This window comes from Idiotropiscis lumnitzeri, chromosome 2, assembly GCF_059441095.1.
Source record: "Idiotropiscis lumnitzeri isolate Australia: NSW breed Sydney's pygmy pipehorse chromosome 2, RoL_Ilum_1.0, whole genome shotgun sequence".
NCBI lineage: Eukaryota > Metazoa > Chordata > Actinopteri > Syngnathiformes > Syngnathidae > Idiotropiscis > Idiotropiscis lumnitzeri.
In genome coordinates this window covers 21,953,293-22,097,471 of record NC_142392.1, presented here as the reverse complement: position 1 = coordinate 22,097,471, position 144,179 = coordinate 21,953,293, and the positions used below count along the sequence as shown (strand labels likewise).

General features: G+C 42.8%; 6 protein-coding genes, 5 long non-coding RNA genes and 1 pseudogene across 18 annotated transcripts; 8 read left to right on the top strand and 4 right to left on the bottom strand.

The window, feature by feature from the left end:
- Positions 1 to 10,905: 10,905 nt before the first annotated feature.
- Positions 10,906 to 13,971, bottom strand: LOC148341982 (uncharacterized). The gene is made up of 2 exons (XR_015842191.1): positions 13,592 to 13,971; positions 10,906 to 12,398 (listed from the first exon to the last, which is right to left on the bottom strand). It is a non-coding gene; the product is annotated as an uncharacterized LOC148341982 (long non-coding RNA).
- Positions 13,972 to 16,788: 2,817 nt separating this feature from the next.
- Positions 16,789 to 21,844, top strand: LOC148341981 (uncharacterized). Of its 4 annotated transcripts, XR_015842168.1 has the most exons (3): positions 16,789 to 21,523; positions 21,615 to 21,682; positions 21,803 to 21,844. XR_015842168.1 is itself a non-coding variant. In XM_088288720.1 (2 exons), exons 1-2 carry the CDS (start codon positions 17,471 to 17,473, stop codon positions 20,981 to 20,983), a joined length of 2,856 nt encoding a protein of 951 aa, XP_088144846.1. In that variant the 5' UTR covers positions 16,789 to 17,470; the 3' UTR covers positions 20,984 to 21,844. The 4 variants fall into 4 exon arrangements, 2 of the variants coding, with proteins under 2 accessions (XP_088144846.1, XP_088144844.1); XR_015842167.1 differs by having other exon boundaries at positions 21,615 to 21,844; XM_088288720.1 differs by having other exon boundaries at positions 16,789 to 18,191; positions 18,849 to 21,844.
- Positions 21,845 to 23,741: 1,897 nt separating this feature from the next.
- Positions 23,742 to 30,545, top strand: LOC148341979 (uncharacterized). Of its 2 annotated transcripts, none has more exons than XM_088288743.1 (3): positions 23,742 to 24,602; positions 24,921 to 25,077; positions 25,624 to 25,796. In XM_088288743.1, the coding sequence occupies exons 1-3, from the start codon at positions 23,766 to 23,768 to the stop codon at positions 25,794 to 25,796; spliced, it is 1,167 nt and encodes a 388-aa protein (XP_088144869.1). In that variant the 5' UTR covers positions 23,742 to 23,765. The 2 variants fall into 2 exon arrangements, with proteins under 2 accessions (XP_088144869.1, XP_088144868.1); XM_088288742.1 differs by lacking the exon at positions 25,624 to 25,796 and adding an exon at positions 30,069 to 30,545 and having other exon boundaries at positions 23,750 to 24,602; positions 24,921 to 25,012.
- Positions 26,189 to 28,972, bottom strand: LOC148341980 (uncharacterized; annotated as a pseudogene). Its single transcript, XR_015840028.1, has 2 exons — positions 28,856 to 28,972; positions 26,189 to 28,046 (listed from the first exon to the last, which is right to left on the bottom strand). The product of XR_015840028.1 is annotated as an uncharacterized LOC148341980 (transcript).
- On the top strand, positions 30,405 to 31,724 carry LOC148341978 (uncharacterized; the record flags this gene model as incomplete). Its single annotated transcript, XM_088288009.1, has 1 exon — positions 30,405 to 31,724. A coding segment is annotated over one exon (1,047 nt), but the record flags the coding sequence as incomplete, so codon positions are not given.
- Positions 31,725 to 49,699: 17,975 nt separating this feature from the next.
- On the top strand, positions 49,700 to 54,221 carry LOC148341977 (uncharacterized). The gene is made up of 2 exons (XM_088288733.1): positions 49,700 to 49,932; positions 52,711 to 54,221. The coding sequence occupies exons 1-2, from the start codon at positions 49,806 to 49,808 to the stop codon at positions 53,934 to 53,936; spliced, it is 1,353 nt and encodes a 450-aa protein (XP_088144859.1). The 5' UTR covers positions 49,700 to 49,805; the 3' UTR covers positions 53,937 to 54,221.
- A 10,763-nt stretch (positions 54,222 to 64,984) lies between these two features.
- LOC148341971 (uncharacterized) lies at positions 64,985 to 133,923 on the bottom strand. Its single transcript, XM_088288008.1, has 4 exons — positions 133,920 to 133,923; positions 133,018 to 133,857; positions 81,961 to 82,619; positions 64,985 to 66,223 (listed from the first exon to the last, which is right to left on the bottom strand). The coding sequence occupies exons 1-4, from the start codon at positions 133,921 to 133,923 to the stop codon at positions 65,333 to 65,335; spliced, it is 2,394 nt and encodes a 797-aa protein (XP_088144134.1). The 3' UTR covers positions 64,985 to 65,332.
- Positions 68,013 to 70,323, top strand: LOC148341976 (uncharacterized). Of its 2 annotated transcripts, none has more exons than XR_015842174.1 (4): positions 68,013 to 69,309; positions 69,613 to 69,675; positions 69,787 to 69,901; positions 70,083 to 70,323. It is a non-coding gene; the product is annotated as an uncharacterized LOC148341976 (long non-coding RNA). The 2 variants fall into 2 exon arrangements; XR_015842175.1 differs by having other exon boundaries at positions 69,751 to 69,901.
- LOC148341975 (uncharacterized) lies at positions 71,174 to 73,010 on the bottom strand. Of its 2 annotated transcripts, none has more exons than XR_015842176.1 (3): positions 71,939 to 73,010; positions 71,573 to 71,635; positions 71,174 to 71,497 (listed from the first exon to the last, which is right to left on the bottom strand). It is a non-coding gene; the product is annotated as an uncharacterized LOC148341975 (long non-coding RNA). The 2 variants fall into 2 exon arrangements; XR_015842177.1 differs by having other exon boundaries at positions 71,174 to 71,461.
- On the top strand, positions 88,291 to 93,194 carry LOC148341974 (uncharacterized). The gene is made up of 2 exons (XR_015842190.1): positions 88,291 to 88,352; positions 88,525 to 93,194. It is a non-coding gene; the product is annotated as an uncharacterized LOC148341974 (long non-coding RNA).
- On the top strand, positions 97,439 to 98,745 carry LOC148341973 (uncharacterized). The gene has a single exon (XM_088288741.1). It carries the CDS (start codon positions 97,462 to 97,464, stop codon positions 98,410 to 98,412), a length of 951 nt encoding a protein of 316 aa, XP_088144867.1. The 5' UTR covers positions 97,439 to 97,461; the 3' UTR covers positions 98,413 to 98,745.
- On the top strand, positions 99,816 to 101,742 carry LOC148341972 (uncharacterized). Its single transcript, XR_015842186.1, has 2 exons — positions 99,816 to 100,847; positions 101,381 to 101,742. It is a non-coding gene; the product is annotated as an uncharacterized LOC148341972 (long non-coding RNA).
- Positions 133,924 to 144,179: the final 10,256 nt, after the last annotated feature.

Genomic DNA, 144,179 nt, shown 5'->3' with positions numbered 1-144,179 from the left:
GATAAAGGAGACCAATAGCTGCATCACTCTCAGCGTTTTGGTTTTCTGCAGCAGCTTCGAGCACCTTTGCAGTCGCCAGTGCATCTTCAGCTTCGCCTTCTTCTTTAAGAGCGTTCAGTGTTGCATCAATTTGCGTGCGTTGAACCATCATGTCATTTTGGAGTTTTGCATATTCAGCTTTTTTTCCGTCCAGCTTCCACCTTTGCTCGTGCTTCTGCTGCGATCTGGCTTGAATTTGATTTGGCAGAGCGATGCGAGGATGCTGCTCTTTTTGCATTTGACTTGGAATAACGTGAAGATGACCCATTTGAAGCTCCACATTCTGACCTATTTTCCAAGTTAGATATTTCATGTCGGTCGGACATACTGCTGGAGTAGTGTGTAGGACATCCACACTTGCGCTCTTGATATGGAAACCTTTTCAATCTTCTGCCCTGACCATGTGTAGAACTGAAAATATGGTGTAGACAGTGTCGAGTGACGCGCGTTGTCAGGCAAAGTGATAGAACATATAGGAGGTAATATAGTATTAATTGGGCTAAGACCGAGTAGAAAGGTCACTAAATTTAGCCTTAACAAACAATTCTCTAGAATAGACACGAGATGGCGACAGTGCCGACGGCACGCCAGCTCAGATGGGGGTCTTATTGTTAATAAAAAATAGTTAAAACATACACATATCAAAGTCAATGCCTCAAAATGCTCTTGCTATGTTCAACACATGACTTACGATGAATCACATAACACGAATGGATTGGGGGAAAACCCCTAGTTAACTTAGACAGCCAGTCAGAGTGACTCACAGGGGAAAACCCTAGTTGGGCCGGATGACTCGCTGCAGAGTTAGACAGTTAGTCAGGATGACTAGTTGTTCTAATGTTGGAATGATTATTGCTTTTACCATGTATTGTATAAGAAACATGCAACTTTTGAAAGAATGATCAAGTTACATATTTAGCCATAATGTATAAAATGGTTTTGCTTTGAAACTGCTTTGTGTATGAACATTACTTGTTGTCAGGTTCGCCAATTTGACATATAGGGTTCGTAGCTAAAAGAAGAGAGGCATTCAGCTCAAGTGGAAACAGAGAGGTTAACAAAGTTTATTTGGCAACTTCATCTTCCTTCTGTTCCCTGATGCTTTTCACACATTCCCATTTATAACATCGGGGAATCAGATTACACTTCAAGAAATCAGATTACACTCGAGGGTGGTACAGTTCGTCTACTAAAAACTGGTTTAGTCCGGTTTATCGTTGGCGTGCCGCTGTGAGTCGCAGCTGACTTTGACGTCAACTTCCTCTATCAGGACCCAGCACGATGTTGATTACTTCAGACTTTGATGCCAACTTCTTCTATCAGGCCTCATCACAATGTTGTTTACTTCATCCTCACTTCTGAAGAAGTGCCGCCACCCTGCCAATTGCAGACACCTCCCTGCAGTAGAGGTGTCCTCCTGTACCTCCACTCTGACTGTAAACACTCAGCATAGTTCACTCTATTAAACTGCAACATGTTCTATGCACTACATATTAAAATAAGCTGCATCACGGCAAATGTATAATAACCTCTTCATATTATTCTAACACTTGTGTACATTATTACTTTCCGATGATGACACATGATGAAGAAGAAATGGAAAAGTGTATAACCTGTTGATTACAAAGAGAGAATGTAACAACATGTGTATTATGTATCCAATGTATTGAGCTGCATTGTATTACATTGGTTGGGTTTAACTAGTGAGCTGAGAGGATCAGAGAAAAACAAGTCAACGCCCTGGTTAGTGGTAAGGGAATGGAAAAAAACTAGCTGTGAGTCAGTGGGACTATCCACTCGTGACTATGAATCATGGAAACTTTGAGGCAAAGCAGGACTATGTAAGCCTCGCCCGAGAGGCACTAAGGGCTCTCTTTTCGCATTTCATGGGGACACTTTGACGGAGGATTCTATTTTTGTGCATTTTTCCCCTTTTTCGGGACTTAGGCTTTTTTCCACCTTCTCTCGCCCCGGCCGGACTCTGGTCCCTCGGCGGGATGGGTTTTACCTTTCCTCTATCGATTGGACACCACTAAAAAGGCTTAACCCCGATAAGGTAACGAAACCGAAGAAATAACTTTGTCCAAAGTTATTTCTGTTTTTTCCCCTCTTATTTCGCCTTATCGCTAGAATTCGAACCCTGGGGCTCTTCGGGAACTGATCACTCTCAGGAGGCTCACTATTTAAATTCAGACTTGACATATGATGATTTAAAAATCTTTTAACCCCTCTTTTCTATCTGTTCCTCGTCTTCGATGGAATCTTTCTTATTTCTCGCACCGATTGTGACTGCGGGGACTCTGTGATGCCGTCGGGTTTGTCCTTTCTGTATCCCGCAACTGGCGGGTTCGGATGTTAAAACACTTCCTGGATGTATGTCACACGATCCCTTGTGTTCCTAAATAAATCTTGTAAGATTTTCGATTCTAAAAAACTATCTCTGTCATTCTTATGATTTGATTCATTCTCACCACTCGACCCTTTACATACGTGAGCGAACGGCTAAGTACCGACAACCTAAAAATAAAAATAAAGTAATAAAGTTTACTCCGGCTTTGAGAAACAAATCCGTGCGGTCCTCACAAGGGCAACGAAAATCCACTCGGTCAATAACAAATGCAAACAGATTCACTGAGGCGAAGCTGCCGTAAAAACGGAGTGGTCGGATCGCGGAGCTCCCGATTCGGTGGCCCCGCGAGCGACGGAAGACCGGATTGGCTCCGTAAAAGATTATAAATCTACGCGCGTAGATGTAAAAAGAACAATAATAATTACAGGGCAGTTAGCGAACCTAGGCGAGTTCGCCTCGACACCGGCTTAAAAAGTAAATAGTGGGGCTTGAGGCGGAGGAAGGGTGCGCGGCGGCGAAGGGACTCGTTCTTTTCCTCTTCCCCGCCGCCCTTCACCTGCTTCCACCCCCACCCCTCTCGGACCCGTTGGACGGAGAGCCGGCACTTGGGAACCAACGATCCCGATGTGGTCCCCGACCCCGGGTAAGCGGAATCTGACAACAACGAGCTCAACAATTTTCCAATAAAAACACAAAGAGGAGTGAGTGTCTTACGTCACGTTTTTATGGAAGTCCTTTTTGTGGAACTGCAAACAAATACAGAGAATGACAAGGAAAATATGTGGATAAGGAAACAGATCTAAATATATATATATATATATATATATATATATATATATATATATACATATATGCAAACACACAAAACATGTGCTAACCTTGACTGTTATTGGATGAAATAATATTTAAAGATACATTCAACCACAACAAAAGGAAACACAAAATACTGGCAGCTTAAAGGTAGCAAAAAAGCTTGTAAAATAAGAATGTCCGCTGAACTAATAATCATACTGCATAAAAATGTGCTTAATTATATATGTACTCACAGATTGTGCCAAAAATGTGCTCAATCAAGGAGGATGCAGTATGAAAGAAAATAAAGCCGCCTTCATTGACGTGTGTCTGTTCAAAATGGCGCCCGTGTTAAAAATAAATGCTTCGACAACCTTCACCACTAAATGTCACTGACGTCACATCTCTTCTAATTTCTGGCTCCAGAATAGATGCGAATAAGGGATTTCTTCCAGTAGCGGCTCGACAAACCAATGAGAGATGTCATGGCAACATAGCTAATCGACGACGTGAGGGGAGGGATTTCACTGGTCACCACACCTTTGAGTCACGGTTTCAAATCAAAACCAAAAATATCTCTGAACAGCTTACAAGCAAACAATGAAACAAAGAAATAAAATTTACACAAAACATGTATCTCTCATGCCATTCATATCCCCAAAAGAAATAAAAACAACACAAAAACAATACTGAGGCATTCTGGGAGCATCTGCCAATCAGATGGCTGGTTGTGAGTGGTGTGCTTTGGGCAGTGTGTTTTTATTTTTGTCTGTTGTCTAAACCCGTGATGTTTCTTGCTTGCAATAACATGAATGATAAGACAGACTACAACATCGGGGACAGCTGCCCTTTTGTCCAGCTTTCTCCTGCACCATCACCCAACGAACGTATTCACATAATGTATATGTCAAAGTCAAATCGAAGCACAGATGTCTCAGATTTTGGCCAGCAGGGTGTGCTACCATGCACTCTGAAATACCTCAAGGGGAACATGCCCGATGGTCGAGCGAGTTGCTCAGTCTATATGATAGGCATGTCACATTACAAGGCGCCTCATTTGTTTTGGGGAAAATTTAGGACTTTAAAGTGCGCCTTATGGTCGCGAAAATACGTTACCCATGATGAAAGTATCTCTAAATGCAAAATGAAATACAGTGAAACCCCGCTACTTCGCGGTTCACCTTTCGCGGGTTCAGTGCTTCGCGGGTCTAAAAAATATTCGGGGGCATTGTAGTTTCGCCGAGCGGCACAAGGGGGCGCTGAAGCGGTTAGACGGCCGGCGTGCGCCGAAGAGGAGAGTGGACGAAGAAGAGAGTAGACGAAGAAGAGCAGGTTCCCCCGGACACGATTTGTGGCGACGTTTCGCGCGGTTCGGACCGTATCAGAGCTCCGGCCGGCGTGCGTGGCAGTTAAGCCGTAGATGAGCATCTTCCCCGGGCACGGGCGGTGCCAAGCGGGCCCTAAGTTTAACCGAATGGAAGTTCCCGAGGAGGAGGGCATGCTCGCGTCACAGTAAGCCGAAGAGGAGCACCTTCCCCGGGCACCGGCGGAGCGCGAGGCTGTCAGTTATGAATGAATAAATAAATAAATGAAGAATGCCACCTTTCATTTCACAGTCATGATCCGTGCCTGTCATGATCCGTGCCTGTCATGCCGCGTGTGTTTTTGTTTTTTCAGCTGTGTGGGCGTTCCTACAGCGATCGTCTCGTCAGCTGCTGCGAGACGCGCTGATTACACTGACTATATTGTGATTATAATAAATATCTTTGTCTCACCACCTTTTTTCCCCGTGTCTGCGTTTGGAGAGTCCTGTTCAATCCTCCAGCTCTGCTGGAGGATCATAACATTCACAGGGCACACCGGACGGCGTACCAGCAGGTAAAAGTCGAAGTAATTAAATAAATACAAAAAGAAGTAATTGAATAAATACAAAAATAATGGCTGGGGAATAAAAAAATAAGTTTTAATAATAATTTTTTTTTGTTATAACATGAATTTCACTCTCTCTCTCTCTACCAGTATATATATATATATATATATATTTTATTATTTTTTTTTAAGCATTTTTGAAGGTGTGCCGCTACTTCGCACCTATATATATTTATATATATATATATATATATATATATATATATATATATATATATATATATAGGTGCGAAGTATATATGTACACGGTGTTTTCTTTTGTCTTTTTTTTTTTTTTTTTTTGAAGGTGCGACGCTACTTCGCGGATTTTCAGTTTTCGCGGGTGGTCTCGGTCCCCATTAACCGCGATAACCGGGGGTTCACTGTACTTGTAAACATATTTCACTTGAACGATTCCTATTCTATCAATGACATTATGTTGCGATGGCCCCCAGTGGTCTGTATCAATATGTTAGGGTCCCACAACAGGTGTTCCATCAGACGCACACAATAGCCTGTGTGTGCTAACTTCAGCTATGTCCGGAATGAAATCGGGCATCTCCCGCAACGTGGTTCCTTATTAATTGCTTGTTTATCACAGCTGTGCTGCTAAAGGGAGGTTTACATCGTAGGACGTAATTTTGTGAAATGACCCCATGGTCCGGTCCAAGTCGGGGCCGCACGCATTGCTCCGTGTGCGGCAGGCACAAGTCAAGGTAGCACGGTAGGAACAATATAAGAGAAAGTCGCCGCATGAGGTTTGACTTGATTGAATCAAATGTGTGTTTGTCTTTTTGTGACCGACAGACGTCAGTGAAAACGATCTCCGTTCTTTGAAAGAGGAGCCAGACTTGACTCACTTCAAAAAGGAGGGGGAGGAGATCAACAAGTCACCACTGAACTTTGTCCCTATAAAGACTAAAGATGAAAACAAGGATGAGAGTGAGGACAACAGAGGGGCGGAGCCTACAAGCAACAGTTCAACTCATCACATGACAACAGAAGGTGATGCGAACCACTGGGGGCCATCACAAGCACATAATGAGGTCACATTATCAGACGCTCATGACGACGATGATGAGGATGATGATGATGATGATGATGATGAGCAAGCTAAAGGTGAAAGGGCATGTCATACTGACTTTTGGGTATGTTCTCACAGTGGGAAATCATTAACTTCAAAGTTCTCTTTAAAACGGCACACAAGAACCCATGGTAAAGAAAAACCTCTTTCCTGCTCAGTTTGTGGCAAGAGTTTCTCTTTTAAGTCAGCTTTAAAATGGCACACAAGAACACACAGTGGAGAAAAACCCTTTTCTTGCTCAGTTTTTGGCAAAAGTTTATCTCAAAAGTCAAGTTTAAAACGGCACACAGGAACACACAGTGAAGAAAAACTTTTTTCTGCACAGTTTGTGGAAAATGCTTCTCTCAAAAGGCACATTGAACAGAACACAAAGTGGTGAAAAACCTTTTGCTTGCTCAATTTGTGGCAAAAGCTTCTCTGATAAGTCTACTTTAACAAAACAAAGAAGAACACATAGTGGAGAAAAAACATTTTCCTGCTCAGTTTGCGGAAAATGCTTCTCTGTAATGTCTCATTTAGTAAGGCACACAAGAACACACAGTGGTAAAAAAACCCTTTTTGGTGGAAAATGCTTTTCTCAAAAGGCAAATTTAACAAAACATACAAGAACACACAGTGGAGAAAACCCTTTTTCCTGCTCAGTTTGTTGCAAAAGTTTCTCTCAAAAGTCTAATTTACGAAGACACGCAAGAACACAGAGTGGAGAAAAACCCTTTTCCTGCTCAGTTTGTGGCAAAAGCTTCTCTGGAAAGTCTAATTTACGAATCCACACAAGAACGCACAGTAGAGAAAACCCTTTTTCCTGCTCAATTTGTGGCAAGAGTTTCTCTCGAAAGTCGCATTTACGGATCCACACAAGAACACACAGTGGAGAAAAAACATTTTCCTGCTCAGTTTGTGGCAAAGGCTTCTCTGGAAAGTCAAATTTACGAATCCACTCAAGAACACACAGTGGAGACAAGCCATTTAGTTGCAGCGTTTGTGCTAAAACATTCTCCACTCAACAGCATGCGGAGTCACAATTGTGCTGGTGAGAATAGCAGCGATCCTTGAAGCTTAAAAAAAAGAAAACAAAAAACTGAAGGAACTGACACTTTGTGGTAAGATGTAAATGTGATTTTGAATAAAATGTGATCAATTTAATTTTGCAAAGCTTTTTTATTGATATTAAGCCAATGTGATCATTGCCAGAATAACCAATGTGTCTAAGTGATGATGATTTTTTTGTGTTTACATCAAACATGTAAATGAAATCAATTGCCTTTGCCTGGAACAACATTTGTTAACGTTATGCTTTTCAGTTGTCTTTTTAATCGCACCTAATGGAAAATGTGTGAGAAGAAATGGTGCTGATGAAATCGGTACCTTCCACAGTCATCAATAAAATCACTTGCTCAACTGGCCTTTTTTCTGAGCCTTTGTGTTCGTGGAGTCAATTCAAAGTCTAATATCGAAAACAGTGTCAGTGTGAAAATGTTGGTTTTTGATTGCAAAACTTACATTCATGAATAAAAACCTAGCCCTATGTATTAAGATAAGATAAGATAAGATATCCTTTATTAGTCCCACAATGGGGAAATTTGAGGTGTTACAGCAGCAAGGATATAGATCACACAGAGTCGGCGGCGTAATGTAGCCGTTAATGTATAACATTAGCAGCAGACATTCATAAAAAGCATGCAAATATACACAGTATAAACGTATCTAGTGTAAGGAAACACTCCTAATGCCTGTCTATTATACAGAGGGGGAAACGCTGTAATGATAAAAAATACTGAATGATTGAAAATACTGCAATCATAAAAATACTGCAATGATAAAAGTACTGTGATGGTAAAAAGTACTGCAACGATTGAAAAATACTGCAATGATAAAAGTACTGCAATGATAAAAGTACTGTAATAGTGAACGTCCTGCAATGGTAGAAATGCTGCAGTGATAGAAGTACTGTAATAAGAATACTGTAATGGTAAACAAAATACATCATTGGTCAATATTTAAGTACACCATTGGCTGAAAGTACAGTATTAGTATTAGCAAATAAATTATGAAAAAAAAAAATCTTCAGCACCACTTTTCTAAAAGAAACAGAAAACAACATTTTCCCACTTTAAAGAAAAGTCTTTATAAAGAAATAAACTGACAAATTTATTGAAGTACTTCCAAAATGTCCTTGAGTATGAGCCGATCCAAAACGGGTGTTGAACTGTCTCTGCGTGGGTTCCACAAAAAGAGCAACTCTTCCGGCGTCTCTCTCCTCTTGGGTACGAAACACAGTTTTACGCTTAGGATGCAAACTGTGCCACAATTATTTACCAATCAGGAGTCGGACACTCGGGCTAATTCTGATTGGCTGTTTACTGTCCAATCGCATTTTACAACAGTACGACATCCGGGAAGACTCAAACACAGTCGATAGAAGGGTCTTCTGCATTCTAACATGCTGCTCTTATTGTTTTTGTAAAAATTCAAATGTTTTTTTTTTGTTTTCAAATATCTTTATTTGGTTCAATAAGATTGTCCCTTGAGATCTATATGCTTCTATAAACGTTTTTGTTTGTATTATCTATTCATTTATCTTTAATAAGCAAACGTCACCACTCGGAGTTGTACATTTGCGTCTTCGTTGGTAGATGGCGCCATGGTACTTTTTTTTATCGATACGCAAACAACTTTGGAACATATTGAATACAAAAACTGTATTGTTGAACAACAAAAATAAGGAAAGGAAGAAAAAAGAAAAAACAATGTGAGGATGTCGTCCATTAAAGTTGAAGTATAGTTAGTGTAGAGAAGGACATGGACTTTTTGGTTACAATTTAATTTCACTTGCAAAACATTTCATCCGGGCGGCACGGTGGCCCGACTGGTTAGCACGATGGCCTCACAGTGAGAGACATCATCGGGCGTGGGTTCAATCCCGGCTCCGGCCAGCCTGTCTGGAGTTTGCATGTTCTCCCCGTGCTTGCGTGGATTTCCTCCTGGTACTCCGGTTTCCTTCCACATTCCAAAAACACACTCTAAATTGCCCCTAGGTATGAGTGTGAGCGCAGATGGATGTTCGTCTCTGTGTGCCCTGCAATTGGCTGGCAACCAGTTCAGGGTGTCCCCCGCCGACTGCCCAAAGATAGCTGGGAAAGGCTCCAGCACCCCCCGCGACCCTAGTGAGGAGAAGCGGTACAGAAGATGGATGGATGGATGGAATATTTCATCCATTGATGTAAATACCTCAAGGCGAAGCCCCAAATCAACAGTTGGATGAATGACCTCAAGTTATTAAAAAAAATCATTGCATGTCATGACGAACAAAAATGCCCAGACACTATTTTTAACGGAACGTTTTGCTCTTCTTGATATAGATCCTTTAGATTGAGTTTACAACAATATTTATTCAATTATTTTAACATGTAAAAAATATACAATATTTTTAAATACTTTTTATCTCAATCTTGAGTATTTGTCAAAATATTTGCTCATTTAAATATGTGCCCAAATATTTATTGAATTAATTTATTACTTAAAATTTGATATGAGAATTTTTTTTATCTTTCAAAATTAGGATTCCTAAATTTGTTCAATATTGAATAAATGTTTCTATATGATTATGAATTTAATTTACTCTGTATGTGGTTGAGAATTTCAAATTGAAATGTTTCACTATTTTGTCATTTAAATATTAATTATTAAAAAACTATCTTGGCGTTTATTTAAGTACTTAAATATTTCATTATTTATTTCATTTCAGTATTGAGACGCGCAGCAACAGCGGCAGCAACGAACTGCGTGATGCGGATCATCTCCTTCGTGGTGACAAATAAACGCTGACTCCAGTCGCCATCAAGTTACCAACTCCTGATGTAGCGTCCAACTTAAATGACGCCACGGCAGGCTAAGACAAGGGGGTGGAAACATTGATGCGCATCCCAACTGGCATGACTGTCTTTAGAGGCGCATCCATAGCGGAAGCAAATGACAGGCACTTACTTGTCATTCATTGTCGCTCTCTTTGGGTGATCATATCTCTCTCTCTTTTTTTCCGCAACAAGAGTTGGCCGACGTTCGACGGTTGTTTTACTCTCAAATCCAGTACACGTTGCGCTCACAGTTGATGATTTTTATGCTGAATTGTACGGTCAGCAAAAGGTTTCTTCCCCATGCTCACCCCACCACACGATCCAAACCAAACAACCACTACCCACAGGTGAGTGCACCTACTAATAAGAAAAGACGCCCCCCCCGTGACACCACCAATCACAGCGAAAGTGGAGTGTGCGCACGGTTGGTGCGTGCACAACACACGAGGCTTCTAGCATTCGTATCTGTGGCTGGTTGTGTGGTCATAATGTACGTGTGGTCTGAGACTGTGACTGGTGTACAAATAGTGGAGGCGTTTCTAGGAAGTCTGGTGTATACTCTTAATCCGCATCGCCACCAGATCTCATCTAAAGTTTTTGCATCGTCTGAAGCTGGGATGTCTATAGTTTCATTACAATGTGTAGGGTCGACTGACATGTAAAAATTAATACCTGCAAGGTTTACACATACAAACTGATTACATAAGGTTACTTGAGGTTAATATGGTCTTCAGCTTATTTTACAGCTCCTACACCTGACATTCCAAAACCTTTGAGAGAAACTGAGACGATTTGCCTTTCTCTGTCTGGTTCTTTTTATAGTTCAACTTCGAGTTCTGTTTTTCACCTTTTCACACAGCTAAATGAAGGCCAGTGGAGCAAGTGGAACAAGTGATTTTATTGATGATTGTGGAAAGCACCGATTTCATAAGCACCGTTTCTTCTCACACCTTTTCCATTAAAGTACGATTAAAAAGACAACTGAAAAGCATAATGTTAAAAAATGTTGTTCCAAGCAAAGGCAATTATTTTCATTTACATGTTTGATGTAAACGCCAAAACAAATCATCATCACTCAGACACGTTGCTTCTTCTGGCACGGATCAGATTGGCTTAGTGTCAATAAAAGAGCTTTGCAAAGTTAAATTGATCATATTTCATTCAAAATCACATTTACATCTTACCACAAAGAGTCAGTTCCTTCAGTTTTTTGTTGTCTTTTTTTAAGCTTCAAGGATCGCTGCTTTTCTCACCAGCACAATCGTGTCTCGCAGCACTACGTTTAGCGGAGAATTTTTTAGCACAAACGCTGCAACTGAATGGCTTGTCTCCACTGTGTGTTCTTGTGTGGCTTGTTAACGTTGACTTTACAGAGAAGCATTTTCCACAGACTGAGCAGGAAAAAGGTTTTTCTCCACTGTGTGTTCTTCCATGTTTTGTTAAAGTTGATTTCAGAAAGAATCCTTTGCCACAAACTGAGCAGGCGAAGGTTTTTTCTCCATGTGCGTTCTTGTGTGGCTTGTTAAATGCGAATTTTGGATGAAGCTTTTACCACAAACTGAGCAAGAAAAAGGTTTTTCTGCAGTGTGTGTTCTTGTATGTTCTTTTAATCGTGACTTTAGAGAAAAGCTTTTCCCACAAACTGAGCAAGAAAAAGGTTTTTCTCCACTATGTGTTGTTGTGTGTTTTCTTAAATTAGACTTTCCAGAGAAGCTTTTCCCACAAACTGAGCAGGAAAAGGGTTTTTCTCCAGTGTGTGTTCTTGTGTGTTCTGTTAAATTTCCCTTTTGAGAGAAGCATTTTCCACAAACTGAGCAGGAAAAGGGTTTTTCTCCAGTGTGTGTTCTTGTGTGTTCTGTTAAATTTCCCTTTTGAGAGAAGCATTTTCCACAAACTGAGCATGAAAAGGGTTTATCGCCACTGTGTGTTCTTGTGTGGATTGTTAACATTGACTTATGCAGGAAGCTTTTGCCACAAACTGAGCAAGAAAACTGTTTTTCTCCACTGTGTGTTCTTGTGTGCGGTTTTAAAGACAGCTTTGAAGTTAATGAGTCAGTGTGACATGCCCTTTCACCTTTGGCTTGCCCACTGTCAACGTCATCATCATCATCGTCATGAGCGTCTGATAATGTGCCCTCATTATGTGCTGGCCCCCAGTGGTCTTCATCACCTTCTGTTGTCACGTGATGACTTGAACTGCTGCTTGTAGGCTCCGCCCCTCTGTTGTCCTCACTCTCATCCTTGTTTGCATCTTCACTCTTTATAGGGACAACGTTCAGTGGTGACTTGTTGATCTCCTCCTCCTCCTCCTTTTTGATGTGAGTCAAGTCTGGCTCCTCTTTCACAGAACGGAGATCGTTTTCACTGACGTCTGTAGGACACAAAAAGACAAACACATTTGGTTTGGTCAAGTCAAACCTCATGTGGTGACTTTGTCTTATATTGTTTCTACATGACTTGTGCCTGCCGCACACGGAGCAATGCGTGCGACCCGGTGTTAAAGAAATTACATGTCATGTTTCAAAACTATGCTTACGGGTTAATAGAAGGTCACAAAAACATGGACCTCTTAAACAGGAAAACGTTAGTTCAGTGGGAACAGAGTTGTGTCTATGCTGGCAGTTTAGCAGGAAGCCACAAAAACAGATGCGCGTCTTGAACCGTGTTCGACAGGAAACCGTTTAGCTCGCATTTAACAGAAGTGTGACCCAAACATGTCTTGCAAGCTGAAACCGTTAGAACAAAAGGAAGCGTGTGGACGGGTGTGATAAAGTCAAAGTGTGTCCATTCTGTATGAGTTTGCATTTTCAAATCTGCTTCAATAAAAATCCACATGGGTTAAGAAATCTTTGGCTTTCACTCTGGGAACTAAATGCTCCTGTGCTTGTTGGTAGAAAAGGGGGTTGTGACGTTCTCCATTTTTAAGCCCATAGTAAGCTAAAGATGCAGATGCATTCCTTGCAGCATGCGCTTGTTCACCGATGAGATCCGTGCACCCTTGGATGGATGCATTAAATGTATTTTAAATGTTTGGATGGGGTGAAACTACGCACATGTGTACAAAACAGTGCAGGGCCACCCGAGGTTCATTGACTCTCACCCGACCAAGACAGTACAAAGTTCATCAATAAATAAGACCAATATGTACTTGATTTTTAAAAAAATAATATTTTGTGTTTTATCCACTAAAATTGATCAACCGCCATTGATGTTTTCGCCGCAGTGTGCACATTTTTTAGAGTCAGGCAGAATTCCTTCCGGAAGGAATTGCTTGAAAAAGATATAAAAACCAGTAAAATGTTAAATAATCAGTTCAAATTTTATACTGGAAAAAACATGGAGTTGACCCCCCACTACTGGTTATTCTTTGGCATTTATTTTATGCACTGATTTCATTTGGCATAAACAAATGTTCAGCAAACCGGCAAGTCAAAAGCAAAAATTAAAAATAAAACGGCAATAACCTTGAACGCATTTCCCCAAACAACTTAAGGTTGCGATGCATATTTGTAACGATAGAAAGTCGTTCTATACAAAGCAAATGAGAGTAAGACGTCTACAAACCTGCTTTGTGTGGCACAACACGAAGCTGCTTGCAACCTTCGCCCAGCAGTTGAAGATGTTGCTCGTTCTCTTCTTTTATTCCACAAAGTTCCTCTTTGTACTTGGGTGTCGTTATTTCACACATTTTCAAATGATGATCCCAAAAAATTCGCACTTGATCTCTGCTTGGCGATGAGTCATGTGCCTCTTTTCGTTAGCGGCTAGCTAGCTAACAAGCTAAGCTAACTACGCCGAAAAGCATCAACGCGCGAAGATGAGGTTATCGGGACACGAAGACTTAATGAATTATGTCGTAGTCCTTTAGAGTAGCACTGGACATTCTGTGAGAAAATTACAGTCAGTTCCACACTAAATCAGAAGAATTTAGCGGTGGGTGTTTTTGTTCCGGTGTGGACAGGTCGGTGGATGTGGTCGAGGTCCTTCGGAAGCTGCGCGCTTGCTAATGACGTCATGCTTTGAGCACGTATTTTTCAAATATATTTCTTTGCCTCTGTGTTTATTTTTACCCCAGGCTCTTCTATTTTAATATATATTTTATATAATATTATAATTCGGTTGTGAATTTCTTTTAACAAAATAACTAAATTAACGGTGTCACTGATGGTGTAGTGGTACACTCGCTCGAGTTGTGTGCGGGCAGCGTGGGTTCAGTTCCCACTCAGTGATGGTGTCTATGTCTGCTCTGTGATTGGCTGGCGACCAGTTCAGGGTGTAGTGCGCCGTTCGCCCGAAGTCAGCTGGGATAGGCTCCAGCACCCTCCCGTGACCCGGATAAGCGGTGTGGATAATGACATGACATGACTAAATTAACGCCACATTGGCGAGTCAGCTCTGACGTCACTTCCTCCTATGCCCCGAGAAATCACTGCTGCAACAGCAGTGGGACGTTTGCGTTTCTCCGACCGCACTTGCAACAATGCTGTGGTTCACTCGGGCTGCAAGATTGTATGAATATAATGTCTGCATATACTAGCAGTGGCTCTCAATTATTTCACACCCACCACTACCAAGAAGAAAAAGATTCGCGCCTCCCCACCACCATTTTTTTTCTGTCTTTGTAGATTGATATTAGATTGTCAATAAAATATCCCTTAACTAAGCTAAATTGATAAGAAATATAATTTTGAGAAATATAGTGAGGATCTCGAAACTCAGTACTCTGTTGTGCGAATATTGATAAAATGATAAATATTACAAATACGTTTTTTGTATAAAAAGCTTTATTAACATTAACAAACCAAACACAGACATTAATACGAACATAATATAGAAAAGACAAAAAGAAGAGCCTGGGGGATTTAAAACAAATATTCAATTTCAATAACAAAGCAACAGCTTGAGTATGTTTACGACTCTTTTTTTTTTTTGAAAAAATGGTTACTATACTTTTTATTTTTATTTATTCATTTATTTTTATTTTTTTTAAATGGTGACGATACGGGCGGTACGGTGACCGACTGGTTAGCACGATGGCCTCAGAGTGAGAAACAGCATCGGGCGTGGGTTCAATCCCCGGCTCCGGCCATCCTGTGTGGAGTTTGCATGTTCTCCCCCAAAAACATGCATGGCAGGCCACTCTAAATTGCCCCTAGGTATGAGTGTGAGCGCGGATGGTTGTTCGCCTCTGTGTGCCCTGCAATTGGCTGGCAACCAGTTCAGGGTGTCCCCCGCCTACTGCCCAAAGATAGCTGGGATAGGCTCCAGCACCCCCCGCGACCCTAGTGAGGAGCAGCGGTACAGCAGATGGATGGATGGATGGATGGGTTACGATACAGTGTACGATTTCGGTGTTCCTTTTATTTTATGTTTAGATACTTAATGGTTGCAATACAACATTTCTGTTCATTGCTGCTGGCTCTCCACCCAAACCCAGTTTAAGTCAGACTTATGTTAAAAGTTGAGCGCACATCAAAGCAATTAATTTTAGCAATGAGCACGCTTAGCACCTCCTTGCTCGCCTCCTCGTTTAGCACGCTACTTGTTAGTGGAGTCGTTTATTTGCCATCACGTAGCTTGTTGCTGCTGCGGTGCATGGACCTAGATATAGTTCAAATAAAGTCTGTTCTGTTGCGGCGCAAGATAGCTTGGCGCAGGGCATTTAAGTAGCGGCGGAAGAAACAGGGCAGGGCAACGCTTTTTTTTTTTTTTTTTTTAAATCAGTACTGCGTGAACGAGGGGCACAAACAGCTTTGCCGAGCTCAAACTCGCGTTGTCTGAGATCGCCTTTTTTGCATCGTTCAGCTGGACTACGGCGGAAAAAAGCATGTTCCCCAGTTTAACTGCCAACATATTATTTGTCATTTAATTTATTATAATTTTATTATTCATCGAACAATTTGCAAGTTGACCTTATTGATAACTTGTGCATAGTTGTCATGCAAGTTTTCTTTTCCTATTTGTGAATCGTTTGTACATGGAACAATAGGAAAGTAATTATATTGTTTGTTGATCCGGGGATGTGTTTGAGAGTTGCACTGTTCATACTCATGCGCTCTCTACGTGGCAAGGCAAGTGCCGTCGGACATTATTGACAAGCTGAGTCTGTTGTCGGCTCAATAGGAAGTTTCTGAAGTAACTTTTCTGCCAACATTTGAAGCTCATTCCCCTCAGGATTATTGTGCAGTCATCGAGGTATGTTTTGCTGTTAGCAAATATGTTTGCACTTGATGGTGTTGCTGTGCTTTTCTTTTCATTATCTTTGTAAATATTGTATATTGCAGTTGTATATTTATATTTTTGTATGTTTTATAGTTTGACGGTGACAAATTAATAAATGTCAGCTGTGTAAGAAGATTCGAGACTGTTATGATTTTCTGACGGGAGTGAAAGTCAAACTCGTCTGCGTTGGATGGAAAAGTCAAACTCGTCTGCGTTGGATGGAAAAGTCAAACTCGTCTGCGTTGGATGGAGAAGTCAACTCGTCTGCGTTGGATGAAGAAGTGAAACTCGTCTGCGTTGGATGAAGAAGCGATCGTCTGCGCATTCTGCTCGCACGTGCTCAACGAAGGAGGACGGCGACAGAGCAAAGCTTGGAACTCAGATAAGCCTGGACACATCAGTTCACCTGTTGCTCGCTCAATTTGAGTCCATAAGACAAAGCACTTTAGTTTGTGCTCTGAAAGGTGACACAAACGAGCAGATAACAATAAGGGACTGTGTGTAGCGTGCATTATTGTTTTCCATAAGAAATAAGAATACGCGTGGATAAAGTTTATGTAATTTGTGTGTTAAACAATAAGCACCAATCAAGTGTAAAAATGTCACAAGTAGAACAGACAGAACAGCCTTTAGATATAGAAGGGTCTAAGCAGCCACTTGACTCAAAAGAAGAATCTGAGCTTGATGATTTAGAAGAGGTAAAGCAGCCTAAGAATGTTATTGAGCACGTTTGCAGATCTACCACGTAGAAGTGAAAGAGAGCGTACTCTTACAGAGAAGGGTAAAGAACTTTACCGTGTAAAAACGGAAGAGATACTACGTCGCTTTGATAGAAGTTATGAGTACTGGAAGGCCTTAATTAAGGTAGCAAAAAAATCTGTGATTCATCAGGATTCTAGTGATGTGCTTCAGAAGCATATCAGCAATATTCAAACAGAACTCTCTGAATTGAATCAAGTGTATGATGAATACCGAAAGCTAGACAGCCCCCCACATGAAGTGTGTGTCCATCTCCAATCAAGTAGTAGGAAATGCACAATCTCAAATTGCAGGAAATAAGGAAGAACTAATGTGGCCTGATGCACCCTCTGTTTTGCAACCACAGTCTGCAATACTATAAAGTCATTCACAAAGGGCGATAGTGTTCACTCAACTCAGTCTGAAGCCAAAAGAAAGGAAGCTGCTTCTGAGTATGCAGCAACTAAAGCTGTGTTACAAATAATGTCTGAGCAAGAACAACATCGAGAGAGATTGCTAGCACTTGAAGCTGAAAATAAGTCGATAGTTGCAGCACAAGAAGCAGACGCACTATCCCGCCGGCTCGAAGCTGAGAAGGAAGACGCAGAACGTAAAATAGAGGAACAGAACCATGAAGCTGTTCTCCTAAAGAAACAGCAAGAAGAAAATGCATCAAGGCAGAAGTCGGTTGATGACTTAAAAAGACAACTAGAGCGTTTAGAAGAGCTAAAACGACTAAATGCTGCTAAAGCAAAGCTTCAAGTCTACGATGAAACTGAGTCAATTACAGACCAAGGATTCAAACCTAAGCACTCTGAATCGCCCAACGTGGAGCAAGAAGTCAAGCACGCAAACCCCGTGCATTATTATACCCAACATCCATATATAACTTCAGCGATATCTCAAAGTAACTCTCCACAAGGTGACACAAAGGACCTTGTGAAGGTTTTGGCTGAGGCCATATCAGCTAACCGGCTTCCAATCCCAGAGCCCACTGTCTTCACTGGGGACCCACTCAAGTTTAGACACTGGAAGTCATCCTTTCAGACACTCATTGAGAGGAAGAATATCCCAAATACTGAGAAACTCTTTTTCCTTGAAAAATATGTTGGAGGCGGAGCTAAAGAAGGCATAGAAGGCTACTTCATGAGTGACTCTGATGATGCATATCAAGCAGCATGGGATTTGCTCCATGAACGATATGGTAAACCTTTTGTACTTGCCAAAGCGTTCCGAGACAAATTACATTCCTGGCCTAGGATTGCTTCAAAGGAGACTGGGGAGTTGAGGAAATTTGGAGACTTTTTGCGTAGTTGCGACTCTGCTATGACGAGAAATGACAGTCTAAGTATACTGAACGATGGGATAGAAAATCAGAAGCTCAGCGCTAAGCTACCGGACTGGTTATGCACCAGGTGGAATCGTAAAGCTACTCAATATCAACTTGAGCATGACAAGTTCCCTAACTTCAACTACTTTGTTACATTTCTGACAATGGAAGCAAGCATTGCATGTAATCCAATTACATCATACCAAGCTATACATCAAGGCGGACATGAAAAGGGAAAGGTCAAGAGTCAGACTGAAGAAGGATACAAGAAGTGTTCCGCAGGTGCTAATGCGCTCAGAACAAACGCTAGTGAAAAGATCATATTAACATGCATGTTTTGTAAGAAAGCAGGACATTGTATATTCAAGTGTCGCAAATTCATAAAGGAACCGGTTGAAAACAGAGTAAAATATGTCAAGAGTGAAAAACTATGTTTTGGCTGCTTGAAACCTGGCCATTTATCTAAGAACTGTAAAAAACGAATGGTTTGCGAAACCTGTTCTAAGCGACACCCTACATGCTTACACGCAGATCGCTCAAAGAAAGACCAAGACCCTCAAGAAGACCAAGAATCAACGCAAGAGCACAAGGAAGCAAGCGAAGAAACAAAATCACAATTAACACAGAAAACTGATGACGTTGCTGAAGCGACAGCGCACAGCCACAGAGTTGTTCAAGATGGCAATAACACCCAGACATCAGCAATAATACCAGTCTATGTGTCAACGCCTACTGACTCCAGTAATGAAGTGCTTGTTTATGCTCTTTTAGATTCACAAAGTGACTCTTCTTTCATTTTAGAAGACATATCAGATAATCTAGATGTCAACAAACAACAAGTAAAGCTTAAATTATCAACAATGTCATCGAAAAGGAAGATTGTGCACTGTAAAAGAATCAGAGACCTGCAAGTCAGAGGGATATTCTCCATGGACAGAATAACAGTTCCCACCACATACACGCGTGAGTTCATCCCTGCAAATAAGAAACACATTCCTACACCTGAGACTGCGAAGGCATGGTCTCATTTGGAGCATCTTACAGAGAGTATCGCTCCACCAATGGATTGTGAGATTGGTCTACTGATCGGCTACAACTGCCCACAAGCACTCATGCCCAGAGAGGTTGTGTGTGGAGAAAAGAACCAGCCATTCGCACAGAAGACTGACTTAGGCTGGAGCATAGTGAGCTATGGTGAGCTTGGCGAGTATGAAGATGATGCTATAGGATTGAGTCACCGCATCATTGTACGACAAGTGACACCCAAGCCCAAACCAGCAGTTAAGCTCAAAAGTGAAGTGCACTTTGTCTGCAATACTCGGATCAAGGAAGTTTTCACTCCAGTAGATTTCCTAAGAGTACTGGAGTCCGACTTTAGTGAAAGAGTAGAAGAAGAGACACTTGTCTCTCAAGAGGATCTCAATTTTCTTACCCAGCTAAAGGAAGGCATCAAACATAAGCAGGATGGTCATTATGAGATGCCCCTCCCGTTCAAACAAGAAAGACCAAATCTTCCTAATAACAAGTCATATGCTGCGCAGCGTTTAAAGAGTCTAGAGAAGAGGCTTAAGAGAGATCAGAAGTACTGCTCAGACTATGTGAATTTCATGCAAGACATTATCACTCGTGGTGATGCAGAGAAGATTCCAGTAGAAGCACTGGAAAACCGGCCAGCGTGGTATATTCCCCACCATGGAGTCTATCACCGACAAAAACCTGGCAAAATACGTGTGGTCTTCGATTGCTCAGCGAGGTTCCAGAACACAGCGTTGAATGACCACCTTCTCACCGGGCCAGAACTCACAAACACTTTGGTGGGAGTACTTTGTAGATTTCGCAAAGGTCCAGTCGCTATCATGTGCGACGTGGAACGAATGTTTCATCAGTTCCATGTAAGACTTGAAGACCAAGATTATCTGAGATTCTTTTGGTGGGAGAATGGGGATCTAGAGTCACCACCATCAGTCTTTCGTATGCGAGTGCATCTGTTCGGTGCAGCTTCTTCCCCTGGTTGCGCCAATTTTGGTCTTAAACATCTAGCCACTGAAGGGCAGGGGGAATTTAGCCATGAGACAGTGAAATTCATCCAGCGAAATTTTTATGTGGATGATGGATTGGTAAGTGTCACATCCGACACTGAGGCAGTTCAGCTCATCAAGGAGGCTCGACAGCTTTGTAGCTCAGGCAAGCTCAAACTGCACAAGTTTGTCTGTAATAGCAGGAAGGTGATGGATACAATACCAGTTGAAGAGCGTTCAGAAAGTGTCAAAGAACAGGACATGACTTTAGGAGAACCGCTTATGGAAAGAGCGCTCGGAGTTCAATGGTGTGTTTTTTCTGATGATTTCCAGTTCAGAGTTACAGTCAAGGAACACCCACTGACTAGAAGAGGAGTTTTATCCACAGTGGCATCCATCTATGACCCCTTAGGGTTCGTTGCCCCTTTCATTCTGTTAGGGAAACAGATCTTACAACAAATGTGCCGAGAGAACATCAGTTGGGACGAGCCACTCACAGAAGGCCTCAGAACACAATGGGAAGCGTGGCTACAAGATCTACAAAACCTGTCCCAAGTAAAGATCAGAAGGTGCTTCGTTCCATTGCATTTCTCAGAAGGATCCAAGTACGAGCTTCACCACTTCTCAGATGCTAGCATCATAGGATAAGGGGAAGATTGCCAGAGTAGCAGATATTTATCCAAGTTCAGATGGAAGAGTCAGATAGGTAAAACTTCAGCTCAGTGACTCTTCATTAGACAGCCAAGGCAAACGCATTAAGAAGCCAATCTATCTAGATAGGCCTGTACAGAAGACAGTACTTTTGCTTGAGGCAGAGGAGTAATTAGTTGTTTCATAAAACACTCTGTTAAGTGTTGAAAGAAAAGTAAATCACATAGCTGTTGTGATTTGGTGGGAGTTTAACTGCCAAAATATTATTTGTCATTTAATTTATTATAATTTATTATTCATCAAACAATTGGCAAGTTGACTTTATTGATAATTTGTGTATAGTTGTCATGCAAGTTTTCTTTTCCTATTTGTGAATCGTTTGTACATGGAACAATAGGAAAGTAATTATATTGTTTGTTGCTCCGGGGACGTGTTTGAGAGTTGCACTGTTCATACTCATGCGCTCTTTACGTGGCAAGGCAAGTGCCGTCGGACATGATTGACAAGCTGAGTCTGTTTGGTCGGCTGAATAAGAAGGTAAACTTTCCCCTGTAAGATTACAGGTTAATATCCTGCTGGTTTTGTGTCTATAGTGGCAATGGTTAATATTTTCCGTTCTAATTGTCAGTTTCTGAAGTGACTTTTCTGCCAGCATTTGAAGCTCATTCCCCTCAGAATTATTGTGCAGTCATCGAGGTATGTTTTGCTGCTAACAACTATGTTTACACTTGATGGTGTTGCTGTGCTTTCTTTTCATTATCTTTGTAAATATTGTATATTGCAGTTGTATATTTATATTTTTTGTATGTTTTATAGTTTGACGGTGACAAATTAATAAATGTCAGCTGTGTAAGAAGATTCGAGACTTGTGATGATTATCTGACGGGAGTGAAAATATCTTTGCTGCTGTAACACCTCAAATTTCCCCATTGTGGGACTAATAAAGGACATCTTATCTTATCTTATCTTATTTTGTGGCAAGAGTTTCTCTCAAAAGTCAAGTTTAACAAGACACACAAGAACACACAGTGGTGAAAAACTTTTTTCCTGCTCAGTTTGTGGCAAAAGCTTTTCTGTAAAGTCAAGTTTAACAAGGCACACAAGAACACACACTGGAGAAAACCCTTTTTCTTGCTCAGTTTGTGGCATGAAATTCGTTAAAAAGTCAAATTTAAAAAGGCACACAAGAACACACACTGGAGAAAACCCTTTTTCCTGCTCAGTTTGTGGCATGGAATTCGTTAAAAAGTCACATTTAAAAAGGCACACAAGAACACACACTGGAGAAAACCCTTTTTCCTGCTCAGTTTGTGGCATGAGTCTCTCTCATAAGGCGCGTTTAACAGAACACACAAGAACACACACTGGAGAAAAACCCTTTTCCTGCTCAGTTTGCGGAAAAAGTTTCTCTCGAAAGTCTACTTTAGTAAGGCACTCCAGAACACACAGTGGTGAAAAACCTTTTGCTTGCTCGGTTTGTGGCAAAAGCTTCTTTTTTAAGTCAAATTTAACAAGTCACGCAAGAACACACAGTGGTGAAAAACCTTTTTCCTGCTCAGTTTGTGGCAGAAGCTTCTTTGAAAAGTCAACTTTAACAAAACATAGAAGAACACACATTGGTGAAAAACCTTTTTCCTGCTCAGTTTGTGGCAAAAGCTTCTTTTTTAAGTCAAATTTAACAAGTCACGCAAGAACACACACTGGAGAAAATCCTTTTTCCTGCTCAGTCTGTGGCAAGAGTTTCTCTCTAAAGGCAAATTTAACAAGCCACACAATAACACACAGTGGTGAAAAACCTTTTTCCTGCTCAATTTGCGGAAAAAGTTTCTCTCGAAAGTCACAATTAACAGCGCACTCAAGAGCACACACTGGTGAAAAACCTTTTTCCTGCTCAGTTTGTGCCAAGAGTTTCTCTCAAAAGTCGCATTTACGAAGCCACACAAGAACACACAGTGGAGACAAGCCATTCAGTTGCAGCATTTGTGCTAAAAAATTCTCCACTAAACATAGTGCTGAGAGACACAATTGTGCTGGTGAGAATAGCAGCGATCCTTGAAGCTTAAAAAAAATAAAACAAAAAACTGAAGGAACTGACTCTTTGTGGTAAGATGTAAATGTGATTTTGAATATAATGTAAATTTAATTTTGCAAAGCTCTTTTATTGACACTAAGCCAATGTGATCAGTGCCAGAAGAACCATTGTGTCTGAGTGATGATGAGTTTTTTTGTGTTTACATCAAACATTATAAATAAAATTGCCTTTGCCTGGAACAACATTTGTGAACATTATGCTTTTCAGTTGTCGTTTTGTCAGGTTTAAATGCTCTGACGCCTTTTGGGAGAGCTTACTGAAATAACTTACTAAAGGTAACAGCCGAAATAAAAAGATGGCTGAGAGGCCAGGAGGAACCAGACATGGCGTTCGTTTTCACCAGCCGGCGGGGGAAAGAGTGGGACAAAGCGGAAGCGAGCAGGCAGCTCCGCGTGACTCCTTCCTCTCTCTTCCTCCCTGATCTGCTCTGCTTTTATTAGCTTGACTCAAGAATCACCAGGAGACAAGAAATTAAAATACAATGAAAGTCTGTTTAGTCTAAACTAATCACTAGAATACGGAGCCCCTTAGGGGACACGGAAGAGAAAAAAAAAAACTTTGCGTTCCCTCGCAAAATATTTGCGTTCCCTCGCATTGTTTAGTTTTTTCTTCGAGTGAATGTTTTTTTTTTTTAATGCGCGTTTATGTACTTCCGGGTCATCTTCCGTGTAAACAAACGCAGCAAAGATGGCGTGTGTTCACCCGTGGGCGAGTTTAATTGAATTTCACTTTGAAATTGGCTTGAAATACAAAGAAATAAAATCAGTTCTGGATATTAAGCACGGTTTTCAAATAAGTGAAAGACATCTGAAGCGAGTGCTAAACAAAAAAGGATTATTTCGTCGTAAAACGTTCACTGACTTGGCAGTCCTGGTTGACTTTATTAGAGGTCAATTGCAGCACTCCGGACAGTTACACGGGTACCGATGGATGTACAGTAAATGCAGAGAACATGGACTTCGAGTCAGGAAAGAGGATGTTCGTCTGGTGCTAAAAGAGTTGGACCCGAGTGGAGTGTCCTTAAGGCAGGCAAGACGTCTGAGACGACGAAGCTACTTCTCTAAAGGGCCGAACTTTATTTGGCACCTGGATTCCTATGATAAAGTGAAGCCATTTGGAATTTGCATCAATGGGGCTATTGATGGCTTTTCAAGGAAAATAATGTGGCTCAATGCCTACACAACAAGCAGTGACCCGAAGTTGATTGGAGGTTACTACATGGGAGTTGTGCAGCGTTTAGGGGGTTGTCCTCGAATCGTTAGAGGTGATCTTGGAACTGAAAATGGCCATGTCAAAGGCTTCCAGCGTTTCCTTGTCCCCATACCACCAGGAAGCACCCTTGACAGCTACTTGGATGGAGCCAGTACCGCCAATCAAAGAATTGAATATTGGTGGGGGTTTCTTCGCAGCCAGTGTATGGAGTTCTGGTTATCACTCTTCACAGACCTTAGAGACAATGGCTTCTTTGATGCTGGATTTCTGGACAAAAGCCTCCTGCAATTTTGTTGCATGGGACTTATTCAGGTGAGTTACTACATTCCAATATAGTAATTTATTAAACGTGTATTTGTGCATATGAGAGTGTGTTAATGGAAATAACAAGGATAGGAAATAAAAAAGGATGGATAGGGGAAAGAAGATGGTGGTACGTGTGTGTGGTGGGTTTCACACAGTGAATATGAAATGACCAAGGTAAACAGAGATGGAGGAAAGGTGGGATGAAGGTGCGAGTGAGTGGCAAATAAGGAGAGAAAAGGGGCTTTATGCTGTAATTTCTTGCTCTTTAAAATTGATTTGACTGTGTAGCTTTTCCTACATCTATCTGCATATTATTTTCAACAGGATGAATTGGATGAGACTGCCCAAGTTTGGAACTCCCATCTCATTCGGGACTCAAAGAACATAAATGTCCCCAGTGGTCGGCCCAACGTGATGTATGCTTTACCTGAACTTTATGGGACAAGGGACTTCCTTTCCCCTGTTGACAATGAACAAGTTTGTTATGACCCGTGTCGGGCATGTCTGTGTTTTTTGTTATTGTTTTCGTCACCTCCCTGCCATGTGCACGTTGTTTATGTTTGTCAGCTGAGAAGGGGCGTTACCCCTCAGCACTCCGTCTCCACCAGCCACGCACCTGTTCCCTGTCAACCATCACGCACCTGATTCCCATCTGCTCCCCCTAATTATTTATCCACCCCTGGCCGACAGCTCTGCGTCGGAACATTTCTCCTGCTACGCCATTTTATGGACTTCACGACCACCCTCCTTCTCGCTCATGCCCTCGTTCATGCCCCCGCTCCTGCTCCATGCTCTTGCCCCATGCTCTTGCCCCATGCTCATGCCCACGGTCCCTTGTGTTTTGTCACGATCCTCGTCACTTGTCTTCTTTCGTTCTATTTAGTCACGTTTAGTTTGTCCACGCCACGTTGTTTGTCCTCGTTGTTTGATTCAGTTCATAAATTCCCTTTAAGTTACCCTTTCCCCTGCTTCCTCGCTTTCTGGGTCCACCTCCTCCTCGCCGACCGGCGAGCGATACCTGACAAAGTTCAACTGTGCAAAAACCAGTGTGTTTTTCGTAAGACCATGCCTTGTGATCCGGATGCATTTGTATTGTGTGCTGTGTTAATGGCCCAGTCTGATATGACTCTACCAAGAGATCCATATCAGGCTGTGAACATGTATTTGTACCTCAAAGAGGCCATCACCGCAATTCTGTAATTCCCAAGCATTACGTTTTCATTGGCCATAAAGATTCATTGTTGGTGAAACTATTTTTCCTTCCTATCACCAATCATGCGAGTATGGTATCCATATTTTCTTTTACATTCAAATTAAAATATGACATACACTTTCTGTCTTGGTCACTGACTTCAGCCACAATTTCTGAACCTAACTGCATGTTAAATAATATTTCTGCAGACAGCTGTTGTGGAATGCGCTATTTAAATAAAGTAGTATTGTATTATCCTAATTGAGATTTTAGAAACTTGCCTGTTAAAGATGATGACATAATTGTCACTCCTTGCTTTGGACAGCAGGTGGTGTCATGTGTTTAAAAAATGCAATATGTTACACTGAAATAGAACAAATTTTATTAGCAATCACAAATTCTTACAAACATCAATTTACCTGACAGAAAGGCAACGTTAGGATATCTGTTCACGAACAGCCTTTGGATGCAAATGGAATGGCAACTGGAAAAACTCTCGTAACAGAGCAAATATTTTTTTAACAATTTAGAATGTATGAACACTACATATCAACAGCAATTAACCATTCGACCCTTGATGGGCAACTCTGGGTCTTAAAAAAAGTGTTGTGAGTCTTGGGACATCTTTTTTCCCCCAATTATTATTTTTAATTATTATTTAGAAACTTCAACGGACCTTAATTAGGGAACTTTTGGGAATTTGGAGGGAAGCCGGAGTACCTGTAGAACAGCCATGCAATCATCGGAAGAACAAGCCAACTTCACACACAAAAGGACCTCAAAATTGTGGAACGTGATGATCACTCGTACAACATGCCTTTTTCAAAGCTAAATTAATCAAATCAAATGTATATAACTGCAGCACAGGATGAGAAGTTATCACATCCACCTAAAAAGTTGCATGCTCAAATCCAGTCTTCAGCCTTCTGCGTGGCATTTGGCATGTTCTCTTGACCATGTGGGTTTTCTCCATGTGCTCCAACTTTCTCCCACATTCCTGGTCCTGGTCTGGTGAACAATCCACGATGAACCCCGCTTCTCACACAAAAATAAGATGGTGCTCCATCTAACATGGAACCAATCATAAAAATAAGTGGAGCAGAAAATGTGGAAACTATGGCAGTGTATTAATGTACAAACAGAAAAGCCTACTCTCTGCATGGTGTCAGATTTAAAGAATGTCCATTTCTAAGTAGTTACTGGACAGAATGTTGTCAAACTCTGTGCGGAATTCAGGGTAAGAGCTGTATGTGCATGGTACTTCAAGTGTGGCTCCACAGGTATGGACAACAGGCCTTCTGTTCAGTCCACTTTCACTATTGAAGCATACCAGAATGTTGTCAACACAGATGACAGAGGAACCAGTCCAGAAACGCAGGATTTTTTTCAGCTTTGGTTTGATCAGCATTTTTTACATAACGTTGGAGATAGTTAAAGGTTGCTTGCTCTCCTTGAGACATCACCATCTTTGTTGTTTTAAGCAGTTGCAACACTTTTTTGCCTGTGGCCTTCTTGGAGTCATACAGGGACAACACACTTCGCTTATCTGGTAATTTGTGATGCACAAGTATCATTATTGTGGCGAAACAATCAAGTATAAACTTGGGCTCTTGTAGAAGGGCTTTATGAGCCATTGTTTGAATGGCAGGCTGTAAGCTAGTCTTTGGTGGGAGGAAATGGGAACCCATTCTTGTAAATACATCAAGCAAGTCCTCTTCATCACTTTCCTCTATTGTGCCCTGGAGGCCCTTCTCAACTGCTGATCTCTCAATGGGAGGAAGGTAGTTAAGGAATGATGATGTAAGGATGTCTACATCAACTGAGTCAATGCCATGGATGCAGGCTAACATGAAAGCTTTTGATAGCCTCACTGGCATGACACCATGGTCTAATAACCCTTTCACCCAGATCCGGCCAACCGCTTGCCATTCAGCCTCACAAAAATCTGGCCTCAGCCTTGGAACCCGCTCTATTTCCCCCTCACACTGTTCAAGAAATTTTTCCCAGAATGCAGTGTAACCTTCCCTTGACACGCCAGCATCATCAATAGCTTTTTCATTTACAAACTTAATCTTTAAATTGAATTCCATTATACTACTGTCCATAAACACTGACAAAAGATCATCAACAATCTTTATCCTACAAATCGATGCATGCCATGTAGTCCTTGGATCGCTATGGTTGTCAGGTGAGGTTGTCGGGGACAGGAGACTGCTTGAAATTGAGAGCACGTCTTGCGTTTGATTTGGTCCACTGTCCTGAAAGAATAAACATTCAAACAACAAAAATACTGTTTAGTCAACAAAGCAAAGGTGAAATGTGAAATGAACTTTGACGATAATTGTGTGAGTATCAAAATAATGCCTGATCCTATGTGTCCTATAATGCAAGTAAAAACCTAACAATAATAATAATGCATCATATTTATATAGCGCTTTTCTGGACAATTACCAGACACTCAAAGTGCTCACCATGAATACATTATTCATGCACTCATGCATTCACACGATGGTGGTGTTAAACTACGTATTTGCCACAACTGCCCTGGGCAGGTTGACAGAAGCGTAGCTGCGAGTGTGCGCCTACGACCCCTCCCGACCACCACCAAACATTCACACCAAGCCATACATTAATGTGAGTGGCTGTGGAGGACACATGATTGGATGGAGTGGGAATCGAATGGTTGTACCTCTGACCTGGCCCCTACCTCCCAAAAACCAACAGAACTACTATAAATAGTCAACTTAAAATTTATGTTAAGGATTCAAATTAAAGTGTTGCTTCAGATTATTTAACAACAAACATTTCCGAAATTATATTTTTGTTTTCAAGAAATTCACACCTTAAGCATTCTTGCAATTCTCTGGAAGTATGTTTTATATATGTGACGTCGCACAAAAACTGAATGCTGCTTCTCCATGATAATGTTCCCCTCAATCCCTGAAACTGTAAATGTAAACTGTAGGACCATTAAATGACAAAATACGATATTATATTACTTAACAGTTGTGTAAAATAAGTCAGTAGTTTAGAGAGTGTGTTTGGGGTAACTTGCAATGGAGCCTACCTGTGCAGTCACCTCTTGTTGAGTGGACTGTCCAACTTGCAAAGGCAGGTCATTAGCAGCAGGAGGGAGAGGAGGTTGTGAAGCCTGTTCGGTCCCACCTACATCCCAGAACTCTGAAGAATTAATTGAACACAATGTATTAAATGACAAACGTATTATTCGTTAAACCTCAAGTTAATGGCCTTGTCAAACAATTTATTACGCTGTTATTTAAAAGGCAAAGGTGCAAATATGTTGACATTAAGAAACACTTTATCACGTCAGCTCCGGCACCCTCCCGCGACCCAGTACAGGATAAGCGGTGTGGATAATGACATGGCATGACATTTGGAATACTGTCCAACCGACAACATGGTGGCAGATGTTTCAACAAAACCAGCAACAAAAGTTAAGTTTAATTCATCTGTCAAGTTTATGTTTGGGAACTAAAATGTTTGTTCATTTGCATACGGTTTAAATCTTAAGTTTTTCCGATGTTTAGAAGAATATGACAATGATTTGCATCGCAAATGGTGACATCTGTCGGTGAGTTGATGACAGTGCCCCACACGGCCAGCAGCCAATCATATCACAGCGGGGTGTGTCCTGTTCTTCCGCTTTCGTGCCGAACAGACTGCCATTTTCAAGCAGGGGATCCATAGTCCATATAATAGGCGAGTCGCATTACAAGGCGCATCATTTGTTTTGGGGAAGATTTAAGACTTTAAAGTGCGCCTGATGGTCGCGAAAATACGATAACCACGATGAAACTATCTCTAAATGCAAAAAGAAATACTTGTAAACATATTTCGCTTGAAGGATTCCTATTTTATCAATGACATTATGTTGCGATGGCCCCCAGTGGCCCCCATCAATATGTTCGGGTCCCACAACAGGTGTTCCATCAGACGCACACAATAGCTTGTGTGTGCTAACTTCGCTTAGCTTCCAGAAACGTCTGTGACTATGTCAGGAATGAAATCGGGCATCAGCCGCAACGTGCTTCCTTTTTAATTGCTCGTTTATCACTGTTGTTGTGCTGCTAAAGGGAGGTTTACATGGTTGGACGTAATTTTGTGAAATGCCCCCATGGTCCGGTCCAAGTTGGGGTTGCACACATTGCTCCGTATGCGGCAGGCACAAGTCAAGGTAGCACGGTAGAAACAATATAAGACAAAGTCGCCGCATGAGCTTTGACTTGACCAAACCAAATTTGTCTTTTTGTGTCCTGCAGACGTCTGTGAAAACGATCTCTGTTCTGTGAAAGAGGAGCCAGACTTGACTCACATCAAAAAGGAGGAGGAGGAGATTAACAAGTCACCAGTGAAACTTGTCCCTATAAAGACTGAAGATGCAAACAAGGATGAGAGTGAGAACAACAGAGGGGCGGAGCCTCCAAGCAGCAGCTCAAGTCATCACGTGACAACAGAAGTTGATGAAGACCACTGGGGGCCATCACAAGTACATAATGAGGACACATTATCAGACGCTCATGACGATGATGATGATGGGCAAGCCAAAGGTGAAAGGGCATGTCACACTGACTCATTAACTTCAAAGTTGTCTTTAAAACCGCACACAAAAACACAGTGGAGAAAAAAAATTTTCTTGCTCGGTTTGTGGCAAAAGCTTCCTGCATAAGTCAACGTTCACAATTCACACAAGAACACACAGTGGAGAGGAGCCTTTTTCATGCTCAGTTTGTGGCAAGCGTTTCTCTCAAAAGTCGCATTTAACCAACCACACAAGAACACACAGTGGAGAAAAACCATTTTCCTGCTCAATTTGTGGAAAATGCTTCTCTCAAAAGTCACATTTAACAGAACACACAAGAACACACAGTGGAGAAAAACCTTTTTCCTGCTCAATTTGTGGAAAATGCTTCTCTCATAAGAAGAGTTTAACAGAACACACAAGAACACACAGTGGAGAAAAACCTTTTTCCTGCTCAGTTTGTGGCAAGAGTTTCTTTCATAAGGCAAGTTTCACAAAACACACAACTGCACACAGTGGTGAAAAACCTTTTTCCTGCTCAGTTTGTGGCGAGAGTTTCTCTCAAAAGTCAAATTTAACAATCCACACAAGAACACACAGTGGAGAAAAACCTTTTTCCTGCTCAGTTTGTGGAAAGAGTTTCTATCATAACTCGCAATTACGACGCCACACAAGAACACACACTGGAGAAAAACCTTTTTCCTGCTCAGTTTGTGGAAGATACTTCTCAACAAAGTCAAATTTACAAATCCACACAAGAACACACAGTGGTGAAAAACCTTTTTCCTGCTCAGTTTATGGCAAGAGTTTCTTTCATAAGGCAAGTTTCACAAAACACACAACAGCACACAGTGGTGAAAAACCTTTTTCCTGCTCAGTTTGTGGCAAGCGTTTCTCTCAAAAGTCGCATTTGACAATCCACACAAGAACACACAGTGGAGAAAAACCTTTTTCCTGCTCAGTTTGTGGAAAGAGTTTCTATCATAACTCGCAATTACGACGCCACACAAGAACACACAATGGAGAAAAGCCATTCAGTTGCAGCGTTTGTGCTAAAAAATTCTCCACTAAACAGAATGCAGAGAGTCACAATTGTGCTGGTGAGAAAAGCAGCGATCCTTGAAGCTTAAAAAAAGAAAACAAAAAACTGAAGGAACTGACTCTTTGTGGTAAGATGTAAATTTTGATTTTGAATAAAATATGGTATATTGAATTTTACAAAGCTTTTTTATTGACATTAAGCCAATGTGATCCGTGCCAGAAGAAGCAATGTGTCTGAGTGATGATGATTTGTTTTGTTTCATGTAAAGAAAATAAATTGCCTTTGCCTGGAATAACATTTTTTAACATTATGCTTTTCAGTTGTCTTTTTAATCGTATTTAATGGAAAAGGTGTGAAAAGAAACAGTGCTTATGAAATCGTTGCCTTCCACAATCATCAATAAAATCACTTGTTCCACTTGCTCAACTGGCCTTCATTACGGCGTGAAAAGGTGAAAAACAGATCTAGAAGTTGAACGATAAAAAGAACCAGACCGAGAAACGCAAATCGTCTCAGTTTCTCTCAAAGGTTTTGGTATGTCAGGAGTTGGCAACTTGATGGCGACTGGAGTCAGCGCTGGTTTTCTCGCTGTGTTTGGCTGGCTCGTATATGAATGGTCCATTGAACAAAACTCAAACTCTTCAAATATCCCCTCACATACATTTAATATTACGCTTTCTGAATAAATTTCTGACTTGCTAAATACACTTTCTAGGTTGAGCTCTCTCAAGGGTTTGGCGTTTGTTGCTAAGCAAAATCTCACTTTGGAAAAACTATAATTTTGTCAAATATACCAAATATTTTTTTTCATGCTGTATTATATTTTTTATACATTGCATTATTTATATATTGAAATAGGAAAATATTAAAATTTAAAATTGGAAACCACATACAGACTTAATTCAATTAATAATAAATATAGAAACATTTTATAAATATTGAACTCATTTAGAAGAGTCCTGATCTTGAAATAAATATTGAATGATTGTCAGGTTCGCCAATTTGACATATAGTGTTCGTGAGCTAAAAGGAGAGACAAACAGCTCTTGTGGAGACAGAAAGGTTAAACAAAGTTTATTTGACAACTTTATCTCCCCTCCCGTTCCTCGATGCTTTTCACACATTCCCTTTTATAACATCGGGGAATCAGATTACACTCAAGGGTGGTACAGTTCGTCTTCTCAAAAGCTGGTTCAGTCCGGTTTATCATTGGGGTGTCGCCATGGATCGCAGCTGACTTTGACGTCAACATCCTTTATCAGGACCCAGTTGCTTGCTTCAGACTTCGATGCCAACTTATCAGGGCTCTTCTGGATGTTGTTTACTTCAACCTCACTTCTGAAGAAGTGCCACCGCCCCGCCAATTGCAGACACCTCCCTGCAGTAGAAGTGTCTCCCTGTATCACCCCGTCACACTGCAAACACTCAGCATAGTTCACTATATTAAACTGCAACATGTTATATGCACTACATATTAAAATAAGCTGCATCACGGCAAATGTATAATAACCTCTTAATATTATTCTAACAATGATAAAAAATACTTAAAAAATTAATTCAATAACCCGACCCCGGATTAGCGGCAGAAAATGGCTGGATGGATGTAATAATTTAAATTGCATCCAAATTCAAAAGAACAAATATGTTAAGAAATATTCAAGTGTGAAATAAAAAGGTTTAAATTGTTGAGAATTTTACATACTAAAATAATTGAATAAATATTGTATTATTACATAAGCAAGCTTAAATATAAATTGAAATATCCTCCTGACGACCAGTAGTTCAAATTTGTCCTCTGTAGAGGACATTTTTAAACCTAAATATCTCCCACCCAGTGCATCCAATTGCATTAACTCTTTTTGTGCTCTATAGAGGACATTCAGAGCTTTCCAATGATACCAAATTTGTAGGGGTGGGTGGTTTGTTACCTTGACATCACCGTAGATGAAAATGGCTTCCCTCAGTGCAAGCACTTTTTATGGAAAGGGGAAAAGTAAGTGTTTAATACTTTTTATCAAAGACATTTTGCCTTGAAATGCTGTTGGCATTTTATTTATAAGACTCTTATGAACATGTTAAAGTGTTGTTTGAGTTATTTTAAGTCTATTTGAGCCTAGTATTCAAGTGTTTAAAACATGTCCTTTGTAGTGGACGTTTGAAGTTATTTCATCCATTTTGCTCTTTTTTTCCAAATGACAAGAAAGGGTCATTCCCAGAAGCAGAGGAAATTTTACTGCAGATTTTTGGGAAATTCTATTGACATGGGCAGTCTAGGATAGCCAAACATTCAAATGTATTGCGCTTCAAGTACGAGAGTGAAAATTGTGGCGGAAACCATGACCAGAAATCGGTTTTACAAATCGAGAAACTCCATCAAGCTCGTCAACGACTTTGATGTTTTAGATGAAGAAAAAACAAGTGATCTCTTGTGGAGAATCAGGTCCCTCTTGAGCAAAGTAAGGCAAGGATGTCTGAGTCTGCCAAGAACAGGAAAATTGCGCATTGACGAGCAAATAGTTCCTTTGACTGGTCGATAACCAGTGCACCAGTATGTACCGGGCAAACCAAACCCAACTGGACCGAAGGCATTTGTCTTGGCGGCTGCACCAACTGGTCTAGTTTTGGATTTTGTGGTCTACCAAGGCAAGACAACTTTCACAGCTACAGGAGGGTCGGGCTTCAGGGAACAAACTGTTCTTCAATTGACAGAGTCTGATCCCCAAGGTACACACCTGTTCTTTGACTGGTACTTTCCGACAATCAGCCTCCTTGACACCCTGATGACAAAAGGACTGACAGCAACTGGAACCCTCATGAATAACAGGGTTCCAAACAACTGCAAGATCATAGGTGATAAGCTCTTCAAATGGAAAGAAAGAGGGTCATCAGAGATGGTGGTGAGACGACGCACACCTGAACTTGCTGTCATAAAATGGTTGGAAAACTAGACAAGTGACAGTGCATGCAGTTTTCCACTTTTTTGACCTGGCAATCACCAACTCATGGCTTCAGTATAAGCGTGACTGCCAGTGTCTGGGGAAGAAACCCCAGAAGATCCTTGATGATCCTCAATTTGCTCCTTGGTGCAGAGTTGATTGCTCGAGCCCAAGTAGGACGTGCAGGACGTGCAGCAAGTGATAGCGAAGATGACTTCACTTCCCCACGTCAAAAATGGAAACCACAGTCAAATGCAGCTCTGAGACACTATGATGAAGTCACTGATGGTGTAGTGGTACACTCGCCCGAGTTGTGTGCGGGCAGCGTGGGTTTAGTTCCCACTCAGTGAGGGTGTCCATGTCTGCCCTGTGACTGGCTGGCGACCAGTTCAGGGTGTAGTGCGCCTTTCGCCCGTTGGTCAGCTGGGATAGGCTCCAGCACCCTCCCGCGACCCTGTACAGGATAAGTGGTGTGGATCATGACATGACATGATGAGACTATGATGCTGTGCATCTTCCAGAAATGGTGGATGAAACACATGCATCAGGGTGTCGCCAATCTGGCTGCAACAGTGAAACATTTATGTGCTCCAAGTGCAAAATTTTCCTTTGTATTTCCAAGAAAGGGAATTGCTATTTGAAGTATCATATCAAATAAGCATAATAGAAGCAAAAGTGAAATAAAAGAAAAGAGATGATGGACTGTAATATTTATGTTGAACACTTTGTCAAATAGACTTTTTGATGTTTTTGTTGGACTAACTGTTTCACAATGAAGTTCCGTTTTCCCCTGTATTGAGTTCCGATGTGCATTGTAGAAGACACATCATAGCTTCAAAACAAAAATAAAAATTTCAAAAATTTCTTTTGCAATATTCTAATTACTTCACGTAGATTGGGGAATTTCAAAATAAATGTGATTGGAGAACATTTTTTTCCCTGGTAGTCAGGAGGATAAATGAAAAAAAAAGTTGTGTATTTTTAAATGGCCTAATATATGTTGGGGTCGCTGTCCGGCCGAGGCCGGAAGCGAAGAGTGAACTCCACAAACGCTGACAACAAGAGGAGTTTCAGACCAGATGTTTATTGGGGCCGACAGAGAACAATCAATCCATACTTTCACTAGGGCATGGACTAGGGAACAATATAGATTTAGATATATATTTATAATTACAAACGCCGCGAGCGACGAGAACAGAAAACGCTGGCGGACCGAGTCGCGCCAGGAAATCAAAACGAGGTTAAACTTAAAGCGCTTGCCAAGCAAGGATAAACTACAAAACGAGAATGGTCTTAACACAGAAGGGAAGGAAGAGTCCAAATAACGAAACCGAGAACCAAGGGCGAGCCGAAAAGTAGCTGAACAGAAAAGTACTATGAGCGAGCAAAACAAGACACGGAACAACATGGAGCAAACGTGAGCAGTAACTCTGATCATGAGCATTGCAGGAAAATTATCCGACGCCGAGCGATCCTCGGCTACGGCTTAAGTAGTCCCATTAATCAGCAGGGGATGAGCATCAGCTGCGTGGCTGGGCGCGTCTGCCCGGTGACGCGCGGCGGGGAGCACGCGGAGGGTACGCCCTCTGCTGGACAAAGAACAGACGGATCATGACAATATAGATATGGGAAGTAATTTTCTTTATGAAACTATGAAGGGACTGGAGCTCACAGAAGTGACCAGTCTTGGTTCTGAAGTTCCGATGTAACCAGATACTGCCCTGAGAGAAAATAGGCCTGAGCATTGTTTATGGTGGGGGCAATTCTCTCGCCAGGTCAGTGACCTTCCAGGGTATGAGAGTAATTTAAGGTGCCTTCAGTGAAGTCCTACTCTGTCCTACTTGAATGAATCCACATCAAAATACCATCATTTCTGACACCACGGCTGGACAAATAATATCCAGAAACACACTTACGCACCACTGAGTGAGTGTTGGACGATATAGCTTCTCTTGAAAGGTCCGACTTGAAAATGTCCTTGCAAGTGGATCTAACATTAAATCCATGCTTTTCCCTCCTTCGACCATTGTGGTTTAAAAAAAAGCAAGAATATATTTTAGATTTTCGAACGGTCGCCAGTTACGACTTTTTGGTGTGTTGATTCGGCATCGCGCCGCCCCCTCACAAGTGAGTATCCAATCACAAAACGCGTTCATCACTCTCAGCGTAAGGCCAGCGAAAAGGCTCACTGTAACCAACTCGTGATCTGATTGGCTTTCGCAACTGTCGAACAAATATGAAAGCTCATTGACTTTGACAGAAGAGATGCTCGCACAATTGCATCTTAAGGCCTCGGAATGAATAATGCGCGCTCCCCGTATTGTGAAACCTGCCTGGCAACACGAGCGAGCGGAATTCCGATTGGATTCAAAACCCTCACCTAAAAATACAACGCTCAGCTATAATATGACATCAATGCGACGATTATGATTTTTTTTTTTTATTGATTATGTTTGGCCAGCAGAGAAGGCATTGAAGGCCCAACACTGAGTTACTTAATAGCCTAAATTAAACTTTACTTTCATCAATAGAGTTAAAGTTATGCTTTATTGTAGGTGTTATGTAATTAATAGTGAAGGATTGTATTACGATTGCTGGCATTATTTTAAACACTTACGGGACAAAAGGTCAGGTTCATATTTACTGAATATGTTCAACATTGATTGAACAAAAAGCATTTATCAAATGAAAGTAGAAGTGCAGTGCATCGATAAGATTGACTGGGATTGTAGTCATGGTGTTTACTGATGCATTCGTATGCTAAATTGATATGACTTAGTTTAAATGTAAGACCTCAAACTTGCACACATAGAATTTTATGACCCACACTCTCATTCAGAACAAACAAATTCAGTCTGCTCAGCTCAAACTGATGACAAACCAGATAGCACTTCATGGAAAATACGACGAAACACATTCTCCACATAGGCCATCGAAGATTCAAACATATCAAATTGGGCCGGGGAGGACGTCACCGGGACGCGATCAAGAACACCCAAAAACATAACAATTTGATCTGGGAAAACATACACCACACAATCTGTACACTGACGAGATTACAGGGGAATGTGAACAGGAGAGACCGAGAGACTGCCGCCTGCCTGAGAAGGTGAGCCTTGGACGTGGACCGGGGGAAGGAGCAAGGACGACCGATTCAACCTACATGACCCTTGACAAAGAAAACCTCCTATAAAATGTGAGGCTGGGCTGAGATCAGCGCGACATTTTTCGATTGTGCTCGTCCGAGTACAGTTTCTCGTTAGATTAAGAAAAAGCCGCCCAGATATCTGTATTTGTACTATTTCCTGAACTCAAGAAATCGAAGAAACTAAAATATCGCAACCCTAATCAGCTGTTGTTGAGTCTTTATTTGACCCTTTTCTTCTTGAGTACAAAAAACGAACACGCATTGGAGTAAGTTTGGCTTTTCAGGTTCATTTACGAAATATTTCTCGTTTTCTCGGTGGCTCAACGCCAACATTTTTGGTGACCCCAACGTGATTTTCTCAAAAAGGGAGTCCTTGCGGCTTGTACTTCACACTCTACAATATTCCAGGCCTGGACAATCAGAACAAAGGTAGGGGAGAGCCTGTTTATTCAAAGTCTCCTGATTTGTTATATTGTAGAGTGGAAAGACGTGGCCGATTATTAGACCGTTAAATTTTGTCAGTGGTTCTGGATATATTGTTTCTGGACTTCAGGAATGCTTTGTATAGAATGTAGATTGCGCATGGATTACTAGTAATATTGGAAGCGTACGCAGGTGAAATAAGTAGGGGGCTCCTGTTGTCGGCCGGCAACAGAAATTAGCACCCGTAGTCAAAAAGGGGGACTCCTGCTCTGGCAGTCGAAGAAGGGGATGCACAGCTGACTAGCAGAACGTGTGCACGGCGATCCCAATAAAGTGACGCTCAGTATAGTTAGTATAGTATAGTATATAAGTGGCCTGAGGCTGGGAAAGATTGGATCTTTCGGACCGCCATTATTTATCGCTGCAGAGGCATACACGGTGGAGGGAAGTGCACAGCTGACGAGCTGATGGTCGCACTGCAACCTCAAAAAAGAGTGCGCAGTCACGGTAAAAGAGCGGGCAGTCACGGTATACGTGGTTGACCGAGGTGCGGAGCGTTCCGGTTGCTGGAATATAGAATAGATTTTAAGGTGTTTCGATATTGTTGACAGTTTCTTGATTTCAGGGTGTTCCAATGTGGTTCACTTGCTCTGTTGTGTGTTTGTGCTGTTGTCTGAATGTTAATTGTGACATGTATTTGTTGTGCAATTGTCTATACGTTGTGTGTGTCCCGTGGCAATTTGTGGCCCTTGCTGTGCTGCGTTCTACTGGGTTGTTGTGTCCCATGTTTATAATTCCCGGGTCTATGTCTTATGATGCTCAATTGGTTTAATGTTAGGGTGTGTAGGAGAAAGTAGAGTGTTAATGTCTGGTGAGTGATGATAAAAAGGAGAGAGTGGGGTTTGCGTCCCACACTCACAACAAAACATGCTTAAAGTAACGTGTGGTGCATACAATATATCGTGTGAAAGTTCAAGCGATCGTGTGAGTGAATGCAACCCTGAAGCAGAACAGAACACTTTGTAGACCGGGGCGGGACGCCGACGGCGGTCAGCGATCCGCCGATTGCGCTCGGCGGTGCAGGACAGGGCCGCCCTGGCCTCCCTCCAGACGCAATGCGCCCGCTTAAGATGGAACTGGATGGACGGAACCTCTACCACCCCCTCCTGGGATGGAAACAGCGGAGGCTGGTAGCCATAGGCGGTCATGAAGGGGGAGCGCTCCGTGGCAGACGAGACCAGCGTGTTGTGCGCATACTCCACCCATGGCAGATGGTCGGCCCACAAGGATGGCCGATCGAGACACATCCACCGCAGAGCAGCTTCCAGGTCCTGATTTGTCCTTTCAGAATGTCCATTGGACTAAGGGTGGTACCCGGATGACAGGCTTGACGTAGCCCCCAGGGACCGGCAGAATCGCTTCCACACCCGGGACACGAATTGTGGGCCTCGGTCGGACACCAAATCCGTCGGGATTCCGTGAAGCCTAAAAACATGAAGCTCTAGCAGGTTGGCCGTCTCTAGGGCAGATGGAAGCTTAGGCAAGGCGACGAAGTGAGCAGACTTGGAGAAGCGATCCACAATGGTGAGTATGACGGAGTTGCCCCGAGAGGCAGGCAGACTCATGACAAAGTCCAGGGCTATGTGTGACCAAGGTCGTGGAGGTATTGGCAAGGGGTGCAGAAGCCCCGCTGGAGGCTGATGCGATGCTTTACTCGATGCACAGATGAGCCCGAGGGTACGACGAACCCCGGGATGGCATGCCACCTTGGAGGATTGGCCCCACTTTAGTACTTCTGTGCGAAGTTGGGCCGGCACAAATAACCGGCCCACTGGGCACCCGGACGGGTTGTTGGCATCGTCCTGTGCCCCTTGGATTTGTTGCTCCATCTCCCACTGCAAGGATCCCACCAAGCAATGGTCTGGCACCACGCTGTCAGGTCCCGGCCTTTCCTCCACTGGATCATGGATGCGTGACAGGGCGTCCGGCTTGGTGTTTTTGGACCCAGGGAGATATGTTAAGGTGTAATTGTATCGGCTGAGGAGCAAGGACCAACGTGCTCGGCGAGGATTAAGTCTTTTTACAGTCCGGATGTATGAGAGATTCTTATTGTCAGTGTACATGGTGAACGGTTCTATGGAGCCTTCTAGCCAGTGTCTCCATTCTTGAAGCGCGAGGACCACCGCCAACAGTTCCCGATTCTCCACATCGTAGTGGCCTCACTGAGCCGGCGGGATAAGAAGGCGCAGGGATGGAGTCTCTGGTCGACTGGAGAACGCTGAGATAGCACCGCCCCCACTCCTGAATCAGAAGCGTCCACCTCTACAACAAAAGGAAACTCAGGGTTAGGGTGACGCAATATAGGCGGGTTGGTGAAGGCTCGTTTGAGGCCACGGAACGCGGTTTCAGCCCTTTGATCCCAGATAAAGATTGTCTTGACGGATGTGAGACGAGTGAGGGGTAATGCTTGGTGACTGTAATTCTAAATAAAGCGGCGGTAAAAATTCGCGAAACCCAGGAAACGCTGCAGCTGTTTAGGGTTAGTGGGTGTCGGCCAATCTACCACAGCGCGGGTCTTGGCCGGATCGGCCTAATTCTTGTGTAACTCACACTTCTCCACCTTGACGTACAACTTGTTTTCAAATAAACGTTGCAAGATGGCCCAGACGTGTCGTTGGTGTTCTCCACGGAATTCAAGAAGATTAAAATGTCATCAAGAGAAACAAAACAAAAGACGTTCAACATATCTCTTAAGACGTCATTGATTAGGCTCTGAAAAACTGCGGGGGCATTGGTCAATCCGAAAAGCATTACCAAATATTCAAAATGCCTAAAGGACGTCTTGAAGGCTGTCTTCCATTTATCCCCCTCGCGTATTCTCACCAAATGGTAAGCACTTTGTAAATCTAATTTGGAAAACACTGTTGCTGATTGCAACGGAGCAAAAGCAGAGTCCAGCACCGCAAGTGGATAGCGATTTTTAACCGCGATGTGATATCGTTCAGACTCTTGTAGTCCACACAAGGGCGTAATGTCTTATCCTTCTTTTCTACAAAGAAAAATCCATATCCCACCGGGGATTTTGAAGGCTGAATCAATCCCACCGCAAGGGAGTTGGTGATATATTCTTTCATTGCTGTTTGCTCGGGCTGGGATACTTATACAGGCGAGCAGAAGGAAGGGTCGAGTTCGGAAGGAGCTCGACGGCGCAATCATATGGAAGGTGCGGGGGTTAGGATTGAGCCCTATCTTTGCTGAAAACGGAGTGGAGGTCATGATAAACTTCAGGAACATTATCTAAGCAAATAATTTCAAGTGGCGTGGCACGGGTACTTAGTCCTTCTTCCACTGAGCGTAAACAATGGGCATAACAATAAGGGCTCCAATTTTCAAAAGACAGCCTACCCCAATCGATTACCGGTTTGTGAGACCTCAACCAGGGTAACCCAAGAACAATCGGGGCTGCTCTGGAGGGCATGACAAAAAAAGGACCATTTCTCTACGTGGTTACTTGATAATTTTAAGGTTAACGGTTGCGTTACCAGTTTAATATCCGGCAGGAGTCGCCCGTCGAGATCGCAAACTCTCTCGGGTTTTCCTAATTCTCTGACCGAGCAACCTAATTTAGCGACCAACCCGGGGTCAATGAAACAATCATCCGCTCCCGAATCAACGAGGGCACGAATGTGGATACTAGTACTTAGTCCAATAATTTCCCCGTCCATCTCAAGTCTTTTAGTGTCCCCAGGTCGTATGTCCATTTGTCCTCTGACCTCGAGGCTTGAGTTCTCTTCCCCGGAGTCGGGGTGCTCGAGGTGGCGGATAGCCGACTTACAGAATTATCCTTGCTTCTGTGGTGGTGCCCGGCGTGAGGGTCGTGTCGGACATGAAGACACCCGGTGGCCCAGTAAGCCGCAGTAGAAGCAAGACCCCGACCTGAACCATCGCTGTCGTTCCACCACATCCAGCCGACCTCCTCCCAGCTGCATAGGTTCATCAGAAGGAGGAGGCACTAGGACCCGGGGGTGCGCTGGCTCAGTGTGAAGCTGCTCTGCTCCTCTCTCTCGGATTCTCTCTCTCAGGCGTTTGTCCAGACGGATCGCCAGGCTGATGAGCTCCTCCAGTGATGCCGTAACCTCGCGGACGGCGAGCTCATCCTTTAAAGCCGAGTTTATTCCTCGGCGGAACACGGTTCGTAAGGCACAGTCATCAAAACCACTTTCCGCCGTGCAAATGCGTAAAGAAATGGAATAGTCGGCCATCGATCGGCTGCCCTGAGTGCAATCTAACAGTTCACCTCCAGCCTCCTTTCCCTCAACTGTGTGATGGAATGCCCGCTGAAACTCAGCCAGGAAAGCAGGGAAAGAAGACCGGAGGTCTGGTCGGGCATTGCTCACAGCCATGGCCCAAGCACTAGCTTGGCCAGTCAATAGACTCATCATAAATGCTACCTTGGTGCTGTCATGAACATACGTGAGGGGCTCTTGATCGAAATTTAACCTACATTAATGAATAAACTCCCCACAAAGGCCAGGTTCCCCCACATAATGGGAGGGGTGAGGTAAGTTTGGCTCGCGACTGTGGTAGCCGGGCGGGAGAGCTCCGGTCGCAAAGGCAATCGGGTCGGAACCCGAGACAGTGCGTGACAGCAGGCTACCTATGCGGGCATCGAAATTCTCAAAACGGTGGGCCAGCTGGCCAACTGCGTTGCGGGGGTCCGCAAGCTCAGTCTCCTGCTGTCCCACCAATCGTCCTTGGCTGGCCAGAGCCTTGTAAATCTTCTCTGTGTCCGCAGAGTCCATGGTCGGAATATTTTGTTATGGTATTTTCCATCACAGCTGGAAAATAGGATCAGGACTCTTCAAGCGCAGACACAGAGAGATGAATTTTAACAAAGATATTTATTTTTACAAAAACAGGAACACTATATATATATATAAAATCATACGCAATACCGACAAAGTGCAACTAAAGACACGAGTGGAAAAACTGACACCAGGGGAATAACGACGGGAACGAAAAAGGCTTGCAAAAGGCAAGGAACAAAATGAACAAAAATCGCTTACCACAGAAGGGCAAGGAAAACCAATTGATGAGCGAGCTCAACCGAGAAAATCAATAAAAGAAAACGGAAACACTAACAATGAACGGGAACAAGTTACACGTAATGCAATAACAAGGTCTCTAGAATTCACAACTTGGGACATGAGCAAGATGACTATTCCGACACTGAGTAGTCAGCGTGGAATGTTTAAATAGTGCAGTAATCAATGACTTGACGAGTGACAGGTGCGTGGCTGGTGGGCGCATCTCTCCAGCCATGACGACATGAACAGGAACAAGTGCTGAAAGGAAACACCCCCACTCCAGCTGGGCAAACACAAAACAAAAACATGACAGGATAAGACGGACCATGATACAAAAGGATTAGGTTTTTGGGATAGGTTTGAATTGAAACATTTTATGATCATGTTCAAAGAAAATCTTTAGAACAGGAGATGTCTAGCAATTGATGAGAGGTTTGCCAAGTATAAAGTTGGATTAAATAGTTCGGCAGCTGATTTATTAACTGATGTGTATCAAATGTAACAAAGGTGGACGACAGATGTTTTATGACTATGCGACACCAGCCCTGACATGACAACTTTTAAGGGACAAGACAGCATTCCATAAATACCAGACTAACATCCGCATCTATGAGCTGTTTGACGTCACAGGTGCAGGATCGTCAGCTACGTCCAGGAGGAACAGGAGAAACGATTTCACGGGGACTGAATGGGAAAATCCACAAACGCACAGTGGTAAACTTTGGCATACTCTGGCTAAATTGAGGCAAAATTAAGGTTCTGCCAGCACAAATCTCAGTGTAATCAAGGCGGACGCGCCGAGGGAAGGGTTTCTGTGTGGAATTGGAAAGTATCTTTTTGGTGAATGAAAGTGTGACAGAAAAAGTGTTTGTCTGTATATGTGGTATGAGTGAATGTTTAAGGGACGGGCCTCAGGAAAGAAACCTGATTGAGGGCACCGGTAAGCCCAAACAGCACGTAGGATGCAATGGACGGACAGACCTGATCAACCTGAATCCCTATTGCACTCCCAAGTACTGATTTTCAAATTGCTATTGGAGGCAGATTGGACTAATTAAATTCATGCATCAAGTGAATGATTGATTGACGTTAATACACAAAATTTATGCAAAACTGAAAGTGTCAGAATGGAGGTAATTTACCCCTTCTCGCTTGCAAGTGCCACTCCTCCAGTTCTCTCCACAGGTTTGAGGTGACATGTGACCTGTGTGACCAGAAGGCCAGAGAACGCTTCAAAAAGCGCCGCATCACGCCCATCCCGGAGGTTCTCCTCAACAAGGAAGGAGATATAAGATATTGTAATTTAGGGTCCACAAAAACAGATTAAGATATAGTTGTCGCTTTAGCCTGCTCATGTGCCTCGCAGGTTTTATGATTCACATTTGGTGCGCGACTAGATAACACATACCCAGTCCAGGATAGGGCAAAATTTTGGTGTATTGTTTAGACTTTTCCATAATATACGGCACCACAGCGGTGATACTTGAAGTTAATTTCAGTTAAGGGGGCGGTGGCGCTGTTTTTATGAAAAAAAATACTCATTTAACGCAGGCACGAGCATTAGGGATGCCGCGGTCCACCGTCCACTACATCATCCACCGGGTCACTGGGGAAGTGGTGGCTCTTCGCCACAGAGTCATCCACTTCCCCAACACTGCAGGAGACCTTCAGGCAGTGACCCAGGCATTTGCAGGGCTGGCGAGGCACCATGCATTTGCAAAAGTTGCTGGAGCAATAGATGGTTGTCATGTCCGAATCAAGCCTCCAAGTGACCTTGATGGTCACGACTTATAAGAACCGCAAGCTTTTCTGGACATCTACATGGGCTGGCCTGGATCAGTCCACGACTCCAGGGTCCTCCGCCACAGCCCCCTTTACCAAAGAGGGTTGTATCCTCCTCCAGGGCACTTCATCTTGGCAGATGGAGGGTATCCGTGCCTCCAGCGACCACTCCCCCTCATCACTCCTTACAAGCGGCCGGTGCAGGGCGTGGGGGCCCGGCGCTTCAACGTTCATCATTCCAAGGCACGCTCAATTATTGAGCGTGCCTTGGAATGATGAAGGTGAGATTCCGGGCCATCTTTTTCCACGCCCTGGAGGTGCACCACACCTTTGGCACAAAATAATCTTTAACTGAATCATCAAAGAGCACAGACACACAAACATGGCAAAATATGAGAAGATGGAAAAATAGATTCATATACAATGTAATGAATGGTTAATAAATCTTTCCCATCTTTTGGAGTGACATGGCAGCCATCTATTGCCCCAACCATCCCTGCAAACCCCCACGTAATGGATGATGTAGTGGACACTGCAACCGGTATGATGCCCCACTTCAAGTCACGAGAGGAAGATCGGGACTCTTGCTCGTGCCCCATCCATGTCATGGGTCCTGGAAGAAAGGTTCCATCCATGCTCCAAATGAGTCCCTGCTCAGGCGAGAATTGGCAAAACAGCACTGACACACTCAGGTTTATCCTGCAACAGTTATGAACTGGGGAATGCTTTTTATTTACTGTGAATAGTTACTGTGAGTTATGATGTACTTAATGTATGCCTTGTTTGTCCACCAGTTTTTCAATGAATTAATAGTTTGTAAGCAAAACAGACATGGTGGAGTCTTCATATTATTGTAAAGGTTTTGGTCTTTCACAAACCTGGGCTTTTTCACTTTTGTCTGAAGAAGCTGATCTCAAGGTGTGACTGGGATACAAACTAGTTCATCTGTTTTGAAAGTACCCCGGTTTTTGTTTAATTTTAAATGAATGTGATCTAAATTTTAGTCTTGAACACCAAGCATTGATTTTTATTTTGATCAATAATTTTTTTCATTAAACTGAAAAACCTTCGTCTCCCTCCTCTGCCAACCTCTGTCTCTCCAATTCCTGTCTCCGCATTGCTAAATCGAATCTGTAAAGTCTGATAATTTCATCCTCTGTCCTTCGCTTTCTCCCTCTCTGTCGTTGCTCCGGCTGTTGGCCTCGCTCTTCTTCTTCTTCTACTTCTTCTTCTTCTTCCTCCTCCTCCTCCTCTTGCATCACCCTGGCCCGACTTGGCCCTGGTCTTTCCTCAGGGATGGAGGCAATTAGGACAGGGGGGGTGATGGACGGTCTCTGTCCGAGCACTCCATCCATAAGTTCGAACCAGGGCCAAGTATCGGCAGTAGCCCTCCCTGCCACCCTTCGCCAGTCCCTGGGTTTTTGCAATCCTTTATATGAAAAAAGATAAAACAATCATATCTTCATTTTCACACACAAGAAAAAAAAATGTGGACTTCCATACTTTATACTTCATTTAAAAAAACATTTTTTTTTGCCTGCAGGGGCGTCACTTTGCCCTGCAGCTCAAGTTTTTTCACGATGGTCCTGTATTAAATAAATAAAAATGCATGCAAAAATAAAGGATGAAAAAAAGGGTAAAAAAAGATGCAAACATTAGTCAGAAATCCTGGTGTTATGGGTAACATGCAGATTTATGTACTTCAGTACATTAGTTCATGACCGTTTCAGTGCGTTTTATCATGTTAATGTGGAGGGTGATTCGTATATTATTCATTAATATCAGTAATTGGGGAGCACATTGCAGGAGGTACATTGAATTTTGAGTTTAAATGGATGGAAATAAATAAGACAACCCGTCAAATATTTTTCCCGATAGAAATTGTATTTTTGCCTCCATGCTGTGGCTGCGGAGAACTTGGCCCCCGTAAAGAGGCCGTCGTACTCCCCGCGCAGCTTGATCAGCGCGGTCATCTCCTTGCTCCCTAAAACATAAGGGAAAGATTAAATAAAATAATGCTAACATGCAGAAATAAGACAATTCAAATGTTTCAGCCGTACCTCCTATGCAATAGTTCTTAGAGCTACCTTAGTTATATTTGGCCGATATCGCAACTAATAAAATTATCTTAATCTGGAGCTAAATATCCAAACATTGCTGCCCAATATTTCTCATGAGTGCTGTCTTAATATTACATATAAATAACTTGTACTTACATCTGAAAGTGCACTCGGATGAGGCGGAACACGTGGCTTTGGTAGTTTGCATCTTGCGAGTGTAGAACGGCGTAGAGGAAGAGCGAGGATTTTATTGGGGCAATTTAGAGTGTTCAATCGGCCTGCCATGCATGTTTTTGGAATGTGGGAGAAAACCGGAGTACCCGGAGGAAACCCACGCAGGCACGGGGGGACATGCAAACTCCACACAGGATGGCCGGAGCCGGGATTGAACCCACGCCCGATGATGTCTCTCACTGTGAGGCCATCGCGCTAACCAGTCGGCCACCGTGCCGCACTGTAGAAACAATATAAGACAAAGTCGCTGCATGAGCTTTGACTTGATCAAACCAAATGTGTGTTTGTCTTTTTGTGTCCTGCAGACGTCAGTGAAAAATATCTCCGTTCTGTGAAAGAGGTGCCAGACCTGACTCGCATCAAAAAGGAGGAGGAGGAGGAGGAGATCAACAAGTCACCAGTGAACGTTGTCCGTATAGAGACTGACGATGAAAACAAGGATGAGAGTGAGGACAAGAGAGGGGCGGAGCCTCCAAGCAACCGTTCAAGTCATCACGTGACAACAGAAGGTGATGAAGACCACTGGGGGCCATCACAAGCACATAATAAGGACACATTATCAGATGCTCATGACGATGATGATAATGAGCAAACTAAAGGTGAAAGGGCATGTCACACTGACTCATTCACTTCAAAGCTGTCTTTAAAAGGGCACAGAAAAACACACAGTGGTGAAAAACCTTTTTCTTGTTCAGTTTGTGGAAAATGCTTCTCTCAAAAGGGAAATTTAACAGAACACACAAGAACACACAGTGGAGAAAAACCTTTTTCCTGCTCAGTTTGTGGCAAGAGTTTCTCTCAAAAGACAAATTTAACAACCCACACAAAAACACACAGTGGAGAAAAACCTTTTTCCTGCTCAGTTTGTGGCAAGAGTTTCTCTCAAAAGACAAATTTAACAATCCACACAAGAGCGCACAGTGGAGAAAAACCTTTTTCCTGCTCAGTTTGTGCCAAGAGGTTCTCTCAAAAGTCGCATTTACGAAGCTACACAAGAACACACAGTGGAGAAAAGCCATTCAGTTGCAGCGTTTGTGCTAAAAAATTCTTTTCTAAAAAGGGTGCTGCGAGACACAATTGTGCTGGTGAGAATAGCAGCGATCCTTGAAGCTTAAAAAAAATAAAACAAAAAACTGAAGGAACTGACTCTTTGTGGTAAGATGTAAATGTGATTTTGAATAAAATATGATGAAATTGAATTTTGCAAAGCTTTTTTATTGACACAAAGCCAATGTGATCAGTGCCAGAAGAACCATTGTGTCTGAGTGATGTTTTTTTTTTGTTTTCATATCAAACATGTAAATGAAATTAATTGCCTTTGCCTGGAACAACATTTGTTAACATTATTCTTTTCAGTTGTGTTTTTGATTGTACCTAATGGAAAAGGTGTGAGAAGAAACGGCGCTTATGAAATTGCTGCCTTCCACAATCATCAATAAAATGACTTGTTCCACTTGCTCAACTGGCCTTCATTACGCTGTGTGAAAAGGTGAAAAACTGAACTAGAAGTTGAACTTTAAATAGAACAAGAAAGAGAAACGCAAATTGTCTCAGTTTCTCGCAAAGGTTTTGGAATGTCAAGAGTTTGCAATCTAATGGCGACTGGAGTCAGCGATTATTTGTCATCACAGACCCTGTAGGCCACCCGCCAGCGTCCCTGAATTTCACCGGCGGATCTTCAGCTATCCCACGTCTGACCCCAGATTGTTGTGGAATTTTCAGCAGTAAGGGAAGATCAATGAGATAGTCTGGAAAATAAATTGTCTTTTGGGTCAGTCTGCAGAGTGATCTCAGTGGGAGAAGTGCGTGGGAAGATACTGACGCACACAGGAAGATGAAGATTTATTTGACAGGAACTGTGTAATCTTAAAACAAAAAGATACTTTTTCTGCATTGAGCCTACTTATCAGTCAAGGTCGTGTTGTTTTGGCTTCACAAAGGATCCTCTTGTACAAGATGCGAAAGGCACATTCTTCAAAAGCAGGTGGCCACAATAAATAACAAAAACCTGACTTTCTAAATAATTTTCCATCACATAAGAATTGAACAAAATAGTGACACAAATATTTAAAAAGTAACTACAGTAACGATTAAACATTGAATACTAAATTATTACTAAAACAGTTCAATGAATCTTGAAATAAAAAATCACCGTAGTTTAATGAATAATGAAATATTTAAGTTAGTTAAGTTATAAACACTGAAATCATTTTTTAAGACTCTAACCTTTAGAGAATAAAACAGTGACGTATTTTAATTTAAAATTCGCAACCACGTCGCTGGCGAAAAACCCTGTAAAAAGGCAAATATGTTGACATAAAGTTTCACTTTATCATGTCAACTGTTAATAATAGAGAAATACATTTGGAATACTGTCCAACCAACAACATGGTGTCAGATGTGAAAACAAAACCAGCAACAAAAATAAAATTCAATACATCTCTCAAGTTCATATTTGGGAACTAAAATGTTTGGTCATGTGCATCTTAGGTTTTTCTCTATGTTTAAAAGAAGATAAGGATGATTTGCATCGCAAATGGCGACATCTGTCGGTGAGTTGGTGACAGTGCTCCACACAGCCAGCAGCCAATCATATCACAGCGTGGTGTGTCCTGTTCTTCCGCTTTCGTGACGAACAGGAAATGCTTTCAGTGCGACTTTGAAAAACGATGCCATCTTTCTTTCATCTGGTCGAACAAAGAGAAGCACACGAGTTATCGCCAAGCAAAGACCAAGTGCGGATTTGTTGAGATTGGCGTTTGAAAATGTGTGCTAGAATGACACCCAGGTACAAAGAGGAACTTTGTGGAATAAAAGAAGAGAACGAGCAACATCTTCAACTGCTGGACGAAGTTTGCAACCAGCCTCGTGTTGTGCTACTACACAAAGCAGGTTTGTACACGTCTTACCCTCATTTGCTTTGTAAAGAACGACTTTCTATCGTTAAAAATATGCATCACAACATTAAGTTGTTTGGGGAAATCGTTCAAGGTTATTGCCGTTTTATTTTTAAATATTGCCGTTTACTTGCAGGTCTGCTGAACATTTGTTTATGCCAAATGAAATCAGTGCAGAAAATAAATGCCAAAGAAAAAACAATAGTGGGGGTAAACTCCGTGTTTTTTCCCTAGTATAAAATTTGAACTGATTATTTAACATTTTACATATTCCGGTTTTTAAATGGTGTGAAAGAAATTAAGTTTGTCATGTCATCATGTTTCAAAACTATGCTGACAGATGTAGTGTATTTTTATATCCACTGTTGGAGTTGAGCCACCGAGAAAATGAGAAACATATAGTAAATGAATCTTCAAAGCCAAACTTACTCCAATGCGTGTTCGTTTTTTGTACTCAAGAAGAATAGGGTCAAATAAAGACTCAACAACAACTGATTAGGGTTGCGATATTTTAGTTTCTTCGATTTCTGGAGTTCAGGAAATAGTACAAATACGGATATCTGGGCGGCTTTTTCTTAATCTGACGAGAAACTGTACTCTGACGAGCACAATCGAAAAATGGCGCGCTGATCTCAGCCCAGCCTCACATTTTATAGGAGGTTTTTTATGTCAAGGGTCATGTAGGTTGAATCGGTCGTCCTTGCTCCTTCCCCCGGCCCGTCCACGTTCCAGGTCCAAGGCTGACCTTCTCAGGCAGTCTCTCCGTCTCTCCTGCTCACATTCCCCTGTAATCTCGTCAGTGTACAGATTGTGTGGTGTAAATTTTCACAGATCAAATTATGTATTTTTGGTGTTCCTGATCGCGTCCCTGTGTCGTCCTCCCCGGCCCAACTTGATATGTTTGAATCTTCGATGGCCTATGTGCAAAATGTGTTTAGTCGTATTTGTCCATGAAGTGCGATCTGGTTTGTCATCAGTTTGACCTGAGCCGACTGAATCTGTTTCTTCTGAATGAGAGTGTGGGTCATGAAAATACGATGTGTGCAATTTTGAGGTCTTACATTTAAACTAAATCATATAAATTTAGCATACGAATGCATCAGTAAACACCATGACTACAATCCCAGTCAATCTTATCGATGCACTGCACTTCTACATTCATTTGAGAAATGCTTTTTGTTTAATCAATGTTGAAAGTATTCAGTAAATATGAACCTGCTAAATTAAATAATTGACCTTCTGTCCCGTAAGTGTTTAAAATAATGCCAGCAATCGTAATACAAACCTTCAATATTCATGTCCGGTGTGGCCATTCCCGATAAGAAGGGAAGGCCGGAGAGAGGGGACACCTTTCCCTTTTTTCTTTTTGGGGAGACTTCTTTTGACATCAGCATGTGACGAGAATAAAATCTCTTTCTAACCAAAATGACTGTGTCAGAGAATCTTTTTCCATCACCAATTCTGCCATGCTCGGCGACCTGTCCGGAGGGAAGCTGAGCCAGACCCACACATCAACCACACAGGTTAATAGAAGGTCACAAAAACATGGACCTCTTAAACAGGAAAACGTGAGTTCAGTGGTAACAGAGTTGTGTCTATGCTGGCAGTTTAGCAGGAAGCCACAAAAACAGATGCACGTCTTGAACCGTATTTGACAGGAAACCGTTTAGCTCGCATTGAACAGAAGTGTGACCCAAACATGTCTTGTAAGCTGAAACCGTTCGAACAACAGGAAGAGTGTGGACGGGTGTGATGAAGTCAAAGTGTTCATGTTTTTCCATTCTTTATGGTTTGGCATATTCAAATTGCTTTGCTGTGCTTCAATAAAACGCCGCAAAGGAGCGGGAAAGCTTTTCTCTTTGGCGGACTGCTCCTCGCAAGTGACAAAGACAATCTTGGCTGGGTGATTTATTTGTGCAGGCGTGTCTCGTTTTTGACAAAAACTTCTTTGACAAATCTTGTTCAAGCAATTCCTTCTGGAATGATTCAACCTGACTCTAAAACCGCACTGCGGCAAAAACATCAATGGCGGTTGATCAATTTTAGTGGATAAAACACAAAGGATTATCAAGTACGTATTGGTCTTATTTATGAACTTTGTACTGGCTTGGTCGGGTGTAAGTGAAGTTTTGTGCACATGTGCATAGTTTCACCTCATCCAAACATTTAAAATACATTGGATGCATCCATCCAGGGTTGCACGGATCTCATCGGTGAACAAGCGCATGCTGCAAGGAATGCATCTGCATCTCTGGCCTACTATGGGCTTAAAAAGGGAGAACGTCACAACCCCCTTCTTTACCAACAAGCCCAGGAACATTAGTTCTATCTCTAAATACAAAAAAAAAATACTTGTAAACATATTTCACTTGAAGGATTCCTATTCTATCAATGACATTATGTTGCGATGGCCCCCAGTGGCCCCCATTAATATGTGAGGGTCCCACAACAAGTGTTCCATCAGACGCACACAATAGCCTGTGTGTGCTAACTTCAGCTCGCTTCCAGAAACGTCTGTGACTAATTCAGGAATGAAATCGGGCATCAGCCGCAATGTGCTTCCTTTTTAAATGCTCGTTTATCACAGCTGTGCTGCTAGAAAATGGAGGTTAACATCGTAGGACGTAATTTTGTGAAATGCCCCCATGGTCCGGTCCAAATCGGGGTCGCACGCATTCCTCCGTGTGCGGCAGGCACAAGTCAAGGTAGCACTGAAAGTCGCCGCCTGAGGTTTGACTTGACCAAACCAAATTTGTCTTTTTGTGTCATGCAGACGTCAGTGAATACTATCTCCGTTCTGTGAAAGAGGAGCCAGACTTGACTCACATCAAAAAGGAGGAGGAGGAGATCAACAAGTCACCACTGAACGTTGTCCCTATAAAGACTGAAGATGAAAACAAGGATGAGAGTGAGGACAACAGAGGGGCGGAGCCTCCAAGCAGCAGTTCAAGTCATCACGTGACAACAGAAGGTGATGAAGACCACCGGGGGCCATCGGAAGCACATAATGAGGACACATTATCACGCTCTCTTGATGATGATTATGATGACAATGATGGGCAAGCCAAAGAGGAAAGGGCATGTCACACTGACTCATTAACTTCACAGTTGTCTTTAAAACCGCACACAAGAACACACAGTGGAGAAAAAACATTTTCTTGCTCGGTTTGTGGCAAGCGTTTTTCTCGAAAATCACATTTAACAAGTCATGCAAGAACACACAGTGGAGAAAAGCCTTTTTCCTGCTCAATTTGTGGAAAATGCTTCTCTCAAAAGGCAGGTTTAACATATCACACAATAATACACAGTGGAGAAAAACCTTTTTCCTGCTCAATTTGTGGAAAATGCTTCTCTCAAAAGAAGAGTTTAACAGAACACACAAGAACACACAGTGGAGAAAAACCTTTTTCCTGCTCAGTTTGTGGCAAGAGTTTCTCTCAAAAGGCAGGTTTAACAGAACACACAAGAACACACAGTGGTGAAAAAACATTTTCTTGCTCGGTTTGTGGCAAGCGTTTTTCTCGAAAATCACATTTAACAAGTCATGCAAGAACACACAGTGGAGAAAAACCTTTTTCCTGCTCAGTTTGTGGCAAGAGTTTCTCTCAAAAGTCAAATTTAACAAAACACAGAAGAACACACGCTGGAGAAAAACCCTTTTCCTGCTCAGTTTGTGGAAGATACTTCTCAACAAAGTCAAATTTACAAATCCACACAAGAACACACAGTGGTGAAAAATATTTTTCCTGCTCAGTTTGTGGCAAGAGTTTCTCTCAAAGGTCTCATTTAATAATTCACACAAGAACACACAGTGGTGAAAAACCTTTTTCCTGCTTAGTTTGTGGAAAGAGTTTCTATCATAACTCCCAATTACAACACCACACAAGAACACACAGTGGAGAAAAGCCATTCAGTTGCAGCGTTTGCGCTAAAAAATTCTTCACTAAACGTAGTGCTGCGAGACACAATTGTGCTGGTGAGAAAAGCAGCGATCCTTGAAGCGTAAAAAAAAGAAAACAAAAAACTGAAGGAACTGACTCTTTGTGGTAAGATGTAAATGTGATTTTGAATAAAATATGATATATTGAATTTTGCAAAGCTTTTTTATTGACATTTAGCCAATGTGTTCCGTGCCAGAAGAAGCAATGTGTCTGAGTGATGATGATATTTTTTGTGTGTTTACATCAAACATGTAAATAAAAATAATTGCCTTTGCCAGGAATAACATTTGTTAATATTATGCTTTTCAGTTGTCTTTTTAATCGTACTTAATGGAAAAGGTGTCAGAAGAAACGGTGCTGATGATATCGCTGCCTTCCACAATCATAAATAAAATCACTTGTTCCACTTGCTCAACTGGCCTTCATTACACCGTGAAAAGGTGAAAAACTGAACTAGAAGTTGAACTCTAAAAAGAAGAGGAAAGAGAAACGCAAATCGTCTCAGTTTCTCTCAAAGGTTTTGGTATGTCAGGAGTTGGCAACTTGATGGCGACTGGAGTCAGCGTTTATTTGTCACCACGGAGGAGATGATCTGCATCACGCAGTTTGTTGCTGCTGCTGTCTGAATTGGAAAAGTGAATTACCATAGTTTCATGAATACTGAAATGAATAATGAAATATTTAAGTAATTAAATAAACACTGAGATAAATAACACTCTAACATTTAAATAATAAAATAGTGAAAAATTTCAATTTAAAATCCACAACCATTCACAGAGTTAATTAAATTAAAAATAAATATAGAATTATTAACTAAAAATTGGACAGATTAAAGGCTCCAAATTTTGAAAGATAAAAAAATAATCAAATTTTAATTATTAATTAAAAAAATAAATAAAATAATTCCACACATATTTAAATGAACAAATATGAAGACAAATATTCAAGATTGAAATCAAAAGTATTTAAAAATATTAAATATATCATTGCAATATTGTTATCATTGCAGTATTTTCAATCATTCAGTAGTTTTTATCATTACAATGTTTCCCCCTCTGTATAATGGACAGGCATTAGGAGTGTTTCCTTACACTTAGATACGTTTATACTGTGTATATTTGCATGCGTTTTATGAATGTCTGCTGCTAATGTAATACATTAATGGCTACATTACACCGCCGACTCTGTGTGATCTATATCTTTGCTGCTGTAACACCTCAAATTTCCCCATTGTGCGACTAATAAAGGACATCTTTATCTTTAAATATATAAATATATAAAAACATTTGGATACATATTGTAGTAATACATAAGCAAGCTTAAATAATTACATGAAAATCGAATTAAATACTGAAAGAGGTAAAATAAACTGTGAAAGAAAAAATACTTTAATATTGAAGTGAGTATACAATTAAATGAATAAACAACAAACAAAAACCTCATCGAAAATATAATTTATCAACATTTGTCAAACCACAACGTGAAATTTTGATCTGAAAGATTTCTTTCTTGCATATTCTCAAAGAATCTTCATAATTTTTTTTCTTTTACTTTTTTAGTTACTTAACAGCTCAATCCATGTGAAATGTCCCCTTGGGAGAAAGAAAACATCACATGCAAAAAATAAAGAGCAACCTATTGTTTTTTCGGACAATCAAGGCACCATAGCACTGTCGAAAAAGCCTGTAAAAAGGCATAGGTGCAAACTTGACAAAGTATCACTTTATCACGTCAGCTGTTAATAATGGGAAAATAGATTTGGGATTGTCACTGATGGTGTAGTGGTACATTCGCCTGATTTGTGTGCGGGTATCGTGGGTTCGGTTCTCACTCAGTGACAGTGTCTATGTCTCCCTTGTTCCTGGCTGGCGACCAGTTCAGGGAGTTGTGCGCCCTTCGCCCATAGACAGCTGGGATAGGCTCCTGTGATCCTTTACAGCAGGGATGGGAAAACATTTTGATTGGCGGGCCACAATGGGTTCTAAAAATTTGACAGACGGGCCGGACCAGGAGCAGATGGATAAAGTGTTTTGGTACCCTCACCTCATCTGAGAAAAAAAAATACATTTAATTTTAAATGAAAGTGAAAAAAAGCATTACAACAATATATATGTCTTTGAAAAAACACAGTATTTTGAAAATAAAACATGAACAAGGTTTATTCATTTAATTTTTTTTCAAGTTCAGCGAGCCTGATCAAAACGCCGCATGTGGCCCCCGGGCCGTAGTTTGCCCACGCCTGCGGTACAGGATAATCTGTGTGAAATACTGTCCAACCGACAACATGGTGGCAGATGTTTTAACAAAATCGGCAATAAAAGTTAAGTTGAAGACGTTTGTCAAGTTCATATTTCGGAACTGTCAGAGAAGCTTCTAAACAGGACCCTTCGGACTTTCCCGAACACGAAACCCTGGATGTCCAGCCAGGTTCGATCACTCCTCACGGCCCGTGACACTGCCTTCAGGTCAGGTGACAGAGACATGTACAGTGTGGCCTGTGCTGACCTGAAAAAAGGCATTAAGCGAGCCAAAACAGACTACAAGGGAGGCTGGAGTCCCACCTTGCCAGCAACAGACCACAGGAGGTGTGGCAGGGTCTACGGAGCATCACCAACTGCCGAGCCAGTAGCATAACGTCTGTAGACCTGAGTACGTTGCTGGCGGAGGAGCTATACCCCTTCTTTGCTCGCTTTGACTCACTCCAACCGTCACACTCCCGCACTCCATGCCTCAACTCCCCCTCACTCACCATAGAGGAACACGATGTGAGGCGTGCGCTCCTGGCTATTAACCCCAGGAAAGCTACTGGACCCGACGGAATACCAGGCAAATTCCTCAGAGCATGTGCCCGCCAACTATCACATGTTTTTTGCAGGATCTTCAACAACCGCTCCCTGGCTCATGCAGTCATCCCCTCCTGCTTGAAAACTTCCACCATTATTCCTGGCCCCAAAAAGTCACCCACAATCCACCAGAATGACGACCGCCCTGTTGCTCTCACGCCAGTCGTCATGAAGTGCTTCGAGAGGCTGGTTCTCCAGCACATCAGGGACTGCCTTCCTCCCACTCTGGACCCCTACCAGTTTGCATACCGGGCTAACAGATCCACTGAGGACGCCATCGACACTGCTCTGCATGTGTGCTGGGCCACCTGGAACAACAGCAGAGCTATGCCAGGATGCTCTTTGTGGACTACAGCTCGGCATTCATCAGGATCATACCAGACATCCTCGTCGCCAAACTGGACACTCTCGGCCTCCCTGCCCTCACACGCATCTGGATTAAGGACTTTCTGACCAATAGACCCCAGACTGTGTTGCTCGGCCCCTACATGGCCTCCACCCGAACGCTGAGCACCGGTTCCCCTCAAGGATGCGTGCTGAGTCCTCTCCAATACGCCCTCTACACCTATGAATGCAGCCCGGCCCACGGTAATAATACCATCGTCAAATTTGCCGACGACATGACAGTGGTCGGTCTGATCTCGAAAGGTGACGAGGCAGCCTACGGGGAGGAGGTCCAGAGACTAACGGCTTGGTGTGAGGACAACAGACTGCAACTTAACATTTCAAAAACAAAGGAGATTGTCTTCGACTTTAGGAGGAATTAGACTGTGCCACACGTCCTCTACATCAGAGGCGAATGTGTGGAGAGGGTCCACATGTTCAAGTTCCTGGGAGTACAGAGCTCCGATGACCTCTCCTGGACACACAACACCACAGCAGTGGTAAAGAAGGTCCACCAGCGTCTGCACTTCCTGAGGGTCCTCAGGAAATTCAACCTGGACAAGAAGCTGTTGCTGACCTTCGACCACTTGTCCATCGAAAGACTGCTGACCTACTGTGTCTCCACCTGGTACAGCGGCTGCACTGAGGCGGACAGAGTGAGGCTCCAGAGGACAGTCAAAACAGCGCAAAGGATTATTGGCTGCCTTCTCCCCTCACTGTCGGACATCTACACCGCCCGGTGCCTCAGAAGGGCTCTCAACATCGTCAAAGACAATACCCACCCAAACTCACACCTGTTCGACCTGATGCTGTCAGGTTCGCCGGTCGGCGAGGAGGGGGGTGGACCCAAAATGCGAGGAAGCAGGGATAAGGGTAACTTAAAGGGAATTTATTTACAAAACAAAACCGAAAGGCAAACAAGGTACTAGGACAAACAAACGTGGCAGGGTGCAAAATAACAAAGTCGAACTAAACGTGACTAAACAGAACAAAAACCGAGGAACGAAGACAGTGACAAAAACTAGGGACAAGAGCGGGAGCGAAGCGAGAACATGAGCGTGAACGAGATCAGGGAGCGGTCGTGACAGTCCAAATGAAGCAGCAGGAGTACGGATGGGCATCACGTGTGTGAGCTGACGAGGAACAGGTGCGTGGCTGGTGAGGGTGAGGTGCTGAGGGGAAACGCCCCTACTCAGCAGATCAAAACAATAACAAGTGCACATGGCCGGGAGGTGAAGAAAACAATAACAAAACCGCATGAACATGAAAACAATAACAAAACCCCGGTCATGTCCGACGCGGATCATGACAGTACCCCCCCCCTCAAGGGACGGATTCCAGACGTCCCAAAAAAAACAAACACGGAGAAAAAAAAAAACACAAAAAAGGAACCCCAAAATTGTCCAAGAACGAGGGTGGGCGGAAGAGGTCGGAAGGCGGGACCAAGGTCCGCGAACGAGACTGGTCTGGCGGATGTCCAGGGGGCCAGACCAGCGAGTCCCGACGGGGCCATTCGGGCGGACGTCCGGGAGGCCCGATCAATAAGTCCACCCGTGGCCATTCAGGTGGACGTCCGGGCGCACCCGAGACAGGAACGTGGAGCGGCGGCTGGTCGTCGAGCCCCGCCGAGACAGGAACGTGGCGCGGCGGCGGGTCGTCGACCCCCGCCGAGGCAGGAACGTGGAGCGGCGCCTGGTCGTCGACCCCCGCCGAGGCAGGAAGGTGGAGCGGCGGCTGGTCCTCGAGCCCCGCCGAGACAGAAACGTGGAGCGGCGGTGGACCGTCGGACGCCGCCGAGGCCGTGACGAGAAGCGGCGGCGCATCGTCGAAGGCCGCCGAGGCAGAGTCGAGAGGCGGCGGCGTGTCGTCGTCCACCACCGAGGCCGGAGCCAGGAGCGACCGTGGGTCGTCGAGTGTTGCCGGGGCAGGCCCTTGCGACGGGCGCAGGACAGGCGCCGTCGGATCCTTGACCGGAAGCGGACGCGGGACAGGCTCCGCCGGAACGTGAGCTTGGGGCGGACGCACAATGTGCTCCGCCTGAACGCGAGCTTGGGGCGGACGCACAACGTGCTCCGCCTGAACGCGAACCGGGGGCGGACGCACAACGTGCTCCGCCTGAACGCGAACCGGGGGCGGACGCACAACGTGCTCCGCCTGAACGCGAAGCGGGGGCGGACGCACAACGTGCTCCGCCTGAACGCGAACCGGGGACGGACGCACAACGTGCTCCGCCTGAACGCGAACCGGGGACGGACGCACAACGTGCTCCGCCTGAACGCGAAGCGGGGACGGACGCACAACGTGCTCCGCCTGAACGCGAACCGGGGACGGACGCACAACGTGCTCCGCCTGAACGCGAACCTGGGACGGACGCACAACGTGCTCCGCCTGAACGCGAACCTGGGACGGACGCACAACGTGCTCCGCCTGAACGCGAACCTGGGACGGACGCACAACGTGCTCCGCCTGAACGCGAACCTGGGACGGACGCACAACGTGCTCCGCCTGAACGTGAACCTGGGACGGACGCACAACGTGCTCCGCCTGAACGTGAACCTGGGACGGACGCACAACGTGCTCCGCCTGAACGTGAACCTGGGACGGACGCACAACGTGCTCCGCCTGAACGTGAACCTGGGACGGACGCACAACGTGCTCCGCCTGAACGTGAACCTGGGACGGACGCACAACGTGCTCCGCCGGGACATGGACTGGTGACGGACGCACAACGTGCTCCGCCGGGACATGGACTTGGGGTGGACGCGGAACGTGCTCCGCCGCAACATGGACTTGGAGCGAACGCACGACGTGCACCACCGGAACATGGACTTGGGGCGAACGCACGACGTGCACCACCGGAACATGGACTTGGGGCGAACGCACGACGTGCACCGCCGGAACATGGACTTGGGGCGAACGCACGACGTGCACCGCCGGAACATAAACTTGGGGCGGACGCGGAACGTGCTCCGCCGCCACATGGACTTGGGCCATCGGCAGGGCGCCGGAACGGGGCTCAGCAGCTGACGAGGAGCCGAGACGGGACTCAGCAGCTGACGAGGAGCCGAGACGGGGCTCAGCAGCTGACGAGGAGCCGAGACGGGGTTCAGCAGCTGACGAGGAGCCGAGACGGGGTTCAGCAGCTGGCGGGGAGCCTGAACGGGGCTCAGCAGCTGGCGGGGAGCCTGAACGGGGCTCAGCAGCTGGGGAGGAGCCAGAGTGGGACTCTGGAGGCTGCAGCGGACGAGGAACCGGCACGGGGGCTGCCGCTGACGAGGAGCCGGCACAGGAGGCTGCCGCGAACGGGGAGCCGGCACTGGAGGCTGCAGCTGACGAGGAGCCGGCACTGGAGGCTGCAGTTGACGAGGAGCCGGCACTGGAGGCTGCAGCTGACGAGGAGCCGGCACTGGAGGCTGCAGCTGACGAGGAGCCGGCACTGGAGGCTGCAGCTGACGAGGAGCCGGCACTGGAGGCTGCAGCTGACGAGGAGCCGGCACTGGAGGCTGCAGCTGACGAGGAGCCGGCACTGGAGGCTGCAGCGGACGAGGAGCCGGCACTGGAGGCTGCAGCGGACGAGGAGCCGGCACTGGAGGCTGCAGCGGACGAGGAGCCGGCACTGGAGGCTGCAGCGGACGAGGAGCCGGCACTGGAGGCTGCAGCGGACGAGGAGCCGGCACTGGAGGCTGAGGCGGACGAGGAGCCGGTACTGGAGGCTGAGGCGGACGAGGAGCCGGCACTGGAGGCTGCAGCGGACGAGGAGCCGGCACTGGAGGCTGCAGCGGACGAGGTACGGGGCTGGTCGGCAGGCTGATGAGGGCGGTTGTCCGATCGGCGACGACGATGACGTCGCCGAGAGCTTCCCGCAGGGTCCGTAGTTGGTCGGAACATTCTGTCAGGTTCGCCGGTCGGCGAGGAGGGGGGTGGACCCAAAATGCGAGGAAGCAGGGATAAGGGTAACTTAAAGGGAATTTATTTACAAAACAAAACCGAAAGGCAAACAAGGTACTAGGACAAACAAACGTGGCAGGGTGCAAAATAACAAAGTCGAACTAAACGTGACTAAACAGAACAAAAACCGAGGAACGAAGACAGTGACAAAAACTAGGGACAAGAGCGGGAGCGAAGCGAGAACATGAGCGTGAACGAGATCAGGGAGCGGTCGTGACAGTCCAAATGAAGCAGCAGGAGTACGGATGGGCATCAGGTGTGTGAGCTGACGAGGAACAGGTGCGTGGCTGGTGAGGGTGAGGTGCTGAGGGGAAACGCCCCTACTCAGCAGATCAAAACAATAACAAGTGCACATGGCCGGGAGTTGAAGAAAACAATAACAAAACCGCATGAACATGAAAACAATAACAAAACCCCGGTCATGTCCGACGCGGATCATGACAGATGCCCTCTGGCAGGCGCTACAGATGCATCAAATCGAGGACCAATAGACTGAGAAACAGTTACTTTCAGACAGCCATCTCTATTCTGAACTCTCACACACACACACACGAGACCACCCTTACCTTGCAGAACAGCATCGTGATGTGTTTTTTTATATACCCTATTCAGTATTATTTTCCATTGCACTCTCTTATTTATCCAATTTATATATTTGTCTGTATTATTGTTGTATTGCACTGGAGAGGGGAGCCCTCTAATCTCGTTGCACACTTGAGTACAATGACAATAAAGGGATTTCTAATTCTAATTCTAAATAGGGGTCGCACGCATTGCTTCGTATGCGGCAGGCACAAGTCAAGGTAGCACGGTAGAAACAATATAAGATAAAGTCGCCGCCTGAGCTTTGACTTGACCAAACCAAATTTGTCTTATTGTGTCCTGCAGACGTCAGTGAATACAATCTCCGTTCCGTGAAAGAGGAGCCAGACTTGACTCACATAAAAAAGGAGGAGGAGGAGGAGGAGATCAACAAGTCACCACTGAACTTTGTCCCTATAAAGACTGAAGATGAAAACAAGGATGAGAGTGAGGACAACAGAGGGGCGGAGCCTACAAGCAGCAGTTCAAGTAGTCACGTGACAACAGAAGGTGATGAAGACCACTGGGGACCATCACAAGCACATAATGAGGACACATTGTCAGACGCTCATGACGATGATGATACTAATGATGATGATGGGCATGGCAAAGGTGAAAGGGCATGTCACACTGACAATTGGGTATGTTCTCAGTGTGGGAAATCATCAACTTCAAAGTTGTCTTTAAAACGGCACACAAGAACACACAGTGGAGAAGAAACTCTTTCCTGCTCAGTTTGCGGTAAATGCTTCTCTCGAAAGTCTCCTTTAGTAAGGCACACAAGAACGCACAGTGGAGAAAAACCTTTTTCTTGCTCAGTTTGTGGCAAAAGCTTCTCTCGAAGGTTTGATATAACAATCCACACAAGAACGCACAGTGGAGAAAAACCTTTTTCCTGCTCAGTTTGTAGGAAAAGTTTCACTCAAAAATCAACTTTAACGAGCCACACAAGAACACACACTGGAGAAAAGCCATTCAGTTGCAGCGTTTGTGCTAAAAAATTCTTTTCTAAAAATGGTGCTGAGAGTCACAATTGTGCTGGTGAGAATTGCAGCGATCCTTGAAGCTTAAAAAAAGACAACAAAAAACTGAAGGAATTGACTCTTTGTGGTAAGATGTAAATGTGATTTTGAATCAAATATGTTATACAGTGAACCCTCGGTTATCGCGGTTTATGGGGACCGAGACCACCCGCGAAAACTCAAAATCCGCGAAGTAGCGGCGCACCTTCAAAAATACTTTAAAAGAAAAAAATAAAAATATATATATATATATTTATATATATATATATATATATATATATATATATGTATATGGGTAGAGAGAGAGAGAGAGAGTGAAATTCATGTTATAACAAAAAAACCAAATTATTATTAAAACTTATTTTTTTATTCCCCAGCCATTATTTCTGTATTTATTCAATTACTTCTTTTTGTATTTAATTACTTCGACTTTAACTGCTGGTACGCCGTCCGGTGTGCCCTGTGAAGGTTATGATCCTCCAGCAGAACTGGAGGATTGAACAGGACTCTCCAAACGCAGACCCGGGAAAAAAGGTGGTGATACAAAGATATTTATAATCACAATATAGTCAGTGTAATCAGCGCGTCTCGCAGCAGCTGACGGCATGGCGCGAGACGATCGCTGGAGGAACGCCCACACAGCTGAAAAAACAAAAACACACGCGGCATGACAGGCACGGATCATGACAGTGAAATGAAAGGTGGCATTCTTCATTTATTTATTCATTCATTCATAACTGACAGCCTCGCGCCCCGCCCGTGCCCCGGGCGGAAGGTGCTCCTATTTGGCATAACTGTGACACACGCCCGCCCTCCTCCTGCGGAGCTTCCATTCGGTTAAACTTAGGGGCCGCTTGACACCGCCCGTGCCCGGGGAAGGTGCTCTTCTTCGTCCACTCTCCTCTTCGCCCACGCTCTTCTTCGGCGCACGCCGGCCGTCTAACCGCTCCAGCGCCCCGTCGTGCCGCTCGGCGAAACTACAATGCCCCCGAATTATTTTTAGACCCGCGAAGCACTGAACCCGCGAAAGGTGAACCGCGAAGTAGCGGGGGTTCACTGTATTCAACACCTTTGTTTATGATGAACCCGAAGATAAAGACAAGTTTGAAAAGGTCCTGTGAATTTAATTGCAGATACACTTGCAAAGACATTTTCAAGTCGGACCTTTCAAGAGAAGCTATATCGTCCAACACTCACTTAGTGGTGCGTAAGTGTGTTTCTGTATATTATTTGTCCAGCCGTGGTGTCATAAATGATGGTATTTTGATGTGGATTCATTCAAGTAGGACTTCACTGAAGGCACCTTAAATTACTTCCATACCCTGGAAGGTCACTGACCTGGCGAGAGAATTGCCCCCACCATAAACAATGCTCAGGCCTATTTTCTCTCAGGGCAGTATCTGGTTACATCGGAACTTCAGAACCAAGACTGGTCACTTCTGTGAGCTCCAGTCCCTTCATAGTTTCATAAAGAGAATTACTTCCCAGATCTAAATTAGGCCATTTAAAAATACAAGACTTTTTTTTTCATTTATTTCAATTTATATTTAAGCTTGTATATGTAATAATACAATATTTATTCAATTATTTTAATATGTAAAATTATCAACAATTTAAACCTTTTTATTTCACACTTGAATATTTCTTAACATATTTGTTCTTTTGAATTTGGATGCAATTTAAATTATTCCATCCCTCCAGGCATTTTGTGCCGCTCATCCGGGGTCGGGTAATTGAATTAATTTTTTTGTATTTTTTATAATTTAATATTTATTTCAAGATCAGGACTCTTCTCAATTAGTTCAATATTCATAAAATGTTTCTTCATTTGTTATTAATTTAATTAAGTCTGTATGTGGTTTCCAATTTTACATTTTAATATTTTCCTATTTCACTATGTAAATAATCCAATGTATAAAAAATATAATACAGCATGAAAAAATATATTTGGTATATTTGACAAATTTATAGTTTTTTTTCCGAAGTGAGATTCTGCTTAGCAACAAACCCCAAACGCTTGATAGAGCTCAACCTAGAAAGTGTATTTAGCAAGTCAGAAATTTATTCAGAAAGCGTAATATTAAATGTATGTGAGGGGACATTTGAAGAGTTTGAGTTTTGTTCAATGGACCATTCATATACGAGCCAGCCAAACACAACGAGAAAACCAGCGCTGACTCCAGTCGCCATCAAGTTGCCAACTCCTGACATACCAAAACCTTTGAGAGAAACTGAGACTATTTGCGTTTCTCTTTCTGGTTCTTTTTCGAGTTCAACTTCTTGTTCAGTTTTTCACCTTTTCACAGCGTAATGAAAGCCAGTTGAGCAAGTGGAACAAGTGATTTTATTGATGATTGTGGAAGGCACCGATTTCAAAAGCACCGTTTCTTCTCAAACCTTTTCCATTAAGTACGTTTAAAAAGACAATTGAAAAGCATAATGTTAACAAATGTTCCAGGCAAAGGCAATTAATTTCATTTAAATGTTTGATGTAAACACCAAAACAAATCATCATCACTCAGACACGTTGCTTCTTCTGACACAGATCACATTGGCTTAATGTATATAAAAGAGTTTTGCAAAATTCAATTTCATCATATTTTATAGAAAATCAAAATTTACATCTTACCACAAAGAGTCAGTTCCTTCAGTTTTTTGTTTTCTTTTTTTCAGCTTCAAGGATCGCTGCAATTCTCACCAGCACAATCGTGTCTTTCAGCACCGTTTTTAGAAAATAATTTTTTAGCACAAACGCTGCAACTGAATGGCTGGTCTCCACTGTGTGTTCTTGTGTGGCGTCGTAAATGCGACTTACGATAGAAACTCTTTCCACAAACTGAGCAGGAAAAAGGTTTTTCACCACTGTGTGTTCTTGTGTGGTTTGTTAAATGCGACTTTTGAGAGAAATTCTTGCCACAAACTGAGCAAGAAAAAGGTTTTTCTCCACTGTGCATTCTTGTGTGGATTGTTAAATCAAACTTTCGAGAGAAGCTTTTGCCACAAACTGAGCAGGAAAAATGTTTTTCTTCACGGTGCGTTCTTGTGTGCCTTACTAAATTAGACTTCCGAGAGAAGCTTTTGCCACAAATCGAGCAGGAAAAAGGTTTTTCACCACTGTGCGTTCTTGTGTGCCTTACTAAATGAGACTTTCGAGAGAAGCTTTTGCCACAAACCGAGCAGGAAAAAGGTTTTTCTCCACTGTGCATTCTTGTGTGGATTGTTAAATCAAACTTTCGAGAGAAGCTTTTGCCACAAACTGAGCAAGAAATTGGTTTTTCACCACTGTGTGTTTTTGTGTGAATTTGTAAATTTGACTTCCGAGAGAAGCTTTTGCCACAAATCGAGCAGGAAAAAGGTTTTTCTCCACTGTGTGTTCTTGTGTGTGCTATTAACCTTGCCTTTTGAGAGAAGCATTTTCCACAAACTGAGCAGGAAAAATGTTTTTCTTCACTGTGCGTTCTTGTGTGCCTTACTAAATTAGACTTCCGAGAGAAGCTTTTGCCACAAACCGAGCAGGGAAAAGGTTTTTCACCACTGTGTGTTTTTCTGTGCCCTTTTAAAGACAGCTTTGAAGTGAATGAGTCAGTGTGACATGCCCTTTCACCTTTGGCTTGCCCATCATCATCATCATCATCATCATCATCATCATCGTCATGAGCGTCTGATAATGTGTCCTCATTATGTGCTTGTGATGGCCCCCAGTGGTCTTCGTCACCTTCTGTTGTCACGTGATGACTTGAGCTGCTGCTTGTCGGCTCCGCTCCTCTGTTGTCCTCACTCTCATCCTTTTTTTCGTCTTCAGTCTTTATAGGGAAAACGTTCAGTGGTGACTTGTTGATCTCCTCCTCTTCCTCCTCCTTTTTGATGTGAGTCCAGTCTGGCTCCTCTTTCACAGAACGGAGATAGTATTCACTGACTTCTGTAGGACACAAAGACAAACACACATTTTGTTTGGTCAAGTCAAAGCTCATGCGGCGACTTTGTCCTATTTTCTACAGTGCTACCTTGACTTGAGCCCGCTGCACACGGAGCAATGCGTGCGAACCCAACTTGGACCGGACCATGGGGGCATTTCACAAAATTACGTCCTACGATGTAAACCTCCATTTTCTAGCAGCACAACTGTGATAAACGAGCATTTAAAAAGGAAGCACGTTGCGGCCGATGCCCGATTTCATTCCTGACATCGTCACAGACGTTTCTGGAAGCGAGCTGAAGTTAGCACACACAGGCTATTGTGTGCGTCTGATGGAACACCTGTTGTGGGACCTTAACATATTGATGCAGACCACTGGGGGCCATCGCAACATAATGTCATGGATAGAATAGAAATCCTTCAAGTAAAATAAAAGTATTTCTTTTTGCATTAAGAGACAGAACTAAATATTCCTCTACTTGTAGGTAGAAAAGGGGGTTGTGACGTTCTCCCTTTTTAAGCCCATAGTAAGCCAAAGATGCAGATGCATTCCTTGCAGCATGCGCTTGTTCACTGATGAGATCCGTGCAACCCTGGATGGATGCATTAAATGTATTTTAAATGATTGGATGTGGTGAAACTACGCACGTGCACAAAACAGTGCAGGGCCACCCGAGGTTCATTGACTCTCACCCGACCAAGCCAGTACAAAGTTCATAAATAAGACCAATACGTACTTGTTTTTTTTAAAAAACTGAATATTTTGTGTTTTAGCCACTAAAATTGATTAACCGCCATTAATGCTTTCGCCGCAGTGTGCACATATTTTAGAGTCAGGCAGAATTCCTTCCGTAAGGAATTGCTTGAACAAGATATGTCAGAGTTTTTGTCAAAAACGAGACAAGCCGTTATAAATGAATCACCCAGCCAAGATTGTCTTTGTCGCTTGCAAGGAGCCGTCCACCAAAGAGAAAAGCTTTACCACTCCTGTGCGGTGTTTTATTGAAGCACAGCAAAGCAATTTGAATATGCAAACTCATAAAGAATGGAAAAACATCAACACTTTGACTTCATCACACCCGTCCACACTCTTCCTGTTGTTCGAACGGTTTCAGCTTACAAGACATGTTTGGGTAACACTTCTGTTAAATGCGAGCTAAACGGTTTCCTGTCAAAAACGGTTCAAGACGTGCATCTGTTTTTGTGGCTTCCTACTAAACTGCCAGCATAGACACAACTCTGTTACCACTGAACTCACGTTTTCCTGTTTAAGAGGTCCATGTTTTTGTGACCTTCTATTAACCTGTAAGCATAGTTTTGAAACTTGAGGTGTCAGGTTGAAATGCCCTGAGGCCTTTGGGAGAGCTTAATTTGCTGCTGACTGAAATAGCTGACTGCACCAGATAAAGGTGACTGACACCAGGGAAAAAGCAGACCTGCGTGAAGTTGGCCCCCCATTTGTTGCAAAAATAGGTGGAAATAGTTTGTTTCGTTTGTGCTGCGTTTGTGCCCGTTTGTGCTGTTAAAATTTTCGTTTGTGCTGCTTCGGTTCGAAAGATATTACACTTTGTTTTATTTCGAGTGTGACGTCACCCAGCCCCCCATTTTCATCCGATTGACTTGGGAATGGTGCCATTCGTTTGTGCTACGTTTGTGCCCGTTTGTGCTGTTAAAATTTTCGTTTGTGCTGCTCCGGTTCGAAAGATATTACACGTTTTAATTTCGAGTGGTGACGTCACCCAGCCCCCCATTTTCATCCGATTGACTTGGGAATGGTGCCGTTCGTTTGTGCTACGTTTGTGCCCGTTTGTGCTGTTAAAATTTTCGTTTGTGCTGCTCCGGTTCGAAAGATATTACACGTTTTAATTCACGCGGTGACGTCACAAACAGGAACGCGCCAGCGTCAGTTTGTTTTGTTTTGCTGTCGAACAAGGAGCTCGGTATCGCGCTACCGCGTTCAGTCAATCACTTGAATCACTCGTATTTGTTATTAATTCCAGGTTATAAACTAGTTCCTGGAATGAACCGATGTTTTGTATGTTTTTGCGCATTTTACATTCTTCATGATCCTGGAAAGCAACTGTTGCCGGACGGACTTCAGGTAAACATGTCACACTCACTGTTGTAGCTTTTTTGCTAGCATACAGTAATCTTAAAACCTTCCTGTTTTCACTGCTGTAAATTACTTTAAATTCGGTCTTATTTCTTTTAATAGTGTTGTTCTACTGCTCATTCATTTATTTCATCAGTAGTCATTAAAGCTATGTGATTATTTCTTAAAATTATAGTAGACGTGAGGCTGAAACATATCCGTTGAACTTTTTGAAATAAAAACAACTTAAAGACACCCCTCGATGAAGCATTCCCTCATTTGAGAACAACTGAATTAATATAAAAACAGTCCGTGTGTAATTGATGAGAGCCTGCAGAGAAACCTTGGGTGAAACGATAGCTTTATGTGTAAAGAAAACAGCAACAAACAAAACCCCAAACTATTTACATTTCAACAATTAAGCAATCACTGCTTTGTGAAGCTCTTTGTCTTTTCTGATGCTGCTTTCACTCTACTTTCCAGGTCATTGTGCATCTCCCAGTCAAAAGCAGCCCTCCTGCAATATGCCACATAATGTCCTAGAGAATCCTCTTCGAGATGATATGACTGCTCTAAAAGTAAACTGTCAGCATCAGACTTCTGGGAATTTCCAGCAGGGCAACTTCTGTTCAACTCATACCTAGGTCGGTGTCAATCCACTAAGCCTCTCCATTTCTCAACTTCAGTAGTATGAATACTGTAGCAACATCAGACTCATCACAGAGGTCAACATAATTTTTTAATATATTTTTTCCTCAGTATGAGAAGTAGTAGAGGCATCGTCAGGTCTTAAGACATGACCTACATCAGCTTTTTTGTTTTGCAGCAGAAATCCACGTTTCCCTCAATGAAGGCATGATGATGAGCAACGAAACGGTCAACACGATTGAGAAGGCTTTCATGCTTGAAAAGCCCATTTTTTATGTTTTTGAACTCTGCTTCAACAGCTGCCGAACTTGCAGTGATGCTGGTACTCCGGAAGAGAGGGACCATTACTCCTGTCCAGAGTGGTAAGTAACTTCCCAGTCTGATGATGTGGGGAATAATCTCAGGGAGGAAGTGGATGTTATCCCTGTCTCCCTCAGCCATGGCAAGTGACCTGATCTCTTCGCATAATTCAGTCACCCACTGTCGAGCATTAGTGTGGATCTGTTGATGCTCCTCAACGGGTTCCTGTGCCTGAACCTCTTCATCGAGCATGCTGATACAGTCTTCTTGTGCTATTTGTGTTTTCAGGTATTTCTTGCACTTTTCTGATGGGAGAGGGGTTCCAGAACTGTCATTACCTTCAGATTCATTAAGTGCCACAATAGTGATGGCACATAGAAGTTATTTTGCATGTTCCACACATTGTGACTTAAGTAGTTGTGCTAAATCTCAGAAAAAATCTTTTTACACAATGTCTTTTATTTTTCAGGCAATCCCACTGGCAGATCATTTTGATGCAGTGTGCAACATCTACCCTGACAAAGCATGGCGGCAGGTTTGCATGCTGACTCCCAAGCAAGACTTTAAAGCACTCATTAATGTAGCTCTTCAAATCGGGATGTTTTCCTGCTGACAGGTGCAGAAGTCCAGTGAAAGTTACCAAAATTTGTCCTGATTGCCAGCATGTTTTGCAACAAAATATAGTATTAAAATAAGGAAGGGCACCATCATCTTTGTCGACGCCTGTTTCATGAGTTGGTTTTCTTCTTTCTGTTGAACCGCATACAATTAAAAAGCAAAGCCTGATTTTTTTTTTTTTTCAATTAAAATTACTTCGACAGACATGACCACTAGTGATGAGTCTATAAAGACAGGAATGCGAATAACAATTCAGTTTTATTGATAATGCCTGTTTCAATTTCCAGTGGCATAAGCCAGCAAGTCCCCACAACTTTTCTAACTTTAATTTTTGCTGTAAAAACATCCGCTTTTTGGTTGAACTAGTCTGTCGATTGTGCTGTTTTGGGCCTTAAGAACTTGTATTGTGTTGCTACTGTTTTTCAATAAGAAATTATTTTAGGTCATTTAGAATTCATCCAGCCGCTTGTCCAAATGGACACAATCGTCGACCTTGCGCGTGTAAGGTTGCTGAAATGTGCATCACTGCAGAGAAAGATGTAAGTTTGCGTCACAAATGAGGACATCTATGTATTTATGTACAGTGCACCTCGCAGTGGTAGCATTAAAGACATTGGACTGGACACATTTTTCTGTCACTACTGGAGTCAAACAACTATGTGTACAAGACATTGGTACAGATGTCAGAAAAGCATGGCGTATGTGCTATCACACAGTGGCTGAAAAAAATTGATTCATGCAGGTGCCCCGTCCGTCCCCAATAGAAGCAGTGAGTGCTTTTTCTCTTGCCATTCTTGGATCTCTGGCCAAAGCTTTTACCGCTCACCCCGATTTGAAGACCTACATCAGTGAGCGCTTTAAGCATGAAAACCTGCCATGTTTTGTCAGGGTAGACGTTGCACACTGCAACAATATGATCTCCCAGTGGGACCGCCTGAAAAATAAAAGACATTGTGTAAAAAGATTTTTTCTGAGATTTAGCACAACTACTTAAGTCACAATGTGTGGAACATGCAAAATAACTTCTATGTGCCATCACTATTGTGGCACTTAATGAATCTGAAGGTAATGACAGTTCTGGAACCCCTCTCCCATCAGAAAAGTGCAAGAAATACCTGAAAACACAAATAGCACAAGAAGACTGTATCAGCATGCTCGATGAAGAGGTTCAGGCACAGGAACCCGTTGAGGAGCATCAACAGATCCACACTAATGCTCGACAGTGGGTGACTGAATTATGCGAAGAGATCAGGTCACTTGCCATGGCTGAGGGAGACAGGGATAACATCCACTTCCTCCCTGAGATTATTCCCCACATCATCAGACTGGGAAGTTACTTACCACTCTGGACAGGAGTAATGGTCCCTCTCTTCCGGAGTACCAGCATCACTGCAAGTTCGGCAGCTGTTGAAGCAGAGTTCAAAAACATAAAAAATGGGCTTTTCAAGCATGAAAGCCTTCTCAATCGTGTTGACCGTTTCGTTGCTCATCATCATGCCTTCATTGAGGGAAACGTGGATTTCTGCTGCAAAACAAAAAAGCTGATGTAGGTCATGTCTTAAGACCTGACGATGCCTCTACTACTTCTCATACTGAGGAAAAAATATATTAAAAAATTATGTTGACCTCTGTGATGAGTCTGATGTTGCTACAGTATTCATACTACTGAAGTTGAGAAATGGAGAGGCTTAGTGGATTGACACCGACCTAGGTATGAGTTGAACAGAAGTTGCCCTGCTGGAAATTCCCAGAAGTCTGATGCTGACAGTTTACTTTTAGAGCAGTCATATCATCTCGAAGAGGATTCTCTAGGACATTATGTGGCATATTGCAGGAGGGCTGCTTTTGACTGGGAGATGCACAATGACCTGGAAAGTAGAGTGAAAGCAGCATCAGAAAAGACAAAGAGCTTCACAAAGCAGTGATTGCTTAATTGTTGAAATGTAAATAGTTTGGGGTTTTGTTTGTTGCTGTTTTCTTTACACATAAAGCTATCGTTTCACCCAAGGTTTCTCTGCAGGCTCTCATCAATTACACACGGACTGTTTTTATATTAATTCAGTTGTTCTCAAATGAGGGAATGCTTCATCGAGGGGTGTCTTTAAGTTGTTTTTATTTCAAAAAGTTCAACGGATATGTTTCAGCCTCACGTCTACTATAATTTTAAGAAATAATCACATAGCTTTAATGACTACTGATGAAATAAATGAATGAGCAGTAGAACAACACTATTAAAAGAAATAAGACCGAATTTAAAGTAATTTACAGCAGTGAAAACAGGAAGGTTTTAAGATTACTGTATGCTAGCAAAAAAGCTACAACAGTGAGTGTGACATGTTTACCTGAAGTCCGTCCGGCAACAGTTGCTTTCCAGGATCATGAAGAATGTAAAATGCGCAAAAACATACAAAACATCGGTTCATTCCAGGAACTAGTTTATAACCTGGAATTAATAACAAATACGAGTGATTCAAGTGATTGACTGAACGCGGTAGCGCGATACCGAGCTCCTTGTTCGACAGCAAAACAAAACAAACTGACGCTGGCGCGTTCCTGTTTGTGACGTCACCGCGTGAATTAAAACGTGTAATATCTTTCGAACCGGAGCAGCACAAACGAAAATTTTAACAGCACAAACGGGCACAAACGTAGCACAAACGAACGGCACCATTCCCAAGTCAATCGGATGAAAATGGGGGGCTGGGTGACGTCACCACTCGAAATTAAAACGTGTAATATCTTTCGAACCGGAGCAGCACAAACGAAAATTTTAACAGCACAAACGGGCACAAACGTAGCACAAACGAACGGCACCATTCCCAAGTCAATCGGATGAAAATGGGGGGCTGGGTGACGTCACCACTCGAAATTAAAACGTGTAATATCTTTCGAACCGGAGCAGCACAAACGAAAATTTTAACAGCACAAACGGGCACAAACGTAGCACAAACGAATGGCACCATTCCCAAGTCAATCGGATGAAAATGGGGGGCTGGGTGACGTCACACTCGAAATAAAACAAAGTGTAATATCTTTCGAACCGAAGCAGCACAAACGAAAATTTTAACAGCACAAACGGGCACAAACGCAGCACAAACGAAACAAACTATTTCCACCTATTTTTGCAACAAATGGGGGGCCAACTTCACGCAGGTCCAACACAAGGCTTGGTATTTCTAAAGCAACAATATCGTCATGGCCATAAAATAAGTTCAACATTGTTGTTCATTTTTACCGGTCGTCCTGCTTCCTTCAGCTCTGTGCACCCTCTCTCTGCTAGCCCCCCCCCCCCATATTAAAAAATAAAACGGCAATAACCTTGACCGATTTCCCCAAACAACTTAATGTTGTGATGCATATTTTTAACGATAGAAAGTCGTTCTTTACTAAGCAAATGAGAGTAAGACGTGTACAAACCTGCTTTGTGGAGCACAACACGAGGCTGCTTCCAACCTTCGCCCAGCAGTTGAAGATGTTGCTCGTTCTCTTCTTTTATTCCATTAAGTTCCACTTTGTACTTGGGTGTCGTTCTTGCACACATTTTCAAACGTCAATCTCAACAAATCCGCACTTGGTCTTTGCTTGGCGCTAACTCGTGTGCTTCTCTTTGTTCGACGAGACGAATGAAAGAGCGACGGTCTTCAAAGTCGCAAGGAAAGGACTTCCTGTTCGTTACGAAAGCGGAAGAACAGGACACACCCCGCTGTGACATGATTGGCTGCTGGCTATGTGGCGCACTGTCACCAACTCACCGTCAGATGTCGCCATTTGCGATGCAAATCATTGTTATCTTCTTCGAAACAGAGAAAAAACGTAAGATTTAAACCGTATGCACATGAACAAACATTTTAGTTCCCAAATATGAACTTCAGCGATGTATTGAATTTGACTTTTGTTGCTGGTTTTGTTTTCACATCTGACACCATGTTGTTGGTTGGATAGTATTCCAAATGTATTTCCCTATTATTATCAGTTGACATGATAAAGTGATACTTTATGTCAACATATTTGCACCTTTGCCTTTTTACAGGGTTTTTCGACAGGTTGCGATGTGGTTGCGAATTTCAAATTAAAATATGTCACTGTTTTATTTATTTGTTATTTCGGTATTTATTTAAGGACTTTAATATTTCATTATTCGTTTCAGTATTCGATAAACTACAATAATTCACTATTAATTTCAAGATTCATTGAAGTGTTTTAGGAATAATTTAGTGTTCAATGTTTCATAGTTACAGTATTTACTTTTTAAATTTTTGTTTCACCATTTTGTTCAATCTTAAAAATTATTTAGCAAGCACCAACACAAGGTTTTTAAAGATAAAGATAAAGATGTCCTTTCATAGTCCCACAATGGGGAAATTTGCAGTGTTACAGCAGCAAAGATATAGATCACACAGAGGCGGTGTTGCAATGTAGCCGTTAATGTATGACATTAGCAGCAGACATTCATAAAAAACATGCAAATATACACTGTATATTCGTAAATACACAAATCCCCATGTGTATGTACACACTTACATCCCACAACATTTACAAGTGTAAGGAAACACTCTGAATGTCTGTCTATGGTACAGAGGGAAAATTAATAAAATGCTGCAATGATAAAAAATACTGCTGTCATAACCCGTGTCGGTCATGTCAGTGTTTTTGTTATTATTTTCTTCACCTTCCTGCCATGTGCTCATTCTGTTTATTTAGTCAGCTGAGTGGGGCGTTCCCTCCAGCACTCGTTCCCCACCAGCCACGCACCTGTTCCCCGGTACCCTCACACACCTGATGCCCATCTGCTCCCCTAATTACTGGACTATTTGAACACCTCACTCCGACAACTCATTGGAGGTGCATTGCTCCGTTACGGACTGTCACGACGGCTCTCTGAGCTCGTTCATGCCCTTGTCCGCGCCCACTTACGGGACAGAAGGTCAATTATTTAATTTAGCAGGTTCATATTTACGGAATATGTTAAACATTGATGAAACAAAAAGCATTTATCAGATGAAAGTAGAAGCACGGGTCACAAGAATAACTGGGATTGTAGTCCTGTTTTCTGATTTATTATATTTTTCTAATGCTAAATTTAGAGTACTTAGTTTAAATGTGTGAACTTTTTTGAAATTTTGGGTAGTGAGAACAAATTTGCACACATAGCATTTCCATGACTTGCATTCACAGCACTTCATGGTCTAATACGACGCACATTCTCTACATTGGCTGTAGAAGATGCAAACATACCAAATTTGGCACTAGAGGTGTTACATAGACACTATCGCAAAAAATACATTCAGAAAGACATAACAATTGGAGATTGGAGCACATGCACATACGCATGCATACACACAGACACGTAGTTACACCTGCACATGTATGTGCACATACACACGCACACATGCACACCGACAAGATTACAGAGGAATGCCAGCGGGGAGAGAGACGGAGAGACTGCCCGCCGGAGAAGGCCAGCCTTGGCGTGCCAGTCTTGGGGACCAGACGGGAATCAACTATCCAGACGATGACTAACCTGGGGAGGACCTTCCCTTGGACGTGGACCCGTGCCGTGGGAGCGAGCGAGGACGACCGATTCAACCTACATTACCCTTTGTAACAATGGGATTGTTAGTTGGTGGTTGGGTGTTCCCAGGGGGACTGTTTTAGTTGACGCACACCGCGCCAGCAAGGCGGAAGTGGAGTGTATGAGAGCCGTGCAGTTGATGTTACAATAAAGATTCAGTGAGCAAATGAAAGAGCTCTAACCGTCCATTCTGTATAGTCATATGACAGAACAGAACGAAACATGGTGGCAGCGGTCTAGTCGCTAGTGGGGATGCGGGAGAGGATCGACAACAACCGTGTGTACGTGCTGCCGACGAGCTGAGTGAACGGAACGGCGCGGCAGCAGGTGAACTAAACGGACAGAGGACGTCGCGATGGAAGGACTGAAACCTCCGTCGATGTTGTTGTTGGACTCCGGCGACCTAGCCAAGACATGGAAATGCTGGAAGGAGGAATTTACACTCTACACGGACCTCACCATGCCCGGCGCAGAGGAAGGAGCGAAGGCGAAGCTGTTCTATTACCTCGTCGGCGCGAGTGGGAGGGAGCTTTTGGCCACACTGGCGGGTGACGACTCGTCGGCAAGGAGGTCAGTGAGTGCAATGATAAGGTTGCTGGATGAACATTGCACACCGAAAGTGAATGAGACTGTCGAGAGATACAAGTTTTTTGTGCGAAACCAAGGCACGGATGAAACCATTGACAAATATTTTACGGACCTGAGAGTGCTAGCCAATGGATGCAACTTTGGAGACATAAAAGACTCGCTAATTAGAGATCGCATTGTGTGTGGCACCAATAGCTCAGCCATGAGAGAGAGACTCCTCAGGGAAGATAGACTGACACTGGAGAAATGCCTACTAATATGTAGAGCTGCTGAACTGTCAAAAGAAAACAGCAGGACACTGGAAGGACACACTGTGGAGGAAATACATACAGTGAAACAAGATGCAAGGAAAAGCAACGGTGATGTAGTCGATTGTAGGTTTTGTGGACGAAAGCATGAGCGAAGTAAGACAAAATGCCCAGCTTTTGGAAGGAAATGTAAAAAGTGTGGGAAAGAAAATCATTTCGCTGTGAAGTGCAAATCGAAAATAGGACAAGGAGGGAAATGTAAACCAGTGAATGCTGTCACGGAAGAGGATGGAGAAACATATGAGGATATAATGACAATTTCTGTGATAAATGGCAAGGGGAACAATGAAATAGTTCACCAAGTGAATGAGCGACTCAACAAGGGACAGCAACTCTTTGCAAGGATGCTGGTAAACGGTACACATGTGAACTTTCAGATTGACTGTGGGGCGACCTGTAACATAATCCCAATAAACCTCCTAAACTCAGACACACAACTGGAGCACACAGAGAAAGTGCTGGTCATGTATAATAAATCCAGGTTGTGTCCGTTGGGGAAATGTAGGGTTAAAGTGAGAAACCCTCGAAACAACAAATTGTACAGGTTGGAGTTTCTCGTGGTGGACCAAGTGGACAAAATCCCCATATTGGGCCGGAAGGCCAGTGAGGCCATGAAAATAATTAAAGTACACTACGAGAACACCCTTACCATTGATGACATTGTGAAAAAAGAATTGGAACAGGTCAAAGAAGAAGGACAACAGGATTGCATAACATTGGAGAAAATAAAGACTGAGTTTGGCGATGTGTTCACTGGTGATGGCTGTTTGGAGGGCGAGTATAACATTGAAATAAACAGTGAAGTGCCGCCTGTTAAACTGCCGAAACGCAGAGTACCCGTTTCACTGATGTCTCCACTGAAAGAGGAATTAAAAGATCTTGAGAGAAGAGGTATTATCGCACCGGTTGAGTGTAGCACTGACTGGATAAGTAGCATGGTGACAGTGATGAAACGCAATGGAAAACCGAGAATCTGCATAGACCCAAAACCACTCAATCGAGCGCTGAAAAGAAGCCACTTCCCTCTTCCGACGATTGAGGATATACTTCCGGAAATGGCAAAGGCGAAGATGTTCACAGTGTGTGATGTGAAGCATGGCTTCTGGCATGTTAAATTGGGGGAGGAGTCAAGCTACCTCACCACGTTTGCCACTCCATTTGGTCGGTACCGTTGGCTGAGAATGCCGATGGGAATAAGTCCAGCGCCGGAAGTATTCCAAAGAAGACTCATACAAGCGCTAGAAGGAATACCGGGAATATACATCATCGCTGATGATGTGTTGATCACGGGTGAAGGGACATCGCTGGAAGAAGCAAGTAGAGACCACGACAACAAACTCAGGTGCTTCCTAAACAGATGTAGAATGCGAAACATCAAATTGAACTTTGAGAAGATAAAACTACGGCGACAGGCCGTGCCGTATATTGGACATTTGTTGACAGCTGAGGGACTGCAGATAGACCCGGAGAAGGTGCGTGCAATCCAAGAGATGCAGAGGCCGACGGATGTCAAGGCAGTACAGAGACTGGTTGGGATGAAAAATTACTTGTCCAAGTTTTATGACCACTTGTCTGATGATTGTGAAATATTACGCCAACTTACACACAAAGAGAATGTGTGGGAGTGGACTGACACACAGGAGGAAGCGTTTAATAGACTGAAACACAAAATTGCCAGTGCACCCATTTTGAAGTATTACAATCGGGACGAGGAGTTGACACTTCAATGTGATGCATCAGAGACTGGGCTGGGGGCTGCTCTGACACAAGGAGGTAAGCCTGTAGCATATGGGAGCCGGGCCTTGACACAGACAGAAAGGGGCTATGCCCAGATAGAGAAGGAATGCTTGGCTATAGTCTATGGGATGGAGAAGTTTCACCAATACACGTTTGGCAGGCAGGTGACGGTACAGAGTGACCACAAACCGTTGGAAAATATTCACAAGAAGCCACTTTTGAGTGCACCTAAGAGACTACAGAGGATGTTACTCCGATTACAGAAATATAACATGGAAGTGACCTATGTACCAGGCCGTCATATGTTGCTGGCTGACACACTCAGTAGGGCATACTTGCCAGAGGACACTAAAGGGGACATGGAGTCAGAGATAGAAACCGTAAACATGGTAGACTACCTACCTATTTCGCTGGAGAGACTGAGCTCCATTAGAAAGGCTACGTCAGTGGATTGGAAGCTGCAGAGAGTAATTGGCATGATTCTGTCAGGGTGGCCAAAATGCAAAAAGGATATACCCACGGACATTCAACACTATTACTCATTCCAGGAGGAACTTAGCTTCCAAGATGGTATCGTATTCAAAGGAGAGAGAGCTGTGATACCAGATTCACTCAGGACGCCGTGTACACTCTTCTCATTTGGGAGTGGAAGGTTGTCTAAGGAGAGCAAGGGAGTGCGTGTACTGGCAAGGGATGAATGAGCACATTAAGACCTTTGTCTCCAAGTGTGACATCTGTAGGTCCATGGACCCCAAGCAACAGAAAGAGACACTATGTCCACATGATATGGTGTGTAGACCCTGGGCCAAGGTAGGGATGGACTTGTTTTCCTTTCATGATAGAAACTACCTGATTACAGTGGAATACTACTCCAACTTTTGGGAAGTGGATTACTTGCCCGATACGACAAGCAGCGCTGTGATTAGGAAGGTGAAAGCACATTTTGCAAGGCAGGGCATACCGGACGTGGTAGTGTCAGATAACGGACCACAATTCTCCTCCAAAGAGTTTCGGCTGTTTAGTGAAAAGTGGGAGTTTGAGCATAGGACGTCGTCGCCAGGATATGCCCAGAGCAACGGGAAGGCCGAGTCAGCAGTGAAAACTGCCAAGCGACTGATGATGAAAGCGGCGGCTGCGAACCAGGATGCATACTTGGCTATATTGGACCACCGAAATACACCGACCCAAGGCTTGGGTACAAGCCCAGCACAGAGACTTCTGAGTAGGCGGACTCGGACGCTTCTTCCAATCAGGGACGCTCTTTTGGAGCCGGAGTTGATCAAAAATGCAGAAGGCCTGTGGAAGAACAGTCAGAGACAGGAGAGATACTACAACCGCACTGCGAAAGACCTGGACATCCTTGAGAAAGGAGACACCGTGAGAGTTCAGCCGTTTCAGCGACATGGAGTCTGGCGGAAGGCGACGGTGCTGAAACCTGCGAGCCACAGGTCGTATGAAGTGGAGATGGAGTCGGGTGGTGTGTTACGGAGGAATCGACGTCACCTCAGGCGTGACCTTTGCCCACCGGCCTCGCCTAAAAAAGCTGAGACTGTGGAGAGTACGGCTGAGGTGGGGTCGGAACTGTGCCGTGCTGGTGACCAAGCGGCTGTGACGACCAGGTCTGGCCGTCGGGTCATGAGACCTCGATATCTGGAGGACTTCACGGAGTGATGTTTGTTTTGGAACTTTGCATGAGTCTAGGGTTGCTTGTCAGTTAAGGACAGAGAAAAAAAAAAAGGAAAAAAAATGTGAGAGTTAATGAGAGTAACGTGTATTCTTTAGTTGTGATTACATTTAAATTCATAGTCTTCGATGCTGTAATATGTTGCTGTCAATTAAAGAAGGTGACTTAAAAGAAAAAAAAGAAAAGATGTAACAATGGGATTGTTAGTTGGTGGTTGGGTGTTCCCAGGGGGACTGTTTTAGTAGACGCACACTGCGCCAGCAAGGCGGAAGTGGAGTGTATGAGAGCCGTGCAGTTGATGTTACAATAAAGATTCAGTGAGCAAATGAAAGAGCTCTAACCGTCCATTCTGTATAGTCATATGACAGAACAGAACGAAACAGACATGATTAAGTGATACTTTATGTCAACATGTTTGCACCTTTGCCTTTTTACATGGTTACAGCGTCGTTGTTGCGAATTTTAAATTAAAATACGTCACTGTTTTATTATCTAAATGTTAGAGTGTTAAAAATGATTTCAGTGCTGATATAAGTCCTGAAATATTTCATTATTCGTTTCAGTATTCAATAAACTACGTTGATTCATTAATTATTTCAAGATTCATTGAACTGTTTTAGTAATAATTTAGTATTCAATGTTTAATTGTTACTGCAGTTATTTTTTAAATATTTGTGTCACTATTTTGTTCAATCTTAATGTGATGGAAAATTATTTAGCAAGTAAGGTTTTTGTTATTTATTGTGGCCACCTGCTTTTGAAGAAAGTGCCTTTCGCTTCTTGTACTAGAGAATTCTTCGTGAAGCCAAAACAACACGGCCTTGACTGATAAGTAGGCTCAACGCAGAAAAAGTATCTTTTTGTTTTAAGATTCCACAGTTCCTGCCAAATAAATCTTCATCTTCCTGTGTGCATCAGTATCTTCCCACGCACCCATTGAGATCACTCAGCAGACTGACCCAAAAGACAATTTATTTTCCAGACTATCTCATTGATCTTCCCTTACTGCTAAAAATTCCACAACAATCTGGGGCCAGACGTGGGATAGCTGAAGATCCGCCGGTGAAATTCAGGGACACTGGCGTGTGGCCACCCGGGTCCAATTCAGACAGCAGCAGAATCATCATCTCCGTGGTGACAAATGCTGACTCCAGTCGCCATCAGATTGCTGAGTCCTGACTTACCAAAACCTTTGAGAGAAACGGAGACTACTTGCGTTTCTCTTTCTGGTTCTTTTTATAGTTCAACTTCTAGTTCAGTTTTTCACCTTTTCACGCAGCGTAATGAAGGCCAGTTGAGCAAGTGGAACAAGTGATTTTATTGATTGTGGAAGGCACCGATTTCATAAGCACCGTTTCTTCTCACACCTTTTCCATTAAGTACGATTAAAAAGACAACTGAAAAGCATAATGTTAAAAAATGTTGTTCTAGGCAAAGGGAATTCATTTTATTGACATGTTTGATGTAAACAAAAAAAATCATCATCACTCAGACACGTTGGTTCTTCTGGCAATGATCACATTGGCTTAGTGTCAATAAAAGAGCTTTGCAAAATTCAATTAATCATATTTCATTCAAAATCACATTTACATCTTACCACAAAGAGTCGGTTCCTTCAGTTTTTTTAAGCTTCAAGCATCGCTGCTTTTATCACCAACACAATTATGTCTCTCAGCAATATGTTTAGTGGAGAATTTTTTAGCACAAACGCTGCAACTGAATGGCTTGTCTCGACTGTGTGTTCTTGTATGGCGTCGTAAATACGACTTTTGAGAGAACCTCTTGCCACAAACTGAGCATGAAAAAGGTTTTTCTCCACTGTGTGTTCTGTTAAATGTGCCTTTTGAGAGAAGCATTTTCCACAAACTGAGCAAGAAAAAGGTTTTTCTCCACTGTGTGTTCTTGTGTGTTCTGTTAAACTTGACTTTTGAGAGAAGCATTTTCCACAAACTGAGCAAGAAAAACGTTTTTCTCCACTGTGTGTTCTTGTGTGTTCTCTTAAATTTCCCTTTTCAGAGAATCCTTTGCCACAAACTGAGCATGAAAAAGGCTTCTCTCCACTATGTGTTCTTCTATGTTTTGTTAAAGTTGATTTTAGAGAGAAGCATTTTCCACAAACTGAGCAGGAAAAAGGTTTTTCTCCACTGTGCATTCTTGTGTGGATTGTTAAATCAAACTTTTGATAGAAGCTTTTGCCACAAACTGAGCAAGAAAAAGATTTTTCTCCACTGTGCGTTCCTGTGTGCCTGACTAAATGAGACTTTCGCGAGAAGCTTTTGCCACAAACTGAGCATGAAAAAGGCTTCTCTCCACTGTGTGTTCTTGCGTGCCTTGTTAATTGTGCCTTTTGACAGAAGCTTTTGCCACAAACTGAGCAAGAAAAAGGTTTTTCTCCACTGTGCGTTCTTGTGTGCCTTACTAAATGAGACTTTCGAGAGAAGCTTTTGCCACAAACCGAGCAGGAAAAAGGTTTTTCACCACTGTGTGTTTTTCTGTGCCCTTTTAAAGACAGCTTTGAAGTGAATGAGTCAGTGTGACATGCCCTTTCACCTTTAGCTTGCCCATCATCATCATCATCATCGTCATGAGCGTCTGATAATGTGTCCTCATTATGTACTTGTGATGGTCCCCAGTGGTCTTCATCACCTTCTGTTGTCACGTGATGACTTGATCTGCTGCTTGTAGGCTCCGCCCATCTGTTGTCCTCATTCTCATCCTTGTTTTCATCTTCAGTCTTTATAGGGAGAACGTTCACTGGTGACTTGTTGATCTCCTCCTCCTCCTCCTCCTTTTTGATGTGAGTCAAGTCTGGCTCCTCTTTCACAGAACGGAGATCGTTTTCACAGACGTCTGCAGGACACAAAAAGACAAATTTGGTTTGGTCAAGTCAAAGGTCAGGCGGTGACTTTGTCTTATATTGTTTCTACCGTGCTACCTTGACTTGTGCCTGCCGCACACTGAGCAATGCGTGCGACCCCAATTTGGACCGGACCATGGGGGCATTTCACAAAATTACGTCCTACGATGTAAACCTCCCTTTAGCAGCACAACTGTGATAAACGAGCATTTAAAAAGGAAGCACGTTGCGGCTGATGCCCGATTTCATTCCTGACATCGCTCACAGACGTTTCTGGAATATGAATTCAAATTCAACTAAGATACACCATAATATTTTTTTAGAGTTCACTGAATTATTTTGGAACTGCAATGATGCTTAACAGCCATAGGGTGTAAGTAATGAGTAACAAAGTAACACAAGACCTCCCACTGATACATCATCATTGTCATTTGGATAAATTACCAGGAACTATGAGTTGTGGGGGTGATGCAAACCACCTGAGCCACAGGAACTTTATTACCAGGAACTAAATGTTCCTGGACTTGTAGGTAGAAAAGGGGGTTGTGACGTTCAGCCTTTTTGAGACCATAGTAAGACAAAGATGCAGCTGCATTCCTTGCAGCATGCGCTTGTTCACTGATGAGAACCGTGCAACCCTGGATGGATGCATTCAATGTATTTTAAATGTTTGGATGGGGTGAAACTACGCACAAAACAGTGCAGGGCCACCCGAGGTTCATTGACTCACCCGACCAAGCCAGTAAAAAGTTCATAAATAAATAAGACCAATCCGTACTTGATTTAAAAAAAAAAAAAACTTAATATTTTGTGTTTTATTCACTAAAATTGATCAACCGCCATGGACGTTTTCGCGGCAATGTGCACATTTTTAGAGTCAGGCGGAATTCCTTCCGTAAGGAATTGCTTGAACAAAATATAAAAACCAGAAAATTTTATTTTGTTATTTTAAATGTAAATTTTATACTGGGAAAAACATGGAGTTCACCCCCCACTATTGGTTATTCTTTGCCATATATTTTCTGCACTGATTACATTTGACATAAACAATTGCTCAGCAGACCTGCAAGTAAAAGGCAATATTTAAAAATAAAGCGGCAATAACCTTGGACGCATTTCCACAAACAACTTAATGTTGTGATGCACATTTCTAACGATAGAAAGTCGTTCTATACAAAGCAAATGAGAGTAAAACGGGTACGAACCTGCTTTGAGTGGCACAACACGAGGCTGCTTGCAACCTTCGCCCAGCAGTAGATGTTGCTCGTTCTCTTCTTTTATTCCACAAAGTTCCTCTTTGTACTTGGATGTTGTTCTTTCACTCATTTTCAAATGATAATTACAAAAAATCCGCCCTTGATCTCTGTTTGGCGATGAGTCATGAGCCTCTTTTCGTTAGCTAGCTAGCTAATAAGCTAAGCTAACTACGCCGAAAAGCATCAACGCGCGAAGATGAGGTTATCGGGACACAAAGACTTCATGAAATATGTCGTAGTCCTTTAGAGTAGCACTGGACATCCTTTGAGAAAATTACAGTCAGTCCCACACTAAATCAGAAGAATTTAGCGGTGGGTGTTTTTGTTCCGGTGTGGACGGGTCGGTGGATGTGGTCAAGGTCCTTCGGAAGCTGCGCGCTTGCTAATGACGTCATGCTTTAAGCACGTATTTTTCAAATATATTTATTTGCCTCTGTGTTTGTTTTTACACCTGGCTGTTCTCTTTTAATATATATTCTATGTAATATTTTAATTCGGTTGATAAAAAAAATGTAACAAAATAATTAAAATAACGCCACAAAAGCGAGTCAGCTCCGACGTCACTTCCCCCTATGCCCGGAGAAGCCGCTGCTGGAACAGCAGTGGGAAGGTTACGTTTCTCCTACCGAACGAAGCAACAATGCTGCTGTTCAATCGGGCTGCAAGATTGTATGGGTATAATGTCTGCATATACTAGCAGTGCTTCTCAATTATTTCACGCCCGCCCCTACCAAGAAGAAAAAGATTCGCGCCCCCCACCACCAATTTTTTTTCTGTCTTTGTATATTGAGATTAGATTGTCAATAAAATATCCCTTAACGAACCTACATTGATAAGAAATATAATTTCGAGAACTATTATAGAGAGGATCCCGAAGCTCAGTACTCTGTTGTGCAAATATTGATGAGATGACAAATATTTGTCATGTCATGTCATGATCCACACCGCTTATCCTGAACAGGGTCGCGGGAGAGTGCTGGAGCCAATTCCAGCTGACTTCGGGCGAAAGGCGCACAACACCCTGAACTGGTCGCCAGCCAGTCACAGGGCAGACATAGACACCGTCACTGAGAGGGAACTGAACCCACGTTGCCTGCACACAACTCAGGCGAGTGTACCACTACACCATCAGTGACATGATAAATATTTACGAATACGTTTTTTGTCAAAAACTTTATTAACATTAACAAACAGTTATTAATACTTTCATAATATAGAAAAGACAAAAAGAAGAGCCAGGGGGATTTTAAACAAAAATTCTACATGACTAACATAAAGCAACAGCTTTAGTATTGTTGGAGTTGAGTCACCGTGGAAATGAGAAGTATTTAGTAAATCAACTTTTGAAAGCCAAACTTACGCCAGTGCGTGTTCGGTTTTTGTACTCAAGAAGAAAAGGGTCAAATAAAGACTCAACAACTGATTAGAGTTCCGATATTTAGTTTCTTCCATTTCTGGAGTTCAGGAAATAGTACAAAGACAGATATCTGGGTGGCTTTTTCTTAATCTCACGAGAAACTGCACTCGGGCGAGCACAGTCAAAAAATGTGCACCATCTTTCAGCCCAGCTTCAGTTTTTATAGGAGTTTTTTATGTCAAGAGTAATGTAGGTTGAATCGGTCGTCCTCGCTCCCTCCCACGGCACGGGTCCACGTCCAAGGGAAGGTCCTCCCCAGGTTAGTCATCGTCTGGATAGTTGATTCCCGTCTGGTCCCCAAGACTGGCACGCCAAGGCTGGCCTTCTCCGGCGGGCAGTCTCTCCGTCTCTCCAGCTGGCATTGCTCTGGAATCTTGTCGGTGTGCATGTGTGCGTGTGTATGGGCACATGTATATGCAGGTATACGTGTATGTGCAGGTGTAAGGGTGTGTCTGTGTTTATGCATGCGTATGTGCATGTGCTCTGATCTCCAATTGTTCCGTCTTTCAGAATGTGTTTTTTTATAGCGTCTGCGTGAGTCCTCCAGTGCCCAATTTGGTATGTTTGCATCTCTACAGCCAATGTGGAGAATGTGCTTCGTCGTATTAGACCATGAAGTGCTCTGAATGCAGCTCATGGAAATGCTATGTGCGCAAATTTGTTCTCACTACCCACAATTTCAATAAATTTCACACATTTAAACTAAGTACTATAAATTTAGCATATGAGAAAAATATAATAAATCAGAAAACAGGACTACAATCCCAGTTATTCTTGTGACCCGTGCTTCTAGTTCCATTTAATAAATGCTTTTTGTTTCATCAATGTTTAACATATTCCGTAAATATGAACCTGCTAATTTAAATAATTGACCTTCTGTCCCTTAAGTGTTTAAAATAATGCCAGCAATCATAATACAATCCTTAATTTACCATTGCAGTCGTCTTATCATTGCAGTTGTCAGGGTCGCCGGTCGGTGAGGAGAAGGTGGACCCAGAATGCGAGGAAGCTGGAGAAGGTGTAACTTAAGCAATTTATTCGGGGACCAAAATAATGACAGACAACGGGGCAGGGTGCAAAATAAGAAAGGCGAACTTAACGTGGCTAAGGAGCAAGGACAGGGACAAATGCTAGGGGGCGAGAGCGGGGGCGAGAGCGGGGGCGAGAGCGGGGGCGAGAGCGGGGGCGAGAGCGGGGGCGAGAGCGGGGGCGAGAGCGGGGGCGAGAGCGGGGGCGAGAGCGGGGGCGAGAGCGGGGGCGAGAGCGGGGGCGCGGACAAGCGCGTGAACGAGATCAGAGAGCGGTCGTGACAGTCCGTATTGGAGCAATGCACCGCCAATGAGGTGTCGGAGTGAGGTGTTCAAATAGTCCAGTAATTAGGGGAGCAGATGGGCATCAGGTGTGTGAGGGTAACGGGGAACAGGTGCGTGGCTGGTGGGGAACGAGTGCTGGAGGGAACGCCCCACTCAGCTGACTAAATAAACAGAATGAGCACTTGGCAGGAAGGTGAAGAAAATAATAACAAAAACACTGACATGACCGACACGGGTTATGACAGCAGTATTTTTTATCATTGCAGCATTTTATTAATTTTCCCTCTGTACCATAGACAGACATTCGGAGTGTTTCCTTACACTTGTAAATGTTGTGGGATGTAAGTGTGTATATACACATGGGGATTTGTGTATTTACGTATATACTGTGTATATTCGCATAGGTTTGCTTTTTCTGAATGTCTGCTGCTAATGTTATACATTAACGGCCGCATTGCACCACCGCCTCTGTGTGATCTACAGTAATACCCCCCTACTTCGCGGTTCACCTTTCGCGGCTTCAGTGCTTCGCGGGTCTAAAAAATATTCGGGGGCATTGTAGTTTAGCCGAGCGGCACGAGGGGGCGCTGGAGCGGTTAGACGGCTGGTGTGCGCCGAAAAGGAGAGTGGACGAAGAAGAGAGTGGAAGAAGAAGAGCACTTTTCCCCGGACACGATTTGGGGCGACGTTTCGCGCGGTTCGGACCGTACCAGAGCTCCGGAGGAGGCCGGCGTGCGTGGCAGTTAAGCCGAAGAGGAACACCTTCCGCCCGGGCATGAGGGGAGCGCGAGGCTGTAAGTTATGAATGAATAAATGAAGAAATAAATAAATGAAAAATGCCACCTTTCATTTCACAGGGCACACGGACGGCGTACCAGCAAGTAAGAGTCGAAGTAATTAAATAAGTACAAAAAGAGGTAATTGAATAAATACAAAAATAATGGCTGGGGAATAAAAAAAATAATAAGTTTTAATAATATATATTTTTTTATTATAACATGAATATCACTCTCTCTCTCTCTCTACCCGTATATATATATATATATCTATATATTTTTTTTTTTTTTTTTTAAGCATTTTTGAAGGTGCGCCACTACTTCGCACCTATATATATATATATATATATATATATATATATATATATATATATATATATATATATGTTCTGCCTTTCAGGCAAGGTTTATCTTATTTCTTTATGACGACCTTTATTTTGAAAGGTATGCTTTTATTTTGACGGACGTACCGTAAAGCAGGAAGTAGTGATGGCTAAACTATGTGTGCGAGGGGGATGTAGATTGCGTAGTTGAGGGAGGGGGAAGGAGAGATCGCGTCGAGTGCAGCTGCGATCTAGCTGAAGTTTTTTTTGCTCCAACAGAGGCAACGCTTGTAAGTAACATGCCATATTGTTGTTTCTATGAATCTGGGGTTAACATTTGGGGGCTTTTGGTTCTGTGCTAGTTAGTTGCTGTTGTATTGGCAGCTAATTTCTTTTGTATTGTTTTGAAATGCATATGGTACTGAGCAACGTGCCTGATGGTTCATTTGTGTTTATTTTTAGTTTCACTCTTTCAACGGTGTCAAGATTTCCAATTTAAGGTGAAAAACAACCAAAGGACGTCTTGCATCATTGAAGAGTTTAGCTTGCTGTTATGTATTTGTGGTCTGTGTTGAATCACGTGGTTATGCGTGACGTCATCAAGCAGCGCGTGCGGTTGAGCAATGTAAATGAGAGCTCTTCAAGTCTTCCTGTTTTGCTTCGTTGTAATTAAAAAGTCATCCGTCTACACCTGAGCCTTCATTCATCCTTACCCGAATTAATAGTAGAGGATACAACAAAAGTGGCGACGAGGACGTCTGAACCTGCAACGTTTTTTTTTTTTCTCTCTCGGGGTGGACTTTGCGCTGAGTGCGGAGGAGAAGTGGCGGCACAAGGTTTTTGGAAGCCGCGGACATTAAAAGTTTTGAGGAAGACAGTCAAGTAAGTGGCAGGCTGATTAACCAGGCGCAGAATGGCGGGAGTTATCGGCTCGATTGGCCCCTTTGACGAGGACGTTGAGCAGTGGAGCTCGTACACGGAACGTTTTGGCTATTTCGTTCAAGCTAATGCTATTGAGGACGAAAGGAAAGTACCAACGTTTTTGAGTGTGATGGGCCCGAAGACATTTACTTTGCTTCGTAGTCTGGTACAACCAGCTGCTCCGGGGAGTAAAACATATGAAGAGATAGTGGGTGTTCTCACTGGACATTTTTCACCAAAACCTCTTGTAATTGCCGAGAGATATAGATTTCACAAGCGCTGTCAAGAGGAGGGGGAGTCCGTAACCATGTTTGTGGCAGCTTTGAGAAAGCTAGCTGAACATTGTGAGTTCAAAGAGGTGCTAAATGACACACTAAGGGACAGACTAGTGTGTGGATTAAGGAATGAAGCAGCACAGAAAAAGTTGCTGACTGAAAGTGACCTGACCCTGGGAAAGGCTATCAACATCAGTGTTACAATGGAAATGGCGTCCAGAGAGGCTCAGCAACTAAATGCTACAGGAAGAGTGCACAACGTTGCCGGCAGTCAGAGCAGCTCTCCGGGACCGTGCTATAGGTGTGGTAACACAGGTCATCTTGCATCTACCTGCTGGTGTAAAGAAATGGACTGTCGTCAATGTGGCAAGAAAGGACATGTGGAAAGAGCATGTCGGAACAGAAAAACTATGGAAAAGAGTAAGAAACGGGATTTAAAAGACAAATTCAGAAATAAAAAAAAAGTGTACACTGTAAAAAATGACAAAAGCTCATCTTCTGATGAAGAAATGAACGTCAACACAGTGCGTATAATGAATGCAGATGAAAGCTCAGATTGCTATTGGGCTCAGACTAACCTAGAAGGGCATCCAGTTAAAATGCAGATAGACACAGGGTCCAAGGCATCACTAGTGTCATATCAGATCTACAAACGGTGCATGAAACATGTTCCTTTACGCCCCTCTGACACTGTTTTCAAGGCATATACAGGACACAAAGTGCACATTAAAGGAATGACCGATATAACGGTTGAGTGTAACAGTCAAACTGCTAAGCTACCAGTGTATGTTACGAGAGGAAACTTTGCACCAATCATGGGGCGTGTGTGCCTGAAAGCATTACGTCTTGATTGGCAAGAAGTCAGACAGTTGTCAAACGAGAATTTACAACTGCAAACCATCCTTGACAAGAATGAGGAGGTTTTCCGACCAGAGTTGGGCAGCATGAAAAATATCACAGTGAAACTACACATTAAGCAAGGAAGCAAACCAGTGTTTATGAAGGCTAGGACAGTGCCTTATGCCATTCGTGACAAAGTCGAGGCAGACTTGGAAGCATTGGTCAAAAGTGGAGTGCTGGAACCTGTTTTAACAAGTGAATGGGCAACTCCCATTGTGCCAGTACCTAAAAAGAATGGAGGAATACGCACATGTGGAGATTTCAAAGTGACTGTCAATCCGGTGTTGAGTGCAGAGCAATATCCACTCCCACTGATTGATGATTTGTTTGCTGGACTGAGCGGTGGACAAAAGTTCAGTAAGATTGACTTAAACCAAGCATATCTGCAAATGCATGTGGAGGAAGAGTCACGTGAAATACTAACCATAAACACTCAAAAAGGACTGTTTAGGTATTGCAGACTGCCATTTGGTATTACATCGGCTCCAGCAATATTTCAGCGTGCCATGGATCAAATTCTCAGTGGATTACGTGGTGTACAGTGTTATTTGGATGACATACTGTGCACCGGAGCAACCGATGAAGAACATCTTCAAAATTTGGATGCCACACTGCAAAGATTACGTGATTATGGACTCAGAGTTCGCAAGGAGAAATGTGACTTCCTGAAACCACCTGTGGAGTATCTAGGGCACGTCATCGATGGGAAAGGCCTGCATACGTCACCTTCAAAGATCACAGCCATTGTGGACGCCCCGCCACCTGAGAACGTGAGTCAGCTGCGATCTTTTCTCGGATTGTTGAATTATTATGGAAGGTTCATACCGAATTTAGCTTCACTGCTACGACCGCTACATGAACTGTTATGTCAAGACAAGAAATGGAAATGGACTAGTGAATGTCAACAAGCATTTCATGATGCTAAAAATGCATTAACCACGTCTAAGGTGTTAACACATTTCAATCCGTCATTACCAATCCAACTGGCATGCGACGCGTCACCCTATGGAGTGGGTGCTGTCATCTCTCATGTGTTTCCAAATGGTGAGGACAGACCTATTGCGTTTGCCTCCAGGACATTGAACAAGGCAGAGTCGAACTACGCTCAACTGGAACGAGAAGCACTGGGCATTGTTTTTGGCGTGAGAAAATTTCACCAATACTTATATGGAAGGAAGTTTACTCTGCTCACAGATCATCGACCTCTGACAACTATCTTGGGACCACACACAGGAATACCATCTCTGGCAGCTTCGCGTCTCCAGCGATGGGCTTTACTGTTGTCGGCTCACTCCTACGACATTAAGTATCGGAAATCAGTCTCTCATGGCAACGCAGATGGACTTTCAAGGTTGCCACTCCCTGTCACGAAACATGAATCGAACACCGTGGACATCTTCTACTTCAGGAGCGTTGAAAGAGCGCCTATAACTGCATCCCAAGTGAAAAAGGCGACACATACTGACCCTGACTTGTCAGTGGTTATGGACATGGTCATGAATGGACGTTCAGTAGGTGATAGTGCTACACTGAAACCTTACAGTAATAGGAGGTGGGAACTTACTGTCCAGTCCGGGTGTCTGCTGTGGGGAAGGAGGGTCATCATTCCACAGTCACTGCGTGCTAAAATGTTGGAGCAGCTTCATGCGGGACACAGTGGAATAGTGAAAATGAAGGAGATGGCCAGAAGCTACTTTTGGTGGCCAGGGCTAAACAAGGAAGTCGAGCATATGGCCATGAGTTGCCCATCCTGTCACAAAACCCGTAACAATCCTCCAGCAGCACCACTCCATCCATGGGATTTTCCTCAGGACCCTTGGTATCGGATTCATATCGATTTTGCGGGTCCATTTGAAGACAGAATGTTCCTGATTGCTGTTGATGCACACAGTAAGTGGCCAGAGGTGGCTATAATGAAATCCACAACTGCCGAAAAGACAGTTGAGGAATTGGGAGAAATCTTTAGTAGATTTGGTGCTCCTGCCCAACTTGTTTCAGATAATGGCCCTCAACTTGTGTCAAAAGAAATGTCAGACTTTCTGCATGTCAATGGAGTACAGCACATCAAGTCAGCTCCATACCACCCTGCAACGAATGGGTTAGCAGAGAGGTTCGTGCAAACACTAAAAAATGCACTTAAAACATCACAAGGACAAGGAACGCTCCACCAGAGACTACATGAGTTTCTTCTCAAATACCGGACCACTCCACATTCAACTACCAAGACATCACCCGCCAGCCTGATGTTCAACAGAGAACTACGGACCAACTTGGATCTTCTTAAGCCTGCAGCAGTGAAAGACATTGTTCGGGCAAGTCAAAGGAAACAAATAATGCAACGGGACATTCATGCAAAAGACAGAGTTTTCACACCAGGAGAGAAAGTGCTCGCAAGGAATTATCAAGGCAAAACTAAGTGGATTCCTGCTACTGTGATTGCCCAAACAGGACCTGTCTCCTACACAGTTCAGTCAGCTGATGGTGTTTGGCGCCGCCATGTGGACCAACTTTTAAGGGCGTCTCCAAGCACCCCTGAATTGTCTGTGACTATCGATTGTGACAAAAATGTTGAGGAATGTTTACCTGAACCCTGTAATGTACCTTTACCTGTGGCAAATTCCGTTAGCCCTGCTGTTGTTCATGGTTCAGATAAATCTGTGGAAGAGAGCGCACCAGTACTAGAACCTAGTCATATGGAAAAGACTGCTGTAGCGCTAGAACGTCGCTATCCTACTCGGGAAAGGAAGGCACCTGATCGTTTGAATTTGTAGGTCAGAAAGGTGTTGGGAAAAAAAAAAATGTTCTGAGTTGTTGGTGTTTTCTTACCTAGTTAAAGAGTCTAAAGAAAAAAAGCTGAAAAAGGGAATTTACTGCTTCTGATGTAAGAGGGGAGGAGATGTTATGTATTTGTGGTCTGTGTTGAATCACGTGGTTATGCGTGACGTCATCAAGCAGCGCGTGCGGTTGAGCAATGTAAATGAGAGCTCTTCAAGTCTTCCTGTTTTGCTTCGTTGTAATTAAAAAGTCATCCGTCTACACCTGAGCCTTCATTCATCCTTACCCGAATTAATAGTAGAGGATACAACACTGTGCGTCACCATTAACGTGAAAGGCTTATATTTTTCCGGTAGCCCTCTCATAATCATTGCCATCATCAACCCTTCGCTCGGCGCTTCACCCGCGCGTCTCAGTGCCGTGATAATCTGTTCAGCTCTGATGACATGTTCAGTCACGGTCTCTGTGTCCGCTTTCTTCAGCGCCGTCATCAATGTATAGGGAGACAATGCGGGGCCTACCTTTGCCGATATAGTGTTCTCTCAACACTGAGGGTTTCCGGGCCCTTGTCTTTTGTGTCTCTGAATATGAGTTGTTAGCGCCATTTCACAAATGTTTATATTTTTATGGATAATGATTGCAAATATTTGTTTTTTGCCATTTATATGTTTGTGAGAAGAAATTATACATTTCTTTGTCTTTTGTAATTATTTTGATTTGTGGAGTGAAATGTGTCAACGTTAGAGGGCGCAATTCTTTATTTACTGTAATGCACGAAGAAGAAAGTGTTTTTTGGTTGAAGAAGAAATAAAGATGATGGCGAAGGAGCAACACGGTCTTTTTGCCGTGCTTCGACCATCAGTGTTTGTTCACGCGTAGAAAGTTGTTTTTATTCGCCACCAAACGAAGAGGTTTAACAACGAAAATAAGAAGAAACTAATTGAATCTAAAATAACCTCTACACATAGCATTTCCATGAGCTGCCCTCACATTCACAGCACTTCATGGACAAATACGACGAAGCACATTCTCCACATGGGCTGTAGAGGGAAATATACCAAATTGGGCACTGGAGGACTCACACAGACGCTATCAAAAGAAACACATTCCGAAAGACAGAACAATTGGAGATCGGAGCTCATGCACATACACATACACACAGACAAATACATACACCTGCACATACACTTGCACATACACGCGCACACACCGACAAGATTACAAAAGAATGCCAGCGGAGAGAGAGACGGAGGGACTGCCCGCCGGAGAAGTCCAGCCTTGGCGTGCCAGTCTTGGGGACCAGACGGGAATCAACTATCCAGACGATGACTAACCTGGGGAGGACCTTCCCTTGGACGTGGACCCGTGCCGTGGGAGGGAGCGAGGACGACTGATTCAACCTACATTACCCTTGACATAAAAAAACTCCTATAAAAACTGAAGCTGGGCTGAAAGATGGCGCGCATTTTTCGACTGTGCTCGCCCGAGTGCAGTTTTCTCGTGAGATTAAGAAAAAGACGCCCAGATATCTGTCTTTGTATTATTTCCTGAACTCCAGAAATTGAAGAAACTAAATATCGGAACTCTAATCAGTTGTTGAGTCTTTTTTTTTACCCTTTTCTTCTTGAGCACAAAAAACGAACACGCATTGGAGTAAGTTTGGCTTTTAAAGGTTGATTTACTAACTACTTCTTATTTCCACGGTGACCCAACTCCAACAATAACAAGACAAATATTTGTCATCTCATCAATATTTGCACAACAGAGTACTGAGTTTCGAGATCCTCACTATAATAGTTCTCAAAATTATATTTCTTATCAATTTAGGTTAGTTAAGGGATATTTTATTTACAATCTAATATCAATCTACAAAGACAGAAAAACAATTGGTGGTGGGGGGGAGCGAATCTTTTTCTTCTTGGTAGGGGCGGGCGTGAAATAATTGAGAGGCACTGCGAGTATATGCCGACATTATATTCATACAATCTTGCAGCCCGAGTGAACCACAGCATTGTTGCAAGTTCGGTCGGAGAAACGTAAACGTCCCACTGCTGTTCCAGCAGCGGCTTCTCGGGGCATAGGCGGAAGTGACGCGAGAGATGACTCGCCAATGTGGCGTTAATTTAGTTATTTTGTTAATTTTTTTTATCAACCGAATTAAAATATTATATAAAATAAATATTAAAATAGAACAGCCAGGTGTAAAAAAACCCACTGAGGAAAATAAATATATTTGGAAAATACGCGCTTAAAGCATGACGTCATAAGCAAGCGCGCAGCTTCCGAAGGACCTCGACCACATCCACCGACCCGTCCACACCGGAACAAAAGCAGTCCACCGCTAAATTCTTCTAATTTAGTGTGGAACTGACTGTAATTTTCTCAAAGGATGTCCAGTGCTACTCTAAAGGACTACGACATAATTCATTAAGTCTTTGTGTCCCGATAACCTCATCTTCGCGCGTTGATGCTTTTCGGCGTAGTTAGCTTAGCTTGCTAGCCGCTAACGAAAAGAGGCACATCGCCAAGCAGAGATCAAGTGCGTATTTTTTGGAATTATCATTTGAAAATGTGTGAAAGAACGACACCCAAGTACAAAGAGGAACTTTGTGGTATAAAAGAAGAGAACGAGCAACATCATCAACTGCTGGACGAAGTTTGCAACCAGCCTCGTGTTGTGCTACACAAAGCAGGTTTGTCCACGTGTTACTCTCATTTGCTTTGTATAGAACGACTTTCTTTCATTAGAAATATGCATCACAACATTAAGTTGTTTGGGGAAATCGTTCAAGGTTATTGCCGTTTTATTTTTAAATATTGCCTTTTACTTGCAGGTCTGCTGAGAAATTGTTTATGTCAAATGTAATCAGTGCAGAAAATATATGCCAAAGAATAACCAATAGTGGGGGGTGAACTCCATGTTTTTCCCCAGTATAAAATTTACATTTAAAATAACAAAATAACATTTCCTGGTTTTTATATTTTGTTCAAGCAATTCCTTACGGAAGGAATTCCGCCTGACTCTAAAAATGTGCACACTGCCGCGAAAACGTCAATGGCGGTTGATCAATTTTAGTGAATAAAACACAAAATATATAAATATTTTTTTTTAAATCAAGTACGGATTGGTCTTATTTATTTATGAACTTTTTACTGGCTTGGTCGGGTGAGAGTCAATGAACCTCGGGTGGCCCTGCACTGTTTTGTGCACGTGTGCATCGTTTCACCCCATCCAAACATTTAAAATACATTGAATGCATCCATCCAGGGTTGCACGGATCTCATCAGTGAACAAGCACATGCTGCAAGGAATGCATCTGCATCTTTGTCTTACTATGGGCTTAAAAAGGCTGAACGTCACAACCCCCTTTTCTACCTACAAGTCCAGGAACATTTAGTTCCTGGTAATAAAGTTCCTGTGGCCCAGGTGGTTTGCATCACCCCCACAACTCATAGTTCCTGGTATTTTATCCAAATGACAATGATGATGTATCAGTGGGAGGTCTTGTGTTACTTTGTTACTCATTACTGACACCCGAAAGCTGTTAAGCGTCATTGCTGTTCCAAAATAATTCAGTGAACTCTTAAAATATTATGGTGTATCTTAGTTGAATTTGAATACATATTCCAAAAACGTCTGTGACTATGTCAGGAATGAAATCGGGCATCAGCCGCAACGTGCTTCCTTTTTAAATGCTCGTTTATCACAGTTGTGCTGCTAAAAGTAGGTTTACATCGTAGGACGTAATTTTGTGAAATGCCCCCATGGTCCGGTCCAAGTTGGGGTCCACGCATTGCTCCGTATGCGGCAGGCACAAGTCAAGGTAGCACGGTAGAAAATAAGACAAAGTCGCCGCCTGAGGTTTGACTTGACCATACCAAATTTGTCTTTCTGTGTCCTTCAGACGTCAGTGAAAACGATCTCCTTTATGTAAAAGAGGAGCCAGACTTGACTCACATGAAAAAGGAGGAGGAGGAGGAGGAGGAGATCAACAAGTCACCAGTGAACGTTCTCCCTATAAAGACTGAAGATGAAAACAAGGATGAGAGTGAGGACAACAGAGGGGCGGAGCCTACACGCAGCAGCTCAAGTCATTACGTGACAACAGAAGGTGATGAAGACCACTGGGGACCATCACAAGTACATAATGAGGACACATTATCAGATGCTCATGACGATGATGATGATGATGATGATGATGGGCAAGCCAAAGGTGAAAGGGCATGTCACACTGACTCATTCACTTCAAAGCTGTCTTTAAAAAGTCGCAGAAAAACACACAGTGGTGAAAAACCTTTTTCCTGCTCGGTTTGTGGCAAAAACCTCTCTCGAAAGTCTCATTTAGTAAGGCACACAAGAACGCACAGTGGAGAAAAACCTTTTTCTTGCTCAGTTTGTGGCAAAAGCTTCTATCAAAAGTTTGATTTAACAATCCACACAAGAATGCACAGTGGAGAAAAACCTTTTTCTTGCTCAGTTTGTGGCAAAAGCTTCTCTCGAAAGGGACAATTAACAAGGCACGCAAGAATGCACAGTGGAGAAAAACCTTTTTCTTGCTCAGTTTGTGGCAAAAGCTTCTCTCAAAAGGCACAATTAACAAGGCACGCAAGAACACACAGTGGAGAGAAGCCTTTTTCATGCTCAGTTTGTGGCAAAGGATTCTCTGAAAAGGGAAATTTAACAGCACACACAAGAACACACAGTGGAGAAAAACCTTTTTCTTGCTCAGTTTGTGGAAAATGCTTCTCTCAAAAGTCAAGTTTAACAGAACACACAAGAACACACAGTGGAGAAAAACCTTTTTCCTGCTCAGTTTGTGGTAGACGCTTCTCTGTAAAGTCATATTTAACTTGCCACACAAGAACACACACTGGAGAAAAACCTTTTTCTTGCTCAGTTTGTGGCAAAGGATTCTCTGAAAAGGGAAATTTAACAGCACACACAAGAACACACAGTGGAGAAAAACCTTTTTCTTGCTCAGTTTGTGGAAAATGCTTCTCTCAAAAGTCAAGTTTAACAGAACACACAAGAACACACAGTGAAGAAAAACATTTTTCTTGCTCAGTTTGTGGAAAATGCTTCTCTCAAAAGTCAAGTTTAACAAAACACACAAGAACACACAGTGGAGAAAAACCTTTTTCCTGCTCAGTTTGTGGTAGACGCTTCTCTGTAAAGTCATATTTAACTTGCCACACAAGAAAGCACAGTGGTGAAAAACCATTTTCCTGCTCAGTTTGTGGCAAAAGCTTTAATGTAAAGTCAATTTTGACAGATCACACAAGAACACACACTGGAGAAAAACCTTTTTCCTGCTCAGTTTGTGCCAAGAGTTTCTCTCAAAAGTCGCATTTACGAAGCCACACAAGAACGCACAATGGAGAAAAGCCATTCAGTTGCAGCGTTTGTGCTAAAAAATTCTTCACTCAACGTATTGCTGAGAGACACGATTGTGCTGGTGAGAATTGCAGCGATCCTTGAAGCTTAAAAAAAAGAAAACAAAAAAACTGAAGGAACTGACTCTTTGTGGTAAGATGTAAATGTGATTTTGAATAAAATATGAAAAATTTACTTTTGCAAAGCTCTTTTATCGACATTAAGCCAATGGGATCAGCGCCAGAATAACCAATGTGTCTGAGTGATGATTTTTTTGTGTGTGTTTACATCAAACATGTAAATAAAATTAATTGCCTTTGCCTGGAACAACATTTGTTCACGTTATACGTCTTTTTAATCGTACCTAATGGAAAAGGTGTGAGAAGAAACTGTGCTTATGAAATTGCTGCCTTCCACAATCATCAATAAAAACACTTGTTCCACTTGCTCAACTGGCCTTCATTACGCTGTGAAAAAGTGAAAAACAGAACTTGAAGTTGAACTATAAAAAGAACCAGAAAGAGAAACGCAAATAGTCTCAGTTTCTCTCAAAGGTTTTGGAATGTCAGGAGTTGGCAACTTGATGGCGACTGGAGTCAGCGCTGGTTTTCTCGCTGTGTTTGGCTGGCTCGTATATGTATGGTCCATTGAACAAAACTCAAACTCTTCAAATATCCCCTCACATACATTTAATATTACACTTTATGAATAAATTTCTGACTGGCTAAATACACTTTCTAGGTTGAGCTCTATCAATCGTTTGGGGTTTGTTGCTAAGCAGAATCTCACTTTGGAAAAACTATCATTTTGTCAAATATACCAAATATTTTTTTTCATGCTATATTGTATTTTTTATTCATTGGATTATTTATATATTGAAATAGGAAAATTTTAAAATTTAAAATTGGAAACCACATACAGCCTTACTTCAATTAATAATAATAGAAACATTTTATAAATATTGAACTAATTGAGAAGAGTCCTGATCTTGAAATAAATATTGAATTATAAAAAATACTAAAAAAATAATTCAATAACCCGACCCTGGATGAGCGGCAGAAAATGGCTGGATGGATGGAATAATTTAAATTGCATACATATTCAAATGAACAAATATGTTCAGAAATATTCAAGTGTGAAATAAAAAGGTTTAAATTAATATTGATATAATTCCACATTAAAATAATTGAATAAATATTGTATTATTACATATACAAGCTTAAATATACATTGAAATAAATAAAAAAAAAAAGTCATGTATTTTTAAATGGCCTTATATAGATATGGGAAGTTCAAAGAAGTGACCAGTCTTGGTTCTGAAGTTCCGATGTAACCAGATACTGCCCTGAGAGAAAATAGGCCTGAGCATTGTTTATGGTGGGGGCAATTCTCTCGCCAGGTCAGTGACCTTCCAGGGTATGGAAGTAATTTAAGGTGGTCACGAGTAGACTGGTCGTATCAACGGGGAGACGCATCTGCTCTCCCTCTGGGGGACTTTTGGAGGGAAATCCCGAAGACTAGCGTGATGGGAATGCATATGCAACAAGGGAAAATTAGATATTCATGTCCTATTTGGGCATTCCCTGTAAGAAGGGAATGTCTGAGAGGGGGCTCGCACGTGCGCGGAGCGCACACATGCACACATTTTTGGGGAGACTTCTTTTGACATCAGCATGTGACGAGAATAAAATCTTTCTTCTTTCTTTGGTTCTTTTCCATCACCAATCCAGCCTTGCTCGGCTGCATCTCCGGAAGGCAGCAAGGACCCACACTTCAAAGACAAAATATACTACATATTGAAAGAAAAATAATACTCAAATATTGAAATAAGTATAGAATTGAATGAATAAACAACAAAGAAATAAATACCTCCTGGAAAATATTATTTATCAACATTCGTCAAAGCACAACATTTCGATCAGATTGAGTTCTTTCTTGCAAATTCTTAAACAATCGTAATTTTTTTACTTTTAATTTTTAAGTTACTTCAGTGCATTTCACACCTGTGCCTTCAGTGAAGTCCTACTTTGTACTACTTTAGAATTAGAAATTAGAAATCCCTTTATTGTCATTGTACTCAAGTGTGCAACGAGATTAGAGGGCTCCCCTCTCCAGTGCAATACAACAATAATACAGACAGGTGTAACCCAGTAGAGAAAACGCCATTTTATTTTGAAAAAACATTTATTTTGTTAAGAGGAAGTGTATATCTCTCGTCTACTTGATTTCCTGTTTGGAGTGTCATTCATCTGATTATGACTTTCTGATTCGTCAAAGTCAAGTTGTCCCGCCTTCTCGAGACGCTATCTCGAGATTAGCTGTGTATATCGTTCTTTTACGCCTGGACGCCCAACTGAAAGGTTGCGTGACGATATCTAATGCTAATGTGCCGTTCGGTGAGTGAAATACTTATTGAAGTTGATATAAATGTGACCAATAATAAAATGTTAATTGGGAAATGTTTTATCTTAAGTGTGGATACCAGTGAGAACTGAGGGTCTGTGACAAATCGACCGTGTTCGTACTTGAACGTCGTCTTGGTGAGTCGCCATGCACTTGCTATGGACTGTCGTAAAAACGTTTATGTGAGGCTAACGCTAAGATAACGTTAAGCTAATGCTAATCGCGAGTGGAAATGTACTGCTTGTTTACAGTGAAAGAGTTGATTTTACTTGTTTTAAGGTCTTTCTAAAGCAAGGTTTATGTTGATAAACAAATGTATAACTGCTCATTTTGATGTAATATGTGTTAAAAGTGAAATGTTGAATTGACTCAGTTATGTTTGTTATACAATTATTTCTTTATTGAAGTGATTGATATGTAAACCATAAAACATGGTTATTGAGAAATTGGACATATTGAGAAATGTGTTTATTGTTAGCTCATGAGTTCATTTCATGTGTTACAATGACAATTTGGAAAACATGCATGTAAATTAATAACTGTTATAAATGTGATATTTAGATGCAGTATTTATGATAATTGAAAACTATAGAGCTATAGCGACTGATGATACTGGAAACTGATAATAGACTTATTAGCTGCATACAATAATTTCATTATTGTTATGCAGGCTGGGTTTTTTGTCTTGGCATTAAACCAAGATCCGAAACTGAATGGATTCTCCTTTGATGGAGATGGCGAGCCTGAGCCCAGAACCACATCTGCGATAAAGGAACCACAGTCTTCACCAACTTCTTTGTGAACATCACGTGGTAACACACCTAATTACCACCACAACAAGACTTTTTTCCCCAAGACTACCGGAAAGAACATTGACTGACTTAAACAAAATATTACTGAGCTCAGTAGGACTTTGGGATTATTATTTCTAATTTTTGGGATTTGTGATTTATTTTATGTATATGATGCCGGCTGTGAATTTGTAAATAGTTGTTTTGTTTTCCATGTTAATACAGTTATTGTTGTTGCTCATTTCTGCCTCCAGCTATTTCATTCACACACCTATCAATTATCACTATTGTAGCCTTCGAGAATCTAGAGTCTGGTCCAATTTATTAAATATCAAACTAACACTATCTTTAAGTAATCTGGGGTTACACAAATATATAAATTAGATAAATAAATAAGAGAGTGCAAAGGAATTCAGTACTGAATAGGGTATATAAAAACACATCACAATGCTGTTCTGCAAGGTAAGGGTGTTCTCGTGTGTGTGTGTGAGAGTTCAGTACTTGAATGAATCCACATCAAAATACCATCATTTATGACACCACGGCTGGACAAATAATATCTAGAAACACTTACGCACCACTGAGTGAGTGTTGGACGATATAGCTTCTCTTGAAAGGTCCGACTTGAAAATGTCCTTGCAAGTGTATCTGCAATTAAATCCACAGGACCGTTTCAAACTTGTCTTTATCTTCGGGTTCATCATAAACAAAGGTGTTGAATACCTCGATGGCCTCCGGCATTGGTTCGCAAAAGGGCTATTTTTCTTTCGTCCGCTCTGTTTCCGACTCCCACGACGGCAAGGTGGAGCTGGAATTGTTGCTTGAACTCGCGTCCACATCTACCGTAATTTTCAGTGCTTCTGGTGGCCTTACGGAGTCCATCTCGCGTCAGTCCTTTTCTTGACCCGCGACCTGGTACCATGTAACGTTCTGTCTTCTAAGAAGTCACGCAGGTAATGTGATGCTGCAAGCTTGTGTGTCTTTATTTACTGACTTGCATTCTCATCTATGTGCAGACACACTTGTTCGTCTGGTAACCATTAATTGCACTCAATCACCTTTTTAAACTTGTTTGTGAAGCTTGTATCACTTGAATAAGATATTGTAATTAACGTAGACCCACCAAATTTTATATCTATATCTATATCAATTCCCAGACTGTTGTAAAAGCTTTCTTTGAATATAATCTAGACAGTGGCATCCTCACAGGCATTGCCCCCAGAAACAATTTTACAACGTATACATTTCGTTGTGCCGATAATCACCACAATCCAGAAGTGTTGGTTCGCAATAATGTCTGAATGATATCCAGCTAATATGGCACAATGTTAGAATTTGGCTTTGCAAGATGGGCAAATTATTCTTGAATTAAAAAAAATGTAGTTCACTGAGTTCAAATATCTAACTGTCTAGAGATTATAAATTAAGCCCTGAGCTAATGCTCGAATTTTGACAGTTTTTTGGCAAATCTTCAAAGCAAACCAAATGAAATAGTAACCATTTATGATAAAAAAATTAATAAATAAATAAAAATCCCAAACTAGAATTACGCAGATACCAAATTAAACCATTTTTTACGGGAAGAAAAGGTGCTCTCCAAGACGTAGACAGCTCCAAGAACCGCTGCAGTCTTCACCTCCTATTGTCTCCCGAATGCCTCCCTCCACCTCCACGCTGTGCCAACTCTGATTCTGTCAACTGGGGGAGGGTGTAGAGACAGTAAAATAATTGGGGGAGCTGTGGAGCAGAGCCCAAAATCAGTCGGGCCCCGTGTCCACAACCCCTCCGGCAGAGACGCACACAGAGCTACCTCTCCCGAGTGACCCGTTTCGTGAAATTTTGAAATTTAGTCACGTTCCCAAAACCGAAGAATTTGTAGTGGGTGCTGAAGTACGATACCCTGTTAGTGACGCGGAGTATTCAACATTCGTAATAGACGTCTGAACCCAGCCAACCGCCTCTACACACCGCTTTACCATGGGGCCTAGATCTTTAGTATGAAGACGCGCATCAATAGTCAATGTGATTTGTGGCTCAGCGAAAGTAAACAATTCATACCATTTCTGCTGCTCAGGGACAAGGCACGCATGCGAGGCAACGCCGGAAGACATAACACATATATAATCCTAATGCAAGATGTACTCATGACTAGATTTGGATGAATGCATTTTGATAAACCAAATCATGTGTGCAGTGTACAATGTACTGGGTCAATTGGTGAATGGGTGGAGGTTGGATCAGGAACAGGGCATACCCACCGCGGGAGGATGGAGAACCAGGTTTCAGAGCTGCCCTCAGATGTTTCAGTTCAGCCAGTGGAATGGTGGAGAGCACCACATATGCTCCGCGGCCCCCTGTCATGGAATGGGGTACCAGCGGGTTGGTGTCAAGAGTGCGTTGGGCGTGGGTAACTGAAAAATATGTAACTGACTAGTGCTGGGAGGAGTATGCAAATCGCTGTTGAGAGTCCGGTTAGAACTCCAATAATGAGGGTATGGTCTTGTGGTTCAGGTCTTTTAATAAGTTGCAGTCAAAGCACACATTTCTTGACGCTTCAATTTGTGTGGTTCTAAAAGGAAAATAATAAACATTGAACATTGCATGTTACTAATTAGCAGTGAAGCGTGGATTGTACAGACAAACAAACAGTGGTATTAATGCTGTAACTTACTTGTCTCACGCACAACTCAAAGCAGGATAAATGTGGACTACAACTCAAACTAAGCTCGAAAGACAGACTGACACGATTCTTCCCTCTTCCTCCTTCTTAAATACACGCACGCACGCCCACGCACGTGAGTTGGAGCACTAAACTCCGGCCTCTTAAAGGAGCCGGTGTCACAGTCTCTGAGCAGCCTTTTCAACATTTAGTTTCTTCCATTTCTGGAGTTCAGGAAATAGTACAAAGACAGATATCTTGGCGTCTTTTTCTTAATCTCACGAGAAAACTGCACTCGGGCGAGCACAGTCGAAAAATGCGCGCCATCTTTCAGCCCAGCTTCAGTTTTTATGTCAAGCGTAATGTAGGTTGAATCGGTCGTCCTCGCTCCCTCCCACGGCACGGGTCCACGTCCAAGGGAAGGTCCTCCCCAGGTTAATCATCGTCTGGATAAATTGATTCCCGTCTGGTCCCCAAGACTGGCACGCCAAGGCTGGCCTTCTCCGGCTGGCAGTCTCTCCGTCTCTCTTCGCTGGCATTCCTCTGTAATCTTGTCGATGTGCATGTGTGCGTGTGTATGTTGTTGGAATTTATCTTTAAATATATGTTAGAATTTAATTTTCAACCATTGTAAACTCAAATTAATAATCTGACTCCAATTTGTGACTTTACCCAACTCTCACTCATCCAACAATATGCACGCTCGTTCTGCAATAGAAAGGTATCAGAAAGCCGGCATTTTCACACACGAGTGGATTTATTCCTAACACACAAATCTACAACTTGAGTTTGGGTCCCTCTCAATACAGCTCTCTTTGTCTTCGCTGTTCAGCATTAATTTATAGACACAATATGCAAATGACACAGAGACAAAGGCATCCTGGTATGATTCTATTGGCTATGTGTATGCTGCAGTTAACATTAGCTTGCTTTTCTTGGTCTTTCTTCAAGTGGTGGCTCCTCCTGCTTGTGGTTGAAGGGTCCAGTTTCTTGTCGACCCTTCCCCCTCGAGGTATCTGTCTCCGCCAGGCACGGACCTAAAACCTCCCAAACCTCACATTCTTTCACTTTCTTTGTCCAGCTTCACCAGCCACACACACAGCATTCCACAGAATAACAGTGACACAAGATGCAGGACATCGAATAAAACTAGCCAGGTTTAAACTCTTCCACTGCTTTAGAAATCTTCTGATGCGGCTGAGGCTGCAAAGCAGGTGGATACATCGAAGGAGCACAGACCTCAACCACCAGCAATTTCTGGGATTACTGAACCTCCTCGAAGATCAACAAGAGTTAGACGACAACCGGACAGGCTGATTGAAAATGTTTAATGTTGTGTGATTGTTGCTAAAATTGTTGTAGAGCTGCTTGTTGTCATAAAAAAATGGATAGATATTGATAAGAAGTGAAAATAACTGATAAAACAAAATTAAAATAATAATAATAATAAAAAATAATAATAATAAAAAAAGGCATTGGCATTGTTTAACGTTTGAAAGGGAGATGTAATAGCAGATAGCAGTAATATCATTGGCCACTAGTCAGCGGTATTGCCTGATATGTGTGTTTTGGTTACCAGACGAACAAGTGTGTCTGCACATATGTAACGGAGTAAAATATATACATTGGTAAATGATAGCGGAAGTGACGCAATGGCACACAATGTGGCACCTGCATCCCGCGTAGCGTCAGTTAGAGCTACGAGGATTGCAGAGTGGTAAATCGCATCTCGTTGCTCGTCCAACAAATGCACATTATTATTATGATTTGGTTCGTTTATGTTGCTGTGGTGCGCTCAAGTAGTTCAGTTGATTGTCATGAGCCCACATCGATTCTTGTACTGTTGTAAAAGTAACATTTTGTCAACTTCTGTTAAATTTATTTGTAAACACGTGTGTTGTGCAGATTATCTCGAGCTGGTTGCGACTTCACTCTTGCTCTTGCCACATTGTGTTGCAGGTAATGTGATTCTCTTTACTGTTTTATTGTATCTTTTCATTGTCGTGTTTTTCATTTATTTGAATGTAATTGCGCGAGCCTGCAGTTAAGCGCTGCCGCCATTGGCGATGTGACGCAGTCACGTTCTGCTACGTGTCTGCTGCGTGTGATGCATTCAGGGTCACTCTGTAAATGAGAGCGAATATCTTCTTTTTCCTTTTCTTACTGTAAATAGTCATAGAATTGTATTCCCAGGAAAATTGGTTGTAATTGTATTCTAGTTAAAACACTATACGATCACACTTGTAATAAGTACTTTGTTTGGTTTTATAGAGTCAGATTTAATTTGTTTGTGTTGTCAGTGAGTTAGAGCTACGAGGATTGCAGAGTGATTATCTCGAGCTGGTTGCGACTTCACTCTTGCTCTTGCCACATTGTGTTGCAGAATTAAATTAAAGAAACTATCCCAAAATCCACCTGAGTGTCCGTGGTGTATCGGAGCGACAGCGACGTGGTGCTGCAAATCGCCACAAAAGGAGTGGCCCGTCACATTGGTGCCGTGACCCGTCGATCCCAAATTGATTCTTCACGTCGGACCGGGACCGCGACGCTGTATGGATTCCCCATCGCATCACTAGGTGGACAGTGTATCAGCTCACAAACTGCAGTTTGTCAGTTTTTCCTAGCCGGAAATTGGTCGATATACATTTCTGCTGTGAATTTTTTTTTCTTTCTCTGTTATTTTTTTGTGAGATGTCAAGATGAGCTCTCTCCGAGGAACGTTCAGTACGCCTTTCAATAAGTGTTTTGGTAGGGGCAGAGGGATCCCAACAGTGTTACAGTTTAGCAGTCCCGTTCAGAGTGATGTAGTTCATGCAGGGGGGGATGTACAGGATCTAGCTGAGGCCACTTTAGTTAGTGGGGACAGGGTTCCTTCCCAGAACTACTGCAGTGTACCCACAATGAGCACGCAGGCTACTATGACACCCACATCAGATCCCATTCCACAGTCACCTGATGTAGTTGGTCAGATGAGTGACATTATAAAGCATGTGGGCCAGCAGCTGGCAGATAGTATTATGGCACGTCTAAGTCCAGCGCAAAATGTTTCAACACCGACGGCCTCATTTGCACATGACATGCCCATTGACACATCCACACAGAGACTAGATTCATCACAAGTTTTGCTAGTGCCACACAGGAAGGTGAGGGAACCTCCAACCTTCAAGGGGGATGACACAGACACAGTGAATGTGCATGAGTGGGAAGACCTAATGAGGACATACCTAAGGAGAGCAAATGTCGCTGCAGAACATCAGGCAGAGGAAATACTCATTCATCTCAGAGGTAGAGCGAGGGATGTTGTAAAAGTTAGCGCGAGAAACAGTGCAGTTGATGTGACTCAGGACCCAAATGCCATCTATGGCGTTCTTCGTAAACATTTTGCTGCTGTCCCTTGTTCACCGCTTCCCCTAGCAGACTTTTACACTACACTGCCAAAGAGTGATGAGGATGCTTACGACTATTGGTTGCGGCTCAATCATGCAGCTGACATTGCCACTAACCGCCTCAGAGAACAGGGCAAAGACTTGGACTGCTCTTCACTTGAAGTAACACGAATGTTTATCAAGAATTGCCCTTGTAAAGAACTTTCCATGACATTTAGATCGAAAACAATCGACAAGTGGTCAGCAGTTGAAGTCCAGGCTATATTGGATGAGTACCAAACGGAGATGAGTCCAACAGCTGCTCCTCCTCCTGCGGCGTTGAGGAACCCCACTGAACATGTTTATGTAAACAAAGTGGAGATGCTTTCAGCTGTCACAAGCCATACTGACAGTCAGGTAACTCACTCAGGCAGGACGACAGACTTGACTGCTCTCGAGCGTGTCATTTCCATGTTGGAGAAGATTTTGCTGGAGAGAGCTGCTCCATCAACTTCTGCCGCCGGTCAGCGCAAGTCAAGGCTCCCGAGGATTGAAGGTCTGAACAATCTTCCATGTGCTGTCTGTGCCAGTCCTGAACACTCCGCTCTCGTTCACTGCCGTGAAAACAGGCTCTGCTTTTTGTGCTACTCACCCGATCACTCCAGACGCAACTGCCCCACACAGGCTCAGTCCGCACAGTCACCGCAGTCGGGAAACTAATGGGTCTGCATCCAAGGGAGTATGATGTGGATCAAGTTGGCGACCCTCCCAGTAGCGCTACAGATGATTTTGAGTCAGTGTTGGAGTCACTCGCTTCCAGTGTCGCCCCAGGCAAAACTATCATCTTTCAAGGCACACACAAGGTACAGAGGTCAGACAGTTTGTTCTATACCACTGCCACAATAGCAGGTGTTTCCCTGACAGCAATGATTGACAGCGGCTCTACTGGATGCACAATAAGTGAGTCTGCTGTGGCACGGTTGTTGGAGTTCCACCCGGAGATGAAACGTTACTCTGCGGATGATGTCATTATTGGATGTGGAGGTCTTCAGGTGACACCTTCGGCAGTATGTGAGGTGGAAATGGAAGTGTATGATTGCAAGTTGGCTGTTCCTCTGTTTGTGGTGCCTGGACAAACGGATGACATAATTCTGGGTAGTAATGCCATCAAGAAGATTCTTCAGCTGATGAGGAGGACTGACAGCTACTGGCGACTCATATCTGAGCCCAGAAGTGCCATTGATGAGGACTCCCACCACTTCTTATCACTCCTTTCCAACACAGAGAAATGGAGAGGTATGAATGTGCCTGACAAAGTTGGCACTCTGAAGTTACGTCAATGTGTGATGCTGCAATCGAATAGTGAACACCTTGTTTGGGCTAAGCTTCCTGCCTCCGCACCGATGTCGATCGGCAGCACATTCATGATTGGACCAACTCAATCAAGGTGCAGATCAAGGAAGATTTTGGTTGGCAGAGTTATTGCTTCGTTGTGGGGTGATCGATGGCTTCCAGTGAAAGTCATCAACCCTTCCAGTGAACAAGTGATGTTGAAGAGGAACTCAATACTGGCAGATGTGTTTCCTTGCATCGCTGTTGAAGATCTGTCTCAGCCTGATAACATCCAAGTTCTCTCTCAGTCTGTCACTAAGGCTGCAAAGCCAAAGTCCAAGGAAGAAATTAGGCTCGCATTGGACAAGCTCGGACTGCACAATCTGGATCTGGATGAGTGTGCTGTGTCTGACATGTGGAAGGACCGACTTTTCCAAATCATTGAAAGACATGAGTCTATCTTTTCACGAAACAGGATGGACTGTGGGGAGGCATCTGACTTTGTGCACAAAATACACCTAGTGGATGAGAGACCATTCCGCCTACCTTATCGGAGAGTGCCGCCGAGTCAGTACGAGAAGCTGAGGATCGCTCTCAATGAGATGGAAGAGAAGGGAATAATTCGAAAGTCTACCAGTGAGTATGCATCTCCCTTGGTTCTTGTGTGGAAGAAGAATGGAGATTTGCGCATTTGCACAGATTTCAGGTGGCTCAATGCGAGGACACTGCGTGATGCACACCCGCTGCCTCATCAAGCTGATGCCCTTGCTGCACTTGGGGGGAATGTCTTCTTCTCCACCATGGACCTCACATCAGGGTTCTACAACGTACCCTTGTTTGAGGATCACAAGAAGTACACGGCTTTTTCGTCTCCCTTTGGCCTGCATGAATACAACCGGATGCCGCAAGGTCTATCAAACAGTCCAGCCACATTCATGCGGATGATGCTTTCCATCTTCGGGGACGAGAATTTCACTAGCCTCTTGTGCTATCTTGACGACCTGATGGTCTTTGGTCCGACAGAACAGATAGCGCTTGAGCGGTTGGAGTTAGTTTTCTCCCGCTTGAAGAACCATAATCTTAGGCTCGCGCCAAAGAAGTGCCACTTTCTTCGGAGATCAGTGAAGTTTCTCAGCCATGTCATCTCCGAGTCGGGTGTGCAGACAGACCCTGGGAAAGTCGAGGCCATAAACCAAGTGCAGGTGTCCGACTTGATGGACAGTGATGGCGTCACTCCCTCACAGAAGAAGATCCGATCTTTTTTGGGCATGGTGTTGTATTATCAACATTTTATTGAAGATTGTTCCATAAAGGCCAGACCCCTTTTCAAACTTCTTTCGGGCCAAAGAACTGGTCGTAAAGCCAAACGAGGGGCGAGATCGACATTGAACGCTTCGAGTCATGTGAAGTTAACAGCACAAGACTGGACTGCTAAGTGTCTGGAAGCCTTTGAGACCTTGAAGCACGACTTGTCACACAGTGTGACATTGGCCCATCCTGACTTTGGGAAGCCTTTCATCCTTGCAGTCGATGCTTCATTTGATGGCATTGGAGCCGTTTTTTCCCAGCTCCAACCTGATGAGAAGGTTGCAAGACCGGTGGCTTTTGCTAGCAAGACACTATCGCGAGCCCAGTTGAACTACCCAGCGCACAGGCTTGAATTTCTTGCTTTGAAGTGGGCCATATGTGACAAGTTCCCCCACTGGCTTAAAGGTAGACACTTCACTGCGTGGTCTGACAACAACCCCTTGACCTATATTCTGACGAAGCCCAGGCTGGATGCCTGCGAACAGAGATGGGTGTCAAAGCTGGCAGCATATGACTTTGACTTGAAGTACGTTCCAGGACCCAAGAACACGGTGGCTGACGCCCTGAGCCGTGAACCCTTTGTCCAGTCTTGCGTGAGTCATCGTCTGGTGAAAGAACCCTATCTGTCCTTGTTGGAAGAAGTCAAAGGAGTTGTTAATGACACTGTACAGGATGCCTTCCGTTTGACCACCAACTGCCAGGTTGTCCACACTGCTGGGGGTGTTGCCGATGAAGAAGCTCCCCAAGGGCAAGTTCCCTATCAGTCGCCCGGCTGTGCTATTGGTGCTGAGGAGGTGTCTGCTGTTTTGGATGCCCAGCAAACTGGCGGTGTCTCCTGGCTACCCGGCGCAACCCCGTCGTCATTACAGTTGCCAGAAGAGGATCCTTCTGTTGCCATCCCCTACAGCCAGTTACGCAATCTGCAGCAGCAAGATGCTACGTTGAGCAGAGTGTTCTTCTACGTTCAGCGCCATAAGAGACCCAATGCACGCGAAAGAGCTGACGAGTCTCGCTGTGCGCTTGTGTTGTTGAGGCACTGGAAGAAGTTGAAGGTTCGTGATGGGACTCTTTACAGAGTGAGGAGGGACCGCCACATGAACCGGAAGGTATTTCAGTTCGTCACCCCTGAATCTCTGAAACGTCAAGTTTTGCATGGTGTTCATGACGCGGCTGGTCATCAGGGCTGTTCGAGAACACTCTCTCTGGCTAGTGAACGGTTCTTCTGGACTGGGATGGAGAAGGACATTGTGAGACACATAAAGCAGTGCCAGAGATGCATCCTGGGTAAGACCCCTGAACCAAACGCCCGAGCACCACTCGAGAGCATCCATACTTCTTTCCCAATGGAGCTGGTGTGTATTGATTTCTGGACAGCGGAGTCTGGTGACAAGAAGACCACTGATGTCCTTGTTGTGACGGACCATTTCTCAAAGTTGGCACTCGCCTTCCCCTGCAGGAACCAGTCAGCAAAGCAAGTTGCCCGCTGCTTGTGGGACAAATTCTTCTGTGTCTATGGGTTCCCTACAAGGATCCATTCGGATCAGGGGGCTAACTTTGAGAGTAGGCTCATCAAGGACCTTCTTGAGATGGCAGGCGTGCACAAGTCCCACACGACACCGTATCATCCAATGGGCAACGGTATTGCCGAAAGATTCAACAGAACCCTGGGAGGCATGATCCGGACGCTTCCCCCAAACTCGAAGTCCAGATGGCCTCAGATGCTGAACATGTTGACATTCTGCTATAACTGCACAGTGCACGAGACCACAGGCTTTGCACCGTTCTACTTGATGTTTGGACGAGTCCCTCGTTTGCCTGTTGACATTATGTTCCATCATGTTTTGGAGAATACCAATGTTGTCAGCCACAATGAATTTGTGAACTGCTTGAGGAGAGACCTCAATGTGGCCGCAAAGATTGCTCAACAACATGCAGTCAAAGAACAGACCCGCCACGCCCAGATTTACAACCGCCGAGTAAAAGGGCTACCTTTGGCTGTGGGTGACAGGGTGCTGCTGGCCAGCCGAGGTGAGAGGGGCAAGAAGAAAGTTGCGGCTCGTTGGGATTCAACCCCTTATGATGTGGTGTCTGTGAGGCCATCGATCAATGTGTACAGGATCCGCGATGGAGACACTGGTCGGGAGAAAGTTGTACACAGGAACTTACTACTCCCAGTTGACTTCCTAACATTCCCGGGGCGGATGGAGCACCAATTGTCTTCAGAAGAGTCACAGGTGGAAGCACACGATGGGAGTGCCAGGAGTTCCAATCTTGATGAGCAGGAGGATGCTCAAGTGCGCACTGAGAACTGGCTCATGCAGTCACCAGTTCAGGCAGTGGCGGAACATGAGTGCTTCTCAGGAGAAGAGGACTCTAATGATCCCTGTCAGGAGGATGTCACTGAGGGACTCCAGTCAGCAGAACTGCCTCACAGATTCCGTACTGAATCGGAATTCAGTTACGACACTCCTGCACATATGACTTTAGATTCACCCGTTGCCTTGAATGACCCGGCCCCAGTTGAAATTGAGCTAGAGGAAGTAGTTTGCACACAACCACATGACATGCAGGGCTCTGTGACTTTCACAAGGTGTGGTAGGACAGTTAAGCCCCCTGATAGGCTTATATGTGAGATGTCATGCCAAAGAGTAGGGATGCCAGCATTAGTATGGGTTTAGTGTGACCATTGGATGGTTGTATGACTGTTTTTATTTTTCTTGATTGCTACTGCTATTTATTTTAGTAACTGGTTTGATATTGTTTATGACTAGGAACGACGGTCTCTGTTAACGGGTGTGAATATGTGCAGTTATGTGAAATGTAAATGGCATTTCTAATTGTCTGTGATGGGAATGGGGCTTAGAACCACCCTGTTCTTCCGCACTTCTTAAGGAAGGATTTCCGATATTGACACTTTTGTGCATTGTTGCCCGGCAACCACAGTTTTTTTTTTTGTCTTTTATGTATGTTGCCGCACTTCTGCATAATTTAAGGGGGGTGTATGTAACGGTGTAAAATATATACGATGCTAAATTATGGCGGAAGTGACGCAATGGCACACAATGTGGCACCTGCATCCCGCATGGCGTCAGTTAGAGCTACGAGGATTGCAGAGTGGTAAATCGCATCTCGTTGCTCATCCAAAAAATGCACATTGTTATTATGATTTGGTTCGTTTATGTTGCTGTGGTGCGCTCAAGTAGTTCAGTTGATTGTCATGAGCCCACATCGATTCCTGTACTGTTATAAAAGTAACGTTTTGTCAACTTCTGTTAAATTGATTTATAAACTCGTGTGTTGTGCAGATTATCTCGAGCTGGTTGCAACTTCACTCTTGCTCTTGCCACATTGTGTTGCAGGTAATGTGATTCTCTTTTCTGTTTTATTGTATCTTGTTTTCAATGTCGTGTTTTTCATTTATTTGAATGTACTTGCGCGAGCCTGCAGTTAAGCGCTGCCGCCATTGGCGATGTGACGCAGTCACGTTCTGCTACGTGTCTGCTGCGTGTGATGCATTCAGGGTCACTCTGTAAATGAGAGCGAATATCTTCTTTTTCCTTTTCTTACTGTAAATAGTCATAGAATTGTATTCCCAGGAAAGTTGGTTGTAATTGTATTCTAGTTAAAACACTATACGATCACACTTGTAATAAGGACTTTATTTAATTTTATAGAGTCAGATTTAATTTGTTTATGTTATCAGTTAGAGCTACGAGGATTGCAGAGTGATTATCTCGAGCTGGTTGCGACTTCACTCTTGCTCTTGCCACATTGTGTTGCAGAATTAAATTAAAGAAACTATCCCAAAATCCACCTGAGTGTCCGTGGTGTATCGGAGCGACAGCGACGTGGTGCTGCAAATCGCCACAAAAGGAGTGGCCTGTCACACATACACGCACACACCGACAAGATTACAGAAGAATGCCAGCGGAGAGAAACGGAGGGACTGCCCGCCGGAGAAGGCCAGCCTTGGCGTGTCAGTCTTGGGGACCAGACGGGAATCAACTATCCAGACGATGACTAACCTGGGGAGGACCTTCCCTTGGACGTGGACCCGTGTCGTGGGAGGGAGCGAGGACGACCAATTCAACCTACATTACCCTTGACATAAAAAAACTCTAAACTATATAAACTATAAAAACGGAAGCTGGGCTGAAAGATGGGGCGCATTTTTCGACTGTGCTCGCCCGAGTGCAGTTTTCTCGTGAGATTAAGAAAAAGCCGCCCAGATATCTGTCTTTGTACTATTTCCTGAACTCCAGAAATTGAAGAAACTAAATATCGGAACTCTAATCAGTTGTTGAGTCTTCATTTGACCCTTTTTTTCTTGAGTACAAAAAACGAACATGCATTGGCGTAAGTTTGGCTTTTAAAGGTGGATTTACTAACTACTTCTCATTTCCACATTGACACAACAACAATACTAAAGCTGTTGCTTTATGTTATTCATATAGAATTTTTGTTTAAAATCCCCCTGGCTCTTCTTTTTGTCTGTTCTATATTATGTACGTATTCATAACTGTTTGTTAATGTTAATAAAGTTTTTGACAAAAAACGTATTCGTAAATATTTATCATGTCACTGATGGTGGAGTGGTACACTCGCCTGAGTTGTGTGCAGGCAACGTGGGTTCAGTTCCCTCTCAGTGACGGTGTCTATGTCTGCTCTGTGACTGGCTGGCGACCAGTTCAGGGTGTAGTGCGCCTTTCGCCTGAAGTCAGCTGGGATCGGCTCCAGCACCCTCCCGCGACCCTGTTCAGGATAAGCGGTGTGGATAATGACATGACATGACAAATATTTGTCATCTCATCAATATTTGCACAACAGAGTACTGAGTTTCTAGATCATCACTATAATAGTTCTCAAAATTATATTTCTTATCAATTTAGGTTAGTTAAGGGATATTTTATTGACAATCTAATCTCAATCTACAAAGACAGAAAAAAAATTGGTGGTGGGGGGGCGCGAATCTTTTTCTTCTTGGTAGGGGCGGGCGTGAAATAATTGAGAGGCACTGCGAGTATATGCCGACATTATATTCATACAATCTTGCAGCCCGAGTGAACCACAGCATTGTTGCAAGTTCGGTCGGAGAAACGTAAACGTCCCACTGCTGTTCCAGCAGCGGCTTCTCGGGGCATAGGCGGAAGTGACGCGAGAGATGACTCGCCAATGTGGCGTTAATTTAGTTATTTTGTTAATTTTTTTTATCAACCGAATTAAAATATTATATAAAATAAATATTAAAATAGAACAGCCAGGGTTAAAAAAAAACCCACTGAGGCAAATAAATATATTTAGAAAATACGCGCTTAAAGCATGACGTCATAAGCAAGCGCGCAGCTTCCGAAGGACCTCGACCACATCCACCGACCCGTCCATACCGGAACAAAAGCAGTCCACCGCTGAATTCTTCTGATTTAGTGTGGAACTGACTGTAATTTTCTCAAAGGATGTCCAGTGCTACTCTAAAGGACTACGACATAATTCATTAAGTCTTTGTGTCCCGATAACCTCATCTTCGCGCGTTGATGCTTTTCGGCGTAGTTAGCTTAGCTTGTTAGCTTGCTAGCCGCTAACAAAAAGAGGCACATGACTCATCGCCAAGCAGAGATCAAGTGCGGATTTTTGGGAATTATCATTTGAAAATGTGTGAAAGAACGACACCCAAGTACAAAGAGGAACTTTGGGGAATAAAAGAAGAGAACGAGCAACATCTTCAACTGCTGGACGAAGTTTGCAACCAGCCTCGTGTTGTGCCACTCAAAGCAGGTTTGTACACGTTTTACTCTCATTTGCTTTGTCAAGAACGACTTTCTATCGTTAAAAATATGCATCACAACATTAAGTTGTTTGGGGAAATGCGTCCAAGGTTCTTGCCGCTTTATTTTTAAATATTGCCTTTTACTTGCAGGTCTGCTGAACATTTGTTTTTGCCAAATGAAATCAGTGCAGAAAATATATGCCAAAGAATAACCAATAGGGGGGGGGGTGAACTCCATGTTTTTTTTTAAATAAAATTTGAACTGATTATTTAAAATTTTACATTTTCTGGTATTTATATCTTGTTCAAGCAATTCTCCCGGAAGGAATTCTGCCTGACTCTAAAAAATGTGCACACTGCGGCGAATACATCAATGGCGGTTGATCAATGTTAGTGGATAAAACACAAAATATTAAGTTTTTTTTTTTTAAATCAAGTACGTATTGGTTTTATTTATTTATTTATTAAGTTTGTACTGGCTTCGTCGGGTGAGAGTCAATGAACCTCCGGTGGATCTGCACAGTTTTGTGCACATGTGCGTAGATTCACCCCATCCAAACATTTAAAATACATTTAATGCATCCATCCAGGGTTGCACGGATCTCATCAGTGAACAAGCGCATGCTGCAAGGAATGCATCTGCATCTTTGGCTTACTTTGGGCTTAAAAAGGGAGAACGTCACAACCCCCTTTTCTACCAACAAGGCCAGGAACATTTAGTTCCTGGTAATAAAGTTCCTGTGGCCCAGGTGGTTTGCATCACCCCCACAACTCATAGTTCCTGGTAATTTATGCAAATGACGATGATGACGGAACAGTGGGAGGTGTTGTGTTACTTAGTTACTCATTACTGACACCCTATGGCTGTTATGCATCATTGCAGTTCCAAAATAATTCAATGAACTCATAATATTTTGGTGTATCTTCGTCGAATTTGAATACATATTGGATAACTTTAAAATATACAGTCATTATTCAAATATGTCTGAAAGTCAGAGTGAAAGTGTTGTTGCTTAATGCTTATGTGTAAGAACTTTTACTCTTCAAACGTAATTTTGTTTTAAAATTTATTTCAAAACAGAAATTTTATTCAAATAAAAAGGGTAATGTCGGAACTTACTCGCAGGATAAATGTCATTTTGGGTAAAAAAAAACAAACAAACGTAAATCATACAATAAATAGCGACTTTGATTCCAGGGCCCCTTTAATTTGTTTTGGGATCCAGATTATCATGAAAGCAAAAAGTACCCACGATGAAACTATCCATAAATGCAAAATGAAATACTTGTAAACATATTTCGCTTGAAGGATTCCTATTTTATCAATGACATTATGTTGCGATGACCCCCATCAATATGTTGGGGTCCCACAACAGGTGTTCCATCAGACGCACACAATAGCCTGTGTGTGCTATCTTCAGTTCGCTTCCAGAAACGTCTGTGACTATGTCAGGAATGAAATCGGGCATCAGCCGCAACGTGCTTCCTTTTTAAATGCTCGTTTATCACAGTTGTGCTGCTAAAGCAGGGATGTCCAAACTTTTTGCAAAGGGGCCGGATTTGATGTTGTAAAATGTGGGAGGGCCGACCCCGGCTGACATTAACTACATAAAGAACAATATATTCAAACACATTTTAGCAAGTGATTCTGTGTTTCACATTTGCTTTTTTATTTTCATTTAAACCATCAAACATGTATTTTGGTTCATTTGAAACATGAACATCACATGCAATTGAATATTTGCTTAACTTTTTTTCTTTAACAGAAGTAATTATAGTCTTGAGTGCAAATAATATTTGAACATGAATTATATCATCACGGGAGTTCAATGTTCACAGAATTTTTGAATTACAGAAATGATTATCCACAAGTGCCAGGACTAATTTGATATATATGACATATCATCAAATATAAATGTTGAATGAACATTTTATTCTGGAATGAAAACCGACAACTTGTCTAAATTTGTGACTGAACAAAACAAAATTAAGTCAGTTATTTAAATGACTTGCCTGCATTAATGTGACGGGTGATACTGAGATCTGGACTGCAGCACAAAGGCCAGGTCTGGCTCAAAGGCAGTGGTATTGATGCGCGAGGTGAGAGTCTGTGAGCCGTGTCCTCACGCGACTCTGATTTAAGTTCATAACCGAGAATGTCTTTTCACACAAATACGTCGACCCAAACGAGCTCAGCATTTTCCTAGCAAACCCTCGAATCTCTCGAAACCTGCCTTTATCCATCTGTCGGTAAAAGTTGCCGAGAGAAAGTTGCCGGTGCCGACTGCGGCTCTCGGCGTCACACTGCAGCTCAATGAGCTCCAGCTGGGCTGGAACATTGTCTGTGTCCACGGAGAAAGGTGATGAAAAAAAAGAGATATCCTCCTCAATAGCTGCAAAATCCCGAAAGCGTCGTGTGAACTCTTCAGCCAAAGACTTCATATCTAATGCGTACTTTGTTTGCGCACTGATATTGCTCTCAGTCAACTTTCCTTTTTTTGTTTATTGTCGCCATTTTAGAAATTGGGGGTAAAGGTCACCCGGGGTGATGTCGCAGAGTGGTACTGCCTCTAGTGGGTAAATTAGGAACAGCAATTAAGAAGAGAGCGAACTAAGCACTGTATATGTGCGGGCCAGAATGTATTAATTTTATTACAGAGACTGCGGGCCAGATGAAGTTTGACCCCGGGCCGCATTTGGCCCCCGGGCCGGACTTTGGACATGTCTGTGCTAAAGGGAGGTTTACATCGTAGGACGTAATTTTCTGAAATGCCCCCATGGTCCGGTCCAAATCGGGGTCGCACGCATTGATTCATGTTCGGCAGGCACAAGTCAAGGTAGCAGGGTAGAAACAATATAAGACAAAGTCGCCGCCTGAGGTTTGACTTGGCCAAACCAAATTAGTCTTTTTGTGTCCTGCAGACGTCAGTGAAAACGATCTCCTTTCTGTGATAGAGGAGCCAGACTGGACTCACATCAAAAAGGAGGAGGAGGAGGAGATCAACAAGTCACCAGTGAACGTTGTCCATATAAAGACTGACGATGAAAACAAGGATCAGAGTGAGGACAAGAGAGGGGCGGAGCCTCCAAGCAGCAGCTCAAGTCATCACGTGACAACAGAAGGTGATGAAGACCACTGGGGGCCAGCACATAATGAGGACACATTATCAGACGCTCATGACGATGATGATGATAATGGGCAAGCTAAAGGTGAAAGGGCATGTCACACTGACTCATTAACTTCAAAGCTGTCTTTAAAACTGGGCACAAGAACACACAGTGGAGAAAAACCATTTTCTTGCTCGGTTTGTGGCAAACGCTTCTCTCGAAAGTTTCATTTAACAATCCACACAAGAACACACAGTGGAGAAAAACCTTTTTCATGCTCAGTTTGTGGCAAGAGTTACTCTGACAAGTCTAATTTAACAAGCCACACAAGAACACACAGTGGTGAAAAACCATTTTCTTGCTCTGTTTGTGGAAAATGCTTCTTTCAAAAGGCAGGTTTAACATATCACACAAGAAAGCACAGTGGAGAAAAACCTTTTTCATGCTCAGTTTGTGGCAAGAGTTTCTCTGACAAGTCTAATTTAACACGCCACACAAGAACACACAGTGGTGAAAAACCTTTTTCTTGCTCGTTTTGTGGCAAAAGCTTCCTGCGTAAGTCGCATTTAACAATCCACACAAGAACACACACTGGAGAAAAACCTTTTTCCTGCTCAGTTTGTGGCAAAAGCTTCTCGAAAAAGACATATTTAACAGAACACACAAGAACACACAGTGGTGAAAAACCTTTTTCCTGCTCAGTTTGTGGAAAATGCTTCTCGAAAAAGACATATTTAACAGAACACACAAGAACACACAGTGGTGAAAAACCCTTTTCCTGCTCAGTTTGTGGCAAAAGCTTTAATGTAAAGTCAATTTTAACAGATCACACAAGAACACACACTGGAGAAAAACCTTTTTCCTGCTCAGTTTGTGCCAAGAGTTTCTCTCAAAAGTCGCATTTACGAAACCACACAAGAACACACAGTGGAGACAAGCCATTCAGTTGCAGCGTTTGTTCTAAAAAATTTGTCACTAAACAGGGAGCTGAGAGACACAATTGTGCTGGCGAGAATTGCAGCGATCCTTGAAGATTAAAAAAAGAAAAAAAAATGAAAGATCCGACTCTTTGTGGTAAGATGTAAATGTGATTTTCAATAAAATATGATGAAATTGAATTTTGCAAAGCTCTTTTATTGACACAAGGCCAATGTGATCAGTGAATTGTGTCTGAGTGATGATGATTTGTTTTGGTGTTTACATCAAACATGTAAATAAAATTTATTGCCTTTGCCTGGAATAACATTTTTTAACATTATGCTTTTCAGTTGTCTTTTTAATCGTAGTTAATGGAAAAGGTGTGAGAAGAAACGGTGCTTATGAAATCGGTGCCTTCGACAATCATCAATAAAATCCCTTGTTCAACTGGCCTTCATTACGCTGTGTGAAAAGGTGAAAAACAGATGTAGAAGTTGAACTATAAAAAGAACAAGAAAGAGAAACGCAAGCAGTCTCAGTTTCTCTTTCTAGGTTGAGCTCTATCAAGCGTTTGGGGTTTGTTGCGAAGCAGAATCTCACTTCGGAAAAACTATAATTTTGTCAAATATACAAAATACTTTTTTCATGCTATATTATATTTTTTATACTTTGGATTGCTTATATAATGAAATCGGGAAATATTAAAATTTAAAATTGGAAACCAAAATACAGACTTAATGCAATTAATAAGAAATATAGAAACATTTTATAAATATTGAACACATTGAGAAGAGTTAATCTTGAAATAAATATTGAAATATAAAAAATACTTAGGTATTAAATTAATTCAATTACCCGACCCCGGATGAGCGGCAGAAAATGGCTGGATGGATGGAATGATTTAAATTGCATCCAAATTCAAAAGAACAAATATGTTAAGAAATATTCAAGTGTGAAATAAAAAGGTTTAAATTAATATTGATATAATTTTGCATATTAAAATAATTTAATAAATATTGTAGTATTACATAAGCAAGCTTAAATTTACATTGAAATAAAAAAAAAAGTCATGTATTTTTAAATGGCCTAATATAGATATGGGAGGGGCCTAAGGGGTCGGATGCAGTGTGAGTCGGGCGGCGGCAAGAGGCAGGGACCTTGGCGCTCTGATCCCCGACTACAGAAACTAGCTCTTGGGACATGGAATGTCACCTCTCTGGCGGGGAAGGAGCCTGAGCTGGTGTGCGAGGCAGAGAAATTCCGACTAGATATAGTCGGGCTCACCTCCACACACAGCTTAGGCTCTGGTACCAGTCCTCTTGAGAGGGGTTGGAAACTCTTCCACTCTGGAGTTGCCCAAGGTGAGAGACGGCGAGCAGGTGTGGGCATACTTATTGCCCCCCGGCTCGGCGCCTGTACACTGGGGTTCACCCCGGTGGACGAGAGGGTAGCCTCCCTCCGCCTTAAGGTGGGGGGACGGGTGCTGACTGTTGTTTGTGCTTATGCACCAAACGGCAGTTCAGAATACCCACCCTTCTTGGAGTCTTTGGAGGGTGTGCTAGAGAGCGTTCCCCCTGGAGACTCCCTCGTTCTGCTGGGGGACTTCAATGCTCACGTGGGTAATGACAGTGAGACCTGGAAGGGCGTGATTGGGAGGAATGGCCCCCCCCAATCTGAACCCAAGCGGTGTTCTGTTACTAGACTTCTGTGCTCGTCATGGATTGTCGATAACGAACACCATGTTCAAGCATAAGGGTGTCCATATGTGCACTTGGCACCAGAACACCCTAGGCCGCAGTTAGATGATCGACTTTGTAGTCGTGTCATCGGATTTGCGGCCGCATGTTTTGGACACTCGGGTGAAGAGAGGGGCGGAGCTGTCAACTGATCACCACCTGGTGGTGAGTTGGCTCCGAGGTTGGGGTACGATGCCGGTCCGACCCGGCAGACCCAAGGGTATTGTGAGGGTCTGCTGGGAAGGCTTGGCAGAATCCCCTGTCAGAAAGAGTTCCAACTCCCACCAGAACTTTGACAACGTACCGGCGGAGGCGGGGGACATTGAGTATGAGTGGACCATGTTTCGTGCCTCCATTGTTGAGGCAGCCGATGGAAGCTGTGGACATAAGGTGGTCAGTGCCTGTCATGGCGGCAACCCCCGAACGCGCTGGTGGACATCGGCGGTAAGGGATGCTGTCAGGCTGAAGAAAGAGGCCTATCGGGCCTTTCTGGCCTGTGGGACTCCGGAGGCAGCTGACAGGTACCGACTGGCCAAGCGGAATACAGCTTCGGTGGTTGTCGAAGCAAAAACTCGGGCGTGGGAGGAGTTCGGTGAGGCCATGGAAAACGACTTCCAGACGGCTTCGAAGAAATTCTGGTCCACCATCCGTCGTCTCAGGAGAGGGAAGCAGTGCACCATCAACACTATAGTGGAGATGGGGTGCTGCTGACCTCGACTCGGGACGTTGTGAGTCGGTGGGGAGAATACTTCGAAGACCTCCTCAATTGTACCGACACGCCTTCCATTGAGGAAGCAGAGCCTGAGGACTCCGTGGTGGACTCATCTATCTCAGGGGCTGAAGTAACCGAGGTGGTTAACAAGCTCCTCGGTGGAAAGGCCCCGGGGGTGGATGAGGTCCGCCCGGAGTTCCTTAGGGCTCTGGATGTTGTGGGGCTGTCATGGTTGACACGCCTCTACAACATTGTGTGGACATCGGGGACAGTGCCTCTGGATTGGCAGACCGGGGTGGTGGTCCCCCTTTTTAAGAAGGGGGACCGGAGGGTGTGTTCCAATTATAGAGGAATCACACTCCTCAGCCTCCCTGGTAAGGTCTCAGGGGTACTGGAGAGGAGGGTCCGTCGGGAGGTTGAAGCTCAGATCCAAGAGGAGCAGTGCGGTTTTCATCCTGGCCGTGAAACAGTGGACCAGCTCTACACTCTCTACGGGGTCCTTGAGGGTTCATGGGAGTTTGCCCAACCAGTCTACATGTGTTTCGTGGACTTGGAGAAGGCATTCAACCGTGTCCCACGGGGAGTTCTGTGGAGCGTGCTTCGGGAGTACGGGGTACCGAGCCCCTTGATACGGGCAGTTGGGTCCCTGTACCACCGATGTCAAAGTTTGGTCCGCATTGCCGGCAGTAAGTCGGATTCGTTTCGATGAGGGGATCCGGTTTGGTGAACTCAGTATTTCATCTCTGCTTTTTGCAGATGATGTGGTACTGTTGGCTTCGTCAAGCAGTGATCGCCAACTCTCATTGGAGCCGTTCGCAGCTGAGTGTGAAGCGGTTGGGATGAAGATCAGCGCCTCCAAATCTGAGACCATGGTTCTCAGTCGGAAAAGGGTGGAATGCCCTCCCCAGGTTGGGGAGGAGATCCTGCCCCAAGTGGAGGAGTTTAAGTATCTTGGGGTCTTGTTTACGAGTGAGGGGAGGATGGAGCGAGAGATCGACAGGCGGATGGGTGCAGCCGCCGCTGTGATGCGGACGCTGTATCGGTCTGTCATGGTGAAGAGGGAGCTGAGCCAAAAGGCGAAGCTCTTGATTTACCGGTCGATCTTCGTTCCTACCCTCACCTATGGTCACGAGCTGTGGGTCGCGACCGAAAGAACAAGATCTCGGATACAAGCGGCCGGAATGAGTTTCCTCCGCAGGGTGTCTGGGCTCTACCTTAGAGATAGGGTGAGAACCTCGGCCATCCGGGAGGGTCTCAGTGTCGAGCCGCTCCCACTCCACGTAGAGAGGAGCCAGATGAGGTGGCTCGGGCATCTGTTTAGGATGCCTCCTGGATGCCTCCCTGGTGAGGTGTTCCGGGCATGTCCCACCGGCAGGAGGCCCAGAGGACGACCCAGGACACGCTGGAGAGACTACGTCTCCCGGCTGGCCTGGGAACGCCTGGGCATCCCTCCGGCAGAGCTGGAAGATGTGGCTGGGGAGCGGGAAGTCTGGGCTTCCCTGCTGCACCGCAACCCGACCCGGATAAGCGGCGGATAATGGATGGATGGATGGATAATGAAGGCAACTTGAGCAAGTGGAACAAGTGATTTTATTGATGATTGTGGAAGGCACCGATTTCATAAGCACAGTTTCTTCTCACACCTTTTCCATTAACTACGATTAAAAAGACAACTGAAAAGCATAATGTTAACAAATGTTGTTCTAGGCCAGGGGTCTCAAACCAAATTTACCTGGGGGCCACTAGAGGCAGACTCTGGGTGAGGCTGGGCCGCATCAGGTTTTCCGCAAGAAAAAAATTAAAAATATCTAATCTTCTCAAATGTCTTTATTTTTATTTTTTAACACAAAATAAGATTTAAAAATAAATAAGGAATTAATAAGAAAATAAATAAGGAATTAATCAAATTAATCAGTAATCAATAATAATAATAATAATAATAATAATGAGTCAAATGTCTGTATTAAGAGTTCTTTAATAATATAATAAGATTCCCTTTATTAGTCCCACAATAGGGAAATTCGAGATTCGAACCCAGGCCTCCTGGGGAGACTGGGTCCTGAACGCGGCGCCTTAGATCACTCGGCCATCCTGGCAGCCCAATCTTCTTCTGAACATGAATTTTTTATTATTTCGTGGCGAGACAGAGGGGGAGCGTGGGAGGAGGAGATGAGGATTAGCCGGGAGGTAAGGATTAATTATGAAATACAACACAATTTCAAGGCTTTTGGCGGAAAGCGGGGAACATAGGACCCTTTTGGGGAAAAGCGGGGAACATCGGACTTATATTTAGAAAAAGGGTCCTATATTCCCCGGTCCCATACAAAGCGGGGAACATAGATACGCTCCCCATGAAGGCCATGGTGTTTCTATGGTAAGGACCGGGATGGCGAGCGCAAAAAGGCGACTGCTTACGGACCGTTGTTGTCATTTATTTTGACTACTTTTACAGAGAGAGATAACGATAACTACAACCTATTTCATAATAACAGATAACTGCCCCTGCGACTCTCTGACACTAAACTGGTCAGGACCAAGTTTCATGAATGAAACCGAGTCTGTCTCCGCCAGCTTTCACAGGCACAGACGAGAAATCATTTCCTTATTCAATCAAACAGCCGGCCAATTTTGCCGTAGTTCCGTCGTCTTGAATAAAAAAAAAATATTGTTCATCACTTTTCACTACTATTACGAACATGGCATATCCTTTTGATGAGGATCCCATTGATGAAAGTGCAGCATTAACCCACAGAGAATTAACTACGTTGCGAGCGGATCATTAGACCCCGCATAGACGTATAATCATATCCTGACAACTATCTGTTTGAGTGATACAGTTTCACTTCATAGTCAATTTCTACATCCATAACCTGCTATAATCCGTCCGCACATCTTCAACATCACCAGTCACAGTCTCATCCCAGCACACGAATGAACTCGCTGCTGTAACTCTCTGCTTACGTCAAGCCCGGCCGATGTCCCACCCTCGAGAGCCATATACTCCACCGTGATTGGTAGGTTCGTTCAGCTTCGCACAAAACACTGTAAAGTGCCAGTCATATCAAATTCGCGGGCCGCACGAACATTAAACTTTCATAATAAGGCGGGGGCCGCAAACTATCATCCCGCGGGGCGCAAATGGCCCGTGGGCCGCGAGATTGAGACCCCTGGTCTAAACAATACAACGAAATTTCCCTATCCTGTACTGGGTGTGTGTTATCTATTCGTGCACCCAATGTGAATATTAAAACTGCGGAGCACATGAGCAGGCTAAAGCAACAACTATATCTTAATCTGTTTTCATGGACACTAACTTAGAATATCTTATCAATATCACCCTCCTTGTTGAGGAGAACCTCCGGGATGGGGGTGATGAGTCGCTACGTGAAGCGTTCTCCGGCCTTCTGGTCACACAGGTCACATGTCACCTCAAACCTGTGGAGAGAACTGGAGGAGTGGCACTTGCCAGTGAGAAGGGGTAAATTACCTCCCTTCTGAAAATTTCAGTTTTGCATAAATTTTGTGTAATAACGTCAATCAATCATTCACTTGATGCTTGAATTTAATTACTCCAATCTTTCTCCAAAAATTTGAAAATAAGTACTTGGGACTGCAATGGGAATTCAGGTTGATCAGGCCTGTCCGCCCATTGCATCCTACGTGCTGTAAGGGCTTGCCGATGCCCTCAATCAGGTTTCTTTTCTGAGGCCCGTCCCTTTAACATTCACTCAAACCACATATGCATCCAAACACTTTTTCTTTCACACTTCCATTCACCAAAAAGATACTTTCCAATTCCACACAGAGACCCCCTGTCGGCGCGTCCGCCTTGATTACACTGAGATTTGTGCTGGCAGCTCCTTAATTTTGCCTCAATTTAACCAGCGTATGCCAAAATTTACAACTGTGGGTCTCTTTAGTTTCCCATTCAGTCCCCGTGAGGTCGCTTCTCCTGTTCCTCCTGGACGTGGCTGACGATACTGCACCTGCGACGTCAAACAGCTCATAGATGCGGAAGTTAGCAGTCTGGTATTTATGGAATGCTGTCATGTCCCGTAAAAGTTGTCATGTCAGGGTTGGCGTCGTACAGTCATAAAACATCTGTCTTCCACCTCTGTCACATTTAATACACATCAGTTAATAGATCATCTACAGGACTATTTAATCCAACTTTATATTTGGTAAACCAATCTCCAATTGCTAGATATTTCCTGTTCCAAGGATTTTCTTTCAACATGTTCATAGAATATTTCACCTAAAACCTATCCCAAAACCATAATCCCTTTAACTCAAAATTTTTTATTTTAATCAGATTGTCACTGTTCTTCAGGTGTCTCTTGTATGTTTTTAGTGTTGGTGTTCTAATTACCTGCTAATTTATATTCATCTTATCTATTAATTTCTTCATTACCTGATATGGAAAGTAAAATGCGTTATATCAATTAAGTTGTATATTATATATGTCCAAAAAATTTTAAAATCACAACTCACCCGCACACACAAAGATTGAGGGAAAACGAGAGAGAGAGAGAGTTAGGGGCAAGGGGATTGAAAAGGGTCTTAATGCTTTGAGTTGATGTTTCGATGAACGCCTCCTAGTAAAGACGTTTGTTTTCTATAGGATTAATTAATTCTACAAATTTAACAGGTCAGCTATATAAGTGGCCAGTGCTTATGTCACTAAAAAATCCTTAACAGCGGGTGACACATCAATCTTGCAAGGAACCTGCAGTATGACGTCACTTTGACCCCATCAAGGCTCATATTTTCTTATCGGGAACACAAATTCCTTCACTGACCTTTGTTTATGCCAATGGATCCTTAAAAAAAAATCTTCATGCAACATAATAAGAAGAAATAAATTTACAATGACCTTCAGAGAGTAAGCAGAAAAGAAAGTAAACAAAACTCTAGTAGACCAAACTACCAGCTATGTTTATCAGCCAAAGGGAACACAGACACACACACCCCCACACACACACACAGTGAAACGAGGAGATTAGTGTCAGGAAAAGAGACAAACTGGGCTGTGAAGGGGTGGGTTGTATGGAAACAAACATAGGGACCGCGGGCCACTCCGGACTTCAGTGTTTTCCCCTCCTATTTGTCTGGAATTATTAAGGGAAAAATATTCACTCAGAAAAATCAAAAGTAAAATAAATAATATTATCTGCCAATTCACAAAATCTTATTAATTAATTGAATAAATAGTGGATTTGTTGGTTCTCTCTATGGTTTTCAATTCATTATTTTATGGCTCATTCTTGTAAAGTAAAAATTGACTGACAATATGTTTTGCAGGCCTTCCTCATACGTCAATGCAATAGGTCATATACAGAACACTCAGAACGTTATATTAACAATCGATATATATATAGTGCTTTCTTATCCAGTGCATCTTTTACTCTGCATACAGGGCTATTGTTTTTTGATAATTTTTACTTTGTGTTCGATAGATGTGGTTTCCAACACAAATTCTAATTAAGAATGACACCCAGAAGCAGTTTCTCTTACTCTTTCTCTTATGTTAATTTGAACACTCATGTCTCTCCTACTGTTACTGAATAACATGAAATTTTTTTGACTTAATAATTCTAATTACAATAATTTATTAGATAATTAATTTTAATCCAACCTGATTTTTATTCTTTTAAATTCTTGTTTCAAGCCCTTCAGCACCTGTAATATATTCCCCCAAAATTAAACATAAAAATATTATTTATCCCTGCTCCCTATTTTCTAAATTACTTGAAAATCCCTTTGAATGCAACTCCTCCGCAACCACATTTGCTCAGTTTTCAAGGAGCACACTATAATCCAAGGTATCAAAAGCCTTTTAAGGTAAACAAAAACACTTGCAAAATTTTCTCATCTAATACAGTTCCGTTAATTCCATACGTACCCTCAATGTGGAGTGTGTACTTCTAAATATTGTATCGCTCTATAGATTTGTCTGACCTAATTTTAAACAGTTTCTCGAATATCCTACATAACAGCCATTGGCCTGTAGTTTTGAAAAAACAAATCATGTTTATCCCCATTTTTCTAAACTGGAATAACTTTTGACATTTTCATTTTGCCTGGAAACCCCTGACATACATGATTGGCTACAAATACACGCCAAAAGGTTCAAAAACCAGTTCAATATCACCCTTTACCAATCTTGTCACTTGCACAACCCTCCACAACATTCAACATCTTCTTTTTCTCACGTGCCTCTCCTTCTTGTCCACTTTCACAACTTTCTCAACCTTTTCTTCCAATTTTATGTTTGCCAATGTTGTTGCCACTGTCGCCAATTGATGCACACTACGTCTGTCCTCCTCCGCCATTGCCAATTCTTATTCCATTTTACCTTTCCGAATCCATTTAGCTTTATCTTTTGCCTCTTTCGATTGTTTGATGTCATTCAACATTTTCCTCGTCTTTCTTGAGCACCTGCTTAGCCAACTGAATCATATCCCATGTGGTCATCCTTTTGTAATTAAAAAAAAAAACACCTTCCGATATCTCTCTTTTTCTCTTTTCCTCCTCAATTGCACTCATTAATTGCGTCTCCAACTTCACATAATGTCCATCCATTTCTTGCCACACACCATCTCTTTCATACACTTCATCGGAACCGAGCCCCATATCACACTTATCTCCACTCCTTCTGAACAATCCACTCCCGTGCGTCCCGGCCAAATATCAAACAAAACAGTCCAAATTATATCACACCAATCACACTGCTTACACTTGCACACAAATTGAGATACGTAAATCCCAGATTTTAAAACGTATCAATACCACATATAGTCCCAGACTATTTTTGTAATAAGTAAATCCCAGATTTTACACCTTATTACGACTTCGCGATACGTAAATCCCAGATTTTACACCGTATCAGAACCACAAATTGAGTAATAAGTAAATCCCAGATTTGACACCTTATCAGAACCACAAATTGAGTAATAAGTAAATCCCAGATTTGACACCTTATTACGACTTCGCGATACGTAAATCCCTGATTTTACACCGTGTCACAATCCACACTTTTAATATTTAATGTCCCAATTATCCCCGTTTTCCTCTTACATTTATTTTTCCCCAATTGTGCAGAATTCAGACATGTAGTAACAGGTATTCCGCTTACCTTTTAGATGTGGTACCACCAGAGAAAAACAGGTCTAAGTCGGGATTTCCTTTCCGTTCAACAAGTCGTCACTTGGTGTGGATATGGGTCCCTGAGACCCTGTGGTTCTCTTTTTCGAAGTCTGTGGATTTCTTTTGCAGTCCTCTCCCTCTCATCACGTCGGGGTCACCAAAAATTGTTGGGATTTCTAACTTTAAATGTACCAAAGGTTTACCAAAATAGTTCAAATTAATTATCTGACTCCATTAATGGTTAACCAAACACGACCTACATTCATCCAATAATTATGCACGCTCGTTTTGAGAGAAAGATGACCAGGATGCCGGCAACTTCACACGGGAGCGGATTTATTCCTAACAGGAGATCTAATACAAAGCCTGGGGCTCGGTTCCTACCATTACAGCTCTGCGCATCATTGTACCCAACAGAGGACGACCCCCCCCCCCTCGTTATCAGAAGTGCGGCTCGTCCTTTACAAAAAAAATCTACCACCTACGGCGTCCTACGCCTTTCATACAGCCTGCCCTGTCCTTCCACCGCACATTGAATCAAAGCACAATCAGCACATATCTTTATTGCATTAAACTGAATACATATAACTTGTAGTCAATCGTATAAAATCCTTTACTGGTTTGTCATCAGTTTGACCTGAGCAGACTGAATCTGTTTGTTCTGAATGAGAGTGTGGGTCATGAAAATACTATGTGTGCAATTTTGAGGTCTTACATTTAAACTAAGTCATATAGCATATGGTCCCGTAGACTGGCAGGCCAAGGTTGGCCTTCTCCGGCGGGCCGTCCCTCCGTCTCTCTTTCCGCTGGCATTCTTCTGTAATCTTGTCGGTGTGCATGTGTGCGTGTGTATGTGCAAGTGTATGTGGGGGTGCATGCGTATGTGCATGTGCTCCGATCTCCAGTTGTTATGTCTTTCGGAATGTGTTTTTCTTTTGATAGCGTCTGTGTGAGTCCTCCAGTGCCTAGTTTGGTATGTTTGCATCTCTACAGCCAATGTGGAGAATGTGCTTCGTCGTATTTGTCCATCAAGTGCTGTGAATGTGAGAGCAGCTCATGGAAATGCTATGTGCGCAAATCTATTCTCACTACTGAGAATTTCAATAAAGTTCACACATTTCAACTAAGTACTATAAATTTAGCATTGAAGAATAATATAATCAGTAAACATCAGGCCTACAATCCCAGTCATTCTTGTGACTTGTGCTTCTAGTTTCATTTGATAATTGCTTTTTGTTTCATCAATGTTTAAAATGTTCAGTAAATATGAACCTGCTAACTTTAATAATCGACATTCTGTCCCGCATGTGTTCAAAATAATGCCAGTAATCAATAGTAATAGACTCCTTCAGTGTGTAAGTGTTTTTCTGGATATTATTTGTCCAGCCGTGGTGTCATAAATGATGGTATTTTGATGTGGATTCATTCAAGTAGGACAAAGTAGGACTTCACTGAAGGCACAGGTGTGAAATGCACTGAAGTAACTTAAAAAGTAAAAGTAAAAAAAAAAATTACGGTTGTTTAAGAATGTGCAAGAAAGAAAAATGTTGACAAATGTTGAAAATTATGATATTTTCCAGGAGGTATATATTTCTTTGTTGTTTATTCATTCAATTCTATACTTATTTCAATATTTGAGTATTATTTTTCTTTCAATATGTAGTATATTTTGTCTTTGAAGTGTGGGTCCTTGCTGCCTTCCGGAGATGCAGCCGAGCAAGGCTGGATTGGTGATGGAAAAGAACTGGTTCGAAAACGATTTTATTCTCGTTACATGCTGATGTCAAAAGAAGTCTCCCCAAAAACGTGCAAGCCCCCTCTCAGACATTCCCTTCTTTTAGGGAATGCCCAAATAGGACATGAATATCTCATTTTCCCTTGTTGCATATGCATTCCCATCCCGCTAATCTTCGGGATTTCCCTCCAAAAGTCCCCCAGAGGGAGAGCAGATGCGTCTAACCGTTGATACGACCAGTCTACTCGTGACCACCTTAAATTCCTCTCATACCCTGGAAGGTCACTGACCTGGCGAGAGAATTGCCCCCACCATAAACAATGCTCAGGCCTATTTTGTCTCAGGGCAGTATCTGGTTACATCGGAACTTCAGAACCAAGACTGGTCACTTCTGTGAGCTCCAGTCCCTTCATAGTTTCATAAAGAGAATTACTTCCTATATCTAAATCAGGCCATTTAAAAATACACTACTTATTTTTTCATTTATTTCAATGTATATTTAAGCTTGCTTATGTAATACTACAATATTTATTCAATTATTTTATTATGTGAAATTATATAAATATTAATTTAAACCTTTTTATTTCACACTTGAATATTTCTTAACATATTTGTTCATTTGAATATGTATGCAATTTAAATTATTCCATCCATCCAGCCATTTTCTGCCGCTCATCCGGGGTCGGGTTATTGAATTAATTTAATACATAAGTATTTTTTATATTTCAATATTTATTTCAATACTAGGACTCTTCTCAATGAGTTCAATATTTATCAAATGTTTCGATATTTCTTATTAATTGAATTAAGTCTGTATGTGGTTTCCAATTTTAATATTTCCCTATGTCATTATATATCTAATCCAATGTATAAAAAATATAATATAGCATGAAAAAAAATATTTGGTATATTTGACAAAACGACAGTTTTTCCAGAGTGAGATTCTGCTTAGCAACAAACCCCAAACACTTGATAGAGCTCAACCTAGAAAGTGTATTTAGCAAGTCAGAAATTTATTCAGAAAGCGTAATATTAAATGTATGTGAGGGGACATTTGAAGAGTGTGAGTTTTGTTTAATGGAACATACATATACGAGCCAGCCAAACACAACGAGAAAACCAGCGCTGACTCCAGTCGCCATCAAGTTGCCAACTCCTGACATTCCAAAACCTTTGAGAGAAACTGAGACGATTTGCGTTTCTCTTTCTGGTTCTTTTTATAGTTCAACTTCGAGTTCAGTTTTTCACCTTTTCACACAGCGTAAGTGGAACAAGTGATTTTATTGATGATTGTGGAAGGCAGCGATTTCATAAGCACCGTTTCTTCTCACACCTTTCCCATTAAGTACGTTTAAAAAGAAAACTGAAAAGCATAATGTTCACAAATGTTGTTCCAGGCAAAGGCAATTAATTTTATTTACATGTTTGATGTAAACACACAAAAAAATCATCCACACAAACACATTGATAATTCTGGCTCTGACCCCATTGGCTTAGTGCCAATAAAAGAGCTTTGCAAAATTAAATTTTTCACATTTTATTCAAAATCAAAATTTGCATCTTACCACAAAGAGTCAGTTCCTTCAGTTTTTTGTTGTCTTTTTTTAAGCTTCAAGGATTGCTGCAATTATCACCAGCACAATCGTGTCTCTCAGCACTACGTTGAGTGAAGAATTTTTTTGCACAAACGCTGCAACTGAATGGCTTGTCTCCACTGTGTGCTCTTGTGTGGCGTCGTAAATGCGACTTTTGAGAGAAACTCTTGCCACAAATTGAGCAGAAAAAAGGTTTTTCACCAGTGTGTGTTCTTGTGTGTTTTGTGAAACTTGCCTTATGAGAGAAGCTTTTGCCACATACTGAGCAAGAAAAAGGGTTTTCTCCAGTGTGTGTTCTTGTGTGACAAGTTAAATTTGACTTTACAGAGAAGCGTCTACCACAAACTGAGCAGGAAAAAGGGTTTTCTCCAGTGTGCTTTCTTGTGTGGCTTGTTAAACTTGACTTTTGTGAGAAGCATTTTCCACAAACTGAGCAAGAAAAAGGTTTTTCTCCACTGTGCTTTCTTGTGTGATATGTTAAATGTCCCTTTTCAGAGAATCCTTTGCCACAAACTGAGCAAGAAAAAGGTTTTTCTCCACTGTGCGTTCTTGTGTGCCTTACTAAATTAGACTTCCGAGAGAAGCTTTTGCCACAAACTGAGCAAGAAAAAGGTTTTTCTCCACTGTGCGTTCCTGTGTGCCTTACTAAATGAGACTTCCGAGAGAAGCTTTTGCCGCAAACTGAGCAAGAAAAAGGTTTTTCTCCACTGTGCATTCTTGTGTGGATTGTTAAATCAAACTTTTGATAGAAGCTTTTGCCACAAACTGAGCAAGAAAAAGGTTTTTCTCCACTGTGCGTTCTTGTGTGCCTTACTAAATGAGACTTTTGAGAGAAGCTTTTGCCACATACTGAGCAGGTAAAAGATGTTTCTCCACTGTGTGTTCTTGTGTGGATTGTTAAATGAAACTTTCGAGAGAAGCTTTTGCCACAAACCGAGCAAGAAAAAGGTTTTTCACCACTGTGAGTTTTTCTGTGCCCTTTTAAAGACAGCTTTGAAGTGAATGAGTCAGTGTGACATGCCCTTTCACCTTTGGCTTGCCCATCATCATCATCATCATCATCATTAGTATCATCATTGTCATGAGCGTCTGATAATAGAGATAATAGAATTACGCTTTTTCAAATTTTGATGACGTCATAACCCCGCCTACAGAATTACGCTTTTGTCTCCTTGTCCCCGCCTACAGAATTACGCTTTTGTCCAAAATGGCCGCTATCCCCGCCCCCTGTGTTCAAACTATCCAATCTCCAGCCACCTATTTAAAAATATTTACATATTCCCTGCCCTTGAAGCGTTAATACCACGCCTACAGAATTACGCTTTTGTCGAAGTGGACCCCGCCTACAGAATTACGCTTTTTCAAATTTTGATGACGTCATAACCCCGCCTACAGAATTACGCTTTTGTCTCCTTGTCCCCGCCTACAGAATTACGCTTTTGTCCAAAATGGCCGCTATCCCCGCCCCCTGTGTTCAAACTATCCAATCTCCAGCCACCTATTTAAAAATATTTACATATTCCCTGCCCTTGAAGCGTTAATACCACGCCTACAGAATTACGCTTTTGTCGAAGTGGACCCCGCCTACAGAATTACGCTTTTTCAAATATTGATGATGTCATAACCCCGCCTACAGAATTACGCTTTTTCAAATTTTGATGACGTTGTGTGTGTGTGTGGGCCAAGCCCCCCTCCCCTGATTGCCATCAGTAGTAAAAACAATGTGTCCCCTACGTGCGTGTGGGCCAAGCCCCCCTCCCAAACTGTATGCTTCTTATGTTAAAAACAATGTGTTCCCTGCGTGCGTGCGTCCCCAACCCAAACTGTACTTATGTCATTCATATTTTAATATCTGAGGTATATAAAGCATCCAATGCAATGTTCTATTTAAATAAATAAAACCAAATGAAATAATTGAAATAACATGAGTTGTGAAAAGAGCAGGCGTTGTTTTTACCTTTGAATAAGATGTTTATTCGGTGGATATAGGTCATCCATATTTAAATATCTGAAGTATATAAAGCATCCAATGAAATGAGCTATATCTAATTAAATAATGTAGATGTATAAAATTAAATTAAACGAGTGAAATAATATGAGTTGAGAAGAGCAGGCGTTGTTATTACCTTTGAATGATATGTTTATTCGGTTGATATTTGCCCTTTTTGCAAACATGTCTGGACATATTCCCAGCGACATAAGTTTAAACATGGTGTTGTGCAGGCTTGGGGGGTTGTCCGGGCAAGACGCCGCGTCTTGCATAGACACCCTCCAAGCCTGCAGCAGCCTCAAGGTGTTTCAAAAGATAGTGAGTGGCGGGCAACTGTCGACATCCGGTCGTCAGACCCCTTGCCTTTTTTGTAAAATCTGCCTAGTCATGTTTGCATGTCTGGACATGTATTTGTTGGCTACATTTGGACAGTCAAACGCCATCATTTATCCCGCTACGGACGAGAAAAATGAAGGGCGATGTCTCCACCCCTCCCGCCCCTCGCACCCTCCTATTTCCCTGTACGTCACATCCTTCCTACTGCCGGCAGCCCCCATGTTTGTAGTCCTTTTTTGTAGTCCATACGCTGAGTAAAATAGCAACCAGCCTGGTTAAGAAATAGAATACAGCTAGGTTAAGAATATAGCACACAGCTAGGCAACCCTCATGTTTGTAGTTTATACAGGTAAGCAAAGAAATATTAGATATTAGAATATTATATATTATTATAGATATATATTATAGTATAAATATATATATATACATATATATATATTTATAAATATATATATATGAAATAAATAACATGCAGCTAAGAAACAGCTTACAGCTAAGAAATAGTATGTAGTTAGGTTAAGAAACAATATACATTTAGGTTAAGAAAATAGAATACAGCTAAGAAACAACATGCGTTTAGGTTAAGAAATAGCAGCTAAGCTAAGATATCATTAAGGTCGTTTTACCAATTATTTTACCTTTCAAGGAGGAGCATCATCTTGTCTGTAGACATCCCCAAGTCATCTTTGCAACAAGCTTCGACATGTTTTCACGTATTTCTTATCTATAGTTGGACAGACAGACGACCACCAAGTTGCGGTCGTGTGTAAGCATAAACAACACCGCCCGCCCCCCAGAATCACGCTTCTGTCAAAAATAAGCACATCCCCTACTATCATATCCCGACCCCAGTCTCAATACAGCCAAAGCCCAAGTCATGCTCTGCACAGACAAACCAATTTTTCCGGCTGAAGAGCCAGACCTACTCTAAAAATGAAGACGCTCAGAACAAGACGCCGCATGGTCATGGACATCACACCGAGAAGGGTGACAACCATCGTTGCACCTGATCAGGTTTCTAACAACATTGCAGAAATCTCTTCAGGTAAACGTTGCAATTAATCTTTACCTATATAGCTATATAATATTTAATCATGGTATCTTTGTACTGCAGATAGCGGTGTGGATGAACCTACAAGCAACCATGACATGACTATGGTTGAAAACGTTGTTGGTGTAGAAACCCTGACAACTGCAAACATGGAACAGGTTGACGCCTGTACAAATGTAGACCAGGATGGAACCCCTACAAAAACAGACGAGGACCAGGCAGGACCATCATACTCTTTATGGGTGGGCGGTACGGGAATCTTACCAACCCCTGTTGTAGCCTCGTACAACACTGGCGAGCCATCATATTCAGGGTGGAGCCGTCCCGTTTCACCGACGCCGCCGTCGACACCTCCGATGACCCCCACCTCATCGGCAGAATCTTCACAAAACGAGAAGGTACAACAACCCAGTTGGTCCGACCAGGCTGAATCTCCACAAATCAAGGAGGTACGAGTACCTAGTTGGTCCGAACAAGAGTTCTCAAACCGTTCGCTTGAGCCCGCTAAGGTTCAGACCGTCAACGACCCTGACCCCGGACCTGCACCTATTTCCAAGGATGATGTACAACATATGTCATGGGTTGATTCTCCAAAGGGATGGGTTGATATGGATGTCGTAATAGTTGTTAAAGCGGCGATTCTTTACATGGTCAGACGCTTTGTGATAAAGTATCACAAAAAACGGGGTTGTTTGCATAGCTATAGATACCTATGCAATAGTTATTATCTAAGACTGCAATATGAGCGCATCATGCCAATCCTTTGCGATAAAAAGTTTTTACCCTGTATTCACTACTTGTTGGATTTGTGTTCTGTAAAAACGGATAAAGAAACAGTCAAGCGAGTTGCAGAGATCTTAATGGTGGACTTAGCACTCGTAAAGGACTTACCGGACCGCCTTAAAGTGGATGAGAGCGTATGTTGTATGATATATCGTGATCAACTTGATATTTTCGAAGAATATCTTATAGAAAATATTAACTTTGACTAAAAATGGGTAATGTGTTGAGAAAATTATCGCTTTTTGGCTATAGAAGCTACTTTGAGTCGCTCGGGTTCGATCGACACGTTTCAAAATATTTTGGAAAATTGGGAAAATGAGATAAGTGACTTAACATAGTCACGTTGTTTAACGATGTGATAAGATACCGTCTCCGTCATCAACAACCTGTGGATCTCGCGCACGAATTTGGTCACAGCTTACCTGTTGGGAAACACAATGGGAAGGTGGAAGAATAAATACAAGAGTGCATCGTTACAAGTTTGAAAAGTAGCACGCAATAAAACGGTCGTCATCAGGCAAGAAAAGGTGCAACAATTGAATGATTAGGCTATCATGTCATGTCATTATCCACACCGCTTATCCTGTACAGGGTCGCGGGAGGGTGCTGGAGCCTATCCCAGCTGACTACGGGCGAAAAGCGCACAACACCCTAAGCAGGTTGCCGGCCAGTCACAGGACGGACATAGACACCATCACTGAGTGGGAACTGAACCCACGCTGCCCGCACAGCACACAACTCGGTCGAGTGTACCACTACACCTTCAGTGACCGCTATAATTAATCTGGAATCAAATATGAAGTATTTTGATAATCGGTTAATCATTGAGAGACACTACTTAAGATTCAAATTGCCCAAGTCCTGATTTCAGCCTTTTGAAAGTTAATTTTCTCTGCTTTGTGACTCAGAATAAGACGGGCAAACACCGGCATTTACTTTGGAAAACAATGATAAACATTTCTGACTATTTTCTGCCATGTTACTAGTCACAAAGTGAATCATTTACAATGCATGGAAAAAGTGGGACTATTTTACAGTTCATGCTCAGTGTCTAGAAAGTCAGCCTGGACCATTTGACTGACCTACGGTCAAAAGTCACGGCTCAAACTGTGAAATTAATGCCAATACCATGATCGATGGCCAGCGTGTTAAAAACAATGGTAATATTATCGTGCATCACTGGTAAATAATACATTGTGAAATTTAAGACACGCTCCCAACAACCCGAGAGATATTTTTCAAATAATCAAAATACAGAAAATGTGAATGAGGTTTTTTTGCGAAAATGCGGCTATCTTTTATGTTACCTGTTTTCCTTTTAAAAAAGAATTAAACACGCCAAGACAAACAAAAATGAATATGAACAAATTCCTGCCATCTTTTTTGTTAATATATCACAGTCATGTCTCCTACAAAAGAAACAAAAAACAAAGGAAGAGAATAAGCATATTATTGTTATTGTTTTAATAGTTTGCTGGAGTCTTGCTGCCAAAGATGTTAACAGTAGCTATTAGTCAGAATTTTGTCAGGATAATAAATCATCAAGTCAAATTTAAAAAAAAAGAAAAGTAGATTAAGGATGAAAAAGACTGTCAAATCGGTGTCAAGTCATATCTGCAGCAAAACTTACTCGACTTTGCTAACATTACAAAAATTGCTACATTTCTTATCGGATTCGTAAAATATTTACCTTTTCAAAGAAGTAGATAAACACCATTCCATTCTGTGTATCTGACATCGACTTACTGAAAACACAATATATCAGCGTAAGAGTATGCAAGCATAAATGGTATTAAACAAATTTTGGTGTTTTCCACTAAACATAAAGCACCACCCGCGAGCTATTAAGTCCGGTGTTTTACTGACAGTTCAGAAGAACAAGGCTTTTATTATTTCTTAAATGATGTTTACGCAGTCTTTATCACTTAATGTCTCATTTCTTAAATAATGTACACAATCCCTCGTACTAAATGCGAGAATGCGCTCTGAAAGGAGCTCTTAAGATTTTACATCAAAATATAAAGCAGCATAATTTATGTTATTTTTCTAAATCATTCAACCTTAATTTTTTTACCGAACAATGCTTCTGTTTTATGATGGACTCGTAGTCCGGCACCAGTGCATTTCCATATTGGCAGATTTCTTTTTCTATCTCTCTTCAATATTATTTTCAGGTTTTGGGGCCGTTTGTGCTGGCGGCAGCCGTCTTTACATTTGACCACCTGCGGGCACAATGACAATAAATTCTAAATAGCGATGGTACGCGATACAGTGAACGCTTAATGATACTTGTTAACTCTGGAAACTCTCTGTCTTTCACTATTTCATCCTGGCTGGCCGACTTTTGCGGTAATTTATTTGTTACCAAGTGCAATTTTATTACTCTGTGGGGCAAGCTTCAAAGCAGAGACTTCCCTTTAAACCTTTCTGTGCTCCTATTTTCGTAGGTGTATGCATCTTGCGATGATAAAAAAATCCTTGACTTTATGACGCGTCACTTTTTGACCCATTTTCTCCCTCGCAGCGAAATGAAGGCGATCTGCACCTCCAAAACTGGCTGGTTGAATGGGATCGTAGTACAATTTTTTCAACCAACGTTTAACGCTCATGACGGTTTATGATTTAGTGACAAACGTCACATTGTTATTTGTCTAAACACACAGACGCAAAAGCATATTTTTAAAAACATCCATTTTTTATTGAAAGAAAAATCAAAAATATGACAAGGTTCAGTATGGTTACACATGATAAGGATTCTCTAAGTCGTAAAAAGTCTATAGGTCAGGGTTAAAACAGATGGATTAACATTTGATTCTAACAGATCTTCAAACATCTTCAATTCGTGCGCGAGATCCACAGGTTGTTGATGACGGAGACGGTATCTTATCACATCGGTAAACAGCGTGAGTATGGTAAGTACATGTCCTACACTTATCTCATTTTCCAAAATATTTTGAAACGTGTCGATCGAACCCGAGCGACTCAAAAATATGACATGTTGCACAAACGATTCCCAAGGCTCCTGAAAAATTGTCAAAGACATGGCACGCACTTTTTGCATAAACAATAAAAAATTTTCAATGAAAGGGTCTTTATCATCGGGGTTACATGTAATTGTTCTATTTATTATATCTGCCCACCCTTGGCTTCTATAGCCAAAAATCGATAATTTTCTCAACACATTACCCATTTTTAATCAAAGTTATTATTTTCTATCAGATATTCTTCGAAAACATCAAGTTGATCACGGTATATCATAAGACATACGTTCTCATCCAATGCAAGGCGGTCGGGTAAGTTCTTTACGAGCGCTAACTCCACCATTAAGATCTCTGCAACTCGCTTGACTGTTTCTTTATCCGTTTTTACAGAACACAAATCTAACAAGTAGTGAATACAGGGTAAAAACTTTTTATCGTAAAGGATTGGCATGATGCGCTCATATTGCTGTCTTAGATAATAATTATGCCCTAAGTATTTATAGCTATGCAAACAACCCCGTTTTTTGTGATACTTTATCAAAAAGCGTCTTACCATGTAAAGAATCGCCGCTTTAATAACTATTACGACATCCATATCAACCCATCCCTTAGGAGGATCAACCCATGACATATGTTGTACATCATCCTCGGAAATAGGTGCAGGTCCGGGGTAAGGGTCGTTGACGGTCTGAACCTTAGAGGGCTCAAGCGAACGGTTTGAGAACTCTTGTTCGGACCAACTAGGTACTCGTACCTCCTTGATTTGTGGAGATTCAGCCTGGTGGGACCAACTGGGCTGTTGTACCTTCGCATTTTGTGAAGATTCTGCCGACGAGGTGGGGGTCATCGGAGGTGTCGACGGCGGCGTCGGTGAAACGGGACGGCTCCACCCTGAATACGATGGCTCGCCAGTGTTGTACGAGGCTACAACAGGGGTTGGTAAGATTCCCGTACCGCCCACCCATAAAGAGTATGATGGTCCTGCCTGGTCCTCGTCTGTTTTTGTAGGGGTTCCATCCTGGTCTACATTTGTACAGGCGTCAACCTGTTCCATGTTTGCAGTTGTCAGGGTTTCTACACCAACAACGTTTTCAACCATAGTCATGTCATGGTCGCATGTAGGTTCATCCACACCGCTATCTGTAATACAAAGATACCATGATTAAATATTATATAGCTATATAGTTAAAGATTAATTGCAACGTTTACCTGAAGAGATTTCTGCAATGTTGTTAGAAACCTGATCAGGTGCAACGATGGTTGTCACCCTTCTCGGTGTGATGTCCATGACCATGCGGCGTCTTGTTCTGAGCGTCTTCATTTTTAGAGTAGGTCTGGCTCTTCAGCCGGAAAAATTGGTTTGTCTGTGCAGAGCGTGACTTGGGCTTTGGCTGTACTGAGACTGGGGTCGGGATATGATAGTAGGGGATGTGCTTATTTTTGACAGAAGTGTGATTCTGGGGGGCGGGCGGTGTTGTTTATGCTTACAAACACGACGACAACTTGGTGGTCGTCTGTCTGTCCAACTATAGATAAGAAATACGTGAAAACATGTCAAAGCTTGTTGCAAAGATGACTTGGGGATGTCTACAGACAAGATGATGTTCCTCCTTGAAAGGTAAAATAATTGGTAAAACAACCTTTATGATATCTTAGCTTAGCTGCTATTTCTTAACCTAAACGCATGTTGTTTCTTAGCTGTATTCTATTTTCTTAACCTAAATGTATATTGTTTCTTAACCGAACTACATACTATTTCTTAGCTGTACGCTGTTTCTTAGCTGCATGCTATTTATTTTATATATATATATATATATATGTATATATATATATATATATATATATATATATATATATATACTATAATATATATCTATAATAATATTCTAATATCTAATATTTCTTTGCTTACCTGTATAAACTACAAACATGGGGGTTGCCTAGCTGTGTGCTATTTTCTTAACCTAGCTGTATTCTATTTCTTAACCTGGCTGGTTGCTATTTTACTCAGCGTATGGACTACAAAAAAGGACTACAAACATGGGGGCTGCCGGAAGTAGGAAGGATGTGACGTACAGGGAAATAGGAGGGTGCGACGGGCGGGAGGGGTGGAGACATCACCCTTCATTTTTCTCGTCCGTAGCGGGATAAATGACGGCGTTTGACTGTCCAAATGTAGGCAGCCGCAACAAATACATGTTCAGATTTGTGTCGGTGCAAACATGTCTAGGCATGTTTGCAAAAAGTAAAGGGGTCTGTCGACCGGATGTCGACAGTTGCCTGCCCCTCGCTATCTTTTCAAACACCTTAAGGCTCTTATCAGATGTAGGATGTGACAGGCTTGGGGGGTGTCGGTTCAAGGCGCCGGGACTTGCACAGACAACCCCCCATGCATGCACATTGCCATGTTTAAACTTATGTCCCTGGGAATATGTCTAGACATGTTTGCAAAAAGAAAACGGGAGCTTTTATCAACCGAACATATACCTGGTCAACACCTTATTGAAAGGTAAAAACAACGCCGACCCCTTTCAACTCATATTATTTCAATTATTTAATTAGGTTTTATATATCTCAATTATTTAATTCAATGATATATATTTCACTTATTTAATTAGCTACTTTATATAACACTATATTTCAAATATTAAAATATTGATGACATAAGTACAGTTTGGGAGGGGGATTGGGGACACATCATTTTTTTTTTTGACAGAAACCGCATTCTGTAGGGAGGGGTTGACACTTCAAGGAGGCTGGGAAATTTGACATTTTTGACAGAAACCACATTTTGTAGGGTGGGATTTACGTTTCAAGGGGGCGGGGAAAATGTAATTTTTTAAAAGAGGAGGCTGGAAAATGGATAGTTTTTAACACAGGGGGGGCGGGAAATTTGACATTTTTGACAGAAGCCACATTCTGTAGGCGGGGACATTTTTGACAGAAACCACATTCTGTAGGGAGGGATTAACGTTTCAAGGGGCGGGGAAAATGTAAATTTTTTTAAATAGGAGGCTGGAGATTGGATAGTTTTTAACACAGGGGGCGGGGAAATTTGACATTTTTGACAGAAGCCACATTCTCTAGGCGGGGCCAATTTTGACAGAAGCCACATTCTGTAGGCGGGGCTATGACGTCATGAATAATTAAGAAAGCCACATTCTACTATCTCTGACGCGATCAAGAACACGCAAAAACATAATTTGATCTGGGAAAACATACACCACACAATCTGTACACTGACGAGATTACAGGGGAATGTGAGCAGGAGAGACTGCCGCCTGTCTGAGAAGGTCAGCCTTGGACGTGGACCGGGGGAAGGAGCAAAGACGATCGATTCAACCTACATGACCCTTGACATAGAAAACCTCCTATAAAATTTGAGGCTGGGCTGAGATCAGAGCGACATTTTTCGATTGAACTCGTCTGATTATAGTTTCTCGTGAGATTAAGAAAAAGCCGCCCAGATATCTGTATTTGTACTATTTCCTGAACTCCAGAAATCAAAGAAACTAAAATATCGGAACTCTAATCAGCTGTTGTTGAGTCTTTATTTGACCCTTTTCTTTTTGAGTACAAAAAACAAACACGCATTGGAGTAAATAATCCGCACTTGTTCTCTGCTTGGCGATAACTCGTGTGCTTCTCGAGACGAGACGAATGAAAGATGGCGTCGTTTTTTTCCTCCGAGAAAATGGCAGTCTGTTCGTCACGAAAGCGGAAGAACAGGACACACCCCGCTGTGATTTGATTGGCTGCTGGCTGTGTGGAGCACTGTCACCAACTCACCGACAGATGTCGCCATTTGTGATGCAAATCATTGTTATCTTCTTCGAAACAGAAAAAACGTAAGATTTAAACCGTATGCACATGAACAAACATTTTTGTTCCCAAATATGAACTTGAGAGATGTATTGAATTTTACTTTTGTTGCTGGTTTTGTTTATACATCTGACACCATGTTGTTGGTTGGATAGTATTCCAAATGTATTTCCCTATTATTAACAGTTGACATGATAAAGTGATACTTTATGTCAACATATTTGCACCTTTGCCTTTTTACAGTTTTTTTCGACAGGTTGCGATGTGGTTGCAAATTTTAAATTAAAATATGTCACTCTTTTATTACTTAACTGTTATTGTGTTCGAAAATGATTTC

Coding starts and splice junctions, on each gene's coding strand:
- LOC148341981 (XM_088288718.1), top strand. CDS start 17,471: ATGTCTGAGCAAGAACAACATCGAGAGAGATTGCTAGCACTTGAAGCT. Junction 18,600..18,848: donor ATACAAGAAGTGTTCCGCAG/GTGCTAATGCGC, acceptor GCTTACACGCAG/ATCGCTCAAAGAAAGACCAA.
- LOC148341979 (XM_088288743.1), top strand. CDS start 23,766: ATGGCGTGTGTTCACCCGTGGGCGAGTTTAATTGAATTTCACTTTGAA. Junction 24,603..24,920: donor GTTGCATGGGACTTATTCAG/GTGAGTTACTAC, acceptor TATTTTCAACAG/GATGAATTGGATGAGACTGC. Junction 25,078..25,623: donor TGTTGACAATGAACAAGTTT/GTTATGACCCGT, acceptor TACCTGACAAAG/TTCAACTGTGCAAAAACCAG.
- LOC148341977 (XM_088288733.1), top strand. CDS start 49,806: ATGTGTGCTAGAATGACACCCAGGTACAAAGAGGAACTTTGTGGAATA. Junction 49,933..52,710: donor TGTGCTACTACACAAAGCAG/GTTTGTACACGT, acceptor TGTGTCATGCAG/ACGTCAGTGAATACTATCTC.
- LOC148341973 (XM_088288741.1), top strand. CDS start 97,462: ATGCACAGTGGAGAAAAACCTTTTTCTTGCTCAGTTTGTGGCAAAAGC.
- LOC148341971 (XM_088288008.1), bottom strand. Junction 82,620..133,017: donor TCAAAAGTCGCATTTACGAC/GCCACACAAGAG, acceptor TGTCTTTAAAAG/GGCACAGAAAAACACACAGT. Junction 66,224..81,960: donor GAAAATGCTTCTCTCAAAAG/GCACATTTAACA, acceptor TTCACTTCAAAG/CTGTCTTTAAAAGGGCACAG.